We start from the raw sequence: 100,988 nt of genomic DNA, 5'->3' as shown, positions 1-100,988 counted from the left end.
ATACGTGAGTTTCGTCAATATTTAGCTTTTATATTTCTCAATTGCCGAATAACTTAGAAATTTTGTAAGAAAAAAGTATGTAACATGAAAAATTTGTAAAAAATTCATTCATTCATTAATTTTTTTACTTAAAGTTGATTATTTTAATGTTAGATATAATTAATTTGAATAAATTTTATAAACTATTAAATATAACTAAAATATTTAAATTATGTTTAAACAAAAATGTCTCCATTAAAATTTTTGATGCTGGTTTTTTAACCTTCTGTCCTTTCTTTTTTCTGATTTCAACCCGCGTAATGTTAATGAGTACGAATGTGGAAAAAAGTCTAATTTGGAAAATGGTTCAGATACATGAACTGATTTGATGGAGGTGAATGGATGAATTGAAAACTGGATAATTTGAATGTGAATTTGAAATTTCATACCAAAAAAAAAGAACGGTGGCTCCCAAAAGCCAAAGATACAATAATACATCACAAAAACGAGTAACAGTGAGAAAAAGAAGACCAAACAACCAAACAACCAAACAAGATCAACATGATCTATCGGATTCCTTGTTGAGCAATTACTTCAGTGTCTAAAATTATAAAATCTCATTTTATATTGAAATGATTGAACATAAATTATTTTAAATATGAAAATAACCAAAACTCATAATTTTAAAAATTAATACAATTACTGTCTATTAGTTATACTTGTTTGAAAAGATACTCTCATCGTGTCGGAAAATTTATGAAATAGAATATAGAACAGTAAATTTCTTAGCTAGACACGTGTTTACCGTATATTTTAAATTATTTACATAATTTGTATATTTATTATAAAATAAAATATTTAAGCATTACATTAACTACTAAACTAGTTAATATAAAAATCACACCAATAGTATATTATAATTGATTAAAAAACTTCACATTTTATATACTGATAATGCACTCATATTCTAATTATTGCAATTATATATTCATCCAAAGTTAAAATTAATAAATCCTACACACTTAAATATTGAAGAGAGTATTTGATTATTTAACGTTATTATCTTTTGTTGTATATTTAGTTAACTTGTAATTAATAGTACTAATAAATATAATAATGATGTTATTTTATTTATAAATGACATTATAAACTTTTAATGCATTATTTAAGCGGAGAAAAAGAAAGCATGTGTCAAATATGAATAAATTTAAAATAAAAAATACAATTAACTTATTGTGTCTTTATAAATTTTTATTAATTTATATATAAATACATTTATCTTAAATTAAAATATAAAAATAACATGTATGATACAGAACTTGTATCCTTAAAAAAAATTAACAAATATAAGTTATAGCAAACAAATTTTGAATTCCCATCGCATTATCTTGGGGGAAAAGCAAAAGAAAGAAAATAAAAATCAATAATAGTAATCACAGTGTTTCCTCACAAGTCGTCCACAAAGTGGAGTCATCATGTTCTTCCCTTTTTATATTGCAATTCACTCTCTAGTCTCAGTTGTTCCAAAACTGACGTGGATCACTGTTCAACGCTTCACGAAGCAATCTTTCACTTTGATAACAACATATGCATGCCAATTAACTTTCTCATCATCAATATATCATTACCACTACTCTCTGATTTTGCAGAAACATCGATTCATAATAAGGAATCACAGTTTTGTAATCAACCTGCAGCTGCCATTTGCTGGTGTCATGCCCCAGCCTGATAGTAAGTTTAAGTTTTAATTACCATCAAAGTATTTATCTTTACTCTTAAATATTAATATAAATATGTTTGATTCTATGTTACTATTTAATTGTTACTTTCATTTAAATAGTATTAATAGTAAAAATAATCTCTGTTACTATCCTCGTAATTTTTCGTTTTTGTTTATCTTTCTGCTGTGGGGGCACGGTTTAGTTTTTCAGGGAAAATAAAATGGATCCAAATCAAGAATATGATTCGATTTATTATTTTATTTTCTACATTTTGTTTACGTTATCGTATGTATCATGTGGTTGTGTAAGATATGAGCATGATAATTGCAGCAACAATTGAAGGCATTGATGTTGATGAGATGTACAGGAACACATAAAAGGGAAATATACATGGCAGCGACGTTAGGGGATTGGGCGTTAGCAATAGGGTATGATAAAAGTCATCCAAACTGGGAATGCATTCCTCTGACTGGGGATGGAGACACAGCCCTCCATGTTGCAGTGAGCATGCAGCAAATCACTTTTACAGCAAAATTGTTAGAACGTAGCACATTGCCAAATATGGAAATTCGCAAGGTAGATGGCAACACCCCATTTTGCATGGCTGCAATTTCAGGAAACGTAGAAATTGCAACAATTTTATTAGAGAAGAACCCAAATCTGGTATGGAGTAGAGGGCATAAAGATATGCTACCAATTCATTTGGCATCCTCTGCTGGGCATCCTCGTATGGTCGAATTCCTGTTTCAAAACACCCGACAAGACATCCACATTAATCTTCCCTTCCCAGACATCGTCACGCTGTTTTTCTTGACCATTACCAACAACATTTACAGTAAGTTCACCCACACACGTTTTTCACTGCTTGAAAAACTTCTGCTCTTTTCTTGGGTTTTGCCATTATTATGGTTGGGTAAACTCTTAGATAAGATTTTATAAGAGAAAAAAATTAATCTAAAAAATATATTTATGCAAAATATTAAGAAACATCGTTGGTTTCTAACTTATGAAAAAAAAGATTATTTATTTTTTATATTGATTTTTTTTTACAAAAATTTCTTTAGAAGTTTATCCAAACTAAATTTATGAACTTATTTGATTAATAAATTAATTAGAAGTGAGTAAGAGTAAAATTTTTAAAATTTGTAATAAATTTTAATCATCAACAAGAGTGTATTACTAATATTTTTAAGTTATCAAAATGAATCTTTTCATAATTTTATATTAAAAGTTAATTTTAGATCAGGTATCGTGCTTAATTACATGCCAATTTCAGTTTTACTTCTTGAATTCTTCTGTCAATGTCGAAATTTAAAACTATTCTCAATCTCTGCAATGATTTTTATGGACATTTGTAGCTGTGGCATGGAATTTGTTGGATAAATATCCAATACTGGCAAGTACAGAAAACGAAGAGAGGCGAACACCATTGCAAGTGCTTGCTCAATTGCGTTAGTTCTCTCACCTTTCATTTTAGTACACTTCGATATTGTCATTAAGAAAAATGCCAAAAGATCAATATGAATGTCTTTTGTGAAATACAAAACATTTTTCTTCTCAAAAAGTTATTAGTGCAACCTTTTCAGAAATTTTATTTCCAAATAATATTGCACTCTCCGTTCATGTATATTATCTATTTTTTTTTTTTACAATAATGTATATTATCCAATTTAAACACATTACAAAATAACAGTTCAGAACAATTTTCATTACTTAAAAGAAATAGCAAATCCTTAATTTTATTTTAACTAGTAATTTTTTTGTTGCATGGATATTATTAATTAAATTTTTTAATATATTATATTATTATTTTAAAATTTAATGAATTTTAAAAATTAAATAATTTATTATATTAAATAAAATTGAATAAAGATACATTTTAAATAAATAATTATAAAAAATCAAAATTTAAAGTAAAATTGAATACAAATAAATGTTTTATATATAAAAAAAATTACTTGACACTATAAAAATTAATTCTTGAAATTATCTATTTAAAAAAATTATTGATTCATACTCACAAATTATATAGAAATAAGTTTACTTTATTATTATTTTTTATTGCTATTTAGTCTTGCATAGGTATATCAGCATTTAGCGTAAAAAATAATAGTTATATCAATCAAACTCAAACCCTATGTCATTTTTTTGCTGCTAGCTGTAATGGGTGTCTCATATCTGGCTTTCTCTTTTCTTTCTTTTATTGTCATACCAAAAATACTCAGAATTATTTACACTTAATGTTAGCACTATGCCAGAATGCTCCTGGTTATCAAGATATTCTTAGTTTGCTGTTCGAGGGTATGGAAGAGGAATTTCTGAACTCAGAGAGAACTTCAGAAGCAATGTTTGATGCAGCAAAATCTGGAAATGTCATGATTTTAGAATTTATTTTTAAGTACAATCCAGCTTTGTTGACGAAAGTGAATTCTGAAGGGCAAAGCTTACTTCACATTGCAATTTTGCATCGGCATGTTACCGTGTACAGATTAATAAAGAGCAAGGGGGCATACAAGAATGTTATGTTACAACTGGTCGATTATGATGGAAACAATGTTCTTCATTTAGCTGGAAAGTTAGCAGCTGAAGGAAGATTTGGATCACCAATGCATCAAGTTCTTATTTGTAGCGAGGAGCTATGGTTTAAGGTGCATCTACATGATTAGTATCTTTCTTAAACAATTATCATACACTTCTATCATGATTTTTAATGCATCTCTGAAGTAATTTTTAATATTTTTTTATTTATCATTTTAACTTAGAACTTTGGTTAGTAAAATCTTTTTAATTATACTTTGATTTTGATCTAGTTTAGATAAGTTTTTGTAAAAGCACCTGTAAAAGAAGAAAATAAGAAGATAAAACAAATAAAACTCTTTTAACAAGTTAGTTATGTACTACATGTTATGGAGAAGTTAATCGAGAAAGCTTATAATTTTATTTTTTTTTCTTCTTATTTTCTTCTTCTACATGTGCTTTCGCATAAATTTACTCAATCAGAGACATTGTCATCTTCCTAAATTTCTATTTGTTTTAAATGTATAGGAAGTGGAGAAGACAGCTCCACCTGCATTGAAAACAAAGGTAAATAGAGATGGATGGAGGCCGAGAGAAGTATTTTATAGGGAACACAAAGAACTATCTGAAAAAGCAGTATGTGAACTGAATGGAATAGCAAATAATTTTCTAGTTGTAGGAACTCTTGTTGTCACGTTAGGGATAAGTGCAGCTCTCACCATTCGCACTAACAATATCAGTGGAGAGACTCCTGTTTTTGACCAGAACAGATGGTACATTATATTTATTGTATCTGTGGCATTTGGAATAAGCTTCTGTGCTGTATCAATGCTGCTCTTCACTTCAGTTATTCTCCCTTCAAAATGGATGCCAGACCAATGTTTTGTTAGCTTCCGACTAACAAGAATTGTGGGTGGCTGTCTGTTACTTTATGCTTCTGTTGGAATCTTGGGTACCATCTCTGTCATGTCTGGTACAGTTTTGGTCTATAACTTCTTTCCCAAATGGATCTTCTGTGCTATTGCTTCACTTAGTGCTATTCCAGTCATCTTATCTTTTGTAATTTACCATTATTCTTTGTATCTGGCTAAACACTTAATACTAGCCTTTTGCGAGGAAGCAGCAATGAGAACACTGTCCAGAGTGGGGATTAAGTGGACTCCATTTTACTTTGGTTAGTTGATCAGATATTGTTTAGTTAGATGTGATGTAAAAACAACTTCCTTTTTTCAGTGATATGTAAAAATAACAACTTAAAGTGAAAGAAATGGAATGGAATAGAATAAAATGGATCCATTGTTTGGATATTTTATGACAGAATATAATAAGGATGCTCTTTTATTGATTGGAAATTAGAGGGCATGGTAAGAGTTGTAGTTTCATTATTCCTGTTTTATCTTTATCACTAGTAAAATGGTAAAATGCAAATAAATATAATGATCTGGATCCGGATTTAGTCCCGTAACTGAACGGTCCCGTTCCCGCAAAAAGGGGACTGAATCCCAATCCTCACGATGTGAACAAAATATGGCAGGTCTAGAAAATCTTCTGCACTAAAATTACCAGAAATTGATCCTACTACGTGCCAACCAAATAAAAGCAAAGGCCAAGGGCATTGATTTGAAGAGGATCCCAATCCAATGGCTAACTGTAGATTTATATGCAGTAAGCAAGACTTCATTCTGAGAAAACATATTTTCTAACGATGAACACTTGCATTTATTATAACAAAACATTCCTTTGGTTGAGAAATTTCTGCTAATACAAGTTATAGAAAAGAAAACCCATACAAATAAGTTTAGTTTATGCAGCAAAATTTGGGTCTATATGCTGCCTTAGACAATCAATCCCTCAGAGACATATTCTATTGGTGTTCAATCATTCATGCCTGGCTTCCTCAATTCACACAGCCAGTTTTTCACAGCTTTACCTTTGGCAATAAAGCAGCCATTGTTCTTCCTATCAACCTTCAGAGGACCTCCCATATTGACCATCATCTTTTGAACCAATACTCTCACCGGGGACTCTCCTCTAACACTGCTATGCTTTCCTGACCCACAAACCACAGTAATTTGAGCAGGAACTCCACAATTTGAGTGGTTCAACCTTCGTTGCATCTCCTCCAACCATAGCAACACAATCAAATAGGATGAACCCAAGTGGAATCCATGCAAATCCAATTTTGCCTCCAAAGAATCCCACACCATTACCTCCTCCAAAATCAAAGCACACTCCAATAACTCCCTAATCACCATACCCTCCCCTCCTTCTAACCTAGCACTCAACTCTCCAATAGACAACGGTAGCTCATTCAACTCCCCCACAATTCTCATGATTGTTGGGCAACAATTTGACACAGAATTGAAGGTCCTCACAGAGAAGGGCACGCCAGAACTTCTCATCCTCTGAAGCCAATATACCATTTTCAAGTGCTCCCCATGAATACCATAAGTTGAAAGAACCATGTTATAAACAACAGTATCAACAACAAGCCCACTTTTCTGCATCTGATCCACCACTCTCAGCAAATCCTGAAACAAACCCAACCTTCCATATCCATACACAATGGACTTGAACTCAAAACCCGAAGGTTGAAGCCCTCCACTGTCCCTCAAATCCTGAACCAAATCCTCAGCCTCACGAGGCCTATCCATTGTACACAAGCCACTCACCATATACTCATAAGCCCTGCGCTTAACATAAACAGAAGAAGAAGTACAAAGAAGCCCGTTAAGGTAACAATAAGCATCATCAAACCCCGTTTGTGAACCTCGCTTGGAGTGTGACTCCAAGAGTTTACCATAGAAAAGAACGAGGTCACGCGTGCGAGATTCTAACTTTGAAGTGGCTTCAGAAATGAGAATTTGTGATTGTTGGTGGTGTCCCAGTTTGTGAAGAAGCGCTGCCAAGTCTGCTACAGTAGCGGGGTTCCAAGAGAACCAAGGTGATTCGGTGATTCTCGCATAAAGCTGAAAAATTTAGTGAATTATGAGATGACGCAATTGTTATTATTACGGTAGAAAGATGAGAAGAGAGTTGAATCTGAAGTACTTACGGGAAGTGCAATGGAAGAGAGGTGTGGGTAAGAGGTGGAAGGAGAGAGAAGGTGTGAGAGAGTGGTGAGAACAACAGATTTGGGAGAACCTAGTACGAATCTTCGAATCAAGTTGTCGTTGGTGGCGGAAGAGGTTGTTAGTTTTGTCAGAAACCTTTGCCCTTGTTTCGTTAGTGTGCAGCTCTCCATTCGAACCACGCGCGCGTTGGTTTGTGCTTGCTTCCATTTCCATGAGAGCTCTTCACCATGACGCTGTTGCCCACACCCCAATCGCATCATCATCCTCTGCTACTTCTTCTTCCTCACATTTTCATAACTACACTTTCAAATGCTTTATCCGTTGCACTCCCATATTTTTTTTTTTTCCTGATGTTTATTTATTTAAATTCTAAAAACATGTCAATTTTTAAAATTACACAACCTACTTCTGCCGTTATTCTACAGTAGTTTTTGAGTTTCTAAATGTAACTTAGTTTTACTTTTTAGTATATAATTTTTTACATAATAGGTATTTAATTTAATTTTATATTTTTATTTTTTAATGTTATTATTTCATTTTAATCTTACTTTAAACAAATTTTTATTATATATTTTTTGATTTACCCTTTAGACAAAAAATTATGTATAAAACTAGTTTTTCTTTTAGAAAATAAAAAAAAGTGTTTTTGGTTATATATTATTATTATTATTATTACTACTACTATAGTCTCATTATTAATATTAGAATTTACTTTTCATAAAAAAAATTGCATTATTTATATATAATATATGTTTTGTTACTCTCATGTGATTTCTTATGATATTTAAATTATCTTATATGTCTCATCCATGAAATAAGTGTCTCATCCATGAAATAAGTGAATAAGTATTTTTTGTCTAGAAAATAAATTGAATCCAAGATCAGATAGTGTTAAAAAACATAAAAAAATTAATCCCAATCCAACAGAGTGACAGTCCGGGCCCAATTTAAGGCCCTCGGTGTTCTTTAAAAGGGTTGAATGTAAAGAGTAAACAAAACAGGTTAAGGTTGAGAGGTGTTGTATTTATTTAATTAATTGAAGGTTAGAAAGAAAGTGGCAGTGGCGTGGCACGTTAGCAGAACAGAACAGTTCCTGTGGAGCAATTTACGTGAGTATTCCAACATATCATCATCATCATCATCATCATCATCTCATTTATGTATATATACATACATATCTTCCATTCCTTTCAATTCAATTCCATCAACACAGCACAGCACAGCACAGCCCAAAGAAAAGGACACCACTCTCTCATCACTGCACCCAAACCCATCTCTATTATCTGTTCATCATTCATCGTTCATTCCTTTTTCTCTCCGCAGGATGAAGAAAAGATCCATATCAACCCTCTATAAGGCACTTCCCGATCTCTGCAATCGCGAACTCGGCCACCTACCACCTAGAAATTTCGTTCATCGTCTCGCTGCCTCCGAGGTACCCCTCTTCTCTCAACCCCAAAATTTTCATTTTTTTTCCCTTTCATGCTTCTGGGTTTTCGTTTCTGTTTTTAATTCCACTACAAAATGTCCCCTTTTTAACTTTTTCTTGTAAAGGGTGTTTTGTTTTTGCTCTTAGATCAAGCTGATTCTTTGCTTTTGCCTCTTATATAGATTACAATAATTCTAATTAGGGTGTTTTGTTGTGTAGTTCTATATTGAATCTGAATGTGCCTCTGTGCAGAAGCTCAGAGCTATACCCTACTTATCAATTAGTGTCGTGTGTTTTAGGATCTTGTGCTTCGGCTTGATGTGCTAAGGAAGCTGGAAAAGCACAGAGGTTGTGTGAACACTGTGAGCTTCAATGCAGATGGTGACATTCTGGTGTCGGGTTCTGATGACAGGAGGGTTATTCTCTGGGACTGGGAAACTGGTCGAATTAGACTCTCTTTCCATTCTGGTCACAGTAACAATGTTTTCCAGGCAAAGATCATGCCTCATTCCGATGATCAAAGCATCGTCACCTGTGCTGCTGATGGACAGGTACATCCTCTCTGTGATAAGGATCCTTCCTGTTCCATTTAAATGTGTTAACAAACCTTATGCATTTTCCTTTCATATCTGCTGATTGTTCCAATTTTTGTGTATTAACTAACAATGCTATATTTCTTTCTGGATGGCTCATTTGTTTCGCAAACTTGTTCATCTACGTCTGACTGAGGAGACATATATAGCAAGTTTCTATTGTTTTATGAACATGCATGGATCTTCTTAAGATCGTTTTACTGAAAGAAGGGTGTTTCCCTATGCAAACTCTCAATTTTAGGTGAGGCATGCTCAAATTCTTGAAAATGGAGGAGTTGAAACTAAGTTACTGGCCAAGCATCAAGGAAGGGCTCATAAATTGGCTATTGAGCCAGGTAGCCCTCATATATTTTATACCTGTGGTGAAGATGGATTGGTACAGCATGTGAGTGATTGATCCTTTCCTACTTTCTAATTTTTTATTGTTTATCCTTTAACTATCTCTCACCAAGTGTTTTGACAGTTTGATCTGAGAACTGGGGTTGCAACAGAACTTTTTACGTGCCAACCAATTAAAGACAGATGGAATTACATGCCAGTCATCCATCTTAATGCAATTGCAATTGATCCAAGGAACCCAAATTTCTTTGCGGTTGCTGGGTCTGATGAGTATGCTCGACTTTATGATATTCGCAAGTACAAGTGGGATGGATCAACTGATTTTGGTCAACCAACTGACTTCTTTTGCCCTCCACACTTGATTGGCGATGAGCGGGTTGGAATAACAGGCTTGGCCTTTTCTGAACAAAGAGAGCTGCTTGTGTCATACAATGATGAGTTTATTTACCTATTTACACAAGATATGGGTTTGGGACCAAACCCTGCTCCTGGGTCCCCTAAATCTATGAGCAGTGATTCAAGTGAAATAGGAGGTAGTCATTGTTCTGTGGCATCTCCATCAAACATGGATGCTGATGAGAAAATCACCCCACAAGTTTTTAAGGGACACAGGAATCGTGAGACAGTGAAGGGTGTTAACTTTTTTGGACCTAAATGTGAGTATGTAGTGAGTGGGTCTGACTGTGGTCGGATTTTCATATGGAAAAAGAAAGGTGGTCAGCTTGTTCGTGTCATGGAAGCAGATAAGCATGTTGTGAACTGCATTGAGTCTCATCCTCATACAATGGTTCTTGCAAGCAGTGGTATTGAGCATGACGTTAAGATATGGACTCCAAAGGCCCATGAGAAAGCTACTTTGCCCAAAAATATTGAGCAGGTACAAATCTGTCTTCTTGAGTCAATCATTGCAAGTCAGAACTTAAAATCACAAAATAAAATTATTATATGTGGATGATGCCTTTTATGTGTGGGAAAGTTTATATAAAACTATATATGTATAAACATAAGAAGGACCCAAACACCTAATGTGAAGATATTGTCCAAAGCTTTTTTGGTCCTATCAGCTGAGGAACCTAAAACCCTGATGTTACATTCTCACCCATGCCTTAAATTTGAAAACCCTTGACTCTTATCTACCATTAGTATTTAATGATGGATCATTTGTGAATTTCCCTTGATCAGACTTTATTGTTTTGATCATTGTAGTCGGAATTGTATGAATCAATTTGATTATTACAATTTGATGTGATTCAGAGATGCAGTGAGCGATACAGATTGGATGCTGAATCGATTTTGGTCCTGAATCACATAGTGAATCATGTGTATTGTTGGTCAATTGCAGAAAAACTGTGTATTGTGTGATTCTGGACCAACTGGGTTGCACCTGAAATTGGGTCGAACCATGCACATCCCAGTTCAGAAAACCCTTCACAGTCTCTCTATGGGTCTGTTCCTTGCTCTCCAAGGTTGGAAACTTGGAATTGAACTGAACTTGGTGAGCAAGAGTGCTACATGGTTCTGTAATACCCCTGCATACCATTGGTCCCAAATGTGGTTCATTTATGACCCAAAATGTTTGTAGTAGTGTTATGAAATGAGACCTTGTAGCATAGGATTTGATGCCTTAAGGACAGCAACTCTGCTCAGCAGCCTTGGCTTCTACATGTGCGATTTGTGCTGCATGCTTGAAGAGGACTTGGCGCTTGAAGGAGATGATGTGGGTATCCGTTTTTAAAAATAAGACCTAACTGAGGCTGGCCCTTAAATGCACAGCATCACTTAAAAGACTAATTCATAGAATCTAGAATTAGGATTATAAAACATATATTTATATTTCTGAATTATGAAACTTCGATTTTGTTATTTTATGACTTTATGAAAGTATTTTGGAATTATGTTATTTTTGAAATTTCAATTTATATTTTATTAAATTTTATTGCATATTAGTACAATAGACGTTAAATTGTTATTGGTTAGTGATCCAATGGTAAGCAAATTTCTTTTCGAAAAAGAGAACCAAATAAATATACTCTCCTGTTCCTAATGCCTGGAAAAGTTTTGTATCCATACCACATACCAAATCATACAGCGTGCCATGTAAAACATTCTTTTTTCTCTCTTATAATCATATTAATGGTATCTCTTAGATAAAAATCACTTAAATACGAGTAGCAATAGACACATGGGAGTGACAATAGACATTCTCCAAAAACAGTATGGCATCCAAAGACCCAAAGGACGAAGTCTAGTTTACACAAAGACCAAAAAAGGTCCACAACCTGAACAACATAGAAGTGTACCACACAGATGAAAAGACAGGTACCGGCATGTATAAATGAGAACTAGCTCTGTAATAGGCCAAGGTGATTTCAGTTATTTCCAGGGCAACATTCAATAATTTTGGCAGAGGAATGTGTGCTAGAAAACTTCTGAACATGCACTGGCTTAGTGGGTTGGAATGGTTAACATTTGGATGATGTGGTAAGCTTTATATGCCTGCCATATCATTATAAGGCTGAGTGATTTGTCTGGAAAATGGGTTAAATAAACTGATATAAGTCAGAGGCTTGAATATGCTGCCCCGAGGGGAATTGAGTGGGTACCCCATTGGGTGCGTGTTGTGAATGCAAAGCATGATAAATAATCTATTCACCTGTGATTGTATGAATGAGCATTATATATATTTTTAAATATATATCTACCTAAAAGTATTTACAACTGCTTTTAAAAACATATAATAAAAGAAACAAAATATGATATGCTAATCTAGGAAAGTCGTAGGAGAACCTGATTTTAACACCAATACTGGCTGTTATTGTTAAATGATAAATCAGAGCAAGATTGATATTTATGTTACATGAACTGTTTAAGCAGCAGAGGAACTAATTTCTCTGCTGTCACTTCTTTGAAGAAGGTTCCCATGTTTGAGCGAATTCATTGGTTTACGATTGATGGTGATGAGGAGGAGGACGACGAGGATGATTATGAAGATGATGATATGTTTGATGATGACTCTGATGATGATATGTCTGATGAAGACGACGATGAAGACGACGACAATTGTGATGAGGACAATGATGATTATTTCAATGATTATAATGATGATGGTGATTATGAGTATGATTGTGATGGTGATGACAACAATAGTGTTGGTGATGATAATAATGATGACAATGACAACGACGATAATTTTGCTGGTGGTTGTAATGATGGAAATTGATGAAAATTTTGTGTGTCCAACAGAAACCCAAGGCTAGGGGCTGGATGTACCGGATAGCTTCTCCTGAAGACCTGATGTTGCAACTGTTTTCACTTCCAAGACGAAGGATTCGGACAGAAAGTGGCGGCGAAAACTCAGCTGCTGGTCGAGACCTTCTAGAGTTGATATTGACATTCAATGCAAATAGTGACAGTTCTAACGATGATGATGATGATGATGATGATGATGGAGGAGATACAACCAGCCAAGAGGACTTGTTCAGTTGAGAGTTTTCACATCTTGGCCCTTCTAAAACAATGGTACCAATTGTAAATAACTTAGAATTAGTGATAACTGTTTTGTGCAATACTCCATACTATGTCTAAACTCTAAACATTACTCCATATACCATTGCCCTCAATTTTGGAGGGCTTTGCTTTGTTTCTTTGCTTTTCAGATTAGAAAAAAAAAAAAAAAACATTTTCTTCCCCTGAGTTGAGACTTGTGGAAGTTATTTATCTTAATTTGAATGATATTTATGAAAACTTTGTACATTTTTTTAAGAATTATTGCATATTTGACATTCAGTTCTTGGTTTATATAAATAAAAGAGTGCTGTCACTGCCCTTCCTGATTAATAATAAAATTTCACACATTAATTTTTTTACTTTTTAATATTTTTTTAATATTTTTTATTCCCTGATTCGAATAGAAGAAAAGAAAACAAGTCACCGCTTAAAATGAATTCATTATAAGAGGAATCGTGATTTTAGTTCTTTATTTAAGGATAATGATGTGTTTGAATCTACAGTTTAATTAAATATTTTTTTAATATATGTTTATTTGATTAAAGTTTAATTGTTGAAATTCGGTTAATTTTATTAAAGCTCAATAATCTAAATTAGGCTGATAAAATGGGGACTGCACGTTGATGGTTTGTTCACCAACTGCAAACCATCGTAGAATGGTCTAGGCAACTCATCACCCCATATTTTTTGTTTAATTGATAAAGTAATTAAATACTAATATCAATTTATATTTATACAGTAATTAGGTACCTTCTTTAAATTAATACATTTCCTCTTTTTGGTCATTCAAAAAATAAAAATTTTCATTATTTATATTAAATATATATTTATCATTACTAAATTAACTATTTTATTACATGACTAATGATATTAATTTTTTAAAATTTTCAAAGTCATAATTTTAAATATCGATATTTGTATATTTCAATACAGGTTTCTTAATATTATCAGTAAAATATTTTTTATTAAAAAATCATTTTTAAACTTTTTACATATTTTCTTATCAAGTGTAATAATATATGGGATTATTGAATAAAGTATAAAAAATTATAATTATTCATCTCCAATATTACAAATTCAAATTTTTATCTGGGAAAACAAAATAAGCTTTAACACCTTTTTTCCATACAATTATGTATCTTTGGTATACATATAAATTAAAATGAAGTGTTATCTTAAATTAAATTATTATTATATTTAATTTTTGTTGACTAAAACTCTGACTGCTTTGTCTTATATGATTTTATTATATTATTATTTGTGGTGTTACTGTTATGATATTTTGTGGGGAGAAAAGAACGATCGCTTGAGAGGAGATTGTTTTTATTTTGGTTTGGTTTTCATTCCATTGAATTGCATATCTGAATTCAGAATTTGAAAGATTGATCGATGATGGAAACATTGGCCACATCTTCTTCTGCAATTATACCTTCTTCCTCTTCTCCCTTTTCCATTTTCCCTTCTACAAGAATTTCCCTTTCTCCAAAGACCGTTCACTTTCGTATACCCTCAAAGCGTGAGTATTCTGTTCTATTATTCTATTCATTTTCTCTTTATCTGCATCAAATTTCTGATTCGTTTTGTTTCTTTCAGGTGATGATGGTCGCGATTCAGATTCCAACGACAAGATCGACAACAAGCTTCCGATTCTCAGCGATCGTCGCCTCTCCCTTTCACCTCTTTCCAAAGTACATATTTTTCTTTACCCAAAATTCCAACTTTAATCCATTTCTGCTCTGAACTTGTCTGGAATTTCGAAGGGTACATTGCATTCCCTGTAGTTGATGCAAGAATTTGTTTATATTTTTTTAGGTTTTTTGGTAATTGTGTTATTCCTGCCCCAAAATATATGCTTGAGTGCATTTTCGTTCCTAAAATAGCCGAAATTTCAGAGGGTCAATTACATTTCGGGAAAGGGTTGCGATATTCAATTGTGTTATTCCTTTCCCAAAATCTTAACTTCAATGCATTTGCACCTAAAACATGTGAAATTTCAAAAGGGTCAATTGCATCGCTTGTAATGGAGGAAGTATAGTTTTATGGTCATGAAAATTACTGGATTCTGATAAGAAATTTGTGGGGGTCAGGATGCTGCCATGGGGTTGGTGCTGAGTGCTGCAGCAGGTAGAGGATGGACCACAGGTTCAGGGATGGAAGGGCCATCTGTTCCTGCAGTTGGTAGGGATAACGAATCCGGGACAGAGAACATCTCCACTTTCCCGTGGTCTCTCTTCACGAAATCCCCTAGGAGAAGGATGCTGGTGGCTTTTACTTGTACCATATGCGGTCAGCGAACTACTCGGGCTATTAATCCCCATGCTTACACCGATGGCACTGTTTTTGTCCAGGTAACCTTCTGAAACACATCTTTTATTTATTCTTTGTGAGACTATGATAGGAACTGAATTTACTATGAAGTATGAACTAATAAAGGAATTATTCAGAGGACAGTACTATGATTACAAGACAAATATGAAGAACATATAGAAACTGATAACCAAAGTAAACAAATCAGGGAAGGAAAAACTTCTCTCCCCTATGCCAAGAGCCACCGAAAACTACTTAATTGATTGCCTCCCTTCTTCCTCATATCTCTCTCTCTCTTGTATCCTTCCTCTAACCATTTCCCTCTCCCTCCATGCCACGTAAGCTAGGTTTTTACAATAAGAATCCCTCTTCTGCCCCGTTTCCCACATGGTCTAGCATATGAATGACAGACTATAGAATGAAAAGTTTTATCTCTTCTCTTTCACTTACCAGAATCACCAGATGTGGGACTACCACATATGATATATTAGAGAAAGAGACATGTTAATTTAACAGTAAAAAAATTATAATTTTAAATATATTTCAATATTTGTATACATAATTTTATATGGTTAATTGCATATTGTTACATAATTATATAATATACATGAATGTACACAATTTTTAGCCACCCTCCCCATACTTTAAAACCTGAAAACCAGGCACTGACCATTTTTTTTTTTTATCATTGTTCTTTGTTAGTGTTGTGGATGCAATGCGTATCATAAGCTTGTAGATCACTTGAACTTATTCCAGGAGACAAATTGCTATTTGAATTCAAGTTTTAATTATAAAGGAGAAGGATGGGATGATCTTAAGTTCAGGTATATGGATGAAGATAACGACAATGATGACATATTCCCCATTTCATGAGTGAATTACCTGCTTACAGAGCATATATTTTCTGCCTGATCATGGAACTTCAGTTTAGGTGTCTTGTATATTCTTTAGGTTTTCATGCTTACAGTAAAAATTGTCAGAGACTGGAATTATTTGTATAGTAATATGTTTATGTTTATAGATAGCCTCAAACTCATTTGTATGATCATCTGCCTATCAAAAACTTTCTAAGCTCATCGATTTGATTATGTACAATACATTACAAAAATATTCCTTTGCTTCTCTACATTCTGTGAGATCGATCTTCTTTTTCTTTTTGTTATTATTATTTTAATTTCTGATATTGCTCATTGGGTTATCTCTGTAATATTTTAATCAGTATTATTTATCCTCCACCCTGGTTTTTTTTTAATTTAATTTTTGTGCCAGATTTTCCTTAAAGCTAATGGTATTTGTTGAAATCAAGTGTGAATTGAGTCTCACATGAAATGAGATATGAGTAAGTTAGGGGTTTATAAAGAGATGAACCCATGTATCCATTGCTTTAAGGTTTTGGAGTTACATTATGGTGTCTTATTTATTGTAAGGCTTCTTACCTAATATTTTTTTAAAAATCTAACAGTATTTGTGACAATGCGATTATACATACATAAATGTTGGCTACTGAACAACAGGATTTCTTAGTTCCTGCCCATAATTGGGTCTCTAGTATAATTTTAGCCGCAGGAGAGGGGAAGAAAGAAATAAAAGATGCCAACACATTTCAGGAAAATTTGCCGGTTGATTTTTGCTTATAATAGCCGTCATGCACTTGCTGGAGCTTATGCTTGGACCTTGCATCACTTTCAATACACTTTCTTGAAATGGTTGGATGTTTAAGGATAAAAAAAGCTGTAGTTAAAAGTTCAGCAGTTAGTAAATTGTTGGATTCCTTAATTATCCTGACTGAGGTATACCCTTGGTAGTTAGCTGAGGGATAAAGGTTGATGCTTGGTTGTATGCATTAGTCCTTTTTACCCTTCAGACTTCCCTGATATTTTTAAATAGGAGAAACAATGGAAAATGGACGTACAGCTGATGGGGAATGGGACTTTTCTTTGCATGATAATGATAGGAAAGTTGAGACAGAGATCTTCCTGGCTTGGGCCATATATATCACGGTTTCAAGGGCTTGCATGCAAACTTAAATAGAAATATCAATCATTACATTAACCAGTCCAAAGTCAAATACTCTAAATGTCAATCATCCATAATTTAAAATATAAAAATTACAAAGTTCTTGACTAATGTCTACTGATTACTGAAACGTGTGTGAAACACGCTACACATAAGAAATTTGGGAAAAATATACTAGCTAAACTATGATGCTAAGGGTTTTTACATACAAATAACTAACACTGAAAAGTTCGATGGCTAAGAAGCAACTGATGAGACCCTATGGTTCATAAATACGTGCCACATGTCCTCTTCATAATTGCGCACAAATCTGTGCTTCACCGGTTGGTTCACCTGATTACTACCAACTTCACGTTCTATTATCTGCATTCTGTCATTTAGTCTTCTAGATCCCTAAGTGAACAAAGCATATATGTCGACCTTAGAATCTACACGAAATTGTGATTCCGTCTGTTATCTTTGTAATATATCGCTGATAGGCTATGAACAACAATTTTGCTTAGTCAAAATGAAGCATAAAGAGATTATGTTGTTGCCTTGAGAACATAGTAATCTTATCCTCCTTCTCAGACCAAGGTATCTGTGCTGCGGTTACAGCTAATTTTGCCGCCAGCAATAGGAGGAGCAGCACGGATCATTAGACTCTGAAAAAATGCTATCATCTGAAATACAATGTGTGATGGTTTAAGTGCATGAACAAGGAGCGTTGGAAGAATCAATTAACAAACGATGAAAAATTCAAGCAGTCAGCAGATGATCCTAGAGAAACTAAATCAGTGATCATCAACCCAAATCTTGTTAATGCATGTAAATTAATGCTACTGGCATCGTCCACACCAACAATTTCAGCACATCCTAAACAAGCTTCATTTGGATACTTTCAGTTTGAGTTAGACATTGTTTAGAAAAGTATATAAAATATCCCTGATATTATTCTATAACTAACCCCACTAAATGCTTGATCTTGAGTTGGAAAGATCATCTTACCAGTGCTAGCCCAAGGCACATTAGACTGAATCCAGGAAAATAAAACGGTGCGTCTTCTGACAGGAATAAGGCTGCATACATGAAGAAGCTTATTAGCTTCTTTTTTTTTCTTTTCTAATTCAGCAGTCCTATATATGCCCTTAAATTTTGCACCTAATTATAGTTATACCTGTCAGTGGACTGAAAATTAACGGAGCAACGATGTTGGCAACGGAACTAATTCCTGAAAGGCATCCTTGAACCATTCCCTGTATCAAAGACAGATCAGTTAAACTAGGACCAAAAGCAAGATAAAAGTTTCCCTACACATAACTTTAACAACAGAATTTCAGTATTAGAATCTGAACTTTCTTGGATCATGCTCAAAAAATGCCTGTTAAAATGCAGGAAATCCAAGTCCTTTTTCTCATTAGGAATACCTGTTCAGAAGATCCAACTTGCTTGGATGCAATGCTGCATATCTGTACCAACAGCATTGTGGAAGATCAGAGAACTATTTCAAAGTAGTACGATTTAGATAGCGGGTATAACAAATACAAGGAAGAAACTTACACTTGGGCGCACAAAAACTGCAAAAACAGAACAACTTGCTAGAGCATAAGGAACCTGCATGGTTTTCAACAGTCTTGAAGGATTGCTAGGTTTTAAAAATTATAAGCAAACTATAATTTGTTATAAGAAAATTACCCATGCTTCCCATGATATGCTGTAGATAAAAAGCTGCATAACATCATACATTGCAAATCTTCATTAGTCTCATAGATCTCATTTGTGGTACGTTGTATGTTATATGTGTGTGTGTGTGTGTTATTATTAGCAAGCCTAAGGCTTGAACTTACATTTATGCAGCTAATTAGTAGCCCAGTCGAAAGCAGCTTCACCTCTCCTATAAGAGGTACTAAGAAGGGCATGAAGAATAGCTGGGAAAGTGAATTGCAAGTGCACAAAACAACCACATGACAATTAGAATAGTACATTTCAAATGAAATTTAGGGAAATAGATTAAAGAACACATCAAAGTAACAAAAAGTTATGCTATGACTTCGGCATACTTGTGCAAGAGTTGCTCCAACCCCAGTAATCATCATCAAATCGGCAAACTGGTTCTTGTCGAATTGAAAACGTGCCTTTAGATAATACTGCATGTAGTATGAAATATAGTTAACTACTCGACAATAATTTAGGTCCTTGATTGTCCAGTATCCATAAACTCAACTAAAATCGTAATATCTCACGATTTAACTATCCTCAAAAGAGAAAGCAATATTTTACCAGCCACACTGCCATCAAGCCACCATCTGCAAGACTATTGAAGAACAAAACAACTCCCGCTTGTGAGAATGTGGGGCTGCAACATGAAACTTGCATGATCAACAACTACGTAGCCACAAAAGGTGTTTGGAAGAAATTGGTTTATGTGTTATAAGCACTTTTAAGTATATTTCAATAAGCTTCATGGAGAAACTTATCAAATTTTATTTTATATTTTTTAACAATTAAGTTTAATTAAGCTGTTTAAACATGCTAAAAAAACCAATGCCTCCAATCTATGTACTAATTTTCTGCTATACGTACCTACACTTGAGCAAACAAATTAAATCCCCTAAGGAAGGCAGTTTCTTAAATGTTCCTGCTGTCCTTCGAGATGAATCTTCCTCACCCTGTTCAGTGCATGCTTCCTGGGCCTCTTTCAACAATGGCTGTGTCATGCTGTCACAAGGCACACTTTCCTTAAGGAAAATTCTCATGTACACCAATGCAATCATTGATGAGACTGCAGCAACCTGAGTAAACCAAATCATAAATGCAGAAAAAACAAGAGTAGGGGTATGAGCTGCCACAAACACCTAGCTGGATGCTAACAAATCTAAGTTAACAATGATAGCAAGCTTGATTTTGAAACCTGAAATGTTAAAGCAGTAGATAGAAAACGAGCAGCTAAAGTTCCACCAACGAATGCTGCTGATCCTACACCAGCAAGTATTCCAAATGCTGATGCTCTTTTCCCATCAGGAACCTTGTCTGCCTAATCAAAACATCAAAATGCTAATACATGTTATGATTTGAACCAATTGACTAGCTAAGAAACATTTTTATTATATGGCATATGCTAATCAGTATATTTAAGATATTAGTTACAAAATTTAAAATATCATTAAGCATTCTCACTAAACAATATATATTTTGTTTTATTAATCAGCATTCTAAAGATACTGATTAACAAGACTCTTGATAAAATAATGACAAACAACAATGTGTTTAATGGGTATATGGGATTGGTGAGTACCACATATGCAAGAGCCAGGCAGTGGAGGCAGCCTTCGCCTGCCATGGCAGCAAGAATTTTCACCACATAGTACGCGTAGAAGAATTTTGTGGCTCTGCTATATGCCAATATTACTGAAATATAATACAACAATTTATTTAATCAATAGCAGCCAATCAACCTTGTTATAAGCTGAAGAAAAAAATTAATGTATTGTTAAACACTTCATATATAAATATTTTTTTCTAAGATTATGGCCCATGTTTGACTACCATTCTTTTCAAGAAAATACGATTTTATTTCTATTTTATATATTAATCGACACGCTAATTACCTTAAAGTGTGTCAAATTTCAATGAATCACTTTGTTTGTGTGCGTGTAATCACGTTTTTGCCACTTTTTTAATCTAAATTTTATTTTATATTAATATTCGATGAACCATTATTCACTAAAATATTTTAAAGTCGCCAACTCAGGTTAGAAAGATATTATTTTTATTAATAATAAGGTTGGATCAATGGATAAGATTAAACAGTGATAAAAACGATCTTCAGATTGTGAACATAGAAAGAAGCAATTTTTCATACTAAATTTTTCACCAACGAAAAAAATCATTACTTATCATAAAAATGAAAAATGAATGTTAACTCTCAATTTAACCGCTCTATTTACATGCAACGCAGGAAATTATAAGGTGAAGACTCAGATTCCCAAATTCTTAAAAGTATTTTCTTTGGGTATATAGTACTAAATATAAATCGATTATGCTCTTATGATGACTTGTTAAAAGATTTAAAGAAATTTTTTAATACTAACTAATATAATATTTAACGTTATTAATATACTTTTATTATAATTTTAAATTATTTTTTGTTCCTAAATTCCTTAATTAATATTTTTGGACAATAATCAGTAAAAATTTTCAATTTGGACACACTCCCACGTCATTTTCTTAATAATTTTTACTATTTTATAAAATCAACCTTAACGAGCTGTGATAACAAAACTGATATATATATATATATATATATATATATGGTACCGTGTTATGGTGGCATTGTTAATGATCAGGCTTCCCACGAAGGGAGCATACCCGTGAATTAATTAGTGGTATGTTTATAATTTGAAGTAACTTTTTTTTGCTTAAACAAAAATATAAAAATGATCTAATTGTAAATTATAATTACTGCAAAGAATCTGATCCGGCTCAATAAATGAAAATGGAAAGTGATTAATTAGTGGTGTGTTTAAGAATTAATAATTCAGTGAAAGAGATTTAAAATAAAAGTTTTATTAATCTTAATTCTTAGAATTAAGTTTAAGTATTTATAGATAAAAAAAAATTTATAAAAAAATTATACAGTTATTATATTAAAATTAAATATAAACAGTTATTTTATCAAAACTCTTAAAATAATTGTAGACAGACAGACCTTGAGGAATTACTGAGACAGTAAGGGGAAGTGTGAGTAAGGCTTTCCTCCCGAATCGATCTGACAAGTTCCCTATTAATGGCGTCATCAACACTGACCCCACACCACCCATCTGCATCATCAATTTCAACCATTACTTCTCTTTCTTTTTCTCTATTTCTTCACCCACTTAATGCTTTTGCACTCAAGTTTATGTACATATAATCATAATATTCCTCACTTTAGGTGACTTTTTACATTTTTTTATAAATAAAATTAAGTATACAAAATAATAAAACTTCCCTCACAAATTTAAAATAATTTCTCTTTAAACAATATTAGATCTGTTGGAATTTGATTGCATATTAATTTCACAAATTAATAGAGTTGATATTTGTGGGTGAGTGTAACATTATGTCAATAGAAGAACTAGAAAAGAATGAGATAATTATTGAATGACAACATAAATAGTTAATCAAGATAATTGCATGAATAAAACAATTTTAGCGATGATTGTGCTCCATTTGGTACTGGACAAGCATGGAATATTATACTACTGTTTGAACCAATTTCGTCTTCTTGCGTGCAAGTGTTAACTAAAAACTATAAACTAAAGTGCATGGACTATAACACAGCTAAGAAAAGTAAGTACATATGACTTAATTTTGCTTTGTTGTGAAGTAACTTTCAAGTTTCCTATAACTAAAACACTTTATATTTTTCGATTTAGTGACCAAAAAAAATTGATCATAGAACGAGATATTTCACTTCAATTTATTTATTTTAGGTTGACTTCATTGGTAAGATTTCATAGATTACAAAACTTGGTAGTATGTCTTGTCTATAAAAAGGAATAACCTCTCTTCTTTCTCAAAATTTCACCAAACAACACTACTAGCTAGGATATAATAGGTATGTGGTACGAACTGATATTTGATAGTGTTACACTTCACAACTCGTTTACACTTAACTCTCCCAAGAGAGGAAAGCCTAATAAATAAAATAAAATAATGAAAACCAGTTATATAGTTTAAAAACCAATATCATCTTCTATATTGATGAAAATTTGCCAGCATCTGAATTAATGTTCATTACCCACCGTTTAATTAATGAATGCATGGAAGCATGTTGTGATGGGAAAAAGAGATAGAAACTTGGGTCAGTGAATTAAAGAGTTTGGAAGTACCTACCGTTTGTGGGCAATGAAAGAACAGTTTTTGGAGAAGAAGATGCTACCCAGAAAGTGAAAATTGAAATACAAAGAGAAAGAGTAGGAAAAGCTTACAACTTGTTGGAAGCCACTGAGGTAAATGGCAAGGGAACATTGATCTTGACCAGGGCAAATTGCAGCCATAGTAACATCAGTGATTACTGGAACAACTATGAAACCACCGAAGCCAGTGAGAAACATTGTTACAAAAAGGTGGCTCAACCCTCTTAAGCATTCCATATTCCAACACCGATAATTTACTACTTGTTTTGTAAGGAGTGCACGTTCCTAGAATTTTAGTTGTACTCAAAGGAGTGTATATATTAGTTTTGGTTCGGTTGGTTCTGTCTTGTACCCAATTTGTTGTGTTGAGTGGAGTGAGAGAGTGAGGAGGAAAGAGAAATAAAGAAGATTCCAAATGTCTTTTCAATAATACTAACCCCAACACAACCAAGCAAAGCAAAAGGACCAAGAGACGTAGCTTCCAAGTTTGTTAGTATGCATATTCGAGGGCCTTAACGAAACTTCATTTTTTATTGTATTTACCCTATTATGTTGCCTTCTATGTAAAAGTTAAAGTATCCATTATATATTGCCTGCTTTTCAAAACCAGACCTTCCATTGAACGTCACGTTTCCTCTCTATTTTCAACATATGCCTTAATATCTTTCTTTCTTTCTTTCACTCACTTTACTACAAATATTTAATTAATGTAAGACAATTGTAGACAGTAAGTTTTTTCTATTAAGTATTTAACATTATTAAATTTATTGAAACATGAACTTAAAATCACAGATTAAACTGAAATAAATTTTTATCAGATGATGTACGTGTTTGGTAGTATATAATTTGATACTCTAGATATTACTGTTATTATTAGATGGAAGGAAGAAAATAAGACCCCTAGTCTCCTACAGCAACGGTTTTTAAATATTTGGCTGTATGAAATAACACTTGCACTTTCGGTTCAGCAAGAAAATGCTAGACTCTGAAAGCTTTTAAAGTTTAATTGCATGAATCAAAAGTAATTATAGTGATAAATCTAGGAGCGAAAAATATAAAGCGGACAAAGAAAAGAGGAGAATCTCCCAAATTATAAATCTTTTATATCTAAATTTTTTATTCTTAATTTCACATGGATATGAAGAGAGTTTCTGATTGCCAAAATTATTGGATTGACAGAAAAAGTAAAATTAGAAGTTAATTGGACAATGACAGAATGAGAAAGTTGGTGGGTCAATTTAGTCACTTGGAGTGAACGATACTAATTAGGCCCACGATTCAACTTAGTTGTTTACTACGTTATCCAAAATCCAATGAATATAGTTATTCATTTTATAAATTTGTAATAAAAACATGAATAATTTTTTTGTTATTTTCTTAATTGAAGTTTAAATCGTAAATGCATGCTTTAGAGATGAATCATATCGTATATGTATAATTCGTAACCTGTGGTGACGAATTAGTGTGTCCTGAAAAGACCTTTGCAGTTTCCTACAAGGAATGGTTAAAAATCTGCAAGACACCCTGCCATCATTGAGATGGTGATGATATGCTAATTGAAGCTAGTTTTTGCAATTAAGCTTCAATATTCGCCAGTTATATATACAATAAAACAATCGGGTAATTCTTTTGTTCCTCCTTAAAAACCAAACAGCAGAATCTTCAATGTGTAAGCAAAAAGAATGAATATCAGACAAACTTTAGCTTTGTCTTTTATTTTTTCACTTTTCTTTTTATTAATTATAATTTTCTCTGTCTGCACTGTTTGTGCTAAATTCCAATCAAGAATATGTTTTTTGCAAAGAGATTGCTTTTGACTCGATCTGTTAAACTTTACACATGAATCCGATTATTGAACATATATGTGTATTTTAATTAATTAAGACCATAAAAAATCTATATTCACAATCTATCAAAATTAAACTGAATGAAATATAAAAAAGTAAAGTTATCTGTTAAAGATGGTTGAAAAACTTGATAAATCAGGAGACAATGGACTCCGGAAAATAAAGAAGTGGGCATTCTGAAAAGTAGTGAGTGAGGGGTGAATAGCAAAGCAAAACAAGGTTAGTAGTGTTTTGGTACTTTAACAAAGAAACCAAAAACTTTAGTTTGTCGGTGAATGGCGTGAATGCTTCATAAGCGGTGGAAGAATCTAATGCTTGTTTTGGCTATTACATACCTCAGTCTATTCTTTTTCTCATTTCGTTTTGGATCAGAAAGCTCAATATTTTTGGTCACCAGCACTTTTTGAGGTGGATTAATATGGAATTCGTGGGCTTTCCTTTTGCTAATTTCAAAAGAAGATAAGAAAAAGAGAGAGGACTTGAATCCAATTAGTGATGATGGGTGTTCCCCACCATCCACAATATTCTGAATGGTTTAGTGGGCTCAAACTTTAGTCCATTTCTTCTGCGTTTCTTGCTTCGACTCATGCAATTAATTGGTCTGCCAATGCTATGCTTCCAACCCAATGTCTTCACGTCACATCATGTTCTCTTGCTCCTACTCATTGTTTTCTAGTGTTTGTGTAAAAGCTTTTGCTTAAGGATCATACAATATATATCACACTTGAGAGGATCAATACATAGTGAACTATTTCAACTTTGGAGAGGGTTTTCAAGTGACATGATAAATTATTAGTACATTTGTGCTTTTTTTATTATATTTTATTAGATTTCTCCTATTTAATATTTATTAAACGAGATAAACCTAAAATGTATTATCTTGTGAAATAAAGTGCAAAAATGGTCACATAATTGCTGTCATTGGGTAATCAAATTATGCTTGACCCTTGGCCTAAAGCCTACACGTTCGGGTTGAGAGTTGAGTTGAACTACGTGATTGGACCGACCAAAGGAACACCAATCTAGTCATTCATTGAAACATGTACATTGGGCCATTGGGCCTGATATTCTCTTGGCCATCTTTTCTTTTCCTTATTTTGTGACCTTGCCTCCTCTTCCTCTTGGTTTCAAGTCATTGATATTTTTAATTCTCTCTTTGTATATTGATAAAGTATTTATCAGCTAAATAGTAGTAGTTATTGAATTAGAAAAAAAAATAGTAATTCAATCTTTTTCAAGCATGTATATAATTTATTTGAGTTAAATTATCACTGTAAAAAATAAAGTTATTTTTGTAAATATTTAATATGATTGTATTCGCTTAGAACTACGTATTAAGCTAGATATAAGATATATTTATCTTTAAATAATTAGTTTATTTTTGAATTACACTAAACTGAATTACAAAAGAAAGAAACTAAAATATCATGTGTTGATTTATCTAATTTTTTTTATTAAGCCCTGCATCCTAGAATTTTCAGCAAGAAAAATCATAGTAGAATAGTAGTGTGGTGCTGCTTGTTGGAGTAACGTGTATGAAAATGCGTGATGCCTGTTTCCCAGTTTTGTAGTAACGAAATGGGTCACTAACATCATATTTCATCATCCCTTTTCACATGGGCAAATGTCAACAAAACATGACTACCTTAGAAAAGCGACTTGGGATCAAACACATTGTTCCTATGCTTCACAAATCACAAGCCATTCATTACGTGATTTGATATATAATGTTGAGTTGTTGTCTCAACTCTCAACTACGTACCGAGCCAATTGTTTATTGCATTGGGTAATCGTATTTTCTTTGAGAGTAACTTTGCTTTGTTACCCTTTCATTGTCTCAACTCTCAACTGATTTTCAAAACTGGTATTATGAAAATAATTTATAGAACAAAATATGAACAATAATAGTATATATTACTTTCTTTGGTGACATTGCATATTTGCCATTTCTAGTTATTAAGAAAAGCACGCCTTAACCTCATTAATGTTCTGCAAATTACGGAGCTGTCAATTGATTTCATCACTTTGCCACATGAAATGGCAGAAAGATATTCCATCCTTGTCTTTCATTCCATGCTGTTGTTATAGAGCTAATTAATAGTTTTAATCTTCTTCTCTATTATGGCTTTTTATTCACTTTGCTTCACAACTTAATGTTTAGGGATTTTTTTCAATTATTTTTATAATAATTTTTCATTATAAACTTTTCAATAGCACAATAAGCTGGTATTAGTCAACATTTATTTCGAAGAATAGAGGGAATGTTGACGTGATCGTAAAAAGACCCTAAATACAAAACAAGCTAGAATGTTGACAAAACACCATTTGACTTACATTTTTTTAAGAATAATAATGTTATCATATATATATATATATATGTATGTATGTATGTATGTATGATAAATAAAAATTAAATTCACATCCCTTAAAAATATAACAAAAATATTAAATATTTTATTTTGTAAGTTAGAGGATTAATAAAAAAATATTATAGAAGAATTTTAAATTATTCCTTTCTTACATATTATATATGTTGTTGAATGAATTTCATGCGGAGCTTGTTAAATTATACAAGTTCTTTATTCATTAATACTCTCTCCATTTCCCGTTATCTATCTACTTTTGAAAGAAAAAAGTATTTTTGTTTATTTATCTATATAAAAATTTAAGATAATACTAATTATTATATTTTAAATTATATCTTTATCTCTACTTATTTGTTAAATATTTTATATACACAATGATGAACAAAAGAAACAATAACGGAAGTTATGTCAAGAAAAAATCTGATATATATGAAGATCAAATAAAAAATTTCTGATATTTAGAGGAATTGAATGAAAAATTATAATATAAAAAAACCACAAAAAAATACTTGGTTAAAAAAATACATTATACAAAAATCATTTTTAAAAAATTAAATAAATTACAGTTTTTTGAAAAAATAAATTCAGTTTCAATTTCATATTTAACATTCTTCGACATTAAAAATGAAGCTAAGACAAGTGTTGCATCTGATTTATGTGAGAATGGTTCTATATAGTCTTAGAATGTATCGTTCTCAGACATTAAAGTATTAGTATATTCACATTCCCATGACCCGTCACCGTTAAATAAAAAATGCAGTGCCCCAAACGGGCGATTCGTGTTAAAATAAAGTCTTTTCTGCATATTTTCACAACAAAATCTGATATTGACATAAACTGTATATAACATATATACATTAACTTGGCATTAAAATTCAATTATTCCACATTCAACAAAATTTATCACCCATCTCTTCTCTACTCTGTACGCAGTTAGGCTGCGCTGAGAAAAATCTAGAAAGTATATGGAATTCAACTATATTTTGTCAAACAGGGTGAGCCAATAGATGTATATATAATTAATGACAGCTACGTACAATAAATGTAGCATTTTTCTTTTTTACAAACTATATACACAATATTAAATTGAAACGAATAAAGAAAGCTTGATACCAATTAACCACAGGTAGTCATGAAAACATGCGAAGAAAGAGATTCAAGACAATGAATTAAGTAGTTGAAACAGGCTAAAATAAACAGCACTCAATTATTAGACAAATTTTATATAGGACCCTAAGTCCCTGACTTTTGTTGTAGAAGAAATTTCGGTCTAAATTCTGCAGGCATCTTTAACACTAACCACCACCATAACTGCCAACTAATGATTCGTATTTGTGTATATAACATAGAAACATTTTTATGTGCCTACATCTCAACTTAGAACCTAACTTCCCTCTTCTTCCTTGCTGTTTGGAGATAAGATAACAACCTTACTTAACTTGAAGACTTTCCATTTCATGCAAACGTGTCATTTTCATTGTCATTATAACTCGGCCAACAACAAGTGCGGCAAATAAACTTCAACACAGACCATGTGACTTGTTGGCAGAACTTCATTTCAATATTTATTACTTCAGCATAATCATATATATATATATATATATACGTATAGTTTTATTGATGGGATATCACCTCCCTCTTTATATTTTACTCATTGACTCCCTTAAATAATTTAATATAGCAAGAAATTAATGCCAGGTATGAGAGCAATACTTTTATTATTTTAGATTCACCCATCATGCATCTATATATACACACATAACGCTAGCACAAGGCAGCTTCAACTTTCATTATTCATAAATTCATACATAGCTAGTCACATGTATGCAGACATCAAATTAATTGTATGCTTCAAATTAAACATTTTACATTAGCATGATGGAGTTGAAGTTGAAGGGTGGCAATAATGTCTCGTTGAGAAGAGGGTATGAGTTAGTGATGAAAGGTCCTAATCAGAAGAAGAATAGAGTAAAGCATGTGTTGGAGGGCATGGTTCCAAAGGCAAAGGGTCATAATGGAGTAGGAATTGTTTCATGCACGGAGGAAGATGGAGGGGTGGTGAGGATGAAGATTGTGGTGAAGAAGAGTGACTTGAAGCAGCTGGTGGAAGTAATGAGTGGTGTGGAAGGCATACCGCACAAGTCAAAAATGTCATCTTATGTGACTGTGCCTTCTTCATCATCTGCATCGGTGGAACAACGATTGAACAATTTGTTATGGAAAAAGTATGTGTCCAGAGCCAAACCGTTCAATGGGAACCATCACAAGTGCTGGAGTCCTGTCCTACAAAGCATCCCTGAAGAACTTTGAAACTCTTGATTGATTATTTAAGCATTGTAGGACATAGTAGAGAAGAAAAAGACAACAAAATCAAGGAGGGGAAACTAGAAATTATGTTAAATTTTAGTTTAACTGTGTGTGCATGTGGATTATATTACGATTATTATTATTATTATTATTATTATTATTATTATTGTAGTTTTTATTTTATGGGCTAATGTGTAAGTGTAACTCCTTCAGTTTAGAGTCGAATCATTTTCATGACTTCAATCAATATTCGTTATGCATGCAGTGTTACCCAAAAAAAATGCCTTTCTGATTTTAACAGAATGTGTATGTATAATGGATTGTCACTTCATACTTGTATTTAATTATAAATTTTATTTCTCGAACATGTTACCTCCAGAAGAAAATAGCTGTTGTTTAGAAAGAAAAAAAATTATAACTTTTAAAGGTTAAGGATATTTGCAGTTAATTTTTAACGCAGATACAATGGTGTGAAAATGAAATAAAATGTAAAATTAATCTTCTTCTTTGGTGTGAATATGAAATAAAATCTTCTTCATCGGGTTCTTCATTACGATCTCATTCTCATTGCTATTGCTATTGCTTGGTTCTGCCATTACGTCCCTCAGACTCGTGTAAGTATATGACACCCTTTGCATCTCTGTTTCAGCTTTTCCACAATTATAATTATCATTTCAGTTTTCTGCTAATTCACCTTTCTTTCGTCCTCTAATCTCGCAAAAACCTTTCATTTTGCCACAAAGCACTATCAAATTTAGATCCCTTTAGTATTTCTTCATTATTGGTTTATGTGCTGTGTATAACGTACAAATGTATTGTTTCATGGTACGTTTTTCCTGCATCAAAATAGCACCTATGCCAATTCTGGAGGCATCACGTTCAACCTCAAAAGTCTTATCAAAACATGGCAAAATAAGAAAAGGAGCAGAACACAAATGAACCTTCAAAGTTTTAAAAGCAAGATCTTGTTCCTTTCCCCATTTAAACCCAACATCCTTTTTAATGACCTCAGTCAAAGGACCAGCAATGGTAGAGAAGTTCTTCACAAATGTTCTATAAAACCTCGCTAAGCCATGAAAACCCCTCACCTCAAACATTCTTAGGGGTTGGCCATTCTTGGATAGCCTTCACCTTCTCCTCATCAACCTCAATAGCATGTGCACACACAACAAAACCACGAAATACAAATTTAACAACGCAAAATGTGCACTTCTTAAGGTTGACATACAATTTCTCTTCCTTAAGAACTTCTAGAACAGCCTTAACATGCAATATGTGATAACCCAAATACTTGCCATAAATCAAGCATTAGTTAAACCCAAAGGTATAACCAACCATGAATATTAACCATATTTTATTTTGAATGCAATTTTTCACTTATCCCCCGATTTCATTCTAATTTGATGATATCCTTTTTAAATCGATTTTAGTGATATACATGAATCATGCAACTCATCAAGCATGGCATCTAACCTGGGGATAGGGTGGTGATACTTTACTGTGATCTTGTTGATTGCATGACAATCCACACATATCCTCCAAGTTCTGTCTTTCTTTGGAACCAACAAAATGGAAACAACGCATCGACTCATGCTTTCCCTCACATACCCTTTTGCAAGAAGCTCATCCACTAGCCTTTGTAGCTCCTTTGTCTCCTTAGGATTATTTCTATATGCTGGCCGATTGGGAATTCTAGCTCCAAGCACAAAATCAGTTTGGTGCCCTTTCCCTCTCAATGGTGTCAAACCACTTGGAACTTCAGTCCAAGCATAGGTTGCTGAGAAAAACAACCGTTCTTGATCTCTGTAACACCCTAGCTAGCTACTTATGCTTAAGTCTTAAGTAATGCTCACTAGTTATTACTTTTAGGCTGAGTCACTTTTAGACTTTGTTTTAAAAAATTCTTAGTCTTGAAACTATGGACCAACTTAAACTTTTATTGATTTAAAACCTTATTGATTTGAAACTCATGAGCCATACTCGTAGCGGAAGTTTAGGGCTTATTTATTTTTTTTAATGTTTTTTAAATATCTAATTTAAAATAATTCAAAAATTAAACTATTTTCTTGTAATAGGATTTTTTTTCACGTCATCACTAATTTCGGTGAACATCTTGAGCATGTGAGGTCTATTTGACTTGCATTGAAAAAAGAGAGGATGTATGGTTCCTTTTGCACTCAAAAAGAACTTTCTGGGATTCACTGTTAGTTCTAGAGAGATAAAAGTGTATGAAGAAAAAGTCAGAAGCAACTGAGGAATGGCCTACACACTAGGAGTTTGAGTGATGTGATGGGCTATCTAGTTTTTATAGGAAAACACAAAAGGCATAATAAAAACTAAACAACTAAATTAGAGTGAAGAGAAAAATAGATGAGAGATGAATGTCAGGGGTTGATTTCGTCAAAGTTCCCTGGAACTGTATTGCCTAATTGATAAAATCCTTTCCAGATAATATAATTTCCGAACGAATTACTAATTACTAATAGTTATAGCATAATGCCTCACTACTAAAACCCTTTTAGGATAAACCATAGTCAATCTCTTGCACTATTTTAAATCTATCCTAAGGATGAAGAACAAGAATTCATAATGCGGCTTAAGCACTTGTATCTCTAGCTGCGTTAACATATGTTAAACTCTAGTTTAGCTTATTTTATAAAGTGATACATCAATGGATAGCCCTTTCCTTACTCTGAGTACCTACCGCATACACATCTATTCTTTCTCTTCCTTCATCTTCATTCCAATTTCATGCATCTCCTGATTTGATATACCTGCCTTGTGCCGTACATTCTCCCATTACACTGCCTCTTTATAGGCACTTATCATTAACATTTTTAAAGATAGTAATTAATGATATAACGAAAAAAGTTTTAAATTTTGTATTAAATATTTTAATTTAATATCTCAATTTCAAATTAATGATTAAAATAATTTTACTAAACATTGTGAAATATTTTTTATAATAATAATTATTATGTAACATAAAATTTTGTAGACCTGTAACGTGTTTGAAATCACATTTTAAATATTGTAAATTTTGCATTAGATTAACATATTTTCAAAAAAGCACTTAATATATTTATTCAAAACTCTTAAGTTAATCATCAAATTAATAAAATTTGTTTATAAAAAAATTATTAAATAAAATAAATTATTTTCTCTTGAAATAAATAATTTCATCTCTAAAGTATAATCTTATACTTTTTTATTTATTTAAAGATATATTTATCATTTATAACCCTATTTAAAAATTTTAATTATAAATATACTTTTAAATAAATTTTTAAATAGTGTAAAAAGGTTTGACCCAGAATCCAAATTGATTCTACACATGGCGCGAACAATGAGGAACAGAAGTACAAATATTGGACTTTGTTGGAACAAACGAAAATTGTAAAATAAAATTTGGGAAAGATTATTGGAAAGATATGATTAGCCTTAATTTCAATATAAATTAAGTGCAATACAAATTGAATCTATATTTTTTAAGTTAAGTGTACTATATTTTTTTTTTCATTGACTTGTGATGATGTGATTGCCCTTATTGTATATATACAAAGCATTATAGATTATCTAAGGATAGGAATAACTAATTTTTGACATATGATCTTCCTCTTTGGTAAGAGAGACAAGTTAAGTTTCCATTGTACATGTGATCTTATTGATTTGCTGTGGCCTGCAATTCCATTCTAAGTTGAACCCTTCATTCTCCGTACAGCCATATCCTGCTCTCATTTCATGTCTCATATTTTAATATCTGTTTTTGGTTTATTATTATTTAACAAATAATGATAATAATAAAAATAATAAAATAATTTTTAGTACACAGTTTATTTTTTAAACTCATAAAACACTTACACTTCCTTTTTTATCTAACGAGTATTAAATATAATTTTATATTTTTAAATGAAATCGAGTCAATATCAGTATGTTATGAAGAATATTTTAGATTTTTTCTTTTATATGAATTTATCTAAAAGGTCAATGTTATATATATATATATATATACACATAACATTGTTATGCTATTGATTGGTTTCTATGAAGTCATGCGCTGACAAATCTGCACACATGAATAACTTTGTTAAAATGTGTAGATACTGAGAATTATGTAGCCAATGTCAGCTGAAATGGAGTCCAGTGATGCTGAATACGAGGCGCTGGGAGAAGGTTCGAGTGCAGAGTTAGAAAAGATTCAGAAAGTTTCAATTATAACTCTAATTTTGTTGATCTTTTATTCGGTCTCAGGAGGACCTTTTGGTGTGGAAGATACTGTCAGGGCAGCTGGTCCATTGTTGGCTCTGCTTGGTTTCATGGTTTTCCCATTCACATGGACCTGAGGCGTTGATAACTGCTGAAATGGGCACTATGTTTCCAGAGAACGGGGGCTATGTGGTTTGAGTTTCATCTGCGTTGGGTCCTTACTGGGGTTTGCAACTTGGTTGGATGAAATGGATTAGGGGAATCATTGACAATGCTTTGTATCCAGTTTTATTTTTAGATTACCTAAAGTCAGCTATCCCACTTTAGGAGGTAGTTTTCCAAGGATAATAACAGTGCTAGTTTTAGTTTTAGCTCTCACTTACATCAACTATAGGGGCTTAACCATAGTGGGCTGGGATGCAGTATTGTTGGGAATTTTTTCATTGCTTCCTTTCATGGTTATGGGAATTGTAGCAATTACCAGAATAAAGCCAACGAGGTGGTTTTATAGTTGATATGAACAATATGACTGGGACTCAGTGAGTACCCTTGCAGGAGAGGTGGATAAGCCTGGTATAACCTGTTTTTCAATTATACAATTTGTGACAACAAGTACAAAGGATAATTAGTTCTCTTATTTGTTAGACTTGACTCTCAATCATAATATTTATTGACAAAAAAAAAAAATAGAAAGAAAGACAGAAACAACTAGGATTTGTGGGCTTAGCTCTGGGGGAAGTGGAAATGATGGGTCCTATATAAGATTCTCTCTATTCCCTGGTTACAAACTTAACCTAAATGTCTAAACTGGTGGCCGGTGAGGCACATGCAAGACACACAATAAAACTGAGGGTTGCTAACTACAGGTGAATATATTAATAATTAGGTTGTCTGTTGTTTAAGCCCTTATGAAAAATGCTACAACTTGTCGAAGAGGACCAGGTCATTGAATATGCCGAAAATTCCACGTGGCAAACATCCAAATTGAAGAAGGATCAGAAACAACGAAATGAAGATACCTTGACAACACAAGAACGTGGCAATTCTAATAATATCATAACAGACCGGACATCCCAACACTTCTTGTGCAAAGGCATATATCGCCGCTCTTGGCTTTTGTGTGAAACAAACAAGTGAATATATAAGAAGAATTTCTGGTTCTCTCTATCACTTTGGCTCTTGGATGGAAGATTTTTACCTAAAACAACGTTGTGCCTGATCAACAGGAATAAACATAGAAGAAGAAGAAGAAAACATGGGTAGCTTGAAAATATCACCGTCAACAAGCACTAGCAGCCCTAAGAAAAACTCAAGAACACTTCATGACCTGTTTGTGCAGGAAAATCCTCATTTTGCGATCCCATGTTCTCCTGCTTCAGGAAATGAAGAACTTCTATCTGCTATATCTTACTGCACCTTTGTGTTCACCTTCACTGATCCTTCAGAATCTCCTGCACAAAGAGACTCCAAGAGGTGCCATCTATCAAGGCTCATCTCTATATTGAAGTCCTCCAAGAAGCCAGTGCATGGCAAAGTTTTGGAGCCTCTTGTGATCATGATCTCAGCCAATCTATTTAGGCCACTCCCTCCACCTGCTAACCCTTCTGCCATCTCAGACTTGGCTGAAGAAGAAGACCCCATCTCCACATTTTCACCCCTTTGGTCACATCTCCAAATAGTTTATGAAATCCTTCTCAGGCTTGTTAACTGCCAAGAGCATAACATACTGAGAGAGTACATGGATCATTCTTTTCTCCGCAATCTCCTAGCACTATTCCACTCTGAAGATCCAAGGGAACGTGAGAGTTTGAAAAATGTGTACCACAAGATATATTCTAAGTTCATCTCTGACCGTTCCTTCATGAGGAAAATAATGACCGATGTGCTCTTGAATTATGTGTTTGAGACAGAGAAGCATCCTGGTGTTGGGGACTTGCTTGAGATATGGGGAACCATAATCAATGGCTTTACCGTGCCACTCAAGGAAGAGCACAAGCTTTTCCTAATGAGAGTGCTTATTCCTCTGCACAAGACAAAAGGGATGCTAGTTTACCATAGACAACTGGCTTATTGCGTATCACAGTTTGTGCAGAAGGAACCTATGCTTGGAGGTGTTGTTGTTAGAGGAATTTTGAAGTACTGGCCTGTCACAAACTGTCAAAAAGAAATCTTGCTAATTGGGGAGTTGGAGGATCTGGTGGAGAATATTGACCCTGACCAGTACCGTAAGTTGTCCTTACCCTTGTGTACGCAGATTACAAAATGCATAAACAGTTGGAATTCCCAGGTAAATCTCTTATTATTAATGTCCATAATTTATTCTACTGAAATTGTTATATACTCATGATTTGTGCTCTCTGTTCAATAGCAAACTATTTTATTAGTTAGTTAAGCCAATTTGTTATCTTCTGACAACAACATGATCAAAATAAGGCTACATTATGGAAGGTTTTCTTGGTACTTGCATGCTCAAGAACAAGATTGCTTGGCTGTATATACCCTCATGTTTTTCTTAGCCCCTTGTCACTTGTCAGTTTTCTGAATTTTAGATTTGATAAACAGATTTTATTTTGAGGGCATATAAATTTGGTGTAGGTAGCTGAGCGTGCACTCTACGTATGGAACAATGAGCAGTTCGTGAAAATGGCATTAATAGGAACTGTGGAAGTATTTACTGTGATTGTAGAAGGGATGGAAAAGAACCTGAAGCGGCATTGGAGCAAAAATGTAAGGCAACTAACAGAAAGTGTGAAGGTGATGCTGGCAGAAATGGATCCAGATCTATATTCAAAGGGTGTCATGGACATGGAAACCAAAGAATCAATGGCAAATCAAGAAGATATGAAGAGAAAAAAGAGATGGGAAATAATAGAATTGGAAGCTGCCAAGAATCAGTTTTTCAATCCACAACGATATATACGTGTCTCCCACTGAACATTATTAATGTATGCAACTTTGTGCTGGCAATACCAACCTTTCTCAAATACAACAATAATTGCAAGGTCGTTATTGTTTATAAACAAAGACAAATATAAACCCATCAAACCAGCAATTGACATTTGTTCGTCATACTCACAACAGAAGACAAATTGATAACAAGCAAATGAATGAACAAAATACAAAGAAACAGACATAAAACACCCACATGAACAACTGCCAAGTATGTATTACAAGACCACATTCAGAACCAATTGAGCAAGTTGATAGTTAGAAAGATGTTTAGTTTCTTGCTTCTGATGAGCCGCAAGCGATTTTTTTTCGAATGAATTTTAAATATACTCATTCAAAATGATTCCACAATTAATATTAGCATAACATTATAACATTTTTGTATTATATCACCTATCTAAAATTATATTATAAGCATCCCCTCTTATTAATTTCTAACTTCTAAAATTTTACAAAGTATGGATTTGATCGAAATGTTGAATTAGCCCAACCTAAAAAAGGTAATTAGTCGAGCCATTACAACTGAAAATTGAGCCTTAAAAAATAACCTCGTCAAAATATCAGACTGCATTTGCATTAGGCAATATCCATCTCATGAACATCCAAATATCTACTTCCACTGCTAATCAAATAAAATTATATAAATATTTTTAATCCACGGTTAATATAAATCTATTATATTACCATACAATTTTGTTTTATCACATAAATATTTTATATGAACTACATATACGACACCCACGGATATAAATTTAGACCTACGTTAAATTAAAATTAATCTCATAATTATAGCAACTATAAATATTAACTAGAAATGGTAAAATTATCTCTATCCGTAAACATGCAGATGTTTGATTAAATGAGCTTTTTTCTACCTTATGGTGTTCATATCCGTGGATACCTATATACATAAAATTGTTAAAATATTCTTATATATAAAAAACAAACATGATTTTAATTTTACTATTTTATGGTTCTTTTGGTATATGCTTAAACTTGATATATGAACAGTAAAGATCTATTATCTGAGGTGAGTATATTTGTACAATTATTAACGGGCATCGACAGCATAACCCGTAAGAAAAAATGTCAACAATTTTCCCTTCTGGCCAAAGTAGAAAAATAGTAAACGAAATATACATATGTTCAAATATTTATTGTTTCAATCAAAATTCAAATGATGCGCTGCCTAAGGCAACACATACATAGCTGAAATCGGTCTTCAATTAAGTTACAACGTACAAATAATTAAACTAAATACGTAGGAAACTACAAGTCAGATCATACTCCCCCCAACTCGCCCCTGCTCCTTTCTTTTTCTCCCGCCTCTCTCTCTCTCTGGTGGTACAAAACTGTGTAACCAAGACAACCTATCAACTCAAAAAATCTAGATATATTGGAAAACTGTGACGATGAACACAAGGGTCGAATAAAATTCCTAGCCTTTAATTAAGGCTTTAACTATAAAGACAACAAAGAATCAAGCATTTTCAAAGGTTGAAAGTCATTCCCCTGTACATTTCTCATGGGAAACTCCATCAAATGAGATTTTGAAGGCTTGAGGAACTGCCTGCAATCATCAAGCTCAAACGAATTCTACAAGTACTGATACCTCTGACTGAAAACCGAGACTAGGCACCTGCTTAATATGAATGGTGACTCCAATATTGCTTGATAACACACAAAATGACCAAGGCCAATGCAGATACAAAGCTCACACAATCAAATTATACTTGATATTTTGAAAGCTTTTCTTTTATTGGAGGCTCCAAAGCAGACATACATTGGTCCCATGCTCCATTGCGCAGCATCTATAGCATAAATATGGAGTTTATAGTTTCAACTTCACAATGTAAGAAATTCATCTACGACTTGCACATAATTACCAAGGCAGATGTGTGCCCGAGAGAGAAGCAACACTAACCTGTTTGTACCCATGCAATATCTGGCAGACTTCATTGTGTAAATCTTCACTCCTTATTTCCTGTAGACATCAATAAAAAGAAGTTATATTACAGAAACCTTAAAACATTTCTACAACAACAATGATGATGGTAAACATACATGCCAACTTGCAATGGCTTTGCACATGTATACAAGCGAACTTAGAGCTCCAGATGGATTAACTTTGACCTGAAAACAAATGTAAAACACCAATTACTTGAGCAATCTACACAAAAAAAGTTTACTGTGTGAATAGGAGCATACCATAGCACATAGACCTCTAAAAGCATCCTCTTTCTCAACATCATCTCGTATCCTGCCACAAATCATACAAGAGAAATCAATACACAAGATAACCTGCAATGAAACAGTGCACATCTGAAGTCATAGTGAATATGTTTAGATATTGGTTTACTTCCCTTTATATGTCACTGTGCTTGAATTCCAAATATATATATAAATATAGATAGATAGATAGATAGACACAAGATTGCAGGCACACTTGACCAGTTTACAAATGAAAACTAAACAAATTGGATGTTTGTGACAAACAAGTTAATAAATATGTAAAGTAAGAGGGACTTTATAGTATAAATTTTTTCACAGGTATTATCTAAGATCTTCATCATAATACAGTGGACTTTCATCTCCAATGAGACAGCTTTGAACACAATCTGATGTTTTTGTGTGATCAATACCATTTACATTCTTGGGGAGATATCCCAACCGCTAAAATCTTAAGTGTTATTATTAAGATATCAATCAAATGCAGATCAATGTATCAATTTCATGGTAGAGAAGATTACCCGATCCATAAATATTGCAATATATTACACTGTTTAATGAAATTATGTTCAACATGACCTAAAGGTAAGTATCAACGAAAGAAAAACACCCACCTTCAATCCCAGCTACCCCATTCATAAACAATCCCAAGGGAAAAGCATTGTAACCAATTTCTCAACTTATGTTGAATACACTTGGCATTGAATTTTCAAACCCCCGCCCCCCCTTTTCCTAAACATATGGGGTAAATAAAACACGAACTACTTTCATTTAATATGAAAGGGTAAACAAGAAATTAGCCACAAAAGTCTATATATATTAGTAATTTATTGACAAAACTTATTCATGATGTGAACCCGTCAAAGAAGCTTTGAATTTCAAAACATTTTTATTGAAGTGACTTAAGGAAACAGGATTTATTTGTTAGGTGCTCATTGGTGCAAGTCATGACTAAAGGAAGCACAAAGTGGTACAATAACTTACATTGACAAAGCACTGCACCAAGATTGCATAAAATGCTCCATATGTGGTGATACAAGTTCTGGACAGACCCACGCAAGCCTACCCAGTGTTATTGCACTATTTTCTATAAGTGACTTGTTGAGTCCCTATAACCAGCAAGAAGATCAGCAACTAAGCATGACCAAAATAATAATTGAAGTGTGATAAGACAATGACCTCAGCATGCTGAAGAATTGGGACCAGGCATGAAATTACGGTTAAAACAATGGGAGAAATTTCTTGACGAACCTGAAATTCAAAATTTGTAGTTTACGATAACAAATTTTATATTAAAATGAATATAATGTGATGTGGAATGGACAACATCAGAAGCCATTCACACTCATAACAGAATATCAGAAACAAGAAAAGCAAACCCATGAAGGAAAAAAACCCTCAAACAAATACACATCAGACTAGGTGTAAAAGCAAATTGTTTAGCAAATGTGCAATACCATGTTAAAAGAACCTACTCCAATACTAGAAGGCAGAGCAAACAAGAAATATGCAAAGCATGCCTTTCAAAATTTAATGAGGAAGCAGTTGAACAAAAACATCAATGAATGCACAAAACTCCATCAATGAACCAATATATAATGCAGTAATATATTATTAGCATATCTGTAAAATTATCTGTCAAGGACCTACTCCAAATATCTCAATCTAAACAAAACCGATTCAATAAATAAAATAACAATACACCACAGAACTAAAAATATGCATATGGATAGGAATTTTCAGGAGGAAAAAATTAAATGTACAGAAGCAGTAGGGATTCGAAGTTAACAGCTATATTCATAAAGAGTAGGTTAAAGGAAGTTTATATTCAAGAACTAAACATTCATGATAACTAGTTTTAACTTAGAGAAGTACTCCACATGTTCCAGTTGTTAGTTGTAGCCTGATTCTATTTCTAATGACAGCGTCAGTTATGCCTAGTTAGTTGCGGTTAGTGTCTGTTCTAATAACAAAATCAGTCAGCCTAACTCTTTTTAACAGAGTTCAGTAAGGACAGTTTTCTCCAGCTGATTATATAAATAGTAGAGCTATTTAAGAGAGTTCATTCAGTAATGAAAATATATAGATTAACAGATCCTCACAATCTCTTTCTACTCTTACGTTCCTGCAGTTTCTCTCATTTTCCCTCCCAACCACAATTATAATATGGTTCCAAAAGCTTGCTTGAATTTGACCCTAGCTAAGGCATTAGCATCCAATCCTTTTCAAAATTTGGTGATCCTCACCCTCCTACTTTGTCTGTTCAAGCATCCTTCTCAATTTCAGGAATGACACTCATTGCGAAAGACTTTCTCTTCTGAAACAGTAAGTTGAAGCCGTTATCATGGGACATTATCTTCATCACTTTGTGGTCAATGCAGAGATTTCAAACTGGTTTCTCACTGAAGATGACCAAGACACTGACAAAATCAGGTATGATTACCTTCATTTTGTGCAGTAAGGCTAGCCGCTCTTTTTCATGGCTTCTCTGCCATGTCATTATACGTCAGTTTTAGTTTATCGATGGCTAAAATTTTACACACAGTAATCACTATGTCTAACACAGCTTCCAAAAATATGCAAACCTATGTCCATAAATGCCAATTAGATTCTACTTTCCATTTATTTATACCATTTTATCAGAATGCAGCATTTAACATTTACATACCTTAACTGCTAATTCTCCAATTGCCCAGCATGCATTATTTGCTACAGAAATAGCCTCCTTTACCTTTGAAATTTCCTATACATCAAGCATGGTATATGAATAATATAATCAAAATGCAACCCAATAGCTAAAGTTAAGTCAGGCACATGTGTACCAGCTGCTTGGCTGCAGACTCAAGAAACTCAGACAAACGAGGTTGCAAATGAATTGGGCAAACCTAGCCAAATTACCATTGTTAGAATACCATCAACTTAAGATACAGTCCACAGAATAAAACCCTGCTCCCTCCAAAAAAAAATGTAAAACTAGCATGTTCAGGTAGGCTCAAAAATTTATTTCCACCCTTTCCCCAGCCCCCACCCACCTACTCAAATAAATAGATAAATTTTTGCCATAAAAATAAATTTACTTTCAAAAGATAACAAGGGTAAGGAGTAATGAAAAGCTTATGCCTGAGGGCTTCAGGTACAAGGTATGCAGATATACATTCAACTTACTCGTGCAAGGTCTCCAAGTAAGGCAAAGGCACTTTGTCGAACATCAGGAGCATCATCCACACAACAATGCAAGAGTAGGTCCCTCAAAGAACATTGTGCAACCTGTAAAAAAGTAATGAAGATAATCTTACAAAATCTCATAATTTCTGGTTTAATTAACCTCGGGCAGATGTCAAGATGTCAAACAGCAAGCAAAAATTTAGAAGATAAAAAATTGTTTTCAATTTCATGGATTTATGCATACAAAAAAAAACTACTAGTTTTAAGGCAAGATAAAGGTAAAAGGGAAAACGCAGCTTTTAAGGATAGAATTAGCTGCAATCACGTCAAAAACTAAAGAAATTGAAATAAAATCCAAATTCAGGACTTTTCTGACATTGAATATTTTTCAACCAGCTTTGATCAATGATTTATTTTAGAAAGAATTCAATGACCTTTCTTACACAAATTCACAAATATGCTTATTACTGAAAGGCAAATATTATGGTCATATTCAATGTTAGACAGCCAAATTTACTTCTAGTAAAAACTCAACCTTCAATTTTAGAAAACTGAAATCCTGTTTGTAGGTTCCCAATTATGCACTATATGTAGAAATCTTTCTGATGTAGCACAAAACAATATTAAAAATGAAAAAACATATACCTCAATATAAAACCTGGCATAGTTACACTGAACAAGAAGTAAAAAGGTGTAGTAAAGATAAGTAAATAGCACTATATCATGTAACAGCCTAACAGCTAACTATAGCACTATTTCAGTATTAAAATATACAGAAATGGTTCAACAAATACTTTATTTGCTTGATATGAAAAAGAAGATTAAATATGGATTTACACCATGTTTTTATGCTTGTAAATGAAACACAAATATTTCAGGAAAATAACATCCAAGATGACAAATAATTTACTAACAGAAATGCATGATCTCATATCTTCAAAACACAAGTTTTCAATTAGTACCAAACTCTCTATTCCACTGCCAAGACCCTCTGCTAGTCCAGAAAGCAGATCAAGAGAGCATACAATGAACTCCTTGTCATACTGAACCCCAGCTGCAACAGGATCAGCCTGAAATAGAACGCACACTCAATTTGTTTATAAATAAAATAAAATATCATAATCAGCCCCAACTGGTAATACAGTATTCTGTCAGACAAATCATAAATAAGGTCAAGAAAATGAATCTTTTTGGTTCAAATACAATAAATAGTAATAAATACTAGCACATAAACACCATAATAACATTTCATAATTTTAGGTTTTATGTATTTCAGAGATCCATCTACAGATAGTCCCAGGAATGGTAGAGCTACAGCGGTCAATAGAAGATGTACATACAGAAGGGATAACAGCACATTCTAGCAGTTATAAAATAAGGTGATTAGTTCACACTGACTGTTGGAATATCACATAGAATCAATTCCTATCCAAGACTATTTTAGATTATCTTAGAAATTACTTCTTATGATTGGTTTCCCTATTTCTTAATTTCCATTTTTCCAAATGAATTATGATTTGTTACCTAATCTAGTTAGGATTATTAGCATAGATAAGGGTTAACACTTTAGGTTTATCATCACATTGTACTACAAAACATCATATCAAGTCAATATGAATTTTAAAGTATTCATTCTCTATTCTCCCATTTTTCTATCTCTATACCTAAAACCGTTTCAACATTATTTTCACTAATACTAACAAGAAGATACATGATAGACTGTCTTTTGAATGTGAGATTACAGAAAGGAAAAAACATGTAGCACTAACAGGATGACAAATGAAACAACAGGCAACATCTAGAAAACAACAAAATGTTACGAATTGTTGGGTTTTCTACAAAGATATAAGCAAAACTAAATTTTAAAAGATCATTTAGTAAAAGTAATCAGAACCTTAGCAAATTGTTGGGTCTGGATTATATTTATGCACCTCCTAAAAACAGGTTCTGCAAATTGAGTGAAACCAGTACCCAGGGCCTGTTACAAATTGAACACCAAAATTCCACATCAGGAGCAGGAAAATACAGAAGATGATACAGATGCAGTCCATATAAACATTCCAAATGATATATAGATAGGTCCCCTCAAATTCCATGCATATATAACAAGAATCAGAATGAGCGATAACCTAACTTCCAACAGTTCAAATAAGCCTATTAATTTAAATGAAATATATGAAATAAAACTTTTAGTTGGAACGAATTTATTGTCGAGTTTAACAGATAAGGAGGAAGTAATAAAGAGCTACAAACAGAAAAACCTAGCCTTCAGAATTAAATGGACCTTTTTCCAACATATTAGTCTACTTAGCAACATAACTACAATCACCTAAGCTGTATCAAGTTCACCCATAACTTTTCAAGCCCTTTGAAAATAGGATGCATTTCAGCAACATCAAATTAAGTCTAATTTTCAAGAAGCTCAGACACGTGTCTTCCGCATGGTGCTAACATTGTCAAGAGAAAAATACTGCACATTGCCAGCTCAACAATTTTTTAGTCTTCAACTAATACATTGGAAAAACTTATATGCATTCAAGTCTGCAACCTAAACTGGGAATCTATTGATCAAAGAACAACCTGCAGATCACATGTCTGCCAGCACTTTCATGTTCAAACTTCAAAGTTCAAACATACATGTCTATAATAGTTGCTATAAAAGTAACTAACAACATAGACAAGAAATATTTATTATATATATAATACATTGGAAAAACTGATATGCGTACATGTGCTATAGATGTAAAGCATTCCAGGAGTGGAAAAAGATCTTTGTCTGAATTTGAAAGCTGTTGCCACTTCTCAATTAATGGTGGCATAAGAATGTCAAGATAAACAGCCTGCAAATCAAGGAGAGATACAATTGGTAAAGAAATGTCTTTGAAACAAAAGAGAGAAAATGTCAATATGACAGATAACTTGGAAAGGGGAGAAAACTTTAGGTTGCGGGAGAAGGTTGATTGTTCTATCATGGACTACTATTTAGACTAACATACCTGATTCAGCTCGCCTCCAACAGCTTCAGCAAGAGTTCCAATAGCATCATATACAATCCTGAGGTTTCGCCTCTGAAGTTAAGAACAAAAAACTAGAATTAAAAATGTTGGAGCATACATATGATGAGAAGAAGCATAGCACAGTATTGTAACATTTAACAACAAACATAAACAGATATTACGTATCAGTGACATGAAATCACCTGATATTTCCCAAAAGCAATCATCAGGTGCTTCAATATAATTTCCAAACGTGGTGCCAACTCTTCAGCAGCCTCCTATCATAAGTAAACCAAATTTGAAATGTATATTATAAATTTAAAATAAATGAAGTAATTGAGTCAATTCATTAAGGATAAATGAACAGAAATTGTAGTCAGAACCTCTTCCAGTGTAGCAAAAGCTGAGCAAGCAGCCTCTTGGACACGCTTATTATCATCCAAAATTCTCCGTAGAAGACCCATAAGAACATTGTCAAATTGTTCATAGCCTTTAGGATGCCCAATACCCTAAGGAACACAAAAATCAAACAAGATAACCTCTAAACCAAATTTATAGAAACTGCACTATAACAAACTATGAATCACTAACTTTATATGTAAGTGCATATATATGCTATAAATAATATTTGCCCTGGTTTTGTCAATTTCCAGTACTCTAGACAACCTACAATATTCCAAATTTCCAATGGATTAAAGATCCTTCAAGACTGATGCAAGATTTTGCAACTAACTAAGAACTAGTCGTAGAGAGTGAATTGATCAATCAACCATTTAGTACTAACTAATTATGATGTTGATCAAGCATGCCAAATTTTATAAGCACAATATGCATGGCAAGGCTTCAACTCATTGATGATTTATGTGAACTATTCACCCCATGGGTTTTTTGTTGGTATAAGAATGAGATTGATTTTGATTTCCACTTATGTTAATAGACTGTAATCCGTATACATTTATAAGTTATAACATATACAAGCTCAAATCAAAATATTAAATACATGAATGTAAAAGCAACAGAGTATACCAAAGTAATTCATTAAAAGAATGTCAGGAAAAGGGGCGTATTTGTATAAATTGGTAATATATACTAATAAGGTATATAATAGTAATTTGGGAAGATATTGGGGATTTTAATAATTAGGAATTTGAAAGTATTTGGGATTTTATTGTCATGATTTTTTAAGACATTGTAAAAAGTAAATAAAGTTATAAAATTTTGAGAGGAAAAATGCCAAAAAAATAATTGCTATGCAATAGCAGAGAAGGAAACAAAAATCCATTCATACCTGAACAATAAACTTGCTAAACCGAGATAGTGTCCAGCACGAAATACTTCGTATAAGAGGAAACTTATCATCAAGAAGAGGGATAAGAAATGCCACAATCTATAAATGCAGAACAATGAATTATTTAATATTCTAAATCAGTTAGTAAGAAATAAGGGCTAAACAGCTTTTAAATATAAAAAGGAAAAACTGTTCTGACAAATGAGTAAACGTAAGAAACAAATAAAGTGGATCATAAAACCAGACTCAACAAAATAAAAATGGCAGTGACTAAAAGACTAACAAAAGAAACACTTTACATCTTTTGGCATGAATTTGAAATTATAAGTCATCTAGAAAGGTGTTATAAGTATGTGACAGTGATTGTATAATTGAACATAAGCATGAATAAATTAGTGCAAGGATGAAAAAATATATTTTTTCACAAAGTATTTTATGGGGTATGAATAAACAAACTACTTTTCCGACACTTAAGCAATCTGCTCTTCAATAAAAGTCATCAGAATCAAGAATAGAAAATACCTCCAACAGATGAGGGTAAAGACCATTGATGCAACCCTCCCCTATGGCACCAAGAGCCAAGACAGCAGCTTCCCTTTCTTTCCAAGCATCATCCCCACCAGTAGACAGCTTAGCCTGCACACATTTTCAAAACCTTATTATTTTCTCACAAAAGAAGGCAACAGTTCATGGGGAAATTACCATCATATAATAGTTTTCACATATGTCTTCTACACACACACACACACCTATATTTGATCCACTATCATTATGCATACAGACTACCTTTGAATTAATACAGCACAAGTTCAACAGGTACTCGTTCTTTAACCAGTAGCCACTATGATTATTGGAACTTCATTACAAAATGACCACAAGAAGCTTAAATCACCTCAACAATAGGCATCAAAGTCGGAAGGATCTCATCTCCAAAAACATTTGATAGAATATCTAGAGCAGCTGCACTGCATTTCCGTAAATTCCATGTGTTGACAACATCATCATCCTGTAAATATGAAAAGTAAAATTTGATTTTAGATTAGCAAAGCACTTTTTTTATCATTTCAGCTTTCAAAAGCTACACAAACTCTAATATATATATAAAATGTTAATCAAATAACTTGAGTAAACAATCAATAGAGCAATTACAACATACATCTTCTTCTACTTCATCTGATCCATGAAACCTTGATACATGAAACCGAGGTTTAATGTCCTACATTGCAAAACTCATAAATTAGAAATACGATTGTCCGAAACTAAAAAAAAATCCAGTAAGTCAACCTAAAAACAACCAGACCTGATCTCGATCGGGTTGAGATCCATCTTCCTGAAAAAAAGAATTATTAAAACAAATGAAGCCAAATAAACAAGAATTAATTGAAATACAAATACTAAATTATCCAAAAGAAGACCTCAGCTTCAATAAGTGATTCATCATCATCTGCATAGGCCATGTTTGACAACAAAACCTACATAGATGCAACAAACAAACTTCAAATTCCAAATCTTACATGGTAAAACAATTATAGAAGACAATTCATATAATTTGGTTTACTGGAATAAGACGTGGCAAGAATTCTCTTAAGTTTTCAGGTGGCAGCTGAGCATCACAATAAGCAGACCTGCAAAAGAAATTGTTAGAAAAATATGCAAAAGCTCCCAGGATTTAATGAAGACAAAGTTTTAGTACAGTTATAAATCTTAAACATACTTAACATGAAATACAGCATCACCATGCAATAGAATTATCAAACTCTTATTTACATCAGTGTGCTTATTTAGAAAAAGGAAATCAGTATACATATGCCATCCTAGTAACCAGGAAGACAAAATGAACCCCATTTATCAATCTCAGACAGAAGTACAAATGAAAATACATTGCTGGAGCTGGAAAATAGAAAGGCTTGGATGCTAGAATGATTCATTAGGCTGGCTACTATACAAATTTGGAGACAAAAGATTTTTGAAACTGGTATTTGATCGATTTTATAGACAAAATGAATTTAACAAAATGCTCCAAAATTGTAATCATACACCCTGGTGGGAATTACACTCCAAAATGGAATAGATTATAGCCACCTACACCCCCAACACTGCCCAAAAAAACGACGACAAGACAAAACACAACTAAGTTTATCCTTTTCCAAGCAACACAATGAACTCCAGGTCTCCAGCTACTAGTTGTAACATTAAGAAAATAACATCCCAAGCAATAGTACCAAAATTCACAGGCTTCAAGGGCTACTTCATCATCTGTGTCCTTGTTGACTTGTAACATGTATTCAATCACATTCCGCAAATGTGGCTGCAGCATGGTTAACAATTGCATCAGATAAGAGAGAGCAGATAAAAATAAGCTTAATTTTAAAGAAAACAAATAGGCAAGACAGCTTGCTTGTTTGAGTGGTTGGGAAAATAGAAATTTACTTGGACATGATAAAATGCAAGATATGAATGATAAAATAGCAATGTATTCAGATTTTACAATTTCAAAATGAATTCTACTTGCCCCAAAAGTAAGCACCTACGTATAGTGTGATGGAATGAATAAAGTAGATAAAATGCCTCAATGTGCACAACATTCCCAAAAAAATAAGCATATTCAATTAACTTGAAAAATTCCAATAAAGCAGAACAAGATGCGCACCTCCAAGAAAGATGGACGGACTTCAATTATCTGAACAAATGCCGCACAAACCTGGTCATCAATGGAAAATAGGATGGTTTCAATTGATTCCAACATTAATATGAAATAGTAATAACTCATTTGAGCAAAAACAGTTAATCAAATTCCTTGTGTTAAACACAATCAGAAATTAAAAGAAAATGTCAACAGGATCTAGCCTTCACTCTCCTATGTCATCAAAATAATGAATACATAAAAGATAGAATATGCTGCGAGCGGCTGGGCAAAAAGACCAAAGCCTCAATTACTAGCAATTCAACCCAAAAAAAAAAAGAAAAAGAAAACGGGTTTGGAAAAGGAACATTAAGTAATTCAGCAATAATGAATATTGGAAAACATTTCATTTTCGCACAACTAATGAGCATTCAGAACTCACCAACTTCCGCACTTCTGCAGCAGGATCATTTGCAAGAATAAACAGACCTTGAAGATATTGATCCATGGATGCATACAAGGCCTGTATAGAAGGATTTAGACAATTACTATCAATTCCAAACTTCAGCATTATATTTAATAAACAGAGAACTGAGAAGATGTAGTCCTGTGATATACTTACAGAAGGCATTAACATAATGTATTGATTTACAGAACCCAATGATAGCTTTCTCAATGAAGCATGTGGTGATTGGAAAAACTGAAACAAAAAATAAAAGAAAATAAGAGTAAATATAAAGAAAGCAGTTGGAGGATACAGTTATAAAAAGTGAAAGAGAACAAATATGAAAAGAAAATACTGGTGTTACCCGAAATAATCTAGGAAGAAATATGTTAATAGGGCGTTCCGCTAATCCTGGTACATCAGAATCAAGATATTGGGGAATATCTTCACAAATCTGCATACAGTAAAATATGAAGTGTTAAAAAGGTGCTATTGGAATGTAAACAAATGTTATGAAATATGAAGTATCAGTTGCTGAGAGTGGAATATTTCAAGCCTGCTAAAAATATAGAACATACAAACTCCCCATTCATATGACTTTGATTTTTCAATTGTATATGTTATATCAGACTTAACCAAAGTAGAAATCAAAATGAAGAACTTTATTTGCAGAAAAAAAAAAACAGCAAAGGATATGATTTTTCCATTCACCTGCACCCAGCCTGATCTCATTTCTGTGATTTATCATCAAGGGAATAAGGAAGGGAATTGATAAAAGAGGAACCGGAAGGAATTATATGTCATTTTTTTACTTTTAGCTTAATTATACTTACCTTTAGTTTTGCTGAAGTTCACTTATGGCCCTCTTAGTTTTAATTGCAAAAATATTGTCCTTATAGTTTTTGAAACTGATGCAATTTAAGTCCCCAATCAATATCAGATTGATATTAATGTGGCACACTTTTATCCAAAGTAGCAAGGTGTCATATCATTTCCAATTCAGCAAAATCATACAGAGGAGTCAAATCATCAAATTTGATGCTACATATAACCATCAGATAGACAAGGTGATTTCATTCATTCAATCAATATGAAAACATAAGGGGTGCCAAATGACAATGTTCTCATAGCACACAAGATCCATGCTTCATCCACAGAAGGAATTGTCATTGTTTAGTTCCATTTATTTTGAAGAAATAATCGCTTCTTTTTTACCAGGGTGCTTTGGAAACAGTTATTTCTAGAAAAATAATCTTTTCTCAAACAAGCACGAAATCTTGTATGAATGATCATTACTTTTTCTTTTATTTCATTTTTCCATCAAAGCCATTTTTATGTTCATTCATTATAATCGCAGTTATAAAAGCAATCTTATAAATTAACAACAAAACAGGAAATAGCAAGTGCAACATATATCAACTATTGCACTAAAAAAAATAAATGTAACTTTAAAAATAATAAATGTTATTTAAATGTTACAACAAGAACTCAAATCCTATTTTTCTTAACTGTGGGGGTAGGAGTGTATAAGAATAGTAAATCCCTCCCCCCGCCCCCCAAACTTCTTTATTTTCAAATATCACTTCCAATTATTAAATATTTTATTTTATATAAAAGTAAATGTTTGCATCCATAATCATTCCTGATGTACCAGAATAAAATCAGAACACCTGTTCTACATTCACTCAAAATCCTCCCACTTGTGTAGCTTAAGATCCATTTAGTGCGTTAGTATTATTTTCTCTTGCATTGTCACCCCAAAAGAGAGAGAGAGAGAGAAGGTCCAGAGAAGTTCCCATGGTGTGTCCACACACTTCATGTATTCACAAATGCACCAAAAATATGGCATTTTTGGTATGATATACTTTCCTTCCATTATTGATGTGTGCTCATCTTCTCATAACCATAAAAATATAGATGAGAGATGTTATACTAAACAGTGAAAAACATAAAAATGAACTAAATAAAAGCCAAGAGGAAGGAGGAGAAGCTGAAAATGTTAACCGTTCTACCACCAGTCAGTACATGTGGGTACCAGCACTATTCTCAAAGTAACGGTCAATGACACAACCAATAGATTACTTTTTGAGAAAAATCCAAGCCACTGTAATTGGTATTGTCTGTGGGTCAATGTTCATGTTTAATTTGTTTTTATTAGAATAATAGAGTTCTCATCTCTAAGGATGATGCCTAATCCTCCTTATCTTTGTTTCTATTCTTTCCCTCAAATAAAAATTCTTCTGTATCCAATAATAATAAACTTCTCTCTCCTTTCTCTACACAGGTAGAGTAGCACCAAATAACTCAAGTACTCAAAATACAATTTAAGCATATTATATTGACTCTAGGATGGAGAAAATACCTTGGATAATGCATCCATTGCACCTTCCATGTGATTCAGATCATTACTGTCTAAGCAATTTACAAGGGCTTGCAACAATTCAGGCCACCCAACTACTCCACCTATTTGAACAACAACACTAATAACAGTTCCTGTGGTAGATCTTATGTGCTTATCTGCTGCACCAAGACAAGGCAGCAACTCTGATTTCACGTATTGTTGGTACGTAGGCGGCATAGATTTGTATGTGTTTCTGAGGTTATTCTTCAGATATAAACCAGCAGCCTGGCGAATCTCCACTGATTTCCCCTATTCAAAAGAAAATTGCCACAGCAACACAATCATCAATGTAAAATCAGGTATTCCATGAACCCACCGAACCATAATTGCCCCACACCACACACGATGCAGTTTTGCAAATAGTCTCGAAATGTTATCTAAGCCAATGCCATATAGATAAGACTTACTTCCATAAACCATTTGAATGATTTAAAAATACCAGATACACAGTTTTCTAGATGCGATACGAAGAACAAGTTAGGGAAAACTAAAAACAAGAGAGTTGACTAGTGTCAGTCATTAACCGGTTCGTGCAATTTGATGAAGTAACAGACAAAACGATAGTATCAAAAAGAGAGAATAAAACGTTGTCGCTTTCTTGCTCGAGCGTAACACAACCTTCATAAGTCCAGTAGATTTCATTTTACTCAGAACAATCAAATCAAACACAAATAATACCCTACGAAATAAAGCACTCAAAAAGCTTCACATCACTGAGAGTAAAATTTTCCAATCGAACAAAAACAACACAAAGCGATCCTCACTGTTAACGCAAGCAGTAAACAGGCGATGCAAATAAACAGAAGGAAAAGGTGGATTATAGATAGAAGAGTATAAAAGTGAGAATTAGAGATACCTCAGCACGGGAGAAGATGAAGGCGAGGTAATTGTTGAAGTCAGGGAGGTGAGAGTAGTGCTGAAGGTGTTGCCAAATCTGAGCCTTGTCAGCGGAAGAAGAATGTGAAATCTGCTGCTCCAGGAGACCGCAGATCTCCTTGAACCCTTGTTCCTGAGGCTGCCACGATGGAGTCGCCGCCGCCGCCGCCATGCTCACCGGAATCCGGCCACGCGAATCAGAGAGAGAGAGAGAGAGAGAGAGAGAGGGAGGGAGAGAGAAAGGGGTTTTGGAATTAGTGGGCGCAACAGAGAGAGAGAGAGAGAGAGAGAACGACACCGCTTTTTAAATGAAACGCAACGCAACGCAACGCAAGAGCTTCAAGGTTCTCGACTCGAGCACACACAAAATACAAATAACTTTTTCTTCTGCCAGCAAAGAAACAACCCTCGCCTCGCACACTCCTCTCTCTCTCTCTCTCAATAGTCACTGTTCACACCATCAATAATCCCACAAACACTGTTCACCGGTTGGGTTTTAGGTTAGGCCTTCCTACTTTGGGCTCTACGGGAAAAATAAATTAAAATAAGCTTTGTAAAATAATAATTCAAAAATCATATTCAGTTTGTCATCATCATTTTACTTTTTAACCCACCAGATATGGTATCATAGAACATTTCTGGGACCGTCATATTATATAATCTTACGCAATGTTAAATTTAGTCAAGATTAGCATTAATGTTAATGCACATTCATCAAGCTTCAAGATACAAAAATAAACCCAACCCTCGTGGGACTCATTGACTACCCGATCTGCCTGCAATTGTAGATGGTATGGTCTTCAACGTGTACTTTCCAATGCTTTCAACCCATACTGCTTTGGTCTTGCTGTGTTGGGGGAAGCAATAAATCAAATCTAATACAAACTAATCATGTTTTATGCCCTTAAGCAATGACTTGGGGATGATGGTAATTTCCTACTCAAATTTTAAGCATTCATTACTCGTCCATCATAACCTACTTTAGTGTCATACAACGTAGTTTCCTTATAGTTGGGCAAATTCATTTTGCTAGTCTCCCATTATGGATCTTGGTAAATTTAGTATATACCCATTGGCTATTCAAAATAACTGTTAATTCACCCTTTTAATGTTAGTAATTACATGATTAAAAATTATATTTTTTTTGCTAACACTCTCTAATAATTTCACTTTTCTCCTAGTTTTTTAGTATGATTCAACTAAAAATATATTTGTCATTAATCAAGTTAAACTTTATTTAGATTTCACGGAGAAAAGGAAAAGCGTTAATAATCACTATTTTTTATTTAAAAATTAATTAAATACGAAAAAAAAGGTTAAAGAAATTTATTAACTTCTTAACTTTTTATTTAATTCTCTCATTTTAAAAAATGTTAGTGACTTATAGAATAGAATTTATTATTTTTATTTGTTAAATTAAATATTGAATATAATTTAGAGTTAAAATAGTAAGAAAATTTAAAAAAAAAATCTTTGAACTCTTAATTTTTAAAGTGAGAATTTTTTTAAATTATAAAAAATAGATATATAAATTTTAAAAATATTTTTAAAAAACTAACTTTTTATATCTAAAAAAAATTAAAAAATATATATGAATAAAAAATATAAAAAAAATAATAAGATAATTTACATATTAAACTCTCAATTACCTTTCTCAAGTAGTTTAACCTTTCTTTCCTCTTTCTTCTCTTTTCATTTTCAATATTTTTTTTCTCTCCCTTCAAACTCTCAAACAAAATTTAAAAGTCTCACATAATTGTTTAGTCCACTTTTGTCAAGCCTTGACATTTTATTGAATCAGAGCGATTATTGAAAACTCGGGAGAAAAAAATCAGCAATTCACAAATCGAATTGATCAGGAAAAAAATTATATTAAATAACAGGTCGACACAAAATCATATTAGATGGAATTTCAACATAATATCAAATGAATTTATTAGGACATGTGTAAGACTGAAAAAAATTAATGAAAAGCTAAAAATAAGAATTTATGCATGACTATGATTTAGCATTAAGCCTTTTGTTTGATAAAAAAAATATTTTTTTCATTAGACCATCAAATTATGTACAAATAAAAACAGAACAAATTGGTTCACCATTTGGAATGAAAATCTACATATTAATTCTCCACAGATTTTATAACCAGCCATTTTTCTAAATTGAATTAACTATTTACCTGATTAGTTCACAGGTCCCGTTCAGCTTTTTATAAATGCTTGAATCAAACATGGTCGTATTACTTGTTACTGCTCAGTAGCAAGACCTGGAAGATATGTACGTTTATGTAAATGGCATGATACGTCGACCAAGGTATAATTGTAGCTGTACTTCGATGTGTCTGTCTTTGCTTCAGTTTCCAGGTTTGGAAGGTTATCGGTTTGGTGTTGCAACTTTCAGGTTTGTCTCTCACCTTTTAATTCATGGACTATTTGACATGTAACCATAAAAATAATAACTCTGCACAGTTTTAGTAATGACTAGAATAAATGACACTTCTTAAGTTTTGCATATAATAATTGATAGAACAACAACGAGTGGTGATGATCACACCCATTTTACAGCTTCGATACTTGACACCACGTTCTGAAGCTATATAGCCTTTTATACAACTTATTTATTGTTCATGCAAACATGGAGTACTAAAAAAGAAGCATCATAATAGGAATTCTTCTGTGACCAAGTCCAAGGCCACCTACTATCGTAATTGCACTGAATAATGCTTCGTCCACCGCGTTGAGAGTACGCTTTGGCAAAAATGTATATATTCTTAGAATTTGGACTTCATCAGAGTTCCATTTCCATTTACTCGATGTGTACATAAAGACAGCAAAATGAATTCCAAACGGATAAGCCGACACACAGGACTTGATTGAGACAAGCATACAAATTTCAAGCAATCATGGGAATCATTGGTCTCTGGCTTTCCATCTGCTAGCACTTGCTTTCTCCTTCTCCGTTCATAGCCCAACAGTATTTGGCAAAGACCCAAGATGATACAAAAACCATAACTGATTCAATTTTCAGTTTATGGTTTTCATCAAAAAGAAATTCCCTTGAATTATTTACCCACAGGTTGCAGATTCCTGAGAATCAATCAAGCAGAAAAAATCAGCTCAAGACCAGTTAGTAGCAAATATAATGCTTGTTATTTGCTACTTGTTAGCCCTTCTTGTTTCCTCTGTGCTTAACAATGACAGGAACAGGCAAAACAAAATTTGTATACAAGCCTCATGGTCTCACCCAGCTCACCTTCCCCACAATCAAGAAGGAAAATGAGAGGTTAACATTATATTAAGGTTTCCATAAGCACAAGCACCGATTGTATGCTTGATAAACCAGGCAACAAATGTAATGCCTGGAATTACAAAAGAATAGCAATAATATATATAATACAGCACAACACCGAATATAGGTTCATGGTTATAATACTCCTCAATTAGCATATCCTGATACAAAGATTCTGAATGACAAAACACTACTGATAGATCATTAAAGGTGACAATGATAATTTCAGTACCTAAAAATTAGAATCGGGAGATGACCATGCCAAATAATCCAATCTTATGCTCAACATCTGACAGCATTTATCTCTGCTTTTCTGCAGCCTACACACAGATACATAAGTTAAGAAAGAAAATAGGTAAGATATAGCATGACAAATGTTATAGAAGGCCATTGTGAAACACTGGAAGACATAATACAGAGAAGAGAAGTTTATTCATACAAAATTGAAGGAAACACATTCAAAACCAACTTGTCACTAATATAACCGTAAGCATCAGTTACTTTGTCACATCAGTAATAAGTAGATCAATAACCTCTCACTGAATTCAATTAAAACAAAGCGCGCGCACTCCATATATTGGATTATTAAGCCATATCATTTATTAGTTTCAAAACACACCTAAATAAATGACAGCTAAAAGCTTTCTTACACTTTCTTACCTTGACACTGTGTCTAAATTAAATTAAACCCATTAGAAGATTTGTAACAGTAGCCCACACAAGATGCATTTTCATAATACAACTAGCAGAAGAGATGCAAGTAGAACAAACAACATTATCAAAACGATACTTTCACCACATAATACATGCCTCATGACGTAATTTAAATCAAAATGCTACTGCACAAAAGTACAGGAAGAAATACAGTATTAAGATTCAAGACCAGCTTAAGTTCAATAACATGATCCATTAACTCAATCAAGAAACAACAAAGCAGCTTAAAAAAAAAATCAAATGTAAAAAATGCAGAAGTCAATGGCAGACCTTTTGCAGTTTCTTCAGAACAGAATCCTCAAAAGCCTGATACCCAGCCCCGACCAGATTACTCATCCTCTCAGTTTCAACCGTCTTCGAAGCAGTCGAAGAATCCGCGGCCATTGCGGGCTTAAGAGGCAAAACCAGTAACGGATTAGCAAGGTGACCAATCACACTTCCTGTGGCAGCAACCTGCATAAACCCACAATCACAAATTAGCAAACTACGCAGCAAAAACAATCATCAACATACGAAGGAATCAATCAAACTCACAGCTCCATCTTTAGTAGCCATAACAACCAAAGCAGAACCCCTCTTCTTACTCCCCTTGATCACAACATCTTCCACTTCACCGAACTTTGAAAACAATTCCCTCAACATATCCGCCGAATAATCCTCACCGACCTTCTCCCAAGAAACCTTCAGAACCTTTTCTTGATCCACCGAACCACCTCCGGCGGTGGCGGCGGTGGCGGCGGCGCTCTCTTTCTTGGCATCCGAAGGAGGAGGCGGCGATTTTTTGGCATGCATAGCCCTAATTCGAGCAATCTCTTCCTTGAGTTGCCTGGCGATTCTGGCTTCTTCTTCGCGCTCCTTGACGGAGGGATCGGGGGCTGTGGCGTCGCGCTCTCTCTGTTCAAGGTCGGAGACCATTTTGCGGCGTTTTCCGTCGCGGTGGGATTGGCGGAGCTCGCGGTCGCGCTTGACGCGCAAGAGGTCATCGAACAACTTGCGAGCTTTGGGATCTTTGAGGATGTCGTAAGAGGTGCGAAGCTGTTGGAAGTTGGAGGCAGCGTTGGGATCATCGGGTCTTTTGTCGGGGTGCAATTCGAGAGCCTTTGATTTGTAGGCTTTGTTTATGTCTTTCTCTGTGAGGTTGGCACCTTCTTCGCCGGAAGGGAGGCCTAGCACCGTATAGTGATCGATTTCTACGTCCATTCTCCGGCGTAGGATATGGAGGCCTCAAAACCCTAACCCTCTTCCGAGACAGGATGCGTTCGTCGCCACGACTATAAGAAATGTATGATTTTTTGTATAATCCAAGTGTTACAGCTTTTAAGGTGTGATAATATATATTATAATTAAGACAAAAGGAATATTCTTGAAGACAATCCTTAACTCACCAAAAAGAAAACAAGAACTCCACCAAAAAAAAAAAAAATATATATATATATATATATATATATATATATACGCAATCTTGAAAACATCTGCTTTCGGTAATAAAAATATGAAAAGGGGAAAAATAGTAAATTTTATTTTTTTTAAATTATTATATTTTTGTAGTTTTAATGCAATAAATTTACTTTTTAATAAAAATTTAATACTTCTAAATAATTAAATTAATTTTAAAAGCTAAGAGTAATTATATATATATATATATCTATATAGATTTTTTTATCCTTTTGAACCGATGCACATAGGTATATTTATAATTCCCAAATTTAACAAAATTTTATTTAATATTCTTTTATTTAAAAATTAATTTATATGATAATAATATTATAAATTTAATTTTAATACATTATCAGTATAACTTTTATACTATCAATAAATTAGAATATATTGATAATATAATTTTTATATTAATTATTATAGAAATTAATATTTTTTATTGATATGATAATTCCTAATTAAGTTATGGTGTAATTTTTTATTCTAAAAGTGTATTTAAATTAAACTTTTAATATTGTATATCTTTCTTTTACTCCACAATTTGAAAATAAAAAATGTGAATTAAAATAAAATAATTAGTAAAACATTAAAATGTTAAAGATTTAATAATTTTCATTATTTCTCAAATTTTCTTCCACTTTTTAAATAACATTTTATCAAATATATATTTTTTGCATTAACTCGTGAATTATTCGTTCGAAAAGAAAAAAAAAGCCGTACCGTTAAGCGATAGCCTTTAAAATATTCAATAAATTATGTAAACATTTTTAAAAAATCTGAATCTCATTTCTTTCTTTCCATTCTATTAAAGTAAAAAACGAGCTGTCAAGAGACAATTTTTTAATTATATTTATTTATACAAAACAATTAAACAAATATGAAATCTTATCATATCGAAGTCAAATTATACCAAATCTTATCTCGTATAATGGAGTCATATCAAATAAAAAAAAAACATTGAAACATAAATCGAATCTTCTATTCCGATTTTTTATACGATCTCAAGTAAATGCTGACAATTTAAGGTTAAAAATATACTTTCATTTATTTATTTTGCCCCTTTTCAAAGTAGTTAGGATTTAATTGGAAATTCAAGGATGAAAACAAGTCAGGAACAAAAGTAGAGAAGAAAAGGAACACCCAATTCTTGTTCACAAAAGGAGGGAGTGTGGACGACATCATTGAATCTGCCAAAAGCAGGGAATGATGCTCGCATGTGGATCATTTCAAATAGCCAGAGATGCATCATCAATGAGTCCAATCTTAGCAAGATAGTCAGCAAAACATAACTGATTGCTTCCCGCATAATGTCGAATAACTTGATTGACCTAGCACGATGGAGAGATGAGAAGACTGATACTCAGAATAATGGTTTGGAGCTTGGCCCTACAACGATAGTGACAAATGCAAATACTGCCAGTTTCCCAGACTATAAAAGTCTGTTTGAATTATTAATAGAATAAAGCAGATAAATACATCAAGGAAGTGTCCAAAAGACTATCCTTATTATAAGTGTCCTAAACAATCAAATTACTACAAGATAAATAAATTATGAAACAAGCAACATACATTGGGAAAGCAGTCTCCACAAATTCCAACAGCAGGGAACATCCCTCAATGCAATTGATGCTATCCCAAACTAACACAACTAATATTTCCCCCTCAAGAACAAAATGGCTTAGGAATCATAATATCTACGGGGTCTTTTGCCTGACTAACCGACCGATTCAAAATGAGGCACTCAAACAGACTCAATCCTTTATTATGTTTATGCTGGATAGAAGAAATATGAACTTTTGGGGAGAAAGCAAAAACAAAATAATTGCTGATGACGTTAGGCACTGATTGAGCAGGGGACCAAGGTGTATGAACTTGCTTGCCTAATCATCAATTACCAGCATCTCGACTGTAATACTGGTCAAGAGTCTTGGCAGGTATACGATGAAGAAGTTCACGAGGGAAAATCCGGAGCAAAGTCCATGCAAGATCTAGTGACTGGAATATATTGCGGGTGTCATAAGCTCCCTGGGAGACAAACTTCCTCTCAAACTTGTCCAAAAATTCCAGATACAACTGTTAATAAAAAGGGGAAAAGAGATTCATTAATACCATTATGAGGGCAATTTCACTTATTGAAACAAAATATAGTTACGAGAGAAAATTATTAGAGACCAGATCCTCGGATGAAAGTGCTTCTTCTCCAACCACTGCTTTCATTGCTTGGACATCCTTTCCAATAGCATAATTTGCATAGAGCTGAAAAGAAACAAAATAACATGAATGAGATAGATAGTTTGTGAACAGAAAAATAACTATACGATGAACAAACAAGATTAAACCTGGTTGGACACATCGGCATGATCCCTTCTTGTCATTCCCTCACCAATAGCACTCTGCAGAGGTGACCGATGATGCATCATTAGAGTGTGAGCTGCTTAACTTGCTTTTATTTAAGAAACAGAATTTTACTGGACGACAGCTTGAATCAATCAAATATGATTAACCTTACCTTCATCAATCGAGATAGTGATGGAAGGACATTGATTGGTGGGTATATCTGCTCAGTTAAAAAGAATTAAAATGTTTACTTAGTCTCAATATTAAATCCACATAGTTAATCAAATATTAAATGTAAGCAATTTACCACCAGGTGACTATGACTGACTGGATACCAACTTAAATACATCATTTTGACTGATTTATGACAAAAATCTACTACAATCTAACTGGTGACATGTTTCACAGCATTCTACCTTCACGTGTCAAAGGAAATAAAAACCAACACATTTCAAACCTGTAGCAGTTAAAGCCATGAGAAGATAAAAACCAAAACATTTCAATACAGAACACTAATTTCCATTGAACTATTTACCAACAATTCACTATTCTTATAGTAATATCACATCGATGTTAGGATGTATTTTGCACCAATTTTCTCTTGTAATTAAAATCCAGTATCCAATACAGTGTGGTGTGCAATATTCATTACGGCTGAAAGCTTCAACGTAACCCACCTGTCTATTATACAACTGTCTGTCGATGTATATCTGCCCCTCAGTGATATATCCTGTTAGATCAGGAGTCGGATGCGTAATATCTGTAGAGAAGAAGTTCAAAATATGATCACTAAGCATTAAGAAAGCATTGTGCAAGGTAGCTAATGAACTGATAAATTACATTACCATCGTTTGGCATGGTTAGAATTGGAATTTGTGTAATAGAGCCTTTACGTCCCTCAATTCTTCCAGCACGTTCATAAATTGTTGCAAGATCTGTGTACATATAACCAGGATAACCACGTCTTCCTGGCACTTCCTCTCGGGCTGCAGATACCTGTAAGATCAAGAGGTGATTGATAGCTAGAGTTTTGCAAACTGTTTTAGAGATATTTCAGTTATTTCTCATACTCCACTACTCTAGGAATGTCAATTTTTAATTATTATTATTATTAAAGCCTCCAAAACTGTTGTGCACAAACAGAAAATATATATATCACAAAAGGGATAAGGCTATAAAAAGGTTTCTCATCTCTCACTTTTTCTTCATTGCTTCTGTTTCCAAATATTACAGTTGAAGGTATATTACCTCACGAAGTGCATCTGCATAAGAACTCATATCTGTGAGAATCACAAGAACATGCTTGCCACATTCATAAGCCAAATATTCAGCAGTAGTAAGGGCAATACGAGGAGTGATAATACGCTCAATTGTAGGATCATTTGCCTGCAGTAAATCACAGTATCAAGAGAAGAAACACTTTATGGATTAGCTTCATCAAGGTATTTTAAAATATGAAAGTCATTCTCAATGTATCACTTTGTGTTCTTCAAATACAATATGATAATTCATTTTAAATTTTTGAAAGTCATACATTTTTCAGTAAGAAAAAACCACTCTACTAAACAATCATTTAAATCTTCACCACCTGGTATATCCTAGAAAATATGCACTCAGTCCATATCAACATGCCAAAAATTAGTTTGGTATTGATCATGGACATATTACCACTACATACATATTTATCAATCACCATGTTAGATTAAAATTAAAGACAAGCAAAATGTGAGAATTTTTTTGTAATGAATAGATTGGATCATAATATTCACACTCTGAAGAAAAATGAATAATGAACAATAAACAAAAAAACTCATCATTCAGTAAGTTCCAAGCATGTATCAAAAGACAATACTGATATAAGGGCTTTATTTTCTTTGACTTGTAAACTACTCAACATAATAATTGAAAGGATATTGGGATGGTGAAAAAACAGACTAGCGGGAATAAAAGAATACTTGTATACAGATGTTAATTTATAAACTAACCAAATTAAGGAAAAGAGTCACTCTCTCCATTGAACCGTTCTCCTCAAAGTCTCGTTTGAAAAACTGTGCAGTCTCCATGTTAACTCCCATAGCTGCAAATACAATAGCAAAATTGTCTTCTTCTCCACCCTGCATAACATTAGATTTGTGAGAAAAATCACTTTTATTATATAGAAATTACAGAAGTAATGAGTTTAAGTAAATGATTAAGAAAAAAAAATGACTTATTAATCTTAAGGCAATAAGTAGCAATAGATTTGTAAGCAATAAAACAAGTGAGGTCACCTCAAAATTAATTTTGTCTGCTTATATGACTGTTGTTCAAAACAGTGATGGTGATTAATGTGCCATGGGGAATTGTGGGAGTAAAAGTATCAACTGGAAAGATAGTCATAGGGAATAGTATTATTTTATGTAAAATGCATTTTGTTTTGTGATTTGACTACTTTCCTGCAGGTGATTTTACGTTTAGTCTTCATTCAGCTTTGTAGTTTCTTATGGAGGATACCCTATCCTTTTTGTATTTTCCCAGCCATATCCAATAATATTTCTTTTCCTATCCTTAATAGTAATAATAAGGAATATCCAAATGGAACACAAATAACTACCAATTTCCAAAAAGTCATAATTAAAAAGCATTTAACACTTTCGATGAAATGCACTACAGTAAATAAGCTCTACCTCAAGAAGATTATCAGACTTCTCTAATCGCTTCACTAAGCCAGCCTGTCGACATATCTGTGCAGCAATTTCATTATGGGGAAGACCAGCTGCTGAGAATAGAGGGATCTTTTGCCCTCTAGCAATAGAATTCATGACATCAATCGTAGAAATTCCAGTCTGTATCATCTCCTCAGGATAGGTTCTCTCGCTTGGATTGATGGAACTTCCTGAATTATTGGAAAAATATTAGAAAAAAAAAATCACACATCAACATACAGTTGAAGAAAACTGCTGAAGAACTTAAAATACCTGATATATCTAAATAAGCCTCAGGTAAAATAGGAGGACCATTATCAATTGGTTTTCCAGAACCATTAAATATGCGCCCAAGCATGTCCAGTGAGACAGGAGTTTTTAACACCTGAGAACATAAGAAGAAGACAGGAAAGGAGGAAGTCAAAGGCAGAATTAACTGATTCTAAGACAAAAAAAAGTAACATGTACAAGAAAGTCAAAGAAAAAAATTAAAGGAAGAATTTTAGCTTCAATTCAAGAATTAATTCATGACTAATTTGTAAGGATGAAATTGAAATTTCAATGTTACTGAGACAATAACCAAACAACTGATATTTTCATGGGGAAAAAATCAATTAAATTTGCACATATTATTTAACATATACTTTTCAACATAGCGAATAGTAATAACAAAGTTTATACCTCTCCAGTAAATTGCACAGTTGTAAATTTGTTGTCAATCCCAGATGTACCTTCAAATACCTGGCCAACAATAAAAAAATGGTGAATAAACTTTAACCACTATCAATGGGGCTAACAGAATGGCAAAATTAAATAGTGACAAAATTATTTGCAATTAAAAGTCATGGCAGCTACATCCCCACTTAGTGGAAGCCTCGAGTTCTAGTCACTGCAAAACTACTCACAATTCAGAGGACAGGGGAATTTTATAATGTTTTGGTTATGCATAAAAAAAATAAACACATAAACATTGAAGTCATCAACTCAATGACAAGAAGTACAGAAGGTGATTTGTGTATGCTTTAAGCTCTAACCTGAATAACAGCCTTTTCACCATCAACCTCCAGAACTTGTCCACGCCGTGTAGTTCCATCTCCTAAACGAATATTAACAATCTCTTGATATTTGGGTCCCTGATGCATTTGATCAGTATAAACTTTAGTCACACCAGAAGGAAGGACATTCTCATTGAGAAAAATCAAAATACCAAAATATTCAATAAGAATATCAGCAAGCAGACTTGCATTACCTTAACTTTATCAAGAATGACCAATGGTCCAGCAACTCCAGATACAGTTCTGTATTCTGCAACATTAATTAACAAACAAACAATTTAGGGTGAAACTGAATAATAACAGAATGTATACCACACAAGTTATCAATGTTGATTGATCAGGTGTCAACCCAGTAGTCTACTAGTCTTGCTACTAAATTCTCTTTCGTGCATAATGGCAAGCATTAAACATCCTTTCTTCATTTATCAATAACTGGGTTATACAGACCCATAGGGAATCTAATCATAGTAGAAAATTAAGACAGGTAGACCAATACGACACGTACCCATTCCTATCTCCAAGGTACCCTCCTCCGTATCTTGAGTCTTCTGAGCCACACCCATTTTGGAACTTCAAACAAGCAGACAAAAGAAGAATCGTACAAAAGTCAATACATGCCACAGCAAAAACACAAATAAGAAGCAATGCTAAAACGGCACTGCCTTCGTCAATAATTAAGACAAAGCAAACACCAAAAACACAACCCAAAACAAGTTAATTCACTCACAAAAAAAATATCCCTGAAAGATTAGTGCATCGCCACAGAATTCTCAAAAGATTGTTGTCTCAAACAAACAATTAAGAATCTAATTTTCAGAACATTAATTCATATGTCTACTTTAGCGATAAAAACAACACTTAATGTATAATCCAACTTGAACCCGTCCAAATTGCACTTCATTAATAAGCCAAAAAAATAATAATAGAAGGGGGGAGGAAAAAAGTATGGCTTGATCCGAGTCAATCGCTACTGAACTAAGTGGCTGAACTCAGAAAAAATAAAATATACAGATTCACAAACAACACCAATGATATGATATTAATCTTAAAATTTGAAAGCACTATATCTATAGCCTTATTCCAGTTGGTAAGTGGACGAACTACGAGCTAGTTTTCATTCATATATTACTCAAACCTTGTAATAAACGAAGGAAATACGATACTCAAAGATTTGGTCGAAACGGCATAACAGAGAGATCGAGAAACGCAGAATTGAATAGTGATTGTAAGATCGAAGCGAGAGGAATGAGAAAATGGATCGGAAGAGAGAAAAACATACCAATGAAACGATTTCGACGCTCGTGATCTGAAGCGAGACAGAGATGTGAGGGAGGCAGAGACAGTGGGTGAGGAACACGGATCTATTGGACCAAAAAATTTAACAAAACCGAAAATTATTAAATCTCTATTTTTTTAATTCAAAAAATAAATAAGTAAAATCATTTCGAATTTCCACTTTCGACTTTGATTTGATGAGTAACTGCATTTTAACAATTTTCTCAGGTGGAAAAATGAAAATAATAATAAAAAAAAAAAAAGAGCCATACCTACGTGGTGTCAGGTGCCAAGGATGACACGTTGCTTTTTTGGTTTCGTCCTTTCTCGTATTTAATTGAGGAACAAATTCATAATTCTTTTCAATCATTACCTCATCTCATTTTGCCTCATTTCATATGGTCCTTCTTCTCCTTTTAATAATCTTTCCATTATTGTATTTATTTTGTTAACTTTATGTTTTTATTTTAATTTAACTATCAAATTATGTGAGTGCCTTTATTTTCCTTGTTTATTTATTGTCTTTTTTAATTAAATAACTTTTATTTAAAACAATTCCATCACTAATACAGTTATAACAAAATTTAAAATTTACTCAAATATGAGTTATAACAAACAGATTCTTGAATGTAATATTATTTATAAAATTAAAATATTTATTACATAGAAGAAAGAAATGAATAACAAATATATTTTAAAATAAAACTTATTGCTATTATTAGATATTTATATTTCATTATGATGTCTAAAACTTATTTTATAAAATAAATAAAAATATATAAAATTATGTAATTATTATCTTAGAAATATAAAATATATTAAATATTTTCCATATTTAATAATTGAAATAATTATAAGAATAAACTATAAAATTCTTTAGAATTATGTTTTAAATAAAACATTTTTATTTTCGTGTCTCTTTATATATATTTCAACTATAATTCCTAAATAAAAGTCTTTTTAATAGTCATCTTTACATAAATATGTTTATGATAATTTTTTAATAATAATTATATTATTATTATTATTATCATCATCGAAGATTTTAATATTACAGTTGATTATAAGCATTTAATATATATATATATATATATATATATATATATTAAAAAATATATTTATAATCTTTTATGTAATAACTTCTTCTCAAAAAATTAAAATTTTAGTATATATCCATTTTATATGTTAAGAAACATTGAATATATTCTATTAGATATTTCTACATTATTTTAAAAAATAAACATTAAATATTTATTTTTGGTTTAAAAAAATTCAATTTTAATATATTTTTCAATTTTCTAAAATGTATTATCAAATACACATTTAAAAATATTTTTGATTAAATACTAAAATTATATAAATTAATTCATTGGCCTAACCTACCTTCATTATAATATAAGTTATAACATATATATCTGACAAGTTACATATGTATTTAAATAATAATAATAATAATAAATCAGAAAATAGAAAATTTTATAACAAAAAAATAATAATCTACAAGCATATGACTTTCTAAATTTTTAGGATAAATTTTGATAATTTTAAATAAATAAATATAAAATATTTTTTAATTAAAACAACATATTGCTAAATATGTAGATTAATTAATTAAATAATATTTTAGTTTAACTCGTTATCTTAAATTCAAATATAATAACGTAGTTATAATAGGCTTCCTTATTCCTTTTAAACTGGGCTTTGGAAAATTTTATTAGGACTATAGCTTGTAATTTAGGCAAATATATGCATGATTTTGGTTTAAACTGATTCTAAGAAATTTTTATCCTTAGTTTTAAAACTTCAGTGCTATAATTATTCTTTATTATTATTATTTTTTATTAAGAACATTTAAGAATTTTTTTAAATGTATATTTTTTATTTACTTAGCCACATTTTGAGGGAAGTCAATTAATATACTGATAGTGTCCATTTTTGCTGTTTTGATGAGATTTCTCTGTCCATTTGTCCATTATTGAGTTTAGATTATTTAAGAATTTGGACTTGAAGACCTATGTAAGTTTTTAGTTTTTGAACTTTTTAACTTCTTTGATTATAAAAAAATAAAATAAAAAATTTTCATTTGTAATAGTTTTATCCATTTAAATACGTTAAAAAATAATTTTATGAGTTTAAATAAATTTATGATTTACATATAGTAAAACACAGTATTTTATTAAATAAATTCATTCGACGTATATGAATATAAATAACTGTATATTATTGTTTTTTAAAAAGGTCGGATTTTTAGTACAATTATATACTTAAATAATTTTTTTCAAACCTTGTTTGGATAAAATAATTTAAGAAGAAAAATATTTAATAGAGAAAACATTATTTTCCTAGTTTAAGATACTTCAAAGTTAATAAAAGGGGAAAAGTGCGGATCTTACTATAAAAAACCAGCTGGGGGTCTACTGAGGGTTTGTCAATCTTCTTTCATTTATTTTTTATTTTAAATAATATTTTACACAATATAAAACTTATTAAAAAATGTTAAGAAAAACAATGTAGTAAAAAATTAATTATTTTTTTCACAATTTTTATAAATAAATTTTAGTATAAACTATTTATTTTTATTAATACAGAAAAACAAGATATGTAAATATGGGTAAACTACAAATGATTATCAGAACAATAATTTATATTTAAAGTGAATTTCGGTGTTTTGAAGTGAAAAATAAGCAACCTTTTAAAAATTAAGGATATATGCAGTAAAAAAGTTTTTTAAAAAAATCAACAAAATTAATTTTAAATTTTTGAAGGGAATTAAATAAGTCCACAAATTAATCTAAATATATATTTTTATTGAGATGTGCACTTTTTATTTGAGAAGTTATTTTTTAGCTTAAATCGAAAATTGGAAATTTTATTCTTAATAATCAACATTATAACGTTTTTTTTTTCTTTTAAAAAAACATTTATTTATAAAATCACACTTGAAAAGTAAACTAAACCAGTTATAATTTTTTAGATAGACGTATCATGCTTCTAAAGTGTTTTCTAACTTGGTTATTGAAGGCTATGTGCACTTGAACGACATTGCTTCACATGTGTCACGTTTAAAAATAATGCAATATATTATTTCTTAATTAATAAATCAAGGCACTGAACAAGAACAACCAATGTCAGAAAACTAATTTAAATAATTATTGAAAATAAATACCTTTTGTTTTTTGTAAATTGCATTTTCACACATCTGTTGATAAATAAATATGAGATTTACGAATTATTTAGCTAATAAAGTAATAATTACTTTTATTTTTTTTAATTTGACCAGTTATACTCACACAATCAACACAATAATGTGGCGTAGAAGAAACAAAGACGCGACTCTATTGTAATAATAACCGGTGAGATGATGATTTTTTTGCATCAACGGTGGAGAAGGAACGAGAGTGTTCTGTCACTGCAACAAAACAAACGTGGATGTTGCCGTTAAAACTCACTATTTCAACATTTCTCACTCACTCGAAGCCTCACATTTTATTTTTCTCACAGAAAAATAGAATACATGGCTGCCACTCTCTCCGTCCGGCCCGACCGTCTATCAGCCGGTTCACCCTTCCCTAGACCGCCGGTTCGGCGACTCGACGCGGCTCCGCTGGGAAAACCACTCGTAAAGCGAGCCGCGCCGCCGCAGATACAGTGTAGACGCAGGACGGTGGCACCGGTTCAAGCCGGTTCGCGAGCCGATGACTCAGCACCGTTCGAGATGTCGATGGAAAACGCGCTGAAGCTCTTGGGCGTGTCGGAGGGAGCTTCCTTCGAGGACATACTCCGCGCCAAAAACTCCATCCTCGCCAATTGCAAAGATGACCAAGAAGCCATTGCACAGGTTTTCTTCAATTCCCAACGCTAATCACAAATATATAAAAAATATTTTTTTGTTTTTATTCAAAATATCTTGAATTCGTTTGTGATTTGATGATGCGGAATCATAAATTAGTTATGGTTGTTGTTACTCTTTAACTAGTTTCAGTTACCGTTGTTTGTTAGTTATATCAGAATTAGTTATGAGAGAAACACTGATAAAATTGATATTTGGTGGCGGGTTTTTTAGGTTGAGGCTGCATATGACATGCTACTCATGCAGAGCCTAATTCAGAGGCGAGCAGGGAAAGTAGCCAACAATAGTGTTCGCTATGCTGATGTCAAACGTGTGAAGTCGCCGGCGGCTATCGGATCGATGCCTCAGTGGTTGAAGAATTCACCTGTGTCAATTGAGTCACCTTCCACCAGTGATTTTGGTTTACAGGCTGGAGTGTATGGTGCATTGATGGGTTTAACCTATCTTAATGGGGCTGCTGCACCCTCCGCGTCTTATGCCGGAGCTGATGTTCCTGGACTCATCTTGGCTGGTAGCTTTGGAGCTTCATTGTATTTCATGACCAAAAAGAATGTTAAGTTAGGTAAGGAGCTTTCTCATTCATATTGTGCTCCATGACTGGCAATCTTTGTTTTGATCTGTATGTTGGAAAGAAAGTGAGCATTGGGAAGGCTATAATGAGTGGGAAAGCTAGAGAAAAATGAAAATCATCACGATGAGATTTGCCTTAGCAACAAGTGGGATGAATCAAGGGCAATTTTTGGTGGTAATGTAAGGTCTCTGTGGATGATGAGACTTTGCATGATGTAGATTTAAAGTTACGTTTTAATCGTTCAGGATATAGCATTTTGTTTGCTGAACTTTTCACTTACACTGTAACTAGACACAAAGTGCACAATCAGTGGCTGCATTGTTAAGCAGTTCACTGGAATTTGTCATAAGATTGAGCCAACCTGTTGAATTGACTTCATTTCTTATGTTCTCCCAGACCAGGCTCCCATTATTAAAAGTTTGTTTTTTGGTTTATATAAAAGAATTGTATTTCTGATGTTACTAATCTGGATACTGCTTGCTTGTGTCTCTGAGGTGAGGGCTTAATTTACCTAACATGAAGATTATGTCTATGTAAATGGCTGTCTGGAGGGAATAAGAAGTATCAAATGCCTTTTTTTCCAAATAAGTTTGGATAAACTTATTAAGAGTGCTTATAAAAGAAAATAAAGAGGTAAAATGAATCAACTTTTGCAGTTTACTTTTTTTAGAATCTCTCTCATTTAACTTCAAAAGTTTAGGTGTATAAATTAATTTTAACTTTCCGAGAGAAAATTGAGTTATTTTACTATTGTATTTCCTTTCCTTTAAGTACTTATTGAAAAGTTTATCCAAACTGGGCTGAAGTATGACATTGCCGTGAAAAAGTTGACCTACTCAATAAATGACACTTCATCTACGGGCGGTTGAGATCTTTTTTAAAGCTTGCCTGATCTTTTGCCTATTCCTTAAACTCTGCTTTATCATTTTGGATTAATATAAACGGTTTTTTTCACTTTCTCATTTTCCTCCTAATGTATTTTGCTTATTTTCTGCAGGGAAGGCCACTGTTATAACCATAGGAGGGCTTGTAGTCGGTGCTGTTGTAGGGTCAGCAGTAGAGAACTGGTTGCAGGTAGATGTTGTCCCATTCCTGGGCATACACTCCCCTGCTGCTGTTGTTGGTGAAATCATTATTATATCTCAATTCTTGGTTTCTTTGTACCTAAGGTAGACAAGAAAACATGGTGATCTTACATTAAAATGTGAAACTTGTAATTATTCATTTGCATGCAGCATGATCATACCAGGTAGACAGGGAAGGCTACTGTTGTAACCATAGGACTCATAACTGGCCTTGTGGTTGGGTCAGCTGTAAAGAAGTGGTTGTAGGTGGATATGATCCCATTTCTGGGCATACACTTTCCTGCTCCTGTTGTCAGTGATATCATAATTCTCTCTTAGTTCTTTGTTTCTCTGTACCTAAGGTAGACAGGAAAGAATGGCAATCTTATATTAAAATGTGAGACGTGTAACTATTCATTTGCATGCAGCATGATCATACCCCAGCTTTTTTTAGGATGTGAAATCACTGCATATTGTACAATACTTTGAACAGGATGTAGTTGTTTATCTGGCAAATTAGAAGCGTGAAACATATTCTGGAAAGATGCTGATTTATGTTCACAGTTGGTGAGCAATTTGAGTGTATTGCTATCTCAATAAATATTGGTTTCCTTAATAAACCAAATGAAAATAACACTTGGGAGATGTTTCCTTTTTAATCCTTTAAAGGTGTTTTTAACCTTTCATTATTGAGTGTTTCTCGTTTCTTTTCCAAATTTAAAGCATGGAAGTGATTTTCCTGGCCCACCACAGGGCAAATGGTGGATATGCTTGAATGTTTAAGATGGATTTCAAACCATGTTACTTTGAACCTGCTACATTTTGGCATTTTGTCCCAAAGCTTTATGGTAGTGCAGCTGTCTTATGCTTTTTCCGTGTAGGTCATAAGCACCTGCCTTTTGTACTTGTACATATCTCACCCAAAGACTGCACCTCGAATTCGACACAACTTGTGTTTAGATGAAGTTACAAAAAAGGCATACATTTCACTTTGTTCGCCAAATGCTGGGTTTCCACACACACGCACACGCACACGCACGTGCACTCACACTGATATTAAGTACATGTATAGTGGAACGTAAGTCTGCTTAGTTAAAGAGACTGTTTTTTGTATTGTCAAATTTTGAGTCCGTAAAATATTTATTTCTAGCTCTTTTTATAAGAAATAAATAATTAATCCATTAATCATTTGTATATATAAATTTTTCATCTTTTTGTTTTTGTCAGTCATGGTTTTTTCCCCCGGTTACAAAGAGGGATAAACAGGCCAAGAACAAAAATGGTACAGCCGAAGCACCTCAGGCTTCTAGCAAGATCAGCAAAACCCACAAGGAGGCCGATCAAAATGGTACAGGCCAAACTTTGATATTACCAGTGACCCATCACTAATCAGCAACCCAATTATCCTCCCTCAATGCATTAGTCATCTTAGTTCTCAATCTCTAAGCACAAAAGAGAACACTTTCCTTTAGTAAATTATTTATAAATTGTAATATAATAAATACACAAAAGGGGCAGTCAATAGAGATGTAAAGGAAATTACAACCAACGCCAATCCAAGAGCAATGCAGAATCATATTCGCTAACTTGTTAAATTTAATTATACCGCAAGTGTTAATAACATCCTCTCATTTTCTTGATCCTTTTTTCACCTTCTAAACACAATATGGGGAGAAACATCGAGAATTGACAATCAACATAGTGGACAGTCTCAGCAAATAGGAACTGCTAATACAATAGTGCAGTTGATCAACTAATAGTACCTTAAAAATCGATGTCTCAGCGAGATGCTTCGACATAACACAACACATAATAACATTATAATTACAAAAAGCACCCCAAATCCACAAATATCTCCCTCACTAATACTATTGTCCATTTTGGCTGTTGCAATTTTCAACATTGCAACCAACTTCTATATACGTTATGTTCCCAGTTTTGTCACTATTTTCACTATAAGTTACAAGACCATTGTACATTTTTTGGGATGCTTTGGAGAACTCTGTTAAAGATTCAAACACTACAGAAAACCCAGATTGCAATCCATGTAACGTGATCCTCTGTGTTTCTTGCATGCAACTGTGGTGCTTCTCCTTCTCTACCTCAACTTTTCTTCTTAGTGTCTCCAAGTGATCATTCTTATCCATCATGCATTCGTCTTGACTACCTGTTCCTGCCTCTGAATTCTGGTCCGAGACATGCAACTCAAGCATCTTAGTCTCCACTTTATGTGATCCTGAATATCTTCTGTCCAAATATTTTTCTAGCCTGTCTATTCTCCTTTTCTGCTGCTGCTCTTTATTTTGCTGAAGCCACAGAGCTCTCACATCCTTCACGACACTTTTCAATGCAACTGTTACCATTTTATCAGGTAATTTTTGCAGGGAAGATAACCAATCATTGCATATCACCAGTAGTGGTGGCCCGTTGACTTGATATGGAATAGCAACATTTTTTCTTCTTGAATAAAATTCAACTTCAGGGACTATGAACTTACTCAGCCATCCATGCAGCGCTTCAACATATGCTTTTTGCGCTGCAGTATACTCTTTAAAGCAGTCGCGCCAATTTTGAAGCTGAGCTTCGAGTTGAAGTGTTGCAAGTCCATGGGATTGATTGCAGAATTTCCCATATGTGGCACATGTGAAATATTTGACCTCAGAGAGAATCTTCTTCTGGGTTTCATGGGACTCCAACATAATTTTCCATGATTGGGTCAGGCTGCATTAGGAAAAGGGTATGTAAGAAATCAATGAAACTCAATAATTTAGTCTGTTTAGATTCCAGTGGTAATCTTATCCCACCCTTTTAATAGTTCGACAATTTGAGGTTGTAATTCTTCATCTCTCATTTTCTGAATTCTCTTTGAAATTGACTCTGCACGTCGAATTGCAACCAAGATCCCAGCATATAGATCTTTCACTTCAGCTCTAGTTTTGTCTGTGCTTAGTTCATCATCTCCTCTAACGTTCTTATTTCTCAGCTGCGTGCATTTTTTCTCATAATTTTTCCGGGTGCTATCTCCAGCCTAGGGTAAGGAAAGTTTTCAAATGTTGAAAGTGAAACAAGGCCATGCTTGAAAAATACAAGATCTGATAAGAATGAAAAAAGAAATTTAAAATTCTCAAGGGAAGTTGATTTCAGTCATCTCTTTGTTTTGGTCATTATCAAGGACATGTTGTGAAGTTTAGCAGTTTGGTTATGGATAGAAAAAATTCATTCAATGTAATGCATACAAAGAGACATAAGAAAATATTAATATTTTCAATGTGTTCTCTGTGATGTGATACATGCAGTTAGACAAAACAATCACACACTTAGAAAAATGAAAAGCCATGATTGTCTTTAGTTCAAATTTTCTAGATTATTCCACGTTAAAATAATTGAAGATATTTTTTTATCACCAATCTGAGTTTGCCTAAAAGGAAACATAATAAATGAGGCATATATTAAAAATATAACAAACAGAATAAGAGAACTTATGCATGATTTGCAAGATGTAAAAAAAGTAACATGTTGAAGCAGCATAATGATAAAACAGAAAATATGGATTAAAAAAGGAATTATAAAATTAACCTACCTTAACCTCATCAAACAGTTTCTTTTCCCATGCATATAACCTTCCTAAGGTTAACAAATGACTTCCTGAATCCATTCCTCCATAATCATCAAACAGATCATTCTTATATTCCACCCAAGTTGAAGAATTTCTTGTATTTGGCACCATGAGACTCTTGCATGACGATTGCCTAGATGAAATAGACTTCCATGTTATTGCATGAATGAGTTTGGTCGAACTTTCTGCATTGAGATCAGATGGTTCAAATTCTCAAGGGTTGAAACTTGAAACAGAAGCATATGAACCCATGCAGAGCTAATGAAGTAGATATGGAGGAGTATGTGAATTACAAAATGCATTGGTCTATTAGGAAAAGATATCACAAGATGAGGCATGCAGAATATCAACTTTGTAAGCATGCGAATATAACACTAAATAGCACGGCTTTGATTTTTTTAAGAGCTAAATCATTATTTTTTGCCCCTCTTCTAGAGCTCCCTCGTTAAGCTTTTGATTATAAAAAGTTGCTTTGAACATACAATAAACTAATCCAAACACACACCAAATATCCTAATAGAATAGTTCTACCTTTGAGTTCAGATATACCCTGCAATTAGTTCACAAAAGAAAAAAGACAGCAGTCTACTCAAGGCATTCAAATTAACAGTTAACATGTTGAATGTGGCATGGCCTACGTAAGAAATGCAAGTTAAAAATACGCTTTTACAAGTGTCAATTGTTGATTTGAGTACCTATAGGAGACCATACCCACATTAGTTAATTTAAAAAACAATTTAGAAACTCCAGACATAGGGTGTCAGACGATGACCTATGCACGAACATGAGAAAATTCAAATAACATATTTATAAGTAAGTATAAAGATCAACTAAGGTGTCCATCAGTCCAAGGTTGGAGTGTACCCTAAAATATCCAAAGTAGGACTGAGAAAAGGACAGTCCATAATGGAAATAAAAATAAGTTAACGGAGACATTAAATCATACCTTGCACATGCTAAAGATGAGGCTAAGAAAATGAGGCAAAACCAACACAGAGTGAACAAGTTTTCTTGAACCAATTACTTAAACTAAACTATAAACATGAAATTGATATTTGCAAAATAGCCCATAAAGTTTTTTAGATTATAGGAAGAAATTGAAGACAGGTCCCACCTTTTATTTCGTCCAAACTAGAATGAAGGGGTATTCTATTAGCTTCCAGCATCCTGGTTACATCCTTACCAGAATCATAAGCCCTTAGAAAATGGTCCTCGATATCTTTCAAAGCTTCAAGCAACTCTCTCCCCTCAGCTGGTGTATCAAGAACTGCAAGCCCCCTTTGCTCCCCTTTATTTTCAGGGACATTCACGACTTTAACAGTTTCAACACTATTCATCACATGCTCAACACCTTCATTGTTGTTATTATTATTATTCCCTTCAACACTCATCACTTTGTGCTCAAGCTCTTCTCTTTCCACTTCCTCCTCTAACTCTGGAATCCCCTCCTCCTCCCTCACTGCCCTCAAATCTTCATCCGAGTTCCTGTGGTAGCCACTGATAACCTCAGTCCTCACACTCTCAAAAGGGTTGAAGAAATCCCACCCAAAATCTCTCTGCGGTGATGGCATTGAAGGTGGCACAGGCATAGGCATGTGCATGTAGTAGTACCCACATGGCTGCACATCTTGCACTTCTTCTCCCTTACCTTCATCTTCTCCCTCCCCTTTTTCTTCACTCTCTTCCTCAGAAGACTCTGAGGTTGTAGAAGAAATGCATGAGTCACAAGCAATAGCTTCATGCTTGGTTTCTGATGGTGTCTGCTGGAGGAACATGGGGTTGGTTATCACATTTTCTGTTGGTGGAGGAGAATGAGAAGGGCAAGGAGGAGGGAAAGTTATGAGGAAAGGTGATGAAGGTGAAGAATGGCGTGCAACAAAGAGCTTAATGGCTGCAGCTACTGCATTCAAAGAGTGAAAATACTTGCAATGAGCCTCTGCAAGTGCGTATCTTTTCTCCACAGCTAGCTTTAACAAACGTTTTCTCTCTCTACAGATAGCTACTACTTCCTCTTCTTCCTCTAGTTTGGAGGCAACACATCCCATCTCTCTCTTTCTCTCTCTGTTGTGTATTAAGTGTTCCTTATCTTCAGCAGCACAAGGGTTGGATGCTTTTAGAGGATGGAGTGAGAAAGGCTCTTACTTGTGGAGTGTGCTGTTCTTTTCTCTGACAAAAAAGGAGGGAGCTTTCCTAGACACAGAGAAAGAACTTTCAACTGGGTTTTAAAAGAGACAAGTTTTCAAAAAATAGCCTTTTTAAACCATGTTTAAGTTTTGGAATAAAACCATCCCTCTTTTTGAGACAAAAAATGCAGATGTTGTTGAAGAAGCTTTAGAACAACCCGGCAAAGATTTTACATTTCCATCTCTTGAGACTCAGTAGATCAGCACTTCTCACAAGTCACCAGCTAAGAACAAGATGGTGGTGATATTTAGACATTAAAAAAATGTTAACAGTTTAACATTTTTTATAGTCAAATTTTATTAAAATAATATATTTTACAATTGTAATTAATAAGTATACTTTATTTTGATAAAAATATTATTTCTTATATTCTACAATTAACAAAGTACTTAAAAATATATGATGTTATTATTAGTAGTATTAGTGAGTTAATGGAAATATTATCCTTAAAAAATGTACCATTAGCAGTAAATATCCTAAAATAAACTGCAAGTCTATAACTTGACTACACAGCAATAGAGGGGAGAGAGAGAGAGAGAGGGAGGTAGGGGCTCGAGAAAGAAGGGTTCTTTCTAGTGTTTGGCAATATCCACTTGATACTTGAGTACGGCCATGGTGAGGCATTCCTTGTTAAAAAGAGTAGAATGGCATAGAGAGTAGAGAGATTAAAAATAAAACACATAAAAACAAAAAGAAAAAGTTATTATTTATGGGAGTAAAGAGTGAAGGTAAGAGAAGGACACAGATGCAGGGAAGAGTGAAGGGTGGTGGTGACTTGTGAGTAAAAAGAGGAGTCAAACAGAGAGAGAAAGAGGACTTTTTGACCTAAAAACACATTTAATAGTAAAATTGTTAAAAAAATTAAAATAAATTGTGCTACACACTGAAGTGTGACATGTATGTATTGTGTATTTTTTTAACTTTTTTTTAATACTTTTACTGTTTAAATGTTTTATTTTAATATTTTAATTTTAGATTTCTCTATTTAATAATAATGTTTTAAAAATTAACATGTTTTTAAAATTAATTTATTTGGGCCAAAAAAGGGCGAGAAAGAGAGAGAAAACCGTTCCACTACACCAGAGGATGGTTTTGTTTTTGTCAGTAAACGGTGTCTTGGTTTCCGTTTCTTTAGACTCTAGTCTTTGTCTTCTAATCCTCTTATAATGAGAGAATAATTGTGTTTATTTATACCATAAAATAAAATCATTCTCTTTTATTTATAATATTAATTGATATCATATATATTATTTTAAATATGTAGATAAATAAAAAAGTATTTTATTACATAAAATAGAAATGTATTTAAAGACACATATTGAAAAGTTAAAATTAAATGTTATATTTTAAAATACTATTTTAAATTTATAAAAAAATATTTATTACATATTTCTTTAAATATATATTAAAAATATTTTTTAATTTCTTAACGTATCCCATTAAATAAAATAAATTCTGATCCAGTGAAGGTTTAGCACAACAGATACATGGCAGTCAGAGATGTCTCATAGAAATGTTTGCATTAATGACGAATTTATCCCTTAGATCAGATGCCCTGCCTCACTACTGGTGGCTAGATTTTCCCAATAAATATTTTCAGCCCTAACCCCTAACCCCTAACCCCTAACCCCTAACCCTAACCCTAACCCTTTTATATTCTATTGCTATTGCTAATATCAACCTCAGTTTATGTCACTTAAGACACAATCATAATTGATTTAGGTAAAATAAAATTATTATGGACAATAAAATCTTCCTTTCCAGATTATAATCTATTTTAAAAATATTTATATTATTTACTTATTTCAAAAAATATTTATTTTTTAATTAATTTTTAAAAAAGTCATAAATTTTAATAATTTTGTGCAGTGTAAAAAGAACTCACACAGCATCAATAATAACAATAGCAGTTGCAGTGACCATGCACTGTTTAATGTTTCCATTTCCAACCAAATCTAAAACTATAATGCATGGCATCATCGTAGCTGATTAATTTGAAGAAGAAACAAAGTAAGCTTTCCAACGAATGAAGAGAATAATTCCCCATAAGGACATAGCCATTTGTCAAGTGATCAAAACAAGATGAACCCTTCTCATTTACATTCAGCTATTCCTAATCGTTAAAATCCATTTTGCTGTGCCTAAAACTATCTACTCTGTCCCTGCTTTTGTTGCCCCACCAATCACAATTGCAATCTTTTTTATCCTCAAAAAATTTTCATTTTAATACTACCAAATTTTTAAAAAATAGTAAGATTAATTTTATATGTATTGATTATCTTTTATGTTCCCTCTTCAAAGGTAGTTTTATTTCATCATTCAATTAAACTACTTTTTCTAAGTTTATTTCCAAATACGTGAACTTTTTAGGTCGATTTTTGTATATGGATCCCCAGCAGTCAACTTTTCATAGTCATAAATCTCCACTATTCATTTTACTTTTAAAATTTAACAAAATTAATTAAATGGAAGGAAAAAACAAAGTTGAATCATTGAATGATGAATGCAGGAAAAATGACTGCAGAGGATCCAGGTCCTCAATTCTCTTATAATCATTTATGCAACAACATTTTTTAAATAAAATTTCAAAAAATGAAAGAAACGAAAAATCTCCCTATGAAGAAGCCCAATAGATGTTTATTTCATATTGGAGGGCATATATGTAACGTTGTTCAATTAGTTTCGTCCCATTTTAAATTTTGACAACATCGATTTTACTAATATTGATTTTAAATTATAATTCAATAAAAAAATTTACATTAAAATGCATATCATAAAGTGTAAAATTGATTCTAGTACTAAACCAATCAATTGAATATAACAATGAATACATAAGATCACATCATGCAACATCTACGTGGTGCATTTGCATGGTAATTTTACTGTATCCACTCTCCAGCACCTGAAGGCTAAAAAGAACATACTCTGCAATGCAAGATAGCAACAGTTTCTAAATCACAAATTGTAATGGTGAAAAGGATATGTAAGTGAACAAAGTAAAAAGATAAAATGGTGCCAAGGCAACTCTTATAATGGTCATCAGAATATCTCTTCTGTTCTCTTGGTTTGAGGGAGAAAAGAAAAAGAAAAAGAAAAAACAAAAACCTAAACATGAGTATTAGTATTCTAGTAAGTAACAGTTCACATTCAAAGAATTGAAGTGCTGCTCCTCTGATTGCTATTTGAAGATAACTTGTATTCACACAAGAAAATGATACAACAAAGAAAAAGAAAAAAGATACAACTTTAGATGAGGTAGCACCTATCTATGTTGGTGTGGTACAAGGTGCCAGTGTGTTATGAGGCAGGTTGATACCACCCCCTCTCACAGAAATACTAGGAAACTTCACAGTGCTTGCCCTGCTCATGACATTTGAGTCAAGATACACAACAATGACTGTGATATCATCATGGAAATGTCGACGAACTCCACGGTCGATTTTCTTTAGATCTGAATACCTCATTTCTCTCTTCTTTGCTGCTTCTTGAAGTGCAGTTTTTACCAGCCTCCTTGCACTTCCCTGAAAGAAGGATGGAAGATAAAACATGAGTCCATTTTGCACTACCTGGAATTCTTCAGAACCTCATAATATATAGTAAGAATGAAATGTTAATAAATTGTTTTCAAGCCACATGCTGGAAAATAATTTATGTGTCATGCAATAGAGCAACTTAACCATATTATCCGACACCAATATCTTAGTCATCTATCTAAGATTATCCAACGGATTATCTATAGCTTGAAGGCTAATTTGCACTATCACATTTGATTATAACAGACCATTTATTTTGCAAAGAGTTATTCAAGTCAAGGGAAGGCTAAAATTTCATAATGAATTTCTCTATGCATTATTATATCAGACAACTCTTTTGTTAGAATTTAAGAACAGTATCTCAGTAACTTAAATATTGCATGATTACCCAAAAAAGGCCATTAGATTACACATCTCATATGGAAAAGCGCTCCACTCTTAACTCTAATATTGACATTTTCTTTATATAGAATTACTTTCACTGTTTTAGGCAAACTCAATTTGCAAAGGCTGCTGAAAAAAAAAAAACATTTAGATTGCTTAGCTGCATCAACTCAAATAAATGCAACATACTTAATCGATATAGGTGTACATCATAAAGCTTATGGACAATTTTCGTGGCACTAACTTCCATTTTCTGGGAAAGATACATGTCCCATCATCTTAATGGACATTATAACAACAACCAAACCTTATCCCCACTACATGAAATTGGTTATATAAATCACAGGTCACACGACGTCATTGAAATCGGTCAAAAACCAAATTCACCATCTTAATGGCCATTGTATATAACAAAATTCAACCTCATCTCCATGGAATAAAATAAAATCACAACAATTTTTTAAGTTTCCAGTCTAAAAGAGATATAAATGTTTTCATTTTAATCTTACTGGTAGTAAAATAAGTTATATGACACCCTCTAGTATGGTCAAATTTAAGTTTGTATCTTACATAGCGGGGATTGTTTTGAACTATATCAACTGCTTCTTGATTGCTAAGGTGCTCCCAGAGTCCATCAGATGCAAATATAATAAATTGATCAACTGGCTGCAAATGATGCACTGATATTGATGGTTCTGAGCTCAGTATTGGCCTCTTGAATGGCTCACGAAGTCGAAACTTAGAATATAGTGGTTCTCTATTGAACTCAGCCTTTTTCAAATATACATCACCAATAGATCTAGAAACCTGAAAGGGAAAAAATATTTTAGAATATATAATGTAATTCAATTGAGAGAGAGAAAGATGTTTCAAGCCAAGTTTAGTTTGCTAAAACAAAAATATTAAGCACTGAATTAAATACATTAATGCATCTTGATAAAAGTCAGTGATGACAATTGACAAAGCCCAGGGTTTAATAGGAAGTACCAAGAATTAGATATGACAAGCCCAAGGCCAAATTTCATAAAGTAAAGAAAGATACAAAGGCATCAGTAACATTACTCTTCACAGAATATTATAAACAACATTTATAAAATGATGTAGAACAGAATTACAGAATGGCAAGGGAACAAATCTTTCTGCTCTCATAACTTTTAAAAATATCATAACTGTCATGATAAAATTAACCCATCTAACATATATAAACTGAAATGAGGAGGAATTATGCTGTTGTACTAAGACCACTTCAATAGCTATTCATTACAACCAATAGTTTTCTGGATTTATAAAGTCACGATGTATACCATAGAATTCATGCTATTCAATAACATAAAAAGTCTGGTGAAGTTGAGAACAAAAATCTCTTTCCACAAATAAACTTGACAATTTTATCTATCTCTCATCAAGAAAAGCAATGTTATTAGCTGCAAGCGACTTACTTGAATAAGGCCCTTCACACGCCATACATTATGCTTTAAGACAACAATGTTTGGATCATCAGGGTGCAAAGAATGCAGCTCCTGTCTTATAGACTCTATTGATGCATTGTGCTCTGTTGATAATTGCATGGCTAAAACCTCACCAGTTGCCTTGACTGCTCTTCCCAAAACAGCCCGGGAATCCCCAAGATTTGCTATATAAAGGGTTCCATTACAAATAACACCAACCAGACAGCATGACCCAACAGCCGCAATTTGTGGTGTTATTGCCCACTGTCTAGCGACCACTGACGTAAACCCCTCTTCTGTTGCTTGGAGTGCCTTGCGAATTACATCTGCTGACATTGATTGTTGCTCTGAAGTAAATCCTGAAATTTAAAATAGAGAAAGTATCTGTTTAATCAATAGTTGATAATCATGTGCAGAGCAATAGTTCAAGACACAAATAAATCCACGAATGACAGAGATGCAACTGAACACAGATATTGATAATAACAATTTTCTTAGTCTCGATTCTGCATAAACCTGACACTTTTTATAGCCTTAATTCATCACATACAGATAGAATGATAGCAAAAAAATAATGCGAAGGAAATCATCGTCAATTGCCACTTTTGGTAGACTTGCACCAAAAGAATGAAACCTCACCACCTATGGCATATCAATTTATCTGGTAAATAAGAAAAATAAAAGAAAGAATGAGTCTCACGTTGGCACATACTGGTTTCACACAAGGAAAAAATCTCGTCAAACATTAAAGCAAGCAACAGAATCCAAGTCCAAAATATTATATTCTCTACTCTTTCTAGCTGAAAAGGGTCTAGGTAAAATGGATTAGGTGACTGCTTTTCTTCCCCTGGCTATATCTATGACAATTCTTTGAATTTTTGTCCAGTTAAGAAGCAAAATTGACTATAAAAGGTTTGGAACCCATAAAGCAGATAAAAAAATATAACAATGCAAGAAGTCAAATCTTTGCAATACAGAAATGGTTGAAGAATTTACTGGTCTTGTTGTCAAACTTACTCTTGAGATGGGGAAATAGGTGATTGTTGATAAACCGCGATGTCTCAGGCCCTCCATGCCCATCATAGACACCAATGAAGGTACCATAAGGGCCAGATTCATTGGAGCACAAACTGCCTGATTCAATCTGGCTCTGATCTTCCAGCAAGTTATTGGCTTGGACTACAGCCATTGAAAATTCACCATTCGAGTGCTGCCCCGAGTCCTTGTACCACAAAAGCCCATCCTGTCTACCTCCAGCATCTGAACCTGAGCGTGCAATTCCATCCGAACCTGGCTGAAAGCAGGCCCTCAAAAAGTTCATCAACTCCGATAACATCCCTCATTTCACCAAACAACCGTCAAGGATTTCCGCATCGATCAACTACCCCAAAAAACAAGTTCCAACCCCAGAATTTTCATACACTGTAGATACACACAGTCCTGCACTCCTCACTAGTCCACCACAGTGATGATGATTATGTTGATGCACAACAAACTACAACAGCATCAACAAACAAATACAGTTAAAATCAATTATGGTCTAACTTCAAATACAACCCCATACTCGTATTTATGAACTAGAAACGTTCAAAACAAACTGTTTTTAACAAAATGATTACCCACAAACTGAAATTAGCTTCTCCAATTAAAAAAAAAAAAATCAATCTTTTTGGTTTCTTATAATCGCAACAAGAACTACGACCACACAGAACAGCTAAATATGAAAAATTCAACAAATTGGAAAAATTCTTTCTTTTTCTTGAAACGTCAAAACGCATTTTTTTCACATACAAGCTTTGGGGCAGCAGATTGGAAATCCCTTGTTCACATTTGCATTGAAAACAAACCCCCTAAAGTTATACAAGCTCAATCCAATCCAAAAATGACACCAAGATAGTACTTTCATCATCATATTGTACGGCAACAACAATAACATAGTCACAAGTCAAAAAAAGATTAAAAATAGTATGGTAAGAGATCTCACCCTACAATTGACTATTGATTATTACAAACTATTCAAGGTGAAGAGGGAAGTAGAGAGTGTGTGTGAAATCATTAGATCTGTGGATCCATCAAAGGAACAAAAGTGGGTCTTTTTCTTGGAAGGTTTAGTTTAGGAGCAAAATAAAAGGGTAGGAAACCGTTCAAGAAGAAGAAAAAGAAGAAGAAAGAGTGGTGCATGAAAGAGAGAATTGAAAATTGAAGAGTGTGAAAGTTTGGAGAAAGTTTGAAGCTTTTTTTGTTTCCTTACGATTTATCTCTGAACTGAGAGGAGAAGTCCCATAAAAAGAGCAACAATGGAGAACTTGCCTTGAAGCCAGCAAAGCAAAGGTCCAGCTATGGGCTCCACACTTGAAAGAACTAGAGAGAGAGAAAAGACACTCAATGAAATCAATTTATGAACTATCGAATTTTTTAATACAATTACATTTTTAACCGCTTTTATATATATGCTTATTAAAGAATTTTTTAAAAAAAAATGTGTGATAAGATAACTGTCATCATAAAATAATGTGCAATATTGTGTTTTATATCATATTCTATTATTTTAATCTTGTGATCTTTAATAAATGTATGAAATATGGTTTGGCTTGTAATTGTTATTTATGATCATCCACTTAAATTCGGAGGTATGAGTAAATTATCCTTTTAGTTGTGATTTGAATTACCAATTAATCTTTGTTTTTTATAATTTATTAAAATATCTTTTAATTAAAAATATTATTTAATTTTTAACATATATAGTTGTTAATTTTTTCAATTTTTTAATTTAAATAATAGATATCTTTTAATAAAAGTAATTTTTTTCTAAGTTAAATAAAACAATTATGAAAACTAAACTTCTATCTCCAACTATTTAATATAATGATATTTAGTGAGACTTAATGTCACATGTAGTAATATAAATTATTTTAATATTTATCATTATTTAAATGTGAATTTTTTTATTAAAATATACTTTTGTAGAAATAAATTATATATTTTAAATTATTTTACTTTCCAATAATAATATAGTTAATAGTTAATGGTTATTCAATTTTTTTTCACTCTCTGGTCATTTATCTTTTTAGTTTTGTGATTTTTGTCCACCTGATTAAATTATTCATACAATTGAGTTTTGATTTTTTTTCTTCTTATTCATATTAAATTTATTGATTTATAACAATCAGTTTTTAATTCACTTTTATTCTTATCATTTTTTTTTATCAGATTATACATATCAATTAATATATTTGATGTTTTATTAATTTACATCTATAGATTTTTAGTATGTCCTTATTTGTATGGATTTTATCAACTTATATTTTATAACAATTGTTTTCATTTCTAAAGACGACGAGCACAGTTAAACACAACATACCATTCATTGAAAGTCGTGTAATATAATAACATCAATTACATCTAAAAATAGTCGTTATAATAATAAAAAAGAAAGGGAAAACAACTGTTTAATGTTTCAATTTGCAACCAAAAGTATAACGGAGAAACCACATGGAATCGAACAGGACCAACCTTAATAGTTTATGCATGCCATCAATTTGAAGAAGAAAACAAAGGGAAGCTTTCAACGAATCAAGAAAACAATTCCCCACAATCTTCTCATTTCCATTGAGTTATTCAAAGTCGTTAAAAGCCACTCTGCGGTGCCTAAAACCATCTAATTTGTGCCTGTTTGGTTGGCCCACCTATCACAATTGCTGCAGAAACTATAAGATATTAAGTAGAGTTATTTGGCAATTTTATTTATCCTCAAAATATTTTCATAATGAATATATAGAAGCAAATATTTTTTAAAAATTAACTGAGATTCAGAATTTTGATAAATATTTATATTCACACTTTAAAAGTAAGTAAATTTCCTGTAATACACTAGATCCAGTTTGGTTATTAATAGGGTGAATAGGTCTGTTATTTTTAGAAATGTCTCTTATTCATAATCTCGGTGTTTTTGTTCAAAAATAAAATATTATTAAAATTTTCTGATGAAATAGGATGAATTGAGTTAATATTTTATCTTATCATTCAAATAAACTTTTTTTTTGTTTAAGTTTATTGCCAAGCACATGAATATTTTAATGTGGAATCTTTTAAAAATACTTCTTTGAACAATATTGAAAAAATTATCAAATATGAAAGAAATGAAATATCTTAGTTGAACAAGTCCAACTTATGCCTATTTCACAGGGAGGAAGAAGACTCGTGGGTATATGTAAGGTTGTTCTATTAGTTCGCAATTTCACTAAGATTGATTTTAAATTATAATTCAATAAAAAAATTTACATTAAAATGCATATCATAAAGTGTAAAATTGATTCTAGTACTAAACCAATCAATTGAATATAACAATGAATACATAAGATCACATCATGCAACATCTACGTGGTGCATTTGCATGGTAATTTTACTGTATCCACTCTCCAGCACCTGAAGGCTAAAAAGAACATACTCTGCAATGCAAGATAGCAACAGTTTCTAAATCACAAATTGTAATGGTGAAAAGGATATGTAAGTGAACAAAGTAAAAAGATAAAATGGTGCCAAGGCAACTCTTATAATGGTCATCAGAATATCTCTTCTGTTCTCTTGGTTTGAGGGAGAAAAGAAAAAGAAAAAACAAAAACCTAAACATGAGTATTAGTATTCTAGTAAGTAACAGTTCACATTCAAAGAATTGAAGTGCTGCTCCTCTGATTGCTATTTGAAGATAACTTGTATTCACACAAGAAAATGATACAACAAAGAAAAAGAAAAAAGATACAACTTTAGATGAGGTAGCACCTATCTATGTTGGTGTGGTACAAGGTGCCAGTGTGTTATGAGGCAGGTTGATACCACCCCCTCTCACAGAAATACTAGGAAACTTCACAGTGCTTGCCCTGCTCATGACATTTGAGTCAAGATACACAACAATGACTGTGATATCATCATGGAAATGTCGACGAACTCCACGGTCGATTTTCTTTAGATCTGAATACCTCATTTCTCTCTTCTTTGCTGCTTCTTGAAGTGCAGTTTTTACCAGCCTCCTTGCACTTCCCTGAAAGGATGGAAGATAAAACATGAGTCCATTTTGCACTAAACTTTTTACCTGGATGTCTTCAAGACCTCATAATATATAGTCAAAAACATATGTTATTGTTTTCAAGCCACATGTTGGAAAATATTTTATATATCACGCAATAGAGCAATTTAAGCATATTGTAGGTGACACCAATATCCTAGTCATCTTTCTTCTATCTAAGATTATCCAACGAATTTGCTATAGCTTGATGGCTAATTTGCACAACCACATTTGATTATAACAGATAATTTATTTTGCAAAGAATTATGCAATTCAAGGAAAAGGTTTTACATTCCAAAATGAATTTCTCTATCAAAAATTATATCTAAAGAAAAGAGAAGAGGTGTCTAAACCTTGTGTGTACATATGTGTGGTAAATAGAAGTAATTACAAATCTAATCATATACAATCAAATCTCCTATTCAAGGTAACGGCTATTTCTAATTACAGTAATGGTTATTTACATATATCAACACATGTTAAATATGCCTTCTAAAATCAGACAACTTTTGTTGTTAGAATTTAAAAGAACAGAAGTTCTGTAACTTGAGTACTGCATGATTATTCAAAGAAGTCATTAGATTACACATCTCACATGGAAAGACAATCGGCTCTTAACTCTATAATATTGACATTTTCTTTATATAGTATTACTTTACAGGTTACTGTCTTCTATTCGTCACATTCTCCAATATTTCCACTGAACTATACTGTATGCAAGAATTCACTATTTTTGATAAATTCCATTGCAAATGCTGTAGAAAAAAACATTTATATTGCTTAACTGCATAAGCTCAATTAAATGAGACAAATGATATTGGAGTGCATCATAAAGCTTATGGACAAATAAAAGGCCATTAACTTCCACTTATAGACTGGCAACTTCTCACGGCAAAGATATTGGACATTATATATAACCAAAATTAATCTTGTTTCTATGGAATAAATAAAACCGCTATAATGTCTTAAGTTCTCAGTCTAAAAGAGAAAAATATATTTATTTAATCTTACTGGTTCTGATATAAGTTTTATAAAACTATCTTGAATGGCCAAATTTAAGCATGTATCTTACACAGTGGGGATTGTTTTGAACTATATCAACTGCTTCTTGATTGCTAAGGTGCTCCCAGAGTCCATCAGAAGCAAATATAATAAATTGATCAACTGGCTGCAAATGATGAACCAATATTGATGGTTCTGAGCTCAGTATTGGCCTCTTGAATGGCTCACGAAGTCGAAACTTAGCATATAGTGGTTCTCTATTGAACTCAGCCTTTTTCAAATATACATCACCAATAGATCTAGAAACCTGCACGGAAAAAAAAATATTTTAGAATAGATGATGTAAATCAATTGAGAGAGAAAAGGATGTTTCAAGCCAAGTTTAGTTTGCTAAAAAATTATTAAGCACTGAATTAAATACATTAACCATCTTTATAAAAGTCAGTGATGACAATTGACAAAGCCCAAGGTTTAACAGGAAGTACCAAGAATTAGATATGACAAGCCCAAGGCCAAATTTCATAAAGTAAAGAAAGATACAAAAGCATTAGTAACAATACCATTCACTAAATGTTATAGACATAGTATTTGACTTCATTAGATCAAATTATTATGGAATTATAATAAAGAAATTACTAGAACATAATTACAGAATACCAAGGGAACGAGTCTTTCTGCTCTCATAAATTTAAAAATATTTTAACTGTTGTGATAACATTAATCCATTTAGCCCAGCATCTGCCATATAGCAACTGAATTGAGGAGGAATTATGCTATCATATTAAGACCTGACCACCTCGATAGCTATTCACTGCAACTGATAATTTTCTAGTTACATAAAGTCATGTTGTATACCATAGAACTAGTGGAATTGGGAAAAATAATCTCTTCCCACAAATAAACTTGACACCGTTAGTTTTCTATCTCTCTCCACCCCCACCCAAGTCTCTTTTACTACTGCACAACATAGCTCTGTATTTCTGAAACCATTCTTCACATCCTAAGAACTGAAATTTGTGCTTCCATCTTTGGAAGGTTATAAATTTAAAATGATATTAAGTGTTGTGAAGTATTTATCATTGTGCTCTCTACAACATGTACACGTAGCAGCTAGAATAGACAGATAACTGGCTCTAGCATCAAGAAAAGCAATATTATTAGCTGCAAGTGACTTACTTGAATAAGGCCCTTCACACGCCAAACATTATGCTTTAAAACAACAATGTTTGGATCATCAGGGTGCGAAGAATGCAGCTCCTGTCTTATAGACTCTATTGATGCATTGTGCTCTGTTGATAATTGCATGGCTAAAACCTCACCAGTTGCCTTGACTGCTCTTCCCAAAACAGCCCGGGAATCCCCAAGATTTGCTATATAAAGGGTTCCATTACAAATAACACCAACCAGACAGCATGACCCAACAGCCGCAATCTGTGGTGATATTGACCACTGTCTGGCAACCACTGACGTAAACCCCTCTTCTGTTGCTTGAAGTGCCTTGCGAATTACATCCGCTGACATTGATTGTTGATCTGAAGCAAATCCTGAAATATAAAATAGAGAAAGTATGTGTTTAATCAGTAGTTGATAATCATGTGCAGAGCAATAGTTCAAGACACAAATAAATCCACGAATGACAGAGATGCAACTGAACACAGATATTGATAATAACAATTTTCTTAGTCTCGATTCTGCATAAACCTGACACTTTTTATAGCCATAATTCATCTCATAGCTGATACAATGACAGACAAAAAATACTGGAAGGAAATCATCCTCAATTGCCACTTTCGGCAGACTGGCACCAGAATAATGAAACCTCACTACCTATGCCCTATCAATTTATCTGGTAAATAAGAAAAATAAAAGAAATAAGGAGTCTCTTGTTGGCACATATTGGTTTCACACAAGGAAAAAATCTTGTCCCCAGGATGTTAAAGCAAGCAACATAATCCAAGTCCAAACTAATAAATTATCTAATCTTTCTAGCTAAAAAGGGTCGAGGTAAAATGGATTAGGTGACTGCTTTTCTTCCCCTGGCTTTATCTAAGACAATTCTCTGAATTTTTGTCCAGTTAAGAAGCAAAATTGACTATAAAAGGTTTGCAAGCCAGAAAGCAGATGAAAATATAACAATGCAAGAAGTAAAATGGTTGAAGAATTTACTGGTCTTGTAGTCAAACTTACTCTTGAGATGGGGAAACAGATGATCATTGACGAACCGCGATGTCTCAGGCCCTCCATGCCCGTCATAGACACCAATGAAGGTACCATAAGGGCCAGATTCATTGGCGCACAAACTGCCTGATTCAATCTGGCTCTGATCTTCCAGCAAGTTATTGGCTTGGACTACAGCCATTGAAAATTCACCATTCAAGTGCTGCCCCGAGTCTTTGTACCACAAAAGCCCATCCTGTCTACCTCCAGCATCTGAACCTGACCGTGTAAATCCGTCCGAACCCGGCCGAAAGCAGGCCCTCAAAAAGTTCATCAACTCCGATAACATCCCTCATTTCACCAAACAACCGTCAAGGATTTCCGCATCGATCAACTACCCCAAAAAACAAGTTCCAACCCCAGAATTTTCATACACTGTAGATACACACAGTCCTGCACTCCTCACAAGTCCACCACAATGATGATGATTATGATGATCCACCACAAACTACAACAACATCAACAAACCAATACAGTTAAATTAATTATTGTTCAACTCCAAACACAACCCCAACCTCGTACTTATGAACTAGAAACGTCCAAAACAAACTTTTTTTCACAGAATGATTAGCACCCACAAACTGAAATTAGGAATTAGCTTCTCCAGTGAAAAAAATCTTTTTGGTTTCTTATAATCGCAACAAGAACTACGACTACACAAACCGCCAAAGATGAAAAATTCAACAAATAGGAAAAAAAATTCTTTTAATTGAAAGGTCAAACCCCACTTTTTCCAGATACCAGCTTTGGGTCAGCAGACTGGAAATCCCTTGTTCACATTTACATTGAAAATTAAACCCCCCCCCCTCTCCCCACAAGTTACACAATCTCAATCTAATCCAAAAATGACACCAAGATAGTACTTTTACCATCATATTGTACGGCAACGACAATAACATTGTCACGAGTCAAAAAAGATTAAAAAAAGTATAGTAAGAGATCTCACCCTACAATTTGACTATTGATTATCACAAGCTATTCCAGATGAAGAGGGAAGTGAAGAGTGTACGTAAAATCATTAGATCTGTGGATCCATCAAAGGAACAAAAGTGGGTCTTTTTGTTGTATGGTTTAGTTTAGGACCAAAGGAAAAGGGTATGAAACTGTTGTAGAAGAAGAAAGAGTGGTGCATTAAAGAGATAATTGAAAATTGAAGAGTGTGAAAGTTTGGAGAAAGATTGAAGCTTTTTGTTTCCTTATAATTTAACTCTGAACTGAGAGGAGAAGTCCATAAAAATAGCAACAATGGTGAACTTGCCTTGGAGCCAGCAAAGCAAAGGTCCAGCTATGGGCTCCACAGTTGAAAGAACTGGAGAGAGAAAGAGAAACACTCACTCAATGAAATCAAATTATCAACCATCTCATTTTTTTCATAATTTTAACCGCTTTTTTTTATTTTACAACAAAATATCTAATAAAAAAATCAATCAATCAATCAATCAAAACTTGTGTGGTAACATAATTAAGATGATAAGATAATTTATTTACTCTACGGCCTTATAAATTGTGATATAACTGTAACTAATCTCGTGATCATTAACAAGTGTTACGCAATACTGTTTATATCATATTCTGTTCTATTATAAATTTATTTCTGATCATTAGTTTAAATCTTGGGTTATGCTAATAATTATTTAAGACTAAGAGAGAAAAATGTCTTGGCAATTTTTTTAATCTCCATACATTTGACTTATCGTTAATCGTACGTCAAAGTTTGCAACATAGAAAGAGAAAGGATGAAGTTCCACAAACATCCATCTTGAGAAACATCTTTTGTTATTTTTATCTATTATTGTTTTATTTTATTAAGTTACAAACACACGTAAATGTTTTATATAATAATCTTATATTTAAGTAGCATGTATATACATAATTCTATCGTATGCATGAGCGTTGGCTTGTTTGTATTTCAAACTTTCTATTAACAACTTGTAAAATAATTACAACTTAATTATATATTTATGATGCTCGCTAATTACAAGTTTTACTTTACTCTTATCCTATTAGTTTTGCATAAAAACAGTTATGGTGATAAAAGTGAATATATATACACAAATTTAGTTACTTTAAATAGTTAAGACTTTGAAATATGTATGTAAATTGTATTCTTGAATGTGGGTTTTGATTTTTCTGAAGCACTGTAAAGTTTTGACTTGGTGAGCATCTTTTATCAGAAAGAATATGCTGTAGTAAAACATGTTCAGGTACTAATACGCAATTACAGTTGAATAAAAGTGTTCACAATTTAAACTTTTATTGTAATTATTTAGGTTATGTTTCTGCTAATCTCCCAAGTGGCCTCTCATCTAACAAAATTAGAGGTATCGTTCCCTTCTTTCTATTTTAACAAATAAAAAATATTTAAATACCTAAACTGTTTTTTAAAATTAGTAGGTTTTTTTTTTATTATCATTATTACAACTACAATTATGAGAATGAAGAGTGTAATATTTTCTACCTAAACCTACCTAAGTATTGAAATTGCATGAAAGAAGAAAGTTTCAATTCAAAATAGACATAGTTTGTAGGAAAAATTACAACACAGCCATCAAATTGTTGAGTGGGAAAAATTATATAGGAGAATTGACATGTAGCATCTTTTTTGGACATATTGTCTATATATTGCAAACATTGCATGTAAATTTTTTATTTTATTTTGGTGAAAATGTTTCTTTTTATAATTTATATATAATATAATTTTGTATAAAATTCTTATTGCTAATGCAATTTTATTTTATTTTTGTAAAGTGTGAATTTGTTTATAATACAAATGCTTAGACATGAAACTTAAACATTGGTATGTTTTTACATAAACCATATGCTCAATATGTACAACAAACAAAGATGTCTCTCTCTTAATAATAATAATAATTATAATAATAATTTCTTACTTAGAATAATTCATCAAGTCAGACACTGTATTTCAAATGAGAAAAGAGAACGCTAACAAAGTTGGTAACATTGGGATATGATAGTATGTGTATATGAAATTTGTCAATAGAATTAAATGTTTCGAAATCAAACATTTGACTTGTTTTTTCAAAAGCTTTAATTTGACAATAACAACGACATAGCACTGCCTCATATACGGACAATCATACACACAAAAACGCTACCATTCATAATTTTGTCAAATTTTCTTATGTTTGAAACCAATATCTTGAATTTTTTTAATGTTTAAGTTGAGAATTTATAGTCAATTTTTTGAATTAAAAATAATAAATTATACAAAATTATTAATCTAAGTTTTTGAAACTGATATTGAGCTTCTAAAACCTTTTTTTTCATAAAAAAGATAATTAATTTTTATTTAAAAATATTATTTATTACATTTTTATATTATTAATGTAATAAATACATTTTTTAATAAAATCTTGTCAGTTTAAATTTCTTATCATCAATCTAATATTAATCTTTTTCTCAATCATGTTACAAAAGTTTTTTCTTTAAAAGGTTAACAATAACCTAACATTATACTTGAGTTTGTTAAATATTTAATAATAATTCACTCAAACCCATAAATATATATATATATATATATATAAAATTTTAAACGCATATTTAATATAAAATAAAATAAAAAATATATATAATAAAGTTTTACTTAAAAATCACAAAACATTATAAGATCCAATATAAAAACTATATTTTCTAATAAAAACTTATTATATGCTATTGAATCTTTAGTGTATGCCCGTGAGAAAATCGTTTTAAAAAGGTGTTTTTCTTTTTTTATGTATCAATTTAAAGAAACATATAATTTTTGTGCTCATATAAAAGTTTAAGAATAACATTAACAATTAAACTTTTATATATAAAATATTTGTTTTTAAACGAAATATTATAATAAATGACAAAGCAGTAAATATAACAATTCATTATAACAAAATTGGTTTATTAAAATATAAACAAAAACCAAGACAGTATAAAAGAGAAAGAATTCAAAGGCAGCACAAATTCAAAAAGAAAAATTGTATATTGTCTTTGTATTGTAGAGTGGGTTGCATGGTTTATGAAATTGAATGAAGCTCGTTCATTAATGAGCAGAGTCTCCAGTTGCATGAAGTAGCTGCCATTTAAACATGGATGATGAATTCATGATAGGGAATATATATATAAATGTGTATTATTAGGTATAGATAGCGTGCACTGTTTATAGTCTAGCCAAGATAGATGCGAGCATAATCCATCACCACCACCCACACTTAGAAAAGGAAAATCTATTATCCAAATTTGGTGGAACTTTTAGGTTCTTCATCTACATGGATCACATGCAATATCTTACTTATATATAGAATGCTCACAATAAATATTAAAAACAAATCTTAGATGGTTTCGATTTTCTGGTGGTTACCCACCCAATCGAACAATATTAACTATAGATTTTGTGTTGTACTTATGGCATATATCAAATGAAAAAGATGATAAAGGGGCCAAGTTATGATATTTATACACTTAAAACGTTTTCTAAGAAACAAACATGTATTAAATTTATGCAATTTTCTAATTTTTAATTAAATATATTTATTTCATCTAAATTCTAACTATATTTTTACATTCATTGATTCTTAAAATTACATATCATCTGTTAGTTAATTTATGTGTTTGGTGATTAATTAAATACGTTTTTAAAAATGTTAAAGAAAATTATAATAATTAAAATTAAAAATTAAAAATTATAATAATCGAGTTTCTTCTTGTCTTCCGTCACTGTGAAGTTATTTCAATGGTCGTGACAAGTCCGTACCCTCTTGCCCTGTTTTTTGAGTTTAGAATATTTATATGAATTTTTTATTTTTTTTTATCAATTGACGTATCTTTTGAATTTTTGAAAGAAAATAAGTGGTACGCATGCATGTACGTGATTCATGATTCAAATTTCAAAGGCCAATGTGATATATACTTTTCCAATCATGTCAATGAAGAGCAAAATAATTTTTATATCACTCGTGAAATCAAAATGAGGGCATAATTAATATAATTAATAACAATAAAATTGAATAATTTAATAAAAACAATTAAAAAAAAAGGGAAATAAGTTTAATTAAATATGAACTACCGTTCTTCCTCAGATACAATTATTGTTTGGGTAGGCGAGAAAAGGTTGACAAATATTTTGGGAACAAAATGTCTATATAAGGTTTTATTCATTTAAAAAAGCTTGGTAAATTAATTAATCACCTTTTTTTTTTCAAATAATCATTCAATTAAACTAAGATTATAATTCATTTCCAAATGAAAATTCCTATGGTACTCAAATTCAAGTCAACCAGAAAATGTAAACAAAATTCATTAATCAAATTATAAACCAATCTTTCTCGCAAGATTGGTTTGAAGACATGTAGTTGCCGAAATATCAGGCTATGAACAATTTGACACATAATTAGAAATATATCATTTACGTAATATTTTGGAGAGTTGCAAGTGATCATTTCCTGCAAGTTCCTTAATCAATTAATGGTTACAGACTCTAAGCCTACACTAGGTAATTAAGAGTACATAGAATTATTATTGGAAAATATACAAAAATAGTTTAAAAGTTTTGTTAACTTGATTAAGCTATTAAAAGTTTTTTTTTTTTTTAAATTATTACATTGAGAATATCAAAATACAATAAATGTTATATTTTTAATACAAAATTATTACTATTTTTTATTATTAAAACCACTCCTTAAAATTAAAGTTATCAAAATTAAAAATAATTAGGACATGAACATTTTCTATAATAATTGTCGATGTGTCTAATATATAAGAAATATAAAGATAAATATAGTGAACACTCAGCTGTTAGAAAAAGTAATTTATAATGATTTGTGTTCAAATGAAATTGTGAAGCGACATTGAGTTTTAACTAAAAACAAAGGTTGCGAGACAGATACTGGGCTTAAACAACAAGATAAAAGGTGGAAAGTATCAGTCAGGTTCTGAGCTTTAATAAAAAGGTAAAAAGTGTCAATCAGATCCTGGGCTTTAAAAGAAAAAAAAAATGTGACAGTCAGATGCTGAGTTTTGATAAAAAAATAAAATGTGCCAATTTGATTCTAAGTTTTAACAGAAAAGAGAAAGGTGTCAGTTTGATGCTGGGCTTTGACTAAAATGTGCCAGTTATGTTCTAGATTTTGACATAATAGTAAAAAGGTATCAGTCAGATTATAGGTTTTGACAGAGAAAGAAAAAATGTTAGTCAGATTCTGAACTTTGACAATAATTATACCTTTTTTTTAATCAATTTGGCTTTGAATGAATGAAGGATCATGAATTAAATAAAGACGTTTCTACATAAAAAATTCACCCATTATCCACATATATGGATACTATATTTTAAAAATAGACTCTTTCTTGAAATTGCAACTTCAATTCTTATTAAATAAATGCCAAAAATATAATTGAGTTTGCAAAAAAATAATAGTGGTATATATGTTTTAAACCACATATTTAATCAAGCACTTATAATTATGTCAATTTCAATCACTTAATTCAATTTTATTAAAAATAAATAAACAGTTTACAAAGGGTATAAGTCTTGTTGGCTTAAGTACAAGTAAGTTGAATTTAAGGTGCAGAAGAGAATATTTTTTGGTTTTGTGCATAACAAGATTTCAAATAGTGATTTAGTAATATACATAAACAATGGTTCAAAAATTGAATAAAGACACAATTATTTAATTTATATTTCAGTGCTTTCTTAAAGATTTTTTTATTTGCAACGTGTTTTAGCATTCTAAACCTAATGATTTTTCAATTTTTGACAAGCCATCAAAGTTACATACCATGGTTGCATATGATCTGAACCAGCTGTGCCTGCTCCACAAATGTTTCTTCACGAGCTTCCTTGTTGGAAACAAGAAGCAGGGAAAGTCATAATAATACTGTATAAAGGACTATTCATTTGCAATTTTTTCTCTAATGGAAGTTAACTTCAAAATTAGCATATAGTTTTTTGCTCTAAATATTAGGTGAATACTATTCATGTTTCACTACAAATTTGTGCATCTTAAAATTTGTCAATACTTGTACTATAAAATAAATTTATATAAAATAAAATAAATTTATATAAGCTCTGTAAAAACTCTTCCAAACATATGTTTAATTTGTACAATGACGTGCCTCACGACACTATGTTACTTATGAATATACCAGCATTTGTTGAAAAAATTGAGGATGACTTGTACAATAATGCTATTATATAAACAACATTTTACACGTAAAGATTCATGTATATATTCTGATAGTGAATCAAAGTTATTTACACCAATTTACGTACAGTCCAACAACTCTATGTTTGTTTTTGAATATTACATATAAACATAATTATAAGTCCATAACACTAACGTGACGTGCACAATATTTAAAAAATTAATATCACAGTTCGTAAACCTCACGACCCTTCCAACAAGTTTCCTTTTTTCTCTGTCGAAATTAATTAGACAAATAAGCACACAGAAACTAAACATATAGCGAGCAAACAACCTACAGTAACAATTCAAAAGATGCAAAATAAACCTTCCCCAGAAAATGCATATTGTGTTATTTAAATATATATATTCTTGGCTAAAAGTTTCTTTCGCTGAACTTTCAGATATTTAACACAGTTACGTTTAGTTAAATTTAAACTCAAAATAATAAGCTACAATAATTCTTACTGTTCATTCATGTGTTGGAAGATATGTTTCCAAATATGTATATAATACTATTAGGTTATCTTAATATGAATATATTGTATTATATATGCAAATTCAGGCATTGGCATGGCATGGCATGGCGCATGGATTGATATGAGAAGTGATAGGGAAAGGTAGAGAAAAATGGCAGAAGAAGCAGCAGATATGCCCCTTTACCTAACATATAAAATTAAATATGTGTCACAGTGGCAACCCAATATCTTATGACTCATTGATTGAATTTACTTGTCATTTTGTTGCATGATAAAGAGTGAATCCAGGCTCACAAGAAGAAAAACTGAGCTGAAAAAGGTTGTGGTGGGGCTATGGTAGTGATTAAAAGTACTGCACAAATCCAGCATTATTGGCACTGGCCATGGATTGAGTTGAATTGAGCCCTCTATATAAAGTGTGCCACGTGAACACAATAAGACATCCCTTTGATTTCATATGTTCCCTTCTTCTGTGCTGCCTCTTCGCTTAGTGGATAATCCCAAACAAAAGCACATCAAAATATTCATTCATTCCAAGTGATTGAAATATTATAAATTCCATCTTCTTGGTTCAAGTGGATTCTTCTTATTCGACTAATATAATTGAGTTTACTTTTAAATTTAATCTCTATTTCCACACCGATTCTCATTTTAGCATACACTTTGGTCATTTTATGAAAAAATATTTATGAATTAGTTATTGCTATTCATTAAAGGTAAAATAGTATTAAATTTGGTCTCAACGTACTTGATATTATTTTTTATATATATCATTTTCGTATATAAATTTTAAAAAAAGTAAAGAATAAAATTATAATTATAATCATGGATACGTTCGCCCTCACATGAGAATTGAAGATACATATTTATATATAATATGATTGAGCAAGTTGAAACTTTGATTTCTCCACTTCATAGGTTTATGATTGAGTGGTTTGCAAGGTACGTGGCCCATTTCTTCTTTTCTTCTCGAGACTAATAATTTCGCAGCTAACGTACAAAATAATAATTTTCTTTCGATTTTTCTCCCTTTAGGTTTGCATGTCAAACTAGAAAGAAATAAAATTGTACTCTCAAAATTCTAAGAAAAGTAGGAAGAAATAACATAGTTGAGCTTGAAACATGGAAATTTCGTTGAGGGCTCTTAATGTAACGAATCACCGACAGAAGAATAGGAATGGACAGATGTGGATCATGCTCTTTCAACTCACAGTCATGTCTCGATTGAGGAACCAATGTACCTAGTCTTTGTTAAGCTTCCTGCATTCATCAAAATGGTCCACGTACACCACTGTTTTTTTTTTATCTGCACTAATTAGCTTTCTTTTTTATAGAAATTTGTTTTTTCTTTGTTAAAGTGTATTTTAAAATGAATTCCTTTTTCTTCATTCATATATAGGAGATACGAATGTTAAATGTAAAATTGAATTAGATGTATATTAAAATTTAAAAAACAATAAGGAAATTATAACTCTCTTGTAATAAAGTTTAAATTAAAATTTATTATATCATTTTTTAAAATTATAAAATAATCTCTTAAACTTAACTCTCTTGGGTCTCTGCTGAAGAAGGTACGTGAACACATCCTGCCAAGATATGTGTAGCCAAAACGTTAAGGGCTAGTCCAACACACAATACTTGTGGTGTGTATAATTGTATATTTATTCGAAAACTTGCTAAAACCGCATTAAATTATATTTTCATATAAAGTCTATAGTTTACAGTGTTAAAATGAATTTACATTCCATTGGATTTGAAGTCAACACAAATACATGGACATTGTTAGTGGATCTCATTTCAAGGAAAGTAATTTAATTGAGAATAATAAATTATATATTATTTCTTGTACCCAACATCATCAAGGTATTATTTAAAAAGTTAAAAGTAATTTATGAGAAAGTTAGTACTAATGCACCTCTATTACAGTTTTATTATAATTTTTAATTACAAAAATGTACTTGTTAACTTCTTAACCAGTAGTTTGAGTCAAATTAGGACTTCGATAATCGAATATTTAAAGGTCAATTATTGACTGGTTTTCTAGCAGCACTTGCTTGATATGAGAATTATAGAAGGGTTTCTCAACCCGAAAAAAAAAATGTTTTGAATAATTTGCAGTACAAGTCAATTAAAATGTACAGATTACTAGTTAAAGCCTGTCTCAGAAATATCAAAGCAATGATATATCTTAGACGAGATATTAACAACAACATTGGTTAATCGACCACAATGTGAACCCATCATCTGATTCACATAATGCTTTATAGAGATCAATTTGTCTGCTCCTTGTTTCTAGATTGATAGTTACATCTGAATTTGAAAACTCTAAAGTATAGTTTTCAATCTCAACATCCTGCAGTAGTGTTGATTGATCAATGTCTGCCTGCAATCTACCACTTACATAGAAAATTTGTATTATTACTCGTCAAAATAAGATTTTGTAGTAGATCAACTTCTTAAATTCTAATTTACACCCATCAAAAAATTGCTAGTGTGATGTTGAATTCAAAAAATAATGTAAATAATAATAATATTAATGATATGATAAGCATTAAAA

General features: G+C 32.5%; 13 protein-coding genes across 27 annotated transcripts; 5 read left to right on the top strand and 8 right to left on the bottom strand.

The window, feature by feature from the left end:
* The first annotated feature begins 2,234 nt into the window (after positions 1-2,234).
* On the top strand, positions 2,235-5,396 carry LOC113873709. The gene is made up of 4 exons (XM_027511967.1): positions 2,235-2,535; positions 3,059-3,151; positions 3,948-4,348; positions 4,746-5,396. The coding sequence occupies exons 1-4, from the start codon at positions 2,262-2,264 to the stop codon at positions 5,394-5,396; spliced, it is 1,419 nt and encodes a 472-aa protein (XP_027367768.1). The 5' UTR covers positions 2,235-2,261.
* A 523-nt stretch (positions 5,397-5,919) lies between these two features.
* Positions 5,920-7,585, bottom strand: LOC113872036 (pentatricopeptide repeat-containing protein At2g17033). Of its 2 annotated transcripts, XM_027509216.1 has the most exons (3): positions 7,273-7,585; positions 6,780-7,186; positions 6,031-6,737 (listed from the first exon to the last, which is right to left on the bottom strand). In XM_027509216.1, the coding sequence occupies exons 1-3, from the start codon at positions 7,552-7,554 to the stop codon at positions 6,092-6,094; spliced, it is 1,335 nt and encodes a 444-aa protein (XP_027365017.1). In that variant the 5' UTR covers positions 7,555-7,585; the 3' UTR covers positions 6,031-6,091. The 2 variants fall into 2 exon arrangements, with proteins under 2 accessions (XP_027365016.1, XP_027365017.1); XM_027509215.1 differs by having other exon boundaries at positions 5,920-7,186.
* Positions 7,586-8,302: 717 nt separating this feature from the next.
* On the top strand, positions 8,303-13,411 carry LOC113872034 (DDB1- and CUL4-associated factor 8). 6 transcript variants are annotated; one of them, XM_027509210.1, is made up of 6 exons: positions 8,303-8,400; positions 8,615-8,726; positions 9,020-9,271; positions 9,555-9,698; positions 9,777-10,529; positions 12,567-13,310. In XM_027509210.1, the coding sequence occupies exons 2-6, from the start codon at positions 8,616-8,618 to the stop codon at positions 12,870-12,872; spliced, it is 1,566 nt and encodes a 521-aa protein (XP_027365011.1). In that variant the 5' UTR covers positions 8,303-8,400; position 8,615; the 3' UTR covers positions 12,873-13,310. The 6 variants fall into 6 exon arrangements, with proteins under 6 accessions (XP_027365011.1, XP_027365013.1, XP_027365010.1 ...); XM_027509212.1 differs by having other exon boundaries at positions 8,343-8,400; positions 12,896-13,411; XM_027509209.1 differs by having other exon boundaries at positions 8,345-8,400; positions 12,564-13,034.
* Positions 13,412-14,429: 1,018 nt separating this feature from the next.
* On the top strand, positions 14,430-16,524 carry LOC113872891. Its single transcript, XM_027510768.1, has 4 exons — positions 14,430-14,675; positions 14,753-14,847; positions 15,247-15,507; positions 16,169-16,524. Exons 1-4 carry the CDS (start codon positions 14,549-14,551, stop codon positions 16,337-16,339), a joined length of 654 nt encoding a protein of 217 aa, XP_027366569.1. The 5' UTR covers positions 14,430-14,548; the 3' UTR covers positions 16,340-16,524.
* A 955-nt stretch (positions 16,525-17,479) lies between these two features.
* On the bottom strand, positions 17,480-23,632 carry LOC113872329 (tetracycline resistance protein, class C-like). The gene is made up of 14 exons (XM_027509807.1): positions 23,434-23,632; positions 22,170-22,281; positions 20,757-20,869; positions 20,373-20,495; positions 20,045-20,253; positions 19,742-19,817; positions 19,522-19,608; positions 19,309-19,389; positions 19,157-19,189; positions 19,022-19,075; positions 18,889-18,930; positions 18,639-18,717; positions 18,470-18,540; positions 17,480-18,144 (listed from the first exon to the last, which is right to left on the bottom strand). Exons 1-14 carry the CDS (start codon positions 23,596-23,598, stop codon positions 18,049-18,051), a joined length of 1,341 nt encoding a protein of 446 aa, XP_027365608.1. The 5' UTR covers positions 23,599-23,632; the 3' UTR covers positions 17,480-18,048.
* Positions 23,633-34,855: 11,223 nt separating this feature from the next.
* On the top strand, positions 34,856-37,220 carry LOC113873303 (serine/threonine protein phosphatase 2A 57 kDa regulatory subunit B' beta isoform-like). Its single transcript, XM_027511364.1, has 2 exons — positions 34,856-36,374; positions 36,683-37,220. The coding sequence occupies exons 1-2, from the start codon at positions 35,343-35,345 to the stop codon at positions 37,019-37,021; spliced, it is 1,371 nt and encodes a 456-aa protein (XP_027367165.1). The 5' UTR covers positions 34,856-35,342; the 3' UTR covers positions 37,022-37,220.
* An 817-nt stretch (positions 37,221-38,037) lies between these two features.
* Positions 38,038-53,479, bottom strand: LOC113873208 (transportin-1). Of its 4 annotated transcripts, none has more exons than XM_027511243.1 (30): positions 53,040-53,453; positions 52,145-52,432; positions 50,147-50,236; positions 49,956-50,037; positions 49,894-49,899; positions 49,780-49,862; positions 49,365-49,415; positions 48,937-49,022; positions 48,273-48,339; positions 48,130-48,186; positions 48,015-48,044; positions 47,871-47,930; positions 47,607-47,720; positions 47,237-47,350; positions 46,715-46,813; positions 45,810-45,935; positions 45,630-45,704; positions 45,427-45,498; positions 45,160-45,270; positions 44,325-44,408; positions 43,393-43,500; positions 42,431-42,532; positions 42,088-42,150; positions 41,934-42,008; positions 40,445-40,516; positions 40,250-40,374; positions 39,245-39,296; positions 39,101-39,169; positions 38,961-39,020; positions 38,154-38,847 (listed from the first exon to the last, which is right to left on the bottom strand). In XM_027511243.1, the coding sequence occupies exons 1-30, from the start codon at positions 53,229-53,231 to the stop codon at positions 38,764-38,766; spliced, it is 2,697 nt and encodes an 898-aa protein (XP_027367044.1). In that variant the 5' UTR covers positions 53,232-53,453; the 3' UTR covers positions 38,154-38,763. The 4 variants fall into 4 exon arrangements, with proteins under 4 accessions (XP_027367043.1, XP_027367042.1, XP_027367044.1 ...); XM_027511244.1 differs by lacking the exon at positions 49,894-49,899 and having other exon boundaries at positions 38,166-38,675; positions 38,820-38,847; positions 49,780-49,860; positions 49,960-50,037; positions 53,040-53,329; XM_027511242.1 differs by lacking the exon at positions 49,894-49,899 and having other exon boundaries at positions 38,038-38,847; positions 49,780-49,860; positions 49,960-50,037; positions 53,040-53,479.
* A 2,055-nt stretch (positions 53,480-55,534) lies between these two features.
* LOC113872847 (dnaJ homolog subfamily C member 17) lies at positions 55,535-58,361 on the bottom strand. Of its 2 annotated transcripts, XR_003505916.1 has the most exons (4): positions 57,593-58,334; positions 57,329-57,511; positions 56,577-56,664; positions 55,535-56,142 (listed from the first exon to the last, which is right to left on the bottom strand). XR_003505916.1 is itself a non-coding variant. In XM_027510697.1 (3 exons), exons 1-3 carry the CDS (start codon positions 58,256-58,258, stop codon positions 56,644-56,646), a joined length of 870 nt encoding a protein of 289 aa, XP_027366498.1. In that variant the 5' UTR covers positions 58,259-58,361; the 3' UTR covers positions 55,537-56,643. The 2 variants fall into 2 exon arrangements, 1 of the variants encoding a protein (XP_027366498.1); XM_027510697.1 differs by having other exon boundaries at positions 55,537-56,664; positions 57,593-58,361.
* A 1,164-nt stretch (positions 58,362-59,525) lies between these two features.
* LOC113873583 (V-type proton ATPase subunit B 1) lies at positions 59,526-66,076 on the bottom strand. Of its 2 annotated transcripts, none has more exons than XM_027511765.1 (15): positions 65,851-66,076; positions 65,077-65,141; positions 64,766-64,821; positions 64,551-64,649; positions 64,198-64,257; positions 63,790-63,901; positions 63,499-63,707; positions 62,818-62,946; positions 62,081-62,218; positions 61,678-61,828; positions 61,510-61,592; positions 61,005-61,052; positions 60,835-60,888; positions 60,668-60,751; positions 59,526-60,568 (listed from the first exon to the last, which is right to left on the bottom strand). In XM_027511765.1, exons 2-15 carry the CDS (start codon positions 65,132-65,134, stop codon positions 60,383-60,385), a joined length of 1,467 nt encoding a protein of 488 aa, XP_027367566.1. In that variant the 5' UTR covers positions 65,135-65,141; positions 65,851-66,076; the 3' UTR covers positions 59,526-60,382. The 2 variants fall into 2 exon arrangements, with proteins under 2 accessions (XP_027367566.1, XP_027367567.1); XM_027511766.1 differs by lacking the exon at positions 65,851-66,076 and adding an exon at positions 65,707-65,841 and having other exon boundaries at positions 59,701-60,568.
* A 3,238-nt stretch (positions 66,077-69,314) lies between these two features.
* Positions 69,315-71,996, top strand: LOC113873229. Its single transcript, XM_027511272.1, has 3 exons — positions 69,315-69,684; positions 69,910-70,258; positions 71,265-71,996. The coding sequence occupies exons 1-3, from the start codon at positions 69,361-69,363 to the stop codon at positions 71,438-71,440; spliced, it is 849 nt and encodes a 282-aa protein (XP_027367073.1). The 5' UTR covers positions 69,315-69,360; the 3' UTR covers positions 71,441-71,996.
* A 1,078-nt stretch (positions 71,997-73,074) lies between these two features.
* On the bottom strand, positions 73,075-76,992 carry LOC113871923 (nitrate regulatory gene2 protein-like). Its single transcript, XM_027509015.1, has 4 exons — positions 76,062-76,992; positions 74,912-75,132; positions 74,112-74,359; positions 73,075-74,052 (listed from the first exon to the last, which is right to left on the bottom strand). Exons 1-4 carry the CDS (start codon positions 76,990-76,992, stop codon positions 73,200-73,202), a joined length of 2,253 nt encoding a protein of 750 aa, XP_027364816.1. The 3' UTR covers positions 73,075-73,199.
* A 3,002-nt stretch (positions 76,993-79,994) lies between these two features.
* LOC113873227 (probable protein phosphatase 2C 64) lies at positions 79,995-84,868 on the bottom strand. Of its 2 annotated transcripts, none has more exons than XM_027511268.1 (5): positions 84,481-84,868; positions 83,514-83,991; positions 82,488-82,855; positions 81,619-81,855; positions 79,995-80,652 (listed from the first exon to the last, which is right to left on the bottom strand). In XM_027511268.1, exons 2-5 carry the CDS (start codon positions 83,830-83,832, stop codon positions 80,398-80,400), a joined length of 1,179 nt encoding a protein of 392 aa, XP_027367069.1. In that variant the 5' UTR covers positions 83,833-83,991; positions 84,481-84,868; the 3' UTR covers positions 79,995-80,397. The 2 variants fall into 2 exon arrangements, with proteins under 2 accessions (XP_027367069.1, XP_027367070.1); XM_027511269.1 differs by having other exon boundaries at positions 80,130-80,652; positions 84,748-84,818.
* LOC113873228 (probable protein phosphatase 2C 60) lies at positions 80,015-92,012 on the bottom strand. Of its 3 annotated transcripts, XR_003505933.1 has the most exons (6): positions 91,724-92,012; positions 90,748-91,225; positions 89,737-90,104; positions 88,631-88,867; positions 87,113-87,534; positions 80,015-80,236 (listed from the first exon to the last, which is right to left on the bottom strand). XR_003505933.1 is itself a non-coding variant. In XM_027511270.1 (5 exons), exons 2-5 carry the CDS (start codon positions 91,064-91,066, stop codon positions 87,280-87,282), a joined length of 1,179 nt encoding a protein of 392 aa, XP_027367071.1. In that variant the 5' UTR covers positions 91,067-91,225; positions 91,724-92,012; the 3' UTR covers positions 86,903-87,279. The 3 variants fall into 3 exon arrangements, 2 of the variants coding, with proteins under 2 accessions (XP_027367071.1, XP_027367072.1); XM_027511270.1 differs by lacking the exon at positions 80,015-80,236 and having other exon boundaries at positions 86,903-87,534; XM_027511271.1 differs by lacking the exons at positions 80,015-80,236; positions 91,724-92,012 and having other exon boundaries at positions 86,903-87,534; positions 90,748-91,444.
* Positions 92,013-100,988: the final 8,976 nt, after the last annotated feature.

The sequence above is a fragment of the Abrus precatorius genome, unplaced genomic scaffold, assembly GCF_003935025.1.
Source record: "Abrus precatorius isolate BTA unplaced genomic scaffold, Abrus_2018 Scaffold7, whole genome shotgun sequence".
Classification (NCBI taxonomy): domain Eukaryota; kingdom Viridiplantae; phylum Streptophyta; class Magnoliopsida; order Fabales; family Fabaceae; genus Abrus; species Abrus precatorius.
The sequence above is the reverse complement of the archived record's forward strand: the minus strand, read 5'-3'. Positions and strand labels throughout refer to the sequence as shown.

Coding starts and splice junctions, on each gene's coding strand:
- LOC113873227 (XM_027511268.1), bottom strand. CDS start 83,832: ATGTTATCGGAGTTGATGAACTTTTTGAGGGCCTGCTTTCAGCCAGGT. Junction 81,856..82,487: donor GTGTGAAGGGCCTTATTCAA/GTAAGTCGCTTG, acceptor TTTCCCTTTCAG/GTTTCTAGATCTATTGGTGA. Junction 80,653..81,618: donor TTCAAAACAATCCCCGCTAT/GTAAGATACAAA, acceptor TCCTTCTTTCAG/GGAAGTGCAAGGAGGCTGGT.
- LOC113873709 (XM_027511967.1), top strand. CDS start 2,262: ATGGAAATTCGCAAGGTAGATGGCAACACCCCATTTTGCATGGCTGCA. Junction 3,152..3,947: donor GCAAGTGCTTGCTCAATTGC/GTTAGTTCTCTC, acceptor ACTTAATGTTAG/CACTATGCCAGAATGCTCCT. Junction 4,349..4,745: donor GCGAGGAGCTATGGTTTAAG/GTGCATCTACAT, acceptor TTAAATGTATAG/GAAGTGGAGAAGACAGCTCC.
- LOC113873208 (XM_027511241.1), bottom strand. CDS start 53,231: ATGGCGGCGGCGGCGGCGACTCCATCGTGGCAGCCTCAGGAACAAGGG. Junction 49,861..49,959: donor ACATTATGTTAATGCCTTCT/GTAAGTATATCA, acceptor CCTTCTATACAG/GCCTTGTATGCATCCATGGA. Junction 48,045..48,129: donor AATCACTTATTGAAGCTGAG/GTCTTCTTTTGG, acceptor TCTTTTTTTCAG/GAAGATGGATCTCAACCCGA.
- LOC113873303 (XM_027511364.1), top strand. CDS start 35,343: ATGGGTAGCTTGAAAATATCACCGTCAACAAGCACTAGCAGCCCTAAG. Junction 36,375..36,682: donor TAAACAGTTGGAATTCCCAG/GTAAATCTCTTA, acceptor AATTTGGTGTAG/GTAGCTGAGCGTGCACTCTA.
- LOC113872329 (XM_027509807.1), bottom strand. CDS start 23,598: ATGGAATGCTTAAGAGGGTTGAGCCACCTTTTTGTAACAATGTTTCTC. Junction 20,254..20,372: donor CTACTGCTTTAACATTTCAG/GTTTCAAAATCA, acceptor TGGTTTACTCAG/GTTGCTGCAGTCTCATCAAT. Junction 18,145..18,469: donor TGTGCCTTGGGCTAGCACTG/GTAAGATGATCT, acceptor ATTGTATTTCAG/ATGATAGCATTTTTTCAGAG.
- LOC113873583 (XM_027511765.1), bottom strand. CDS start 65,134: ATGGGTGTGGCTCAGAAGACTCAAGATACGGAGGAGGGTACCTTGGAG. Junction 60,889..61,004: donor CACTATCTCGATTGATGAAG/GTAAGGTTAATC, acceptor TCACCTCTGCAG/AGTGCTATTGGTGAGGGAAT. Junction 60,569..60,667: donor CACTTTCATCCGAGGATCTG/GTCTCTAATAAT, acceptor TTTTATTAACAG/TTGTATCTGGAATTTTTGGA.
- LOC113873228 (XM_027511270.1), bottom strand. CDS start 91,066: ATGTTATCGGAGTTGATGAACTTTTTGAGGGCCTGCTTTCGGCCGGGT. Junction 90,105..90,747: donor TCTGTTTCCCCATCTCAAGA/GTAAGTTTGACT, acceptor TTTATATTTCAG/GATTTGCTTCAGATCAACAA. Junction 87,535..88,630: donor TTCAAAACAATCCCCACTGT/GTAAGATACATG, acceptor CCATCCTTTCAG/GGAAGTGCAAGGAGGCTGGT.
- LOC113871923 (XM_027509015.1), bottom strand. CDS start 76,992: ATGGGATGTGTTGCCTCCAAACTAGAGGAAGAAGAGGAAGTAGTAGCT. Junction 75,133..76,061: donor TAGTTTGGACGAAATAAAAG/GTGGGACCTGTC, acceptor ATCTCAATGCAG/AAAGTTCGACCAAACTCATT. Junction 74,053..74,111: donor GATAAGATTACCACTGGAAT/CTAAACAGACTA, acceptor TTCCTAATGCAG/CCTGACCCAATCATGGAAAA.
- LOC113873229 (XM_027511272.1), top strand. CDS start 69,361: ATGGCTGCCACTCTCTCCGTCCGGCCCGACCGTCTATCAGCCGGTTCA. Junction 69,685..69,909: donor ACCAAGAAGCCATTGCACAG/GTTTTCTTCAAT, acceptor CGGGTTTTTTAG/GTTGAGGCTGCATATGACAT. Junction 70,259..71,264: donor CAAAAAGAATGTTAAGTTAG/GTAAGGAGCTTT, acceptor TATTTTCTGCAG/GGAAGGCCACTGTTATAACC.
- LOC113872036 (XM_027509215.1), bottom strand. CDS start 7,554: ATGATGATGCGATTGGGGTGTGGGCAACAGCGTCATGGTGAAGAGCTC. Junction 7,187..7,272: donor TCTCTTCCATTGCACTTCCC/GTAAGTACTTCA, acceptor TAAATTTTTCAG/CTTTATGCGAGAATCACCGA.
- LOC113872847 (XM_027510697.1), bottom strand. CDS start 58,258: ATGGACGTAGAAATCGATCACTATACGGTGCTAGGCCTCCCTTCCGGC. Junction 57,512..57,592: donor TGGCTACTAAAGATGGAGCT/GTGAGTTTGATT, acceptor GGGTTTATGCAG/GTTGCTGCCACAGGAAGTGT. Junction 56,665..57,328: donor TTCTGAAGAAACTGCAAAAG/GTCTGCCATTGA, acceptor ATCTGTGTGTAG/GCTGCAGAAAAGCAGAGATA.
- LOC113872034 (XM_027509209.1), top strand. CDS start 8,616: ATGAAGAAAAGATCCATATCAACCCTCTATAAGGCACTTCCCGATCTC. Junction 9,699..9,776: donor AAGATGGATTGGTACAGCAT/GTGAGTGATTGA, acceptor GTGTTTTGACAG/TTTGATCTGAGAACTGGGGT. Junction 10,530..12,563: donor TGCCCAAAAATATTGAGCAG/GTACAAATCTGT, acceptor ACTTCTTTGAAG/AAGGTTCCCATGTTTGAGCG.
- LOC113872891 (XM_027510768.1), top strand. CDS start 14,549: ATGATGGAAACATTGGCCACATCTTCTTCTGCAATTATACCTTCTTCC. Junction 14,676..14,752: donor CTTTCGTATACCCTCAAAGC/GTGAGTATTCTG, acceptor TGTTTCTTTCAG/GTGATGATGGTCGCGATTCA. Junction 15,508..16,168: donor ATGGCACTGTTTTTGTCCAG/GTAACCTTCTGA, acceptor GTTCTTTGTTAG/TGTTGTGGATGCAATGCGTA.